We start from the raw sequence: 114498 nt of genomic DNA, 5'->3' as shown, positions 1-114498 counted from the left end.
TCACCAACAATATTTTGCCAATAATAACGAATGATATCTAACCATGCTGGACACAATACGGCTGAAACAGGATGTGCTTTTTGTAAAGCCAAATAAAGAGATCCATATTCTTCAATGGTACTTTCTAGTATTTCTATTGTTTTCGTACGGCTGCTCATTTGAAGTAATGCAAAACCTATTGTTTTCCATCAGATTCCTGTTCTTTATGTCTATATCTTTCCTTACGACTATTGACGTATTGTTCCAAATGTTTTCCACTCATTCCAATAAAGTTCTACATGGTTTCTATTATTTTACTTTGCATAGATCGCAATTTGACCAACTTACTCTTGTTTCATCATATTTGTGTACATCTTTGATTCCACTAACCATCAAAATACGTAAACACTTGATACAAGTCAAAGTGATGTCTAACTCCACCAACAGTTGATCATCATGCTGCTGCTGAAGTCCACTGAATGTCTTTTCTACATAGCCCATGTAAACCTGTGAAACGGCTTGAAAGAGATCAGGTGCAATCGATGCAAATTGTTTACGTCCAGCGGATAATAAACGAGTGCTGAGTTCGGCTAATACTTCATACAGTGTTTCTAAGGCTCTGTCGTGTACAAGAACATTGTTGGCATTCACAATGGTTTGGATGAGAATTGAAAGTAAATCTGGCCTAATTGCGATTTCAATAAAAAGAAGAGGGTGTCTATTTCGTGTTTGTTATCATACCATTCTTGAGGGTAATCCAAACGTGCTATTCTGGAAATAATCACTGCATTTTGTGCAGTGAGCTTTTTACAAATGTCAATAGGAAGTTGGGTCTCAAGAGACTGCATGTCACATACCTTCTTATTGGGTTCGTCCATGAATTGTAACAGTCTTTGACGAATCAACTTTTTTTCCTCGGGATCAATAGGACTAGAGTTCGATTAAGTTTATGAATTCTACTTTTCTCTACTTACTTTTTGGCTGTTCTTCTCCAGAAGCGATCAATACCGTTCTTGAGATAAATACCACTCAGCACTCTCATGTTTTCAGGAGTTGTTCTATCATAAAATATATCCTAAAAACACGAGTGGTTAAAATTGGCAACGATGAAAATGACATTGAGGTTACCTGTAACGTAGCGAAAAAAGTAGGCGCGTTTTCCCACTGCTTCAGCATATCTTCTGCTTGTTTGATACGATAATAATCCTGTGAAGTAGCTTCACTCAGTACACCCAGTAGTTGATTTTTCGCTTCACTCATAGTGTTCTGAAAAAGGGAAAAGGGAAAAAAAGGTTGGTTTGACGTAAAGTAAAGGGAAGGAAGGAGGACCTGAAAAATTCCAAGTCACGAATCCAACAAGACTTCATTACACAAAAATACAAATATACTTGGGATCGGGCCTTGTTAAAATATCACTTTTTTGAGTGACTTGTGTCAGCAATAGGCTGCTTTTAGAAAATAAATTGTAAACACCTGTTCTTATTGTAGTCACATGTTTTTATACAAAACAAAAGTAAAGCTTACCTGTTCAAAACGCGTTTGGCTTTTATTGTTCCCAGTGGTTGAACAATAACCATGGATGACCTGTGCTTTCATTCAAGTACATCTGTTTACTCCTATCTCGATTTTTGATGGAGTTACACTCAAAATGCTGTAACACAACAATGCTCTTACTTTATTTAGATTGTTGTTGTTTATTTTTTTTCTACAGAAATTTATAAAGCATGCTTTCAATCTGTTCCTTTTTCTTCTTTACAGCAGAATGAGCCAAAGAGATGCAATGTGGATTTACAGAAACCCCCAAGGATTAAAAGCATTGGAAAGCGTAAAGAAGAAATGAGCAAGTAGTTGCATGAATTTCTCACTTGTTTAATTTAGGAGCTTGAGCTATTAAGAACAAGACGATACAATCGACAGAATAAATCTTCAATAGACAACAAGGAAGCAGTAAAGGAATCCAAATCATATCAGGGTATTTTTTCTTGTACGATTGATAATACAGAAACCAACTGTTTTTATTAATAGCTTTGCAGTCCAATAAAAAGAAAGAAGACACATCGCCGCCTAGCTCCATACAGAAACTGCCGATGTCCAAGACAAAAGAGAATGCTCAGTTTGAAACAAAAGCAAACCCCAATTCGGAATATAGCAAGAAGCCTGTGGTGAAGACAGGTGGACTTGTGGTAAGTTGTTGTGACCCTAAGGTTTCTCATACAACTCATCTTTTTAACTCAGTCTTCTTATCTCTCTGCTTTTGAACCTTCTCCATCAGTCAAGAAAGGTAAGCTCAATCCCTTGTGTGCGTAGGATGTTTGCTCTAACAGCAACACAAAAGATCTATCAAATACCAGGAAGATCCTAAAGAGACCAGTCCAAGAAACACCCAAGTTTCCTATCGAACCACCAAAACATATTCAATTACCCGAACCTATGGTAATAACACACTTGTTTTATTTCATACATCGCTCATTTTTTTTTTTTTTTTTTCCAAACAGCCTCTGGTCAAAGACACGCTACAAAAAACAGACAAAGAGTCCAACAAATCCGACAAAATCTATCTGCCTCAACTTTCTCCAGAATTGAAATTCACTGAAGATCACAGTCTGTCCGATATCTCTTCCACGGATGGAGACGATACGTATCCTCAAGAACAGCAGCAGCGACCGATGGCCAAAAAGCGGGTCTCGTTCAATGAAGAACTCACGTTTATTCCTACCGAAGAGAGCCCGATGCCGATGGAACGAAAAGAAGAAGGAGTGATGATCAAAGAGCTCCTGTTTGCCTTGAATCACGCAGAGCCGATGGGAAAAAAGCCCTGGCAGGCTCCCAAAGAACCTGTGGAGCTAAAGCCACCCAAACGAACCGTTCAAAAAGAGACAAAAAAGGAACCTCAAAAGTTATCCAACAAGCTACTGGATATGTTTCAACCCAAGAAATCCAAACCTGCGGTGGATCTGAATGCCATCACACCCACAAAAGAACTGACGCATGTAAGTCCCCCCTTTCTACACACTGGATCGAAACCGGCTGACGTTCTTTTTATAGCCTACCAAGTTTCGACCTAGAAAGCCACCTAGTCTAAGAAAAAACCAAGTGAGCCTGAGTGTGCCTGCAGCAACAGCCCAACCGGATTGGAGGGTACGCACGACCACTAAAAAATTTGAATTTGTAGCATAAACCTGAAATAAAACACGTTTGATACCAGATTATTCCGGACCGGATAGGACTTGTTTTTATGATGTCGGAGTACACGTCCCCCCTCTTTATTTTTTTTTTTTTTTTTCTCTTTTTTTTTTTGTTCAACACGCTTTTTTTTTATTGATAAACGATGGCTTTTACGTTTGGTTCAACAACAACGCCTGCAACAAGTAATACATTTGGCGGTTTTGGAGCATCGTCCAGTGCAGCGCCTTCATTTGGAGCCAATACAGGTGGATTTGGAAATACATCCAATCCATCCGGATTTGGAACAGCCACTTCAGGTGCTTTGGGATTTGGAGCCGCCACGTCCAGTGCACCTTCGACCGGCTTCTCACTAGGGAATCAACCAGGGCCGTCTGGAGGATTTTCAATGGCCACCCAGCCAGCTTCCACTGGCTTTTCACTGGGCAATCAACCACAGACAACGACCTCCGGTGCACCATCCACCGGTTTCTCACTGGGCAACCAACCACAGACCAGCACCTTTGCGCCGTCCACTGGTTTTTCATTTGGCACCACCGCCGGTGGTTTGGGCAGTTCGACAGGCGGTTTTGGCAGCACGACCGGTGGCTTTGGCAGCACGGGTGGTTTTGGCGGCTTTGGTAGCAAGCCAGGGAGCAGTCTGTTTGGCAACACGAGTGAACAGCAAAAGAAACAGAGAGAGCAGCAGGTGTATCAACTCTTGTGTGAGATCAACAAGGATGCCGAGGCTTCTACGGTGCGTAAGGGATATGAAGCCAAGAATGTGTGGCAGGCCCTGGCCTTGTTGAAATCCTATTATGATCCCAAATCACCTCACTGCCGTTTTAGACATTATTTCTATAACCTCGTCTCACCTCAAGAAGTCCATCTGTATCAAAAGCCTGAAGATCACGATCCAGAAGAATGGAAAGCGGCACAAAAGGCGAATCCGGATCCAACAAAGTAAGGGGCAGACATCGAGCAGGTTTCGGTGGGTGACTAATCATGTACATGTAGGATGGTGCCTGCTTTGGCGATTGGATTTGATGATGTACAAAAGAGAATGGATCAACAATATAGATTAAGTGAAGCGCATGATACAAAATTAAAAGAACTCGAAACGATATTAAACAAAATCAAAACATCACGTCTGGTGGAGACAGCAGCAAAATTAAATGAATGTAAACAGAGACATATGGAAACAGTACAACGTCTGATCAAAGTAAAACATGCGTTCTTAAAAAAAGGGCTTTAAACTAATCCCTATCTGTAGTTTCTGAAATACGCTCAGGTTTTACGCAACAAGGGCTTATCGATCACTCCCGAAGAAGAAGCGATGCGTACACGTTTTGAAAATATTCAGCAACAGCTACAAAAGTCAGAATTATTCCACGGCAAATTGAATCAGTTGTGGGCACAATTACAGCTCATTAAAGAGTCAGGGCGAAAGTATGGAAGGATTGATGGTGTAGAAGAGTGGCATGCGGTATCTGAACAACATATGAATGAGATCACAAAGGTACATGATCTATTTTTGTTTTATTTTTATTAACCGATCGATATAGAATCTGGGTGAACAAAACAAGGGTATACAACATATCATTGAGGTCATTCATAAGGATACAACAAGTGTTGAAAACATGAACAAAAGATACGAATTTAACTGAGTGGATATACCTTATATCGCTTTATACTTATCATAATGGCTAGTGTCATAATAAGCATAAATTTTATCCATTGCCAACTTGTCACAATAAAGTGATTTAAACCACGGTCTTGTCTCTTTGCTTGTCTGTGGCAGGACACCGTTTCCGGCCAGAGTGGTTTATATAATTCGGTTTTAGCCAGTGAGCTCGGCCTGAGGCTGATGACCGAACGGCTGCTGTTGTCCTCCTCCCACTCGGACGGACCACTCTTTGTGTATCGAGAACTGTGTTTCTTTTGAGGGCGACCCAGGCTGATGGATTCAGATTCGTCTTCGGTGGAAGAAGGTTGTGAAAAGGAAGGAAGGGTACTGGAGGGTGTATGGATCGATGGGTGTGTCAGCCCGTTCAGATCAGATTGGTGCATCTCTAACCTCTTTTTGAAATGAGCAAATAACAATGGAGACAGGTCATCGTCTTTGTTGTTGATCGCCTTCAGTGTGGCTAATGTGTCGACTCGTAAGATGGCCAGTTTACTCTGTGCTTCAATGATTTTCGATGTCAAGACTTGATATTCATATAAAAGTGTCTTTTGTCTTAATCCATCTGTAGCCATAAGATTCTCTCTTATTTCTTTTTCATACGCTGCATGTCCTATGGACTCTTTAAATAATTCAGGTAGCTGAAAACCAGGCGTAGTAACAATGGACATGGTGAAATAGAACAAAAAAGAACGAAATATAAGAAAGAGAACATGGGATGTTTCTTTATATGCCACAAGAAAAGCTTTCTCCCATAGAATTTGAAACATGCGATTTGTCATACGCAGTTGCAGTCATCATATGCTTTTTAAGATGAGCAAGCTCTGGCTTTTTGTTTACTTTTGTGTTGCAAAACAAAAAGGGTTCGAGCTTCCTTTGTGTAAAGAGAGAAAACAATGATGTAATACAAAGCTTAGCCATTTTCTCTCTCTCTCTTTTTATAAAAAACAACATGCTTTCTCTCCGATGCCATTGGATTCACTCTTTAAAAATAGTAAAGTTACCAAGTCACCCCTCTTCAAATGATCCCATTTTGCTTTGTCAATATTGATTGTTCAACGTGACTCGGTTTGATTACTTTTTGTCAATAAAACGAAACATTCGTTCCAAGGTACGACCATTTATGGTTTTTCCTCCCCCCCCCAAAGGTGTTCGCCTTCATAAGACTCTCTGTTTTACCTGTTTGCCAAGTGGAATTGTTTCGGAATGCCTTTATTGAGAAAACCAAGCGTTTTTTTTTGTTTTCATGCACGTAAATTATGAAATGCAAATCTCATATGATATCAAGTGTTTCAGAATGATGGCCTTTATCGCCATTGAGTAAGTCATCATGAAACAAGAGATGCAATTGAAAGCTGATATGACAAATGGGGAAAAAGGAAAAAACCGTAAAGAAAGAGTCAATATTTGTACGGAAAAACGATTTTTTTGAGATGCTTGCATCCACTTGAGTTACATAAACAACTCGTATCAACAAGAATGAAACCATACAAGCTTCAGATGAAATCAAACATTGGTTTTTATGCCATCTAGACGAATCAAAAGAAAACGACTTGTATTTTTTATAGACGAGTCATGTCGACCGTCAATTGTTCAATGGACTTTCTTTTCTTTTTATCATTCTATCCGTAAAAAGGACGTTGGTCTTCAATTAAAAAGTAGCAGCAAAAAAGAGACATGGGTCAGCATACAGCAAGGTTCATCAAAAGATAGCGTTTTGTTTGTTTTCCGGTTTGGTTTTGAAAGACGATTGTGACTCTATCGCGATTGGAGCATACCCTTTCTTACGTGACCCTACTATTCTACCCATTGTACTCTGAAAGTTCCAATCTTGGCATCGTCTGATTCTACAAGACGATCGGATGAGGTGGGTAAATACTTTTTTTTTTTTGAAATCACTTTTGCATTTTTACGACGGTCGTCTTTATTCACAGTGATGAACCAAGCTTCAGCCTCTGTCACTACCTATTATCCCCCCCCACAGAAACAATCGAGTTCAAGCACGCATCTTGTATCTCTTCACCCCTGGCTCATTTGAAACTGACAAGACCAAAGTTTCTGTCAGAGTTTCACAGTGACATGGCAAAGGAAAGCCAAAGCAAAAGACGCTATTTTGAGAAGATCATTACCTAAAGAAGCCTGATGCACACAGACCTAAAGTCACCGAAACTCGCACTCTCCAAAAGGGAAATCATCCAGTCAAAGCGTACAGTGGGCTGAACCCATCCAAGTTTATTTTGAACACAAGATGGGGCTCCTGGTTCTTTTGATGATGTGCTATTCCCTCTTGTTTCCGTTAGAACATCCAGAGGGGCTTTTTGGGTGGCAAGATGTCTTTAGAAAAAGAGGGTTTGACCAGCAAAGTTGAAAACGTGAGAGAGGATCAGGACGACGACAGACACATGGCCATGAAATGATGTATAAAATAGGTTATATGACCGAATTCAATTTGGTAAAGTAAAGGGCTAATGAAGATGGATCAGGGGCCCAAGAAAGAAGCCCATCTTTTGTTCAACAGATGTATCTCTTGCTCTCTGTTTCTTGGGCTCAAGCTTTGGAATCTTGAGCAAAACGTATTTAGTTTAGGCAACCCAAGAAAAGGTCATTCCGCTCTCTCTTTCTCTCTTATTTTGACTATCTTTTTTCCAAAAAGTTCTAAAAAAGCTACAACATGATTAAGTCACTGCGGTTTCTGGTATGTCTGATCTTAACAAGGACCCCCATCTGATCGTGATCGTGCCCAACAGCACATTGTCCCAAGCATCCTGTAGAGATCTAGCATCCAACATGATCATCTCACGATCTGTAGGTATCACACACGTCCTACTGATCAAGATCAACCAGAGGGCTGATGATGGCAGAATACAAACAGTCATCTGTGAAACGAACAAGGAGATGGCCCTTTTTTCAAAGCGACTTTTGCCCAACCAAACATGTTCAAACCTTTTTTTATTTTGGAAAAAAGACCAAGTAGGAATCGGCTCGATTCATGTTCAATGACAAAGGGCCCCTATCGAAGGTCGGCATGATCAAATGAAGCCGAGTGGTGTGAAGGAGATGCGAGGAAAGGTCTGATGTGGAAAATAAAGTTCAAGTGGAGCAGATGATGGTTTTGATAGGATGGAAGGGTCAGAAAGAGCAAGGAAGTTGGATGCTGAAATCATTGCAAGAAAGAAAGGAGAATGCTTTTGTTGAACCATGCGTTCAAGAAGGCATAGTCTATGCAGAGTCTACTGATGACAAAGAGAATGTGGATTGCCATGTTCTTAAAGAAACTTTGTCTACAAGTCAACACGCGCCTTTCCATCTTCCTTCTTCGCCCTTGTTCAACCTAATGTCCAAGAAATCGTTCAGGGTAATTCAAAAGATAGCAGTGGTTTAAAGCGAAACATGAGAGTTGAATACTTTTAAAAAATAAATCTTTGCCGTGTGGATGATATTTATAAGAGAGACTTGGTAGACAGTGACCCTATTCTCTTGTCTCTCAAAATCTCGACCTGTCTTCCTTTTTTTCCGAAATATCCCAGCCTACACACCAAAACCTGTATTTCCCTCATCCTTTGAGAATACATCTTTGTTCTCCGATTTTCTTTTGGCACCAAGTCGATTCCTCACTCTTTCTTTCTCCAGTCCTAAAAGACACGGAAAGGTCTGTACTTTTATAAAAAAAGAATTTGAAATACATGCCTTCCTTGTACAGATGTGTGTTTGATGGTCACTATCTAAAAAGAAAAAAAGAAGGGAGCTGTAGCCCAAATGATTTCCCTCTGCCATCCACCTTGGTATCCTGATGATATAAATTTTGATATATTCTCTTTTTTTCATAGCATCCCATCTATCAAGAAAATGCAATCGTTCTTCCCCAAGGATGGAATGGAATACGGCAGATGGTACAGATGATGACTTGACATGGATCACAACAAGGAAGTACCATCGGCTACTTATTGGCTACCAAAGAAGAATAGATGCGATTGACAAAAGTAAACAAGAGTGCATCCTTTTCACACCCTCTTATTTAAAAGCCATCATTTGCAGTCAAGGAAATAATTGAAAGGGGGTAACAAGTGACTCCATGTGATACATGAGTGAATAACCTTTCTCTTTTTTAAAAAAAGCAATGTTCTACCCAGTAGAGCAACATCATTTGATGCTGAAGCTAATCTTGCCATGCTCGATATTGGATGTGGTTCTGGGACATGGGTTAGGGTATGACACAGCATGCACACATACAAGGATAGGTGTATCGTTTGAGGGACATGAGCACAGATGACTCCAACTGCACATACGCAGGTTGTGAGTAGCAGTGATACATGACAAGATCGAGCCCTGCCAATTTACATTTCAACTCGGCAATAGAACCGAACGATTGCGCCTTATGAGAATGAGACATTGGAGCTTGTTCAGATGTGGCCCCTGTGTTTGCCTGTCTGCGTAAAGATCAGTGACCGGATGGGATAAAAGAAGCCATGAGGGTGATGAAGCCAGATGGTATGCTGCAGAGGATAGAAATAGACTTGAAAGTAAATGAGTGGATGAGAAGAAGTGGGGGATAGGATCAAAATGAAAGGGTTGGGTTCAGTGATTGAAAAGGACATGGATGTCAGTAGGAGGGGTGTGTGTTGATGTTATTTAGCATCCATAGAAAATGGATGCCCAGTTAAATGTGGTTTAGGATGAATGGAAAGCAAGAGGACAAGATCCACGCATTGTCACCCAGCATGCTCCTGAGCAGCCGCTGTGAATGGATCGAGACAAGCTATCAGCACATGGATGTCTGTCGTGGTTCCTATTCGTTCCCGTTTCATCCTTTCAAAGGCTCTCCCTCCAACAGTTCAACAAGATTTCTTTGGACTTGAATACAAGGAGCATCCTGTCTATTTTGAGACCCAAGATGGAAATAGATGACAAAGAAGCATAAAATAAATTTGTTTCTGACCCAAGACATGCTTGACTGACAACTCCATCCTCCAGAGGATGTGATACGGAAATGGACAGGCTCAAAGAAGGATGCGAGTGTATTCGTGTGTTATAGAAACAAGTACAAATTATCTTTGAAACTCTCTATGAATGAGTCAAGGTGAACATGAATGGATGGATCACTAAAATTAAATACGAAATAAAAAAAAAATTATTTTTTTTTCTTTTGCTTGTCAAATAAGGTTTAATCAAGATTAAAATGATCCACGCGAGAGAACGATTTAAAATTTTACGGGGCTTGCATACAAATGAAATTCACTGTGACAATTTTTTATCAAACAAGGTATCGTACTACCAAAGAGAAACAATAAAAAAAAAAAGGATGGAAAATGGGATGGTTTTATGAGCTAGACAACTTGTTTATATTTAAAACCAATGACGCGAAAAAGAGACGATTTCCAAGAGAACCTACACGGCTTTTTTGCAAATAATGCCGTTTTGTCATCCTCTTCTTGACACCACATATCTTCTTGTATCCTTTCTGCCTTTTCATCCACCATTGATTTGTAAGAAGACGATCGAAGGAATTTCCGATTGTATTTTTGACAAAGAGACGATGCCAGCTCGTTTCTTTTATAAGAAGTAAAGTCTTGATGGCCTTGGTTTAATAAGTTGATGGTTGACATGGTTTATTTACACTAGAGAAAAGAAGAAAGATGATTTTATGAAAAAAGAAAAAAAAAAAAAAGAATGCTTTTATAAGCGTACCTACTAATAATGGTAAAAGGCTTTAATTAAAAAAAAAAATCTTGAATTCCTTTGTTTAAAAAAATAATAATAAAAATATGTGTTTAAATCATTTTATGAAATAGATTGAAATTAATTTTATTTTATTACACGATTTGTTCAATTTGCTTTAGATGCATGTAGTCTAATCAACTCGTATCAACATCCTGCTGCTGTTCTAGATTCTTAATGTCGGAAATTGAAATAATCACCACCTAAATAGGATATGACTTTATTAAATGCAATTTTAATAAAGTGGTACAAATACATTCAATCGTGTCATAAAAAAAGTTGATTGACTAAGGATTGGATAAAAAGAAAGGGGGGATACTATTGACATGATGGGTGCCAATGCGGTACATAAACCAATCGAATGGCTTGCATTCTTCTCCTTTTGTTTCTTTGAAATAATCTGAGAAGATTTAAAAGAGACGAATCCTGGTTCTTCCCCCTTCTCATTTCAATCAATTCACTTTTTATCCTCTTTGATTCCAATCTGTGTCATCAAAGCCAACTTGATTCTTTAGGGAGCTTTTTTTTTTTTTTTTTTTTTTTTTTTTTTTTTCTTTCTTAAAAAAAAGGAGACGGATGAACAAGAAAAAAAGATGCATAATTCAAGTGCATCAGTGAACAAGTTGTGTGAATACTTTTTAAAAAATGAGGATCATCCTCAGACGTCTCCTTTTGAGACATCCAACAAAGACGAGATAGTTTAAAGAATAGGACATGAAATGAAATGGATCTGATGTCTCTCTTTTAAAATAATCGTTTGTACAAGTGGATGTGATCAAAGAGAACAGAATCCAACACTGCCCAAAAAGGAAACATTGTCTTTTTTCTAATAAAATCATGTTTTAAAAGCTTTGATTGTAAAACAGAAGGTGATTGAAAAAAAAAAGGAGTTTATTGAGAGCCTACAGCAAGTTGTTCTACATCATGCGCGGGATCATAGAACCCGACGCGTTCCCAATAGCCAAGAAACTTTGTAAACAGGGCACGATCGATGACGGGAGCCTGATGGAGCTGAGAGCTGACGGAGGCGGTCTGAAGGGTTTGAAAGACAGGCATGCGAAAGGCATCGGCCAAGGTCTGCTTGTAAAACGGGAGGAGACGATAGGCCGGATTGTCCTGGTGGGATTCGAGGGCACGGACCCAGGCCTGGGCGGACACGGTCTCAAAGGACAGACCGGAGGAACGGAGGATGTGAAGGAGGGCAGACCAGGACAGGGTCCGAGGCTGGACGACATGGTAGACGGACCTGTCGGTGTCGACGGAGGCGACGTGCAGCAGGATATCGACCAAGGCACGCGCGGCGTGATCGACCGGGATCCAATCGACCGAGAGGTCGAGGGCGGGCATCTGATGCAACCGACCGGCTCCACCGACAAACATCAAGGGGTACTGCTCGGACGTGTTCCAGACGCCATGCTCGGTATCGCCACAGACCTGACCGAGTCGCTCGATCGTCCAAGGCAGGCCCTTGTGCTCCACCAGGTCGCTCATCACACACTCCACCACAAATTTCGATTGCGCATAGCCCTTGGGCATCGCCACCCGGGCATCGACCGGCGCCGGTCTTTCCTCGATCACGTCCCCCCAGAGCGCGGTGGCACTGACGCTCGAGACAAAATGGACGTCCATCGGGTGTCCGTCGCGGTAGGCAAATTGGAGCAGACGGTAAAAGGGCGCGATGCAGGTCCGGTCATAGTCCTCGATCGTGCGGTGAAAGTCCAGCATCCAGGCGCAGTGCTGAACGATGTCAATCTCCTTTCGCAGCTGGCCATAGCGGGTGCGCGACAGGCCCAGGTAGCGGTCATTCAGCCGCATCGGCAGCACCTCCACACGGCCGCTCTTCAGCCAGGCCCGGTTCAGCAGGCGAGCCTCGAACGCGTCCTCCAGTCGCTGCTCCGGATGCTGGCCTCGGACCATGCAGTACACCTTCTTCACCTTCTCGTTCTTTAACAGTTCCCAGAGCACAAAGGAACCCAGTGATCCCGTCGCGCCCGTCAGCAACACCACCCAACCCTGCTGCTTTCGTTCCGGCTTCTGGACCTTGCCGCGAAAATCGGATCGGGCCCGTGCGAGGTAGGATTGGACCAGGTGCTGGGTCTGGTCATACTGCGACTGGATGGCGGTGGATCGGTCGAGGGGGTCGGTCGACAGCGCTTGAGCGAGGCCGTCGAGGGTCGAATGGCGGTAGAGAAAATCGACCGAGACGTGATCGAACCGGTCGGCGATCCTGTTGCGCAGTTGGATCAAGGAAAGCGAGTTGAGACCAAGATCAAAAAGGGAAAGCGAGGTGTCTTGAACGTCCTCGATCGAGAGTTGCAGGACATCGGCCGCACAGCGCACCAAAAAGGCCTTGGTCTCTGTTCCCGGCGTCGTCTTGCGGATCTTTCGTGCGGGTCCGTCGAGAAAGTCTCTGTACAGGGCCTCGATCGTCTCCTCATACTCGACCTCCACCTTCTTTCGAGCCACCTGTCCCTTGGCATTCGTCGGCAGGCACTGACCGAAGGGCAGGATCTTGATCATCTGATCCACCAGGACACTGTGGCTCGGACAGGCCGCATTGGCCTCCTGGACCGCCTCATACACCTTCCGCAACCCGGCCTCGTCCACGGCCGTGTTGAGTTCGATCAGGGCCGAGGTACACTGACGTCCATGGCCGAGCACGATCGCCTGCTTCACCAGCGGACAGGCCCGGATCGTGAGTTCCATCGGGGCCGGGTTGGTCTTTTCGCCATTTTCCATGATCAGCAAATGATCGCGTCGGCCGAGGTAGCGGTAGTAGCCTGGGAACGCAGGATGCGCTTGAAACAAGTCGTTGGTATCGTAGCCACCATCCGGTCGGTTGGCCACGCCCGGCGCCAGACAGCCCGTCTCGGCACGGACGTACATCGTCTTCTCCTCCCCTTGGTCTTCAAATCCACAGCCTTCGTGGCCTTCGTCATCCGTCACGAATGGCGTCAGCGTATACCAGTTCTTGCTGCTCGGATCCAGATCGGATGTCATCACCGTGCCTGCCTCGGTCATGCCGTACATCATCCGAATAGGAACGCCTTGTGTCAAAAGCCACTCGCCTGTGTCAAACACGAGCGGTGCGCCGCCAAAGAAGACATACGTGAGCTGACGCAGCAAGTCGTTATAGGCTCGGTCCTGTCGGATGGCCTCGGCCATCTGCTGAAGCACGAGGGGTGGGGCTGCCATCAGGCTACAGGGATTCATCCTCAGGGCCTGCTTGATGTCTTCTTGAGAAGGCGAAGGTCGTTCGATGAAGACAAGGCTGCCGCCAACCGTCAGGAGACCAAGAGCACAGGTGATACCAAACGAGTGAAAGCTGAGAGAGATAAGTCAAGGAATAAGGGAAAGATCGATGGACTTACATGGGTGCACAGGACAAAAGGACATCGTCCTGATCGATGGCCTTCATCTCGGGATGCTTTTGTTTCATGGCTTGAAAGGTACGGATGACCTTGAACATGTACCGGTGGGTGCAGTAGACTGGTTTTGGAAAATTCGTCGATCCTGAACTGTGAATGGATGAGTAGGCAAACAAGTCGCAGTTCATGCTTTACCTGTGCAAAATAAACGTTGTCTTCTCATGATCGACATCTGAATCGTTCATATCAGGCAGGGTCAGGTTGACGGATTCTTGGAGCAGTAGCTCATGGTGCAGTGGACTGACCATGTGGGCCACCAGGCCCTTTTTCTTCACGGCCTGAGCCATCCGCTTGTATTTTGAACTGACGAGCAACACGTCGGATCCTGTTTGGCTCATCAAGGCCAACACAGCCGGTTCAGAATTTCGAGGAGAGATGGCAAAGAAAGTGACGCGAAGTTTGAGGAGAGCGATGAGCATGAGAAAGTAATCCAGGCCGTGGTCAGAAAGAAAGGAGACGACCTGGCCTTGCTGAAGACTGTGAGACCACTGAGAGGCCAGTCGATCTGAGATGGCATCGACTTCAGCATAAGTCAGTGTTTTGTAGGTTCCATTCGAGTGATAGCGAGCCAAGATCCTGTCGGCATACTTTTCGCAAGCATCCTTGATGAGCTCTGTAAGTGCCTTGCATTCATTTTTGCTTCTATCGATCGTCATTGGGAAAGTGCTTGAGCTTGTCAAAAAAAAAAAAAAAAAAAAGTAGCAAGAAAAGAAAAGAAAGGAAGGATTCTTATTTATAGATGAATTGTACACAAAACCTGCTTTATTCAAGACAATGCGTTTGCAGTATGTAGTTAGCATTTGCTTTATTTATGACTGCAACGTAATCCTAAGCACTTTTTTTGAAAAAGGAAATCGCGTTTTATTTTCTCTCACTTTTCTAAAATTATAATTTTTTAAGCTATACTCATGCATACTGCGTAAAATGCACCCCTATCTGCATGTACTACTGTGATTTACTTTTTGTAATATCGGAAAAAGTAAATCACATAATATGTAATATGATTAAAGAAAGCAAAAAAAGAAAGAGGAAAAAGGAAAAAAAAAGAAGAGGAAAAAAGAAGAGGAAAAAGAAAAGAGGAAAAAAAAAAAAAAAAAAAAAAAAAGAAAAGCTAAAAATACTTTGCACGGTGTTCACATCTTACTTCAAGAAGTTGGCTGTGATTTCGATCCACGATCCTAAAATTGATTTACAAGCGGTGCTGCTATAAAATGACAAATAGAGGTGAACATACTTGTGATAAATCAACCGCATGTACTCTTTAGTAAAAATGATAATAATAGCCAATGCTACCTCATCCTCTGATCTTACACAGAGCCCTTTTACAACCCACTTTAATGCGCTTTGTTTTATTCTTTGCTACTCAATCGATAGATGAATGCGTTTTTAAAAGCCACTTTTTCTCACTTTATCCATTCTATTAAAATCAGGTAAGAATTGAGTTTTAATTTACCATGGATTCATCAAAAAGGGGGGGTGTAAAATAAGATGAACAAATCATCCATCTTTCCTTCTCTTTTCCCCTTTTTTCTTTATATTAAATAAAATTCTCTTCTCTCCTTCAAAAAAGAAACCTTTTAAAAATTTTTAATTGGTAAAATACAAAGAGATGAAACAGATATCTTTTGTAACAGTCAACAAGACCAGATTTAAAAGATCGATAATTGTAGTACATGACACTGTTCACCTAAAGGTGCCACACGCACCGACATTATTTTCAAAAGTAGAACCACAAAAATAAAAGCTTATCGGATGAGAATCATTTGAAGAAAAAAAAGATAGATCGTCAAGTGGCAGTATCTTCTTTACATATCAGGTATACTCCGTTCCATTCAAAATTCAGCTTGAAGAGATAACTAAGAAGGAGTGTGTTTCTGAGGATCAAGGACAATTGAGTAAGCTACGATGGATGAGAGAACATTGGCTGTGTTGAACGCCGTCAATCACTGTAAACAAATGCTGTGAACGTGACACTTGTTACAACATTCATCCAGTAGACACAAAAGAACTTCTTTACACAACAGGCTCTTTTTTATAAACCATCGATAACAATCCATCGTTGATGAACAATGATTGAAAGAAGAGAAAGGGAGTGGATGAGCAGAGAATGTGTTTCTTTTGAATCATTTTCAATCCTCTTTCATCAATGAGAGACCATCTGAACTATACTTGCTCTATTCACACCAATTGATTATTCTTAAATGTCTCAGGAGTGAATACTTTATACAAGCATTATTTGTTTTTTTTTTTTTTTTTTTTTTTTTTTTTTTTTTTTAATAGATACAACGACCATTGACTGCTTTACGTCATGACAGACTATTTCATACAGAAATTGAATGTATGCTGCTTCATGTCAATCATCTCTATCCTCTTTTTCCTTATTACTTTCAACCGCTTAGTGTGCTCTTCAAAAAGAGTACGAAATGGATGCAATCAAGCATGGTTCAATAAAGAGGCATTTATGTGTTACTCCCCCCTTGTTCCAGGTCCGAAAGAGAAAAAACAAATGGATCGGGGCTCTTGTCTACATTGTGGCTGCCTATAAATAATATCTTTTTCTTTTTTTAATTCTCTCTTCTCTTTTTCAATAAACATGATGGTCACTCTTTCCACCCATTGTAGTTTGCTTCATAATGAAACTGACAGTGCACGCCATAAATCATTTTCATCCTTTGTAAAGAACTTATTATCCATCGTATCACCTTCTACCACAGCCATCAAGAGGGATGAATCAGAGAAACAAGTTCAATGTTTATTTGAAGACATGTATTTCTCATTTCCTGCTTTTGAAGAAGAAGAAGAACAAGGAGAAGGTAGACCTAATTGTCGCCATCCATCTTCTTTAATTGTTGGAACAAATCGTATAATGTGTTAATTCTACTTTTGTATCATATATTTCATAAAGCATCTCTCTTACCCCTCCTCCTCTATACCTTTCATATTTAAAATACATCTCCCTTTCTCTTTCTTTAATGATCATCAGCATCAATAAACCCAATCTTTTCTTTGGCATATGAATTCCAACCAAAACCTTTTTATTCATCTTATCGATGCAGTGATTTGCATTTCAATTCAGGATTTTTATCCAGCCAATCAAGATTTACTGGGTGCATTCAACACTTTCTGTTACCCATTCAAGTAGTACACGTATTTTTTTTTTAGTCTTCAGTGTGAGTGAAAGTTAATGATTTACCATGTTATCGCCGTAACCATTCTGTTCTTCAACCGGCGATTCGCTTTATTCAAGAGGCTTGGCATTTTGGCTTTGAAGTAAACCTTTCAAGATATAAATACAAAGGTTTTGGTTCATAAACCACAAAAAGTATCTTGGTTTAAACGGTCTTATTTTATTATTATTATTAATTTGCAACTAAATACATTGTCGTAATTACAATGATCACTGCTTGCCTTCTGGTGAAATTGTCAGCGATATAATTGATGGTAAAGTGCCCAAATGCCAACCAAAGCATGATGCAGGGGGAATGGTTATCAAAACATTGTATCATTTAGGAAATATTGCTTATATTTCTATATCGTCTGAGGACAAAAGAGGATGAACCCTCAGCTATAGCAAGAGCCATGAAAGAACTTGGTTTGGATGGAGCCCTGCTGCCCAAAATGGTTTATCAGTTATGGTCCTTTTAGTCATTTTTAGTACATCTTAATAAAGGTTTATTGTGTTAAAAGTATATATCGTCATCTTTGTATAAGTGCTCAGTAAGACAAGCATTGTATTCAAAGATCCCTAGTGCTCCAGTACTATCCTGCCTCTTGTTATTAAACTGTTTATCAGAGTATAAACAATAACAATAACAACAACCCCTCTCTCCCCTTGCTATCATTTTGTATATCTGACTATACGACTGTGAGCCACCACAACGGCTCTCTCACGCTCTTCAGCTGGCTTTTCCTTGAAGTTTGGTTCCTTAAGGATGGCGCCAACGTGAGAGTCAAAGTTTGTTTTTTGAGGATGATATGGTGCTTTTGTAAAAGTGCCGGAAGTTCGGTTTCATAGTCGTTACAAGAGTCTCCTAATGAATAAAGACCGAATAGTCATAATACAAAAGTAACCGAATGACCTAATTCCTTGTGAACATCCTTGAGAGCGTAAAGCTCATGATCCATTCAGCTTGCTTTTTTTTTTTTTTTTACTACCTAGCTTATGACCATCATAGACATTTTATAAATGAAAACCCCAGCTAGACCCAACAACCAATATCTTGATGTCAAGTCTGATTTATCAAATCGATATACTACTTGTCTGTATTATTCTCTAATGAAAGGAGATCAGAGGAGTTGGAAATCATATGAATGTTTAGGCAACAGTACTCAACAGTCAACAAGTTCGTTGGAAACTTGGATATTGAATAATAGTGTGGCTATCTGAGCTTTTGGTGGCAAGCCTTCTTATTCGCTTTCCTAATCTAGTTGAAGACAGTTGGTCAAAGACCAAAAGCAAAAAAAAAAAAAAAAAAACAAGAAGTAATCCCATCTTCAGCTAGCTGTGCATTTGTTTTATCCTTGTTTTTTAAATACCATACGGCTTTATCTATGTTAAATGAACACATACAAGAAGTAATAAAAAAAAGGATATTTCATAATATACAATAGGTATACATATAAAGCTTGATGAATATTTCTGAAATTAATGTTTATGATGTTTAATGATACGTACTCTCTTCCTATTTATTACTCTATCAATTAATCTATCAAAATCGTCATCATTCATGGATAACCGTTTTCTACTTTGGTTAGTTACAAACGTACATTACTCGCACCATTCTTCATAAATATTTAAAATTGAAAGTATCCAAAATACATTGTGAACTTTAGTAAATCTTCAATTATAAAAGGGATTGCTACTTTACTTAATTCATAGAGGATATACAATCCATCATTGGGTAATACATTTATATAGAATATTAACGCTCTGCCTATACAAGAATTTAACACAAGTATACAGGCAGTTATTTTGACATATATAACCTACCAATTACTGGATAACAAAGCACTCCTTTCATGTCATTTACATCGATACTAGATCTTGAGAATATGTCGATACGCCATAAATCCTTACAGGCTGTATAATGGTTATTAGCCCCTGTTTCACACCTCACTTTGCCAAAATCTAAGCTCAAATCATTTAATAAAGTTGTAGTTATATCTGGTCGCTTCTTATTCGTTTCCCTGCCTCTGCCATCCATCCAGTACTGGCATGAATTTGACCTCTGTCACTTGTTAAAATCGGAACGATACAGAGAAGATTAGTATGGCCCCTGCACAAGGATGGCATTATCAATCCAATACCGACATGATTCTTTCCAATTCTTATCAGTTCCCATGTGGCGGAGTCCATATTCTCTCCACCCAATCGCAGAGCTAGATACAAGTACTGTGTTCAAGCAGTGACGGCAACAAGTAGAGTGTCCTTGTTGTATGATCATATTGCGCATCATCCTGTTGAAGATGATTCGATCTTAAGCGCCTTACATACAAAGGTATTCAACGCGTCTAGAGCGAAAGGTGCATATCTGATCGATAGTTTGAACTGCAGACAACTATACTGACAAACAGAGTGTGATGTTACTCGAGAAACAACATCCCAATGTGTATGCATGTGTTCCTTTGAATGATAGCCACCACCGTAACCTTGAATTTTACATATCTAAAGAACAAGGTAATAATGGTGTTGTCAATAATGGTTTGATTTTCCAAATGCTATTTGGGAGTTTTTTTCCCTTGTTCTGCCCTTGAGGACTCGGCTAAAACTGTCACTCTTAAATAATTTGCCCCTTCTGCCAAAGAGCAAAGCCTTGACTGGATCACAAAAGTACCTCGCAATATTTGGTGTTATCATGGATGTAAGAATTAATACTGAATCTGCAACTGGTTTTTTATGGGTTCTGATTATGCCGTGCTAAACATTCAAAAAAGCTAAAGACCTTCTTTTATATAAATATACACTTAAAGAAGTGAGGATCAAAGGTTTCAAGACCTAGACCATCAGGTTAGTTGGGTGTGAATCTAGAGAGGTTTTTCATGCAACATGAAATAATATGCCTAGCTTGTATCGTTACTGTCATAAAGAAGGACAGACAAAATTTGAATGTCATGAATCCAAAGCGTGCATTAACTGTTATCCTTGTCACCAGAATGAACATCAATCATTTGAATATTCACGTAGAAATAATACTGTAAATACAAATAAAAAGAATAGGAGATTCTGCCAAACCAAACAACCTCTACCCATGAAAGTTATTGATTAGAGCAATATCATTAGAGATCCCAATGATTCTGAACATAAAGATGAAGAAACGGAGCTGATGCCGGTCTCACCAGATAAGGAAGAGTAAGAATTTATTGACTCCCGGGATCTTTTGTAACTGCAACAGGATCTCAACGTACCGGCCCTTGATCTGAAATGACATACAGAAGCATCAGCATAATAATAAAGTTTGAAACAATCGTGGCGTTATAGCAGCAACACATGAGTGGAGTGATTAATGACGTTCCACTGGAAGACACCCATTGGCCGAACGAGGAACAGGACGCACAACAACCAGTTACATACTCAAAAATGCGAACACATGCTTCTAATACTAACATTCACCATTAATTATGCTATGCCTCATTAACTGCTAATAGTTTAAGACTAATTCATAACAAACTCAAATAGATTATACATGCTACTTACGTATTTAAAAATAGAACATCATATGCTTTTAAGAATCTCATACCTCAACACCTGAACTAATTCACTCAATCTTCATTTTCAACTAAAAATAGCCCTCCAGACACCGCATGTCAGTATTCTATCCTTTTCAACTAACTTTCAGATTTCTATTATCGCTACATCCAATCTATTCATTTCAACCCGTTTTCAATTATGTAAAGTGAAACATCCTCAACAATTTTATGGCACCTTTTTTATTTTTATTTTGAATAGATATGCACCAGCCCACTCAAATAAGGAAAGGGGGTAATTTTTGACCAATTAAGAAAGACGCAGTGCATAAGCAAATCGCATTAGACCGACAAGTCATATCAGGAGACTTTAGTTACTCTAACCTTTTAACTGAAAATCTCATGTTTGCCACTTTATCGGATTGGCGAGCGCTTTTGGACGAGTTTTTCTACAGTTGGTTCTGTTATTGATTATATCTATGTCAGCTTGGGTATTCATTAAAATCTTAGAAATACTCAAACTATACGTCTTCACCGCTCATGGTTTGATCATTCCATTCTGTATGCTAACCTTATGGCAGGACAATCACCTATTGTGGAGAGCCAACCCTATTTATGCTTCACATTCAGCACTACAAAAATAAATTACGGATAGAGTCCATTGTTTGATCGTTACTCTTTCCAAGGAAACACACTTGTCGTCTGAGGACAAGTGGGATAAGGTTAAATCCGTCACGAAGAAGTGAATACAAAACTGTGGATATTCGTACGTCCATTGGAGAACAGGATCCGTTCGACAACTAGAAAGGAAACGAAATCGGATACTATGAGATAAGCCGCCTTTGGCAGTCAGGACACAACTCACTGAGCCTATTGACAGAATATTAGGAAAACTGCAACAAGAATTAGCGACTGTGGAAGGACTGAAAGCGAGGGTTAAGTAGCGAGAACACGAAGAGAAAATCTGTTGGCTTTTTTAAAAATTGACAACAGCAAGTAAATGGATCGTCAGGCCGAGACAACAGATGATCGCACGTCCGATCTAGTAGGTATAAGAGAGAGCGTATGTCAATTTTATCAATATTTGCACACAACTGATCCCGTTCAAGATGCAGACATTGATAACTATATCAATTCGATCAATTTCAATTAAACAGTTAATCAGAACGACAACGGTATGTTGGTGTTGTCGATTGCTAGGGATGAACTGATAGAACAAGTGAAGCATAGCCCCAATCAGAGCAGTCCAGGTAACGATCGGTCTAGGCTACCAATACTTTAACGTACCGCTCAACATTTCCATCGCTTAAAGCTCTTGTTCTGGAAGTCTATAACAATGTTTTGCTCAAACATTCAACTCCACCATCCAGGAAAGACATGCGTGTGCGATTGTTATCAAAGAAAAGGAAATTTAAAGAATTGGAGACTGATTTCCTTCATCAATGACGATACAAACATCTTTACCATAGCTATCAACCTACGTTTGTCTAGTATGGTTAACAAAATCATTCAAACTTCACAGACCGGCTTTATGAAAGGACAATTTATAGGCGACAGTGGACTTTTCACCTTTTGCTTCAACAAGCAACGTTTGGAAAGCACTCTAGGGTAGGACTTCTTTTAGATCAGGAGAAGGCATAGGATCGGGCTAACCCACAATATTTAGTGCAAGTGTAGCTGCCTTTGGATTTCAGGAACCGTTCATTTGATGTATCCACCATCTCTTCTTTGACAATCTTTTTCAGGTTAGCGTGAATAGTTTCTTTTCACCCACGGTCAACCAACAACATGGGCTACGACAAGGTGACCCTCTATTGCCCATGCCATTCAATTTTGCATTAGAACCTCTGCTTTTGGCAGTTGATCAAGACAACCGTATGGTCAGATACAGGTTTTTCAATTCAGGCGTTGAACACCGAGTGAAAGCATCCGCATACGCTGACGATATCTGTATCTTACTTGACAATGGTTCAGACGATGCTAAACTACAGCATCAACTATCTCAATACTCTGTGGTATCAACGGCTGAGTTTGACCAGGAAAAAACAAAAGCACTCGCTATGAGTGGACGAATAGAGGACTCGTAGAGAAAATGACTGCAACAACAACAAGACATGGTTTTTCACAACAAACGATCGATAGAACCTTTCAGACACCTTGGTTTTTGTATTATTTATATTAGTATTCAGGGAAGGCTCATATAAAATAAGCTTTTAAATAAAGTGAAAGATCAGACACAAGTATATTCTCATCGCCGACTTTTGCTACGAGGACAGGCTACAATCATGAATACGTTGATTTTAACCAAAATATGGTACTGTCTTTGATTGCTATGGTCTGCTCTGTGCTTTTTCCACGAATGCAAGAAAATCGTATATTCGTTTGTTTGGTAGCACAAAAAAGCTGTAACGATCATGAGCTTTACGCTCTCAAGGATGTTCACAAGGAATTAGGTCATTCGGTTACTTTTGTATTATGACTATTCGGTCTTTATTCATTAGGAGGCTCTTGTAACGACTATGAAACCGAACTTCCGGCACTTTTACAAAAGCACCATATCATCCTCAAAAAACAAACTTTGACATATGCCGCTTCGAAGAAAGCAAACGCTATGTAAATGAAGCACCGGGAGAGTTCCGAAAAAAAAAAGAATTCAGGTCTTTTTCCTCGTCAAATTGCCCAGGAGTATAATTCTGCCGTTAAATAGGCTGATGAAGAAAGCAATGAGATTGGCAAGAAATCGCTCAACTTTTTTCAAGAAACTCGCTCTTGTCATCACTCATGCAATACTCATTCGATTCTAATAAAAACAAAAGAAAGAAAAAATGCCATTTTTTTTTTTTTTTTTCAAAACTAATGATGGTAGTACTTTGATAAAAATCTGATCAGTGGTTATTGAGTAAATTGAAAACGGAGCGGAGTGAAGCACTTTGAATATATCTCTACATCAAGTGCGTTCCCTAAGCACACCACAGAAATTGTACTTCAATCCAGTCAGATCATCTGTAATAGTGATGTTTCAATTAAGCAGCACTTCTCGTCAAAGATGATACAAAGCACCTGTTACACCAGTAAAGTAGTAACAATGAGTTTCCTCAATTGACCTCGCTCCATTAAATCATGCCAACAATCAACATTATAAATACTCATGTTCGCAATACATTTAAAGAAAATTCACTTTTTAATCTTGCAGTAGTACTGATTCCTAATTGTCTTTTTACACTGTCCTTGTTTATTCTTCAAACTAATAAGTATATATAGTTCTTTGTGATATCGCACTACATCTCGTTTGAATCTTGGTATCTGCTACTTTTTAAATACTAATACTAGTAGCTAATAATAACTTTTACCCTTTTTTAAAATCTTTTCTTGTGATGATGAAGTCTCTGGCGCATTTTCTTCCACCGACTCTTCCCAGTATTGAGTAAGCCATTCTGAGTCTTGGATGTTACTGTTGTGGTTGTGTATATTGCTTTCTTGAATAATATCGTACGTATTTTTAACGATATCTTTGATGATCCAAGCAATAGAGATAGCAGGCAGCACAGTAGTTCCAAATTTTGATCTGTCGTTTGATAGATGGTAGGTTCTTGACTTTTGGATCCTGGTGATATACTTTGTTGGGCGATCTGCTCGTACAACATAGGACTGTAGTCTAGAATGAATGAGGCCGACAATCTGTAATTTCTTATGATCATTGGCTTTGGGCAAATATTGTCAAGCATATCCTTAAGACATTTTGTCAGCTTAACAAAATCCTCTTCAAGACGTTTTGTGGCCTGGTCTCCATCATATGTTTCCCCAGCCTCCGAGGTACCATAGTCTTCTACTTCGCCATGACTGCAGGATTTCTTGGCAAAGATCATATCATATTTTTTTCCTATCTTCTTTCTAGTGGTTCTACTGCTGCGATTAATCTATCTTTATTCTTTCTTTTGCTGGAGCTGCTGCTGGTGGTCTCTCTTCTAATGCTGCAGGAAAGTCAGCATCAAGACAGTGATTTCATCCTTACCGTTGAACACTGTATCAATAAAATGCCAGACATGGGCCATATACCAAGGTTCACTATACTCCTTCTTCAAGCTGTCAGCCTCGTATTCTCTTAGTAAAGAATATATAGTGAATCAGACCCAATCGTAGTCATGAGAGTCTTTGTGTCTATATTCTTGATCAAACTCTTGAGATTGAAAGATTTGTTTTCTCAACTCTGAGATGCTGTTTTTGTCGAAAGAGTTGGTGTAGTTGCGCAGCTCTATAGGTATTACAGGTATTTTCTTCTCTTCAAAAGCTTTCATTTCGTCGAGCTCAGCAGGAGAAAAGACGTTATATGTCGTGTAGTTGGTATCCCTTATGTCAATAATGAATGAATGGGAAGGGTGATCCTGGGTGCATTGCATTCCAAATGTAGATAGCTCGTCTTCAATATATTTTCCAGTTGAGAGGTACCATTTACTTTTCTGCTTCATGGCTAAGAAGTTCGATTGAATTTTTTTTCTTGTCGACAACACAATCAGAGTTAGAGTTGTCTAGCTTCTCTTCCCCTCATCGCCTCTTTCTTCACTGCTTCCTTCTTCCATCTCGGTTTCAAGCAATTCTCTGTAAAACTCGTTCTTTTCCTGAGCACTCAAGAGCTTTGTAGAAGTGAATATCGATTTGCGGATCACCTTATAAAAGTACACCTTTGTTTTTCTTGAGTTGAAGTACTTCTAATACAATAAAAAAGAATTATATGAAGGAATATGAGTGAGCAAAAACGTTTTATTTACATTGCATCTGGACTTTCGAAGATCTCTTGCCCATTTGACAAGCTCGGCACTTTTCCTTTGTTTCATACTTTTGTCCGCGATTGCTTTGAGAGCTTTTTTGAATATACGTCTGACGACATTGATATTTTGTAGGTTTAGCTCCTTCGAAAATTTGATTTCGTTAAACGACTCGAAATTGTTTTCAACAAAGGTAGTAGATTTTTGCTCCATGGCCTGATTTTGTAAAGAAGTTTGAAAAGAACTGCGCCATTTACAATGTTACTTTATTGATTGTCTTACGGGTTTATGTGTTAAATTGAGTAAAGTTTGCTTATAAAGCTTGATTTTAAGGTTGAGATTGCCTTGAAAGTTGTTGATTTATATAGAATTTAAGCAGATGCATGATAAGTAGTGATCACCAGATCTTATGTGTAAGGTCAGCACGATGTTTCTTGATAAAATAATAAAAAGAAAAGTAAAATAAGAGATCGGGAACTTTTTATAAGAAAGTTAGCCTGTTTTATTGAGTAAAATATTTAAAAATATAAAAGAACTTGAATTGTTGATATATAATATTTTTTTTGATATTTCTTGTTTTTGCGGCTATTATTATTTCTTTGACAGTGTTTGTTAAATAGCTTAATTCAACAATCCATGTCGGAGTTGATTTGCGTTTCATTCAAAAAGGGACCATTGTTACAGGAATAACGAGCTTTACTCTCTTAGAGATTATTTTTAGTGTCATTTTGACGGTCGATGTAGAGTCCAGACCATGAAGCGGAAATCCAATTTCTTTTCTCCCCTCTTTTTTTTAATAAAACTTCAAATATACAATCCGAATATCGGCAAATCTCTTAGCAAAAGACTAAAACCTATTATAATTGAATCTATCTATCCACTTATATGCATAGAACAAATCACATATAACTATAATATTGAGCTACCAGTTAAACGAGATCTCCATAAAAATCATATTTGTGCCTCCATCCAAGTTGATAAACTTGAAGTTTAATGAGTAGTGAAGTGATTTCAATTCTTTTTACAATTTTCGCCATTTCCTTATTGTATTTGTGTAATCTGTGGTTGTGCATTATACAGCAGCTCCACTTCAGAACTAAATTCGCTTTTCTTACAGCCCAATGTCCACTTTTTTTATTGGCCAAAGTTTGCTTTTGCAAATAGCTCAAATTCGCTTTTTACATCGCCCAAAATTCGTTTTTGTTATTACTAAAATTCATAATTTATTGATGGTTGATATTGCTAATGGCTCATTAAAGTGGTTCTTTATCAAAGCATTTTTAAAAGTTATTAACAGAATGCTGAGCGATGTTATGAAAAGTCTTTCTACTGACGCTTTCACTAGCCTCACTGATTCTAGTTTTCAAGTCTTTGGCTTCTTGAAATGCACTTTGCTTGACTGAATTTTTGATGACTGACCAGAAGTTTTCAATAGGATTAAGCTCGGGAGAATATAGAGGCAAATCTATAGCTCTATAGCCTCTGGCCTCGATCAGTTGTGTGATATCCTCTGAGATATGAATGAGTGCATTGTTCATAACTACATAGAAGTTTCTCAGTTCAGGGAACTTATCCATTTCATCCAAATTTTTAGAAATAAACATCCTATAATGGCCAGTAACAGTTCCCTTGGCCTTTTTCTTTACTACGGGCTTCTTTCTCTGTCTGCCTCCATCCACCTTTATTTTCTTGGGTTTCAAAGGCTCTCTAATCTCAACTGAAATAACATCCTAAGCTGTTATAGCTTCCAGTATGGTATGCGTGACGGCGCAAGTAGTGAGCATTTCGACAAATGCTGGTGCACCTCTAATTGAACGAGCATTAGGACTTCTCATGTTGATATTGAAACCTGATTCATCCACAAAAACGCGGTTGGTAAGGTAGTCCATGTCAGTAGTCTCCACCCATTTTTAACCTACTGATAGCGGTGTTCGAGGCTCTCAACACTATCTCTCGCCAGAGGTTGCAAGGTTGCTCTCTTCATAGTCAAATGACACTCGTACAGAATAAAATTTCCGACAGATGTTTCTTTCAAGCTAAAGCCCTCAGATGCTTCCGTCAAGCTCTCTACTGCATCACGTCTTGTTGCTTGGGGATATTTATCGAAAAAGTTTGTAAGATGATGCTTATGCTCTTTTTGAAGTTGCAAAGGCTTTCTATTCGACTAATTTGTCTGCTTTTCATAGATAGTCTAACTGGGATCTTTCTTGAATCGCTTAGCCCACTTTTGGGCGCTACGTGGCTCAAGCTGAGCTTTGCTGCCAGAAGTGGCAGCTTTTCACAGTTTGATCCTGTTGAAGTAATAGAAAACCGCTTTTTTGCTTGCCAGAATAAACATTGTATTGTCTACCAGCTAATGACTCAGTAGCTAGTTTCTCAGCTATTTCCTCCATTTTGACATCAAGCGCTTCGTTAGCTCCAGGAGGAAAGCGATTTTGAAAAGCGCGGTATTCGGACGAAGTCAGCAGAGTACCAATATTGTAAGGATCGACTTTCTCCTCAAAATACATTGCCTCATCGCCTTGCTCGTCTAAGATGTTGCCCTACCCATCTTTGTAAAAAAAATAGTTGCTATTCATTTAGAATTAAGAAAAAAAATAAAGTGAATTTTAGTGATAATAAAAACAAATTTTGGGGGGTGGAGCCGCTGTAAGGAGTCCATTCTCCCAAAAAAGGAGCACATCAGCTGAATCTCCGTTGTCTCTGAATGTGAAAATCATTCGCTTTGAAAGAAAAAGGAAGGGCAATGCAGATCTCTCTCTTTTATCAAAATGACTGTAGACCGATACAGAATTGAATGAGGGTTTGATTTAGATGTGAAAAGTAGCTGATAAAAAAAAACGATTCCATTCTTTTTTATTTATTTTTATTTTTAGAATCACTGCATTCTGCAGAGTGAGATAATAATAGAAAATGCAGTAGATTCTCTATGCTGTCTTTGTCAGCTCTGTTTTGCAGTAGAAAGCCATTTTGGCTCAAGGTTCAAAGGATGGTTTGTCAAAAGTAGCCCAAGTTCTCTTTTATCTTGGTTATAAAGCACACACTCTTTTCGATGGTTCCAATCCAGAGATGATGTATTTTGATCACCTCATAAATCATCCCTTTTCATCTTACAAAAAAAACCAAATTGTTCAAAGACACAGCATCGGTTGATTAAAAATAGGTGGTGACAGTCTATGCATGTCCAAAGGTCTTTTCTTTCATGCACATCAAATGGTTTCGATATGAGGGTCAATAGGAACATTAGGTCCCTGCTCTCTCTCTCTCTCTCTCTTTTTGATTTTTATTCAGCAAAGTCCTTTATGATTGAATTGAGAGACAGATGTGTATCAACCTTGACTGAACAGAGTATACTTTCATCCTCTGACAATCTTTATTGTCACCGACCAGGAAGAACTTGACTGCTTATCTGACTTGATCTTGGTTTACAAAGCAGTGAAAAAGAAAATGAAACATGCCATTGAATCTGATGTGATCCTTTTTTATTGACACAGAATCATCAGCTGCTTCATTGTCAAACCAAACCATTTGCTCAAGCCAGCATGGATTGCTTTTTTTGGACAAGTATTTGTGTTTATCGATCAAGACACAGAGTGAATCTGGATCGTACAGTGCCAAGAAAGAGTGTATAGAAATCATACGTTAATATTCATGAAGGGGGATGCTTCTCACTGATCAATCGAGTTCAATTACTTCTCACCTCTCCTTCTCATAGGATCAACACTCTCTTTTGGTTATTTAAAACCCCCCGTCTCTTTTGGTTTCAAAAGAATGTTGAGAATCATGATTGTCTGTGGTTGACTTTTTTCATCTTCCGCTTCAAACTCTACTTTTGAAAAAGGGGATCGAAAGAATCGCAGGCACCGTTCGAACCAAAGACCTCGTCTCGGTCACCCGTTGCCATCCAGGAAGCATCATGGATGACGGATAGGACGGCAAAGAGCACTCTAGACAGAAAACGAGATCCAGAGCGATGGCATGAGTTCAAACACACTCTGGACACAGCTTGTTCACCGCTTCACTAAAGTTCATTTGATCTGAATTGAATTGATCCGCAGAGAGAGAGAGAGAGAGAGAAAAAGAAAGCCCATAGCTGAACTGTTGAGTTTTCCACGGTGTGTCTCAGACAGACTTGTCTTTTTCTGTCAAATGACGACAACGAACTGGATTATGTCGAATCCTTCCTCTTCCGTTTTTCGGCTCAACTGATGTCCTGTTCTGTATCACTGTAGGTCGAGTGGCTTATTTAGTGATGATAAACGCTCCACCAGTCAAGACAGGTTACCTCTTTCTGAACCAAGCTGGCTCTTTTTGTCAATTTCCCACATTCGTTACACACACCTGTGTCTTTTCACCCACTCACATCCCTTTTATTGAAAGCAATCGATTGAATTGAGAAAAGAAAGTAAAACCAAATGAAAAAAAGGGTGATGGATTTTGAACTTTTTCTCACTGCATTTCATGAATAAACACCGACAAGAAATTTTTTTTTTTTTTCATTGTCCACTTGTCAAATTGAACCTGTCTGGACTCTGAAAAACAAGAGGGATAGAATTTATTTACTTTTGAAGTAAAAGCAAAGATGAAATTAAGATCGCCGCCCTATTATCCAATTGAAAAACAAGTTTTTTTCTATTTTTTGAATTTTCATTCCTTTTCTTTCTACTTTTCTCCCCTGACCTGATGGAAACACACTCGGTGGACGCTGAAGACCAAGCCTCGAATCGATCGGAAGAAACGGTGAAGAGTGAAGAGAGCGATCGAGAGATGACCAAGGAAGTCGAAGGGGGGGCCGAGAGCCACAGGGACCATGCGTTCCATCTGGTGGAGGGAGTGACAGATCAGAGACGAAGGCCGAGCAAGGGCGGTGTGCTCTCGAACCTGCTCAAACTCGACGTATTCGACAACCCACCGAATCGACCGAGCCATCAGCTGAAATCCATCACGTCCAGTCGAGCCTTTCTGCAGATGATGAGCGCCCCCAGCTCAGCACGAAACAGCCTGATGGCCGACGACAGGGCCGAGCTTGGCCTGGCCGACGTCGCTGCCCATCGGATCGCGATCGCTTCTGAAATTGCCGATATCCTGTCAAGACAAGACGTGGTCATCAAATTGGGCAAGGCCCTCGTCAAGACGGGCGCACCCTCTCACCGGATCGTAAGTCGCTCTCTCGACCTCGGATGGATACTCACGCTTGTTTTTAGGAAGCAGCCATGGAAAAAGTCAGTCGACGACTGGAGATTGTCGGAAATTATGCCGTCTTGCCTGGTCTGATCATCGTCACCTTTGGCGATCTCGAGACCCACACGTCCGAGACCCACCTCATTCGCTGTGCTCGTTCGCTGGACATCGGTAAGCTCGAAAAGGCAAATTATATCGCCCGTCAGATGGCCAAGGGTGAGCTCGACCTCCATCAGGCCACCACGCTGCTGGACGACATCATCCACGGTCCACCCACCTGGCGTCCGCTCTCGATCCTCTTGGCCTACGTTCTCTCTTCGGCCTTTACTGCCCCCTTGTTCTTTCATGGCTCTTGGATCGACTGTGGCGTGAGCGGGATCTTTGGCTTGTGTGGTAAGATCGTTTATTGACCCTGATGCATACTGATTTGACTTTAGTGGGCGTCTTGACCTTGGTGTCTGAAAAGATACCGATGTTTAGCAACATTTTCGAAATGGCCATCACGATTCCTATCGCCATCATCGCCCTTGCCTTGCATCCCTACATCTGTTTTGCGGCGGTGGCCATGGCTTCCGTAAAGTTCGTTAACATTCATATTTTCAAATTCTAAACAGATCTCTATCCTAGATCGTCATCGCCCTCCCAGGCTACTCCCTCACCTGCGCCGTCATGGAGCTGTCTGCTAAAAACTTGGTCAGTGGCAGCATTCATCTGGTCTATGCGTTGATGTATGTTTTGTTCTTGGCCTTTGGTATCGGCTATGGTTGTTCGGTTTGGCGATTGGCGCATCCGGATGTGGAACTGAGCGTGCTCGGCGCATGTCAGAACGGCCTGGATCCCTACTGGACCTTTCTCTTCTTACCGCTGGCTACGATCGGTTTAGGAACCGTCTATGGTGCGGATGCCTATCAGTGGCCCTCGATGGTGCTGGACAGTGCCGTGGGCTATACCGTCTATTATTTTGTGGGCAAATACACTGGAAACTCTCCGGTGATCACGCCCAGTGCAGGTGCCTTCGCGCTGGGTCTGTTTGGTAACCTGTATGCTAGGATCACAAAGCGATTGGCGTTTGCGCCTCTGATGGGTGGCACGATCATCTTGGTGCCCGGAAGCATTGGTAAGTGAGAAGAAGAGAGAGAGAGAGAGATCTGACATTGTCTAGGTGTCAGAGGCGCAGTGAGTCTGTTTGATGGTTCAAATGACAGTAGTGGAAGTAGCTTTGTTTTTCAAGTGCTCGGAATCGCTTTATCCTTAACCCTCGGTCTCTTCTTGGCTAATCTGGTGGTTTATCCCAATGGAAAGAAGAGATCTGTCTTCTTGGGCTTTTAGTCCACATCCAATTATACCCTATCTACATTTTTTATTGATCCTTTTCATCGTAAATGACATGGTACATTTTATTTATAAATCTTATACCATTTTTACTACAACGCATCATGATGCATTTCATGCGCTCATCACTAATTTCTATGACTAAGAAATGACCCCCACCCTTTTCATTTTCTTTTATTGCCTGGATAAACTGTAGGCAGACAAGAACTAGTGTGTGTATGTATCCTTTGTTTTGTTTTTTTTTTATTAACCAAAAATTCTAAGAACGCAAAAGAAGACTACAAGATGAAAGGTGTACTGATTTTTTAGACCCCTTTCTTTGTTCTCTCTGTTTTCGATGAATGATTTCAATTGATTTTAAATCTATTTTAAGAAAAGGGAGTGAGTCCACAGGATCCTGTTGACAATAAGTCCAACTTACCTCATCAATATCGAAATCAAATTCAACTTCGTCATCTTCTTCACCACCAAAGTTAGCGTCTGCTTCATTGATCTTGGCCGTATCAGGCAATTCACCATAAGCCTTCAACTGTCTGGCTTCATCGGGATTGTATCGCTGGATGACATCGGCTTTCTCGTCTTGGAATTCACGCAGTGACAACAACACAATGTCACCTTGGTTGATCCACACCTTCTTTCTTAATTTACCTCGAATAAGTGCAAGACGTTTTACACCATCGAAACATTGGGCTTCCACACGACCGTTACCCAACATCTTGACCACTTGAGCATATTCTAAAGAAATCGTTCAGTCTCTCTTTTTTTTTCCCAAGCATCCCTTGTTACCTTGGCCTTCTTCTTTAAACACAAGTTCACGTTTATCGTTTTCGGTATCGTTCTTTCCTCTTCTTCTGGATTTACCACCCTTTTTTCACTGTCAGTTGACTTGTAGATGGAATTAAAAAAAAAGAATTACCTTTCCCTTGTTTTTAACCATGATGGAATAAAGAAAGAAAAAAAAAAAAAAAAAAAAAAACTGCGGTGTGTGTGTGTACACACTGATTTTAAAAAAGTTTGCTCTAGTGCATCGTGGCTTGGAATTCTTTTTTTTTTTTTTTTTTTTTTTTCTAAAATTCAGGCTATGGGGTACTCAAAGGCATATGATCCTATCCAAGTAGGTTCTATGGATGGAAACGATACAAAACCTCACGACAAGGCGATCAAGCGAGCGATGACGTGTTGCTGTAAGTGTTAGATAGCCCAACCGATACGCTTTTTATTGACCAGAAAAAAAAAAAAGATAGACCACCTCGATGTTTAAAGACCGATCCACACCGTACGCTCTTTGTCGGCCGATTGAACTATGCCACGACCGAGGCCAGATTGAGAGAGTACTTTGATCGATTTGGAGAGCTGACGCAGGTATCGATCACGAGAAACAACGGTAAGTTTTTTTTGTACGTCGATGTGCCACTGACTGATCTCTTGCAGTGACCGGTCTGTCTGAAGGCTATGGCTTTATCACCTTCCGATCCGAATCATCCGCACGCGATGCCTACCATGAAGCCCATCGGATGACGATCGATGACCACAAGATCCTGGTGGACTATGAGCGAGGTAGGACCATGAAAGGTTGGCGACCGAGAAGACTTGGTGGTGGGTACGGCGGTCAAAAGGAAAGTGGTCAATTGAGATTTGGTGCAAGAGACCGACCGTTTCGTCAAAGTGCCCACAGACCCTCTGATGACAAGCGCTCCGATCATTGGAAACCCATTTTAAAAAAATCTTCTCACCGTTCTCTCCCCCCTGTCAATAAATAAAGAAGGCATAAAAACAGACTCGCTCGTCACTCTTTTTCTTTCCGATGTTTCACCTTGTTGAATATGAAATCCACCACGGATCCATCTCCTGTGCATAGTCCATATGAAGGCCTCTCCTCTTTATTTACGCCACCTGCCTCTGATGGGAGCGAGGAGTATCAAAGTGCTTCAGAAGAAGGAGGGGTTGTGGAGCGAAAGAATAGTATTAGACTAGGTCAAGAAATAAATCATTTGATAGAGACAGATCATGCCAAGAATGCGATCGAGCTACTCAAGGAAGCCATCGGTCAGTTAGAAAGTGGTGAGGAAGAAGCAGAGGAGATATCGATTGTGTATTCTAAAATCATCCAATCATTGTGTGATCCACAGATTTCAAACTTGATCAATGAGAATGAGGGTGACATTTACCATTCAGTCCTCTGGCGACTCATGACGCGTGTGATCGAATCCGGTTATACACTACAGGTAAATGAAGACAGACAGGATACAGACTGAATGCTGAGCGAGTTATACAGAGAGAGGCTCATGTCACTTTGGTAAACACACTGATCGATCAAGGACATGTATCACTTGCATTACAAGTCATGTACACTTTACCCAGACCAGAATGGGACACAGAATGTTATCGGATCGCTCTCTTGCTTCACCTGATGCAAAGACCCCGACAGATTCAAGAAGCAGAGAGTTTACTGTTTGACTATGGCAAGCCTTCACTGGAAATCATGGTGAACGAGGTGCCGACACGGATCGAGATGCCCTGGATGCGTCAGGTGACAGAGGAGGACAGAGAACAGTTCTGGATGCTCTATCAAGCCACGATCTCGGCCGACAAGGAGTGGGATCGACGAAAGAGTCTGTATGAGGCACAGCAAAGAGACTATGCTCACCAGCTCAAGACGAGACATGCGGGTCAGATCGTGCAAGATTGGGCTCGGGAGCATGTGCTGCATGTGGCCTCTGAGAGAGAGCAAGTCGATCAGGCCAGTATCCAGAATGATAACAGCATGATCTACAGTGCTGCAAGACACCAACAATTTGAATATGCCTGGCAGGTCTATCTGGCCATGCACGCCTCGGTGGATGAGGTGACGCCGGCGTTGGTCATGCATCTCTGCTGGACTGCGTTTCGCCAGATCGCGCCAAACAAGGTCAGCCAACGCCGTGCGTGGGAGGAGCGAGCTTGGTCGGTCTATTCGCGATTCATGTGTTCAGAGTACTTGCATCCAGAGGCACCCGAGACGCCTGGGTTCTTGCAAGACATCTTGCTCATCACCACACACAGTGTCGAACGAGACGCGAGGTTGACCAAAGCCATGGCTGTCTATCACTCCCTCACCCGTTTCGAGTTCAGTTCGCTGCTGTCGGACGAACGCGTGCTGGAACCCATCCTGTGTTCGATCGTGTATGAATGCACAAGGGCGCCGATCACCCAGATGTCCGCCTTGGCGTTTGACATCTGGCAAAAGAAGTGGCGACTGGACCCTGCCACGTCCCTTTCCGTCCTCTGGGCTCTCTCGGTTCTCTGTGTGAAATCGGGAAACAAGGCCCAATTTAAAGAGGTCGTTCAGAAGATGGACAGTGAACTCGTCTCACCTTCTGTCATGGCACCCATTCAAACCTTTCACGATATGCATCTGTGTAGAGACTGTTATTTTGAAGATTACATGTTTCAAACCATCAAATACACCGATCGAACCCTTCTTGCTCTCATGGACCCCTATGGGTTCAATGATCAGCAGCAGACCGATTTGAATGAGCCACAGGCGATTCATCTCACGACCGCCGTCATCGATGGATTGTTGACCAAAGAGAGTGAACGGATGCAGAGGAAAATGTATTATTCTACAAAAAAGGCAAATGTCATTCTTCGTCACTGCTTATTGACCGCTCAAATGTCTCAATAAAAAAAGGACTTGAAGGAATGATTGCTGACACATGTGAATGTTTCTATAAAAATGTTTTTTTTTTTTTTTTTTTTCTATTTTTTTTTTTTCTACCCTTTTTTATTGCAGCAGAAAATATGGGAAATGTGGTTTCCAAAAGAAGAAAGAATGCAAGACCCAGTGTTGTACGAACCGAGATGTTAGAGAATGAAACGGCCACAAGCACAGTAACCTCACTTCATTCTATTCTTATCAACCAAAAGTTAAAAAATGACATCCATTCGACACACAGTACGGTTTACTCTAAAGACCAGACGACGACCACCACCATCAGATCAATCGGTTGGAACCTTGATATCGATGAATGTATCCATCGTCTGCTGGCGGTTGGCAGAGCAAACAGAGTAACGAAATCAATCTGTTTTAGAAATTCAGAAATCGTGGCTATTTGTAGAGCAGCACGTCAAGTCTTTTTGAACCAACCTGTAAAGTTCATGATACATGAACTACAGCTGGACTAACCGGTTTCTAGAGTTTAATAGAATTAAGTGCACCTATCAAAATATTAGGTGACATTCACGGCCAATACCATGATTTGATTCGTCTTTTTGATTTGGTATAATCATACTACTTGCCATCTATTCTCACTGATCCTCTCTCTCTTTAGGGCGGATATCCACCTACTTCAAATTATTTATTCTTGGGTGACTATGTCGACAGAGGAAAACAAAGTCTGGAGACCATCTTGCTGCTGTTTTGTTACAAGATCAAATACCCTGAAAATTTCTTTTTGTTGCGCGGCAATCATGAATGTGCTAGTGTGACAAGGGTCTATGGCTTCTATGATGAATGCAAACGGAGAACGAACCTGAAGATATGGAGGACGTTCGTGGATGCCTTCAACACGCTTCCGATCGCTGCCCTCGTGGCCAGCAAGATCTTTTGTGTTCACGGCGGTCTAAGCCCTTCACTCGATTCCATGGATGACGTGAGAAACATCATTCGACCGACCGACATACCCGACCATGGCCTCATCAATGATCTCGTCTGGGCGGATCCATCGGAGGATGTGGACGAATGGGCAGATAATGACCGAGGGGTCTCGTATTGTTTTGGTAAAACGGCCATCAATGACTTCTTGGCCAAACATAATTTGGATTTGGTATGCAGAGCACATATGGTGATGCAGGATGGCTATCAATTCTTTAACGAGCAGACCTTGGTCACTGTGTTCAGCGCTCCTAATTATTGCGGAGAATTTGATAATTTTGCTGCGATCATGAGCGTCAGTGAACAATGCCTGTGTACTTTTAGTTTACTACCACCCCTTGTCTATCAGTGGAACAGGCGCTCACAAGATGCCCGGAATGCTTATAGAAGAAGAAGGCCAAGGTATTTTGTAGTTGAATCATTATTTTAATCTGATGATCCTTTGTATAGCCCACCACCACCCGCGATGGCTTCCATAGAAGGATAAAAATGGAGAGAGATGTACAGAGAATTCTCTTCTTGTATAACCTATCAATATATGCTCTTAAAAAAATAAATATTATTCATCACGCTTTATCTGTTTATTCAAAAAAATAAAGAGACAAAAACAAATGAGGGGGGGGGGGGAAAGGAAAGAATACAAGTATAAATGTACAATTCATTGAAAAAGAATACAGAATTTTAAAATGTTTCGTCCCGGTTTGGACATTGATCAGTTGGATGAGCATCAAACACATCACAGTTGACGCAATAAAACTACATTTAAAGAAAGACATCAATCATCCTTGTTTTCAACCGTCATTTCCTATTTACCTTGCCTATTTCACCCTTCAGTTGACCTATGGACAAATCGGTCAAGGCAGTACAGAGCATCAAGTCATGCCCATAGACTTCACACATCTCACAATAACTATCACCCATTGACTTTTGTCCGAGATGACAGAGGACAGGAGACGTAGGCGTGGGTATCATTGTCTGCCTTTCCATCTCTTTCAGCCTGACTTCCAACTGGCCCACCCTCCTCCTTTCAAGCTCCAGCCTTTCTTCGAGCTCTGTCTCGTTCAACACCTTGTTCTCCACCAGGGATTCCAGATCGACCAATTCCTTATTGAGCCGAACAATCTTTTGCTCCAACGTCCATTCCATGTCCTCGTACCGTTTCCTTTCCCGTCCAACCTGTGCCTTGAGCTGGTCGACCTTGATCTCCCACGGACTGGCCTCCTGACCCAACCGATCGAAAGCCAAGAGTTCGTCCATCAGCCGCACACATTCCTGTTCGGACCCCTTCAGCGCCTCTCGCAGCCTCTCGTTCTCTTCCCGCAACTGTTCCATGATGGCCATCGTCGCCTCAGGGTCATTTGCATTCTGATTTTGTTTTTCGACGACCGCCAAACGCTTGAGTAACTCGGACATGTCATGCTGCGCCTTGGCCAGACTGAGCCTTAACCGCTCGTTTTCTTCCTCCAACCGATTCTGAGCCTCCAGCGCCGCGTCTGATTCCTCCATGATCCGTCGCTTGTCCTCGACTTCTTGAGCGAGCTGGGACTTGAGGGTATGGTATTCGAGACGAGAGGTAGCAGAGAGGTGATGGAGATGCTTGATCTCCTCCTTGAGTTGAGCGACTTCGGACACCATGCCCTCCATGGATTGCCGCTCATGATCCAGGGCCTGCAAGGTGAGTTCGAGCTGGGTCTCCAGCTGCTGTCGGTGGCTCACGTCATGCTCGTTCTCTTCTGGCGTGGGTTGATACTGCTCCTGTCGGAGTCGCTCGATCGTCCGTCGCAGTCCGTCGAGCTCTTGGTCCCTTTGACGCAGGTCCTGCTGATGCTCGCGCTTGAGCTGTTCTACCACCTGTTCACACGACCTGACCGCGTCCACATTCGCCTTTCGCACCTCGGCATACTCCTTTTCGACCGTGGCCAACGCCCGATCCCGATCGGTCAATTTCTCCAAGAGACTGGCGACCTGAGCCGCATGATGCTGCTTGAGCCGCTCGGTGTCCTTCTGAAGCTCGGAGCGCTCCGAGCTCAGTGTCTGACAACGCTGTTCCAGTCGGTCGATCTGATGCTCCAAATCGACCGACATCGCCGCCCTCGACACCGCCGCCTCGCGTTCCTTTCGCATCCTTTCGTGCACCACCCGGCTGTCTTCCAGGGCCCGTCGGAGATGGCCGATCTCGCCTTCCTTCTCTTGCACCTGGATCGCATAGCTTTCCTTGGCCGACAGCAGCCGTTCCCATGCGATCGATTCCGTCGAGGGTTCCTTCAGCGTCTCGGGCTCGCTTGTCTTGCTTCGGATCATGCCTCGTGTCTTTTCTGTCAGCGACGTCGAGCACGAAAGCGAACGACGGGCGGTGGCCGTCGATTGGCTCTTCTTGGGTGTGTTCGCCGAGGGCGTGTTCATCCCCCTCGGTTTCGTCGTGGCTGGGCCGGTGGACTTTGTAGGCTGTGGACCGTCCGAGATCGATTGGGCGCTGTGTGGAATGGCCGTTCGTTTGGCGGATTTGAGAGGGGTGGCTGTCGACTTGGCTGATTTGATAGAGTACGCAGATCGGATGGACTTTAGAGCATGGGTGGATTTCGTTGGCTTGGGCGCCACTGTGGATTTGGTCCGCTTGGGAGCCAGCGTGGATTTGGTGGATGCAAGCGAGTTTAGGTTGGCGTGAGTGGATTTACTGGGTCGGATGGCTTGAGGTGTCGTCGATTTACTTGGCTTGATCAATTGAGATTTGGCAGCAAATTTAGTCGGCTTCGGTGGTGGACCCTCTGAATGAGAACAAGGGGTTACTTTATTGACAGTGACAAATAGACCTGTATTTGGAGAACAAGTAAAATAACGAATGCTGCAACCCATGTCAGCTTTTGTTCTTGTCAACTTTTTTTTTCCCCTTCTTCCTTACCCCTGAATACAACCATCATTTTTTCCTGCGCCTTTGATATCCAGTTCAATGCCCACCCAAGACTCATTGGGTTTAAATCTTGTTTCGCCAAAGAACCTCACTGTACCTGTCAGGCCCAAGCTTGACACAAGTACCTTTTGTCCTACTTTGACGAATGGTTCAAAAGACCGTTTGGTAGGTGGGTTGTGCCTGTTACAGGCAAAAGATTCATCTGTACGATGTTTAGTGGGTTTTCTTATGGACTGCATTGAGGTAGGACGAGCTATTCTAGACATTTTTTATCATTCAAATTAAAAATGTACAATCAACAAAAAAAAGGAAAAGAAAAAAGAAAGAGATTCGATCATAAAAATGGCTATAAAGGGCCCGACATGAACAAAAGAATTAAGGAGAAAAAAGAAAGAGATAGAAAAAACATTGGAGAGGGGAATATAACATAAGGCTCAAATGCAACTTTTGCATAACTCAGAATATCGTGGTTTGAGTTTTTTTTTTCTTTTACTCCTTACTAATGATAACTATAAAAAGCTACAAGCATATTCAACTTTTCTTTTTTTCCCTTCTCGTGCGTGATCTAAAGAAAGAAAATGTGTTGAGATTAATTACTGCTTTTTTTTTTATATTAAATTATGTCATTACTCAGAAAAAAGCTTGTGCCCGTCAAGACTCTAAAGCCAGCCTACAGTTTAGGAAAGGGTGACTGGTTAGAACTGGAGCGCATAGAATTTAAAGACGACCGAAATATTCAAAGAAGCTGGGAGAGGTGCATTCGAAAGAAATCACACACTTCAAAGATTGACGGTAGAATCTCACATTACAAAGATTGTGTGCACTAAAACGTCCTGTACAGCTGTTGATATTCATGCTATCATCTTGACACCTGAACCAGAATTATTACTGGTAATCCAATACAGGTATAAAAAAGAAAAGAAAGGGGGTTAGGGACAAAAAGGTTATTTTCATTTAAAGTCTCATGCAGCTCTTTGCAGACCAGCTATTGAACGCTATTGTATTGAATTTCCATCAGGTATAACACCTTGATCGCCTTTACATGGTTATATTAAACATTGAGATCCTAGGGCTTGTGGATGCCACTGATGATGATCCAATCACCTCTGCTCAAAGAGAATTAAAAGAAGAAACAGGGTACACTGTGCCCAAGGAAAAGATCACGCTTGTCAATTCACCCTTACCTTACGAACCTGGCTTGACTGATTCATGTTGCTATGTGGTAAAGACAGTGATTGATGCAAAGGACATTCTGAGTTCTTCGGTAGTTCCAGAACCAGAAGCAGACGAATGGAGTCTGCAAACAATCAGTTTGCCTTTGAAGGGGCTTTTAGAATATTTATTAGGTATGTATTTAGAAGCGCATGCCTTGTTTATTTATTAACATGTACAAAAAAGAATTGGAAAAATCGAATGAAGGCCAGTTAATGATCGATAGTAGAGTGTACTCATTAGCTTCTGGATTGGCTTATTCTGCAGAGTTTTACAAATAAACCAAAAAAGCCATTTCGGGTATACAATTTTTTTTTTTTTTTTTTTTTTTTTTCCCTCTTTTTTTACATCAAAATGCAAGCAATCCAATTAGATCCCAACACATATCAAGAATTAGAAACACTTCGAAATAAATTATGGTCACTTCAAGAAACGTTTGCTACACACATCACGTATCTGAAAGAACCTAAATATCCATTCACTTGGCCAGACCTTTTAAACAAATTCAACATGCTCACAGCCAAGTTCGCGTCACTCTCAGAAGACTTTTATCGTTATACTGAAAAGGCCAGTACGGCCACACTACCCAAGCTCATGCTGCATCCTTATATACCCACCACAACCGAACAGGAAACAAACATCCTGAGCGTCTTGCTTCGAACAAAGCTCATTCCAGACATTGAGAAACTCGAAGCAGAAACACAGGCTGCTATCGCTCGAGACTTAGTCGAACCTCAACAAGAAGGAATCAGCAATACGACACGCATCGATGACGAACAGCTCATAAAGACTCAATTGGATCAGTGGACAGAATTAAGAAGTCGACATGACCGTTTGGCGGTGGATGCGGCCCAGTTTGTAGCTGAATTATCAAACGATCATAAATCGAATTTCTTGTTAAGGTATGAAGACCAAATAGAGGAAGAGGAAGAAGAAGAAGAAGAAGAACAGGACTGGGAAAAGATGGGGTTTCCTAATGAAGAAATATGGAAAAAATGGAAATTGGAGTGTTTGATGAACTTTTATAGCAGTGGAAAAAGTGAAGTGGTTGGTAGTGATTTGAAAAAACTCGCTACAGCAGTCAAAAAATAAACGTTGCTGTTTCCTAGCAACTGGAAAAGGGAAAATGATTATTTTTATATGCATGTTCTCTTTTGCTTTTTGTAGACAAACGTCCTTTTTTGGATTATGAGCAATGGGAGCTTTGAGTGATTTTGAATGTACAGAGCATCAGAAAAAGAATTAGCTTTGTTTGTCTTACCTGCTCACAAGAGGGTTTGTCAATAGAGTAGTCATGGGTACATTATTAGATCACGCTGCGAGCGATCCAATAAGCACAAATACAAGGCATCACTCTCCTTCCAGCAGTCGGCATCATTTTCATGTAAAAAGTGCACTGTGACACAAATAAAATTCCCTGCATGATTGTTTACTTTATAAAAAAGAAATCATAAACAGGCCCATCCATGAAATGGGATACACTCATCAACCTGTGATAACCAAACTCTATGAATGATTATCTCATTTGAAAGTAAGCCGTTCGTTTCGTTCGTAGGATGTGTTCAACTGTAGCACTCTTTTAAATACAGGATTTTAACCTAAAAAGAGACTGCAAGAAAAAAAAAAAAAAAAAAAAAAAAAAAAAAAAGAGTTTCACTTGATCGACATTCACCCTAGAAACAGTGCGAGGGATGTAGCTAAAGATCTTAAGTTGGAGCCAAGAACAGTACATCGCTCCGCGCCCCTTTCCATATTTTGTTATTAAAAATAACTTGAAATTTAATATCATTTTTTTTTAATTATGTTTTTTTTTTCTTTCTTTTTTCTTTTTCATACGTGATTTCAAAACTCTGTGATCCTTCATAAGACCTGTTGACATTGGCTGTTATTGTAACTGTGCATTAGTACCGCGCGTCTTTATTCCCATAGCTTAGACGTTTGAACTATAGTTCTTTAACTTCAACCTGGTTGATGGTAATAATTTGTCCTAAGCATCCTTCGTTACCTTTCCTTATGACCGGAGATGTTACTAGCTGGTGGTTACCTTTGTGTGTAAAGTTTAAAGCTTGATCGATCACATTTTGCAATCATACACAGAAACCACACAACCATGAGGCAGCATACTAACATGTGGTAAATATTATTTGTATCTTTTTTTTTTCACTTTTCTGTTTACAAAATACAAGAAATTGGGTCTCCTTTTTTTTAAAACCTCTCTTTTTCAAAATGTCATTTTACGAGAGAAATCCACTAATGTTGATTGTAATATGATTTTAGAAGAAGAGACTGTAAATACAGTCAACTATGTTTTTATTGGAAATCGATAGTGAGTGAGCACCACTTTGAGGTAGTCTAGATTGAAACGATCATAAGCTTTTTCTTGGTCTAAAAGTAAACCAAGATTATACTCGTTTACTTTATGAGCCTGGGCATCTTCTAAAATCATCTGTGGGAGCATACCATTTTCTCCAATAAATTTGCTGGACATAAAACCTAACTGAAAGTTGTTGATTATTTTTAAAGAGCAATCCATGATGCTATCGAATTGCTTGATTCGTACTGATGCTTCTTATTTTCAGTACTGATGCCATTTACGCTGTCTCCACTACATATACATAATGTTAATAAGCTTATAATAGCGTTTTATTTCGTTGCAGATGAAAACCTTTTCAATCTAATTGTCGAGCCATTTATTGCCAGGATTGTATCAAATAAGGGGATCCAAACTTTACCCAAATAGTCATGTTCAGTAAACTGACTGGTATACTTCTTTTGTAAGATCTTTGGGTTGTTTTCCATGATATCTAGGCTAGTAAAAAAAAAAAAAAAAAAAAAAAAAAAAAAGAGTATTAGACATATGTGCGTAAACTCACTGTTTGTTATGAACTCTTTACCAAACTCGTAAGACATGTAAGTACTTTGAAAAAGGCTTGTAGCATGGCGTGCCTTCTATCTTTGCAATGTATTGTCTTCCAAGCTCGAACCCATTACCATGTTGTGACAGCCGTATTACAGTGAAAAGAAATAATTTAGTAAGTTTGCTTTTAATAAAAAACCGCTATCAATTTACAGATGTAACTATCTTCCAGGTAGTAGCTACCGGTTCAGGAACATAACATTTCTTGTTACAGATGTATTTGGCCATCAGCGTACTCTTTATCTCTTGCCATTCCTGTTGCTCAAAGATACTAGCCTGCCCTTTATCTGTCAAGTCTATCAAATCTAGCGTAGACGACAGCCCCGTGCTATATAATTATTTAGCTGATGGTGTAAAATTGATTCAAATATCAGATTATAATGCCTACCTCATGCTTTTTCTTTCAAAGCTATCTAAACTATTTTGATTTTTGAATAGTTCGTATTTCAATAGAGCATCAAGTTTGATAGCTGTTCCTACAGATATTCTATTGCGCCTATTGTCACTATCAATCTTTGTATAAAAACCATCACGCTCCCTCTAAAAAATAGAACATCGATTAGTTCAGTAAGGAAAATACAACTGAAAGTGGCATACTACCTTTCCAAGAAGACTAAATTCTGTGTCTACACTAGGGTCTTCAACTGGATCAGTTTCCCTCTCGCTGTTAATTGATTCATTTTCATAATCTTCTTCCCTTCTTTCAGTTGAAACTTCTTTATCAAGTTCATTTGAATACTCTCTACCCTCAAGTATTGCCAATCGAACCCCATTATTGTAGCCCTCTTGACGAGCTTAAGTATCTAAAGCCTGCCTTTCCAACTCGAGTAACTTTCTTGAAAATTTTTTCATGAAATGCTCTTTGCTTTGTTTTTGCTTGAGGAAAGTTAAAAGATCGGCGCAGTAAGAGTGGAGAGCTAACTGTTTGCGCCTTTTTTTGCAAATTATCTCCAAAGAACGGCATATTCGTGAAAACGCTTGGTCCGCGTCAACTACATCACTTGCATGTTTTTCTATAAAAGAACTGACTAACTGATTTATATCCCCTCAATTTTCAGCAGGTAATGAGGAGAAAATCAGATCGACTTTCATAATGTTGCCAATGTTACTGTCCAGAGTAAAATCAGATTTAAGACCGTGTAAAAGTGGCTTTTTGCTCATTTTGAGAAATCGTGAGATATTTGCAGATAAAAAAGTGAGAAATAAAAAGGAGATAGTACTTGAAAACTAGTGAATGAGATTTTATGTAACCTGTTTATTAGATTTCAAGACGAAAGAAAGAACCCATTTAATTAAAGTACACCTTTATATAGAAAATGAAATTATTTAGGGACCGAAATGAGTTCAAGGTCAATTCTTGTATTAAACTTGAACATAAATAATATATACGGTTAGTATTGTAAATGAGCCTTAGAGAATGTGTAATAAGTAATATTATGTATTCGGTACTTTTTATTTCTTATAGTTGAGCAATTTCATACGAATAATAAGTATTTAATGAGATAAATACGACAATTTGGATCAATTTGAAACAAAGAGAGAGAGAGGTGGTCTTCAATTATGACCTTCTATTACTGCCTTTTCGTATGATCATATGCTTCATTGTTTACAAGTTGATGCATTGTATTTAAGTTACATAGCATTGCTTCAGTTTCTTGCACTGCTGTACAACGATAGAACAAAGTACGATTATGTAAATAAACGAAAGTGTTGTATTATGGTAAAAATAATTAAAGAAAGGTAGAAACATTTTGGATACTATTTGAGACTGATCTTTATTTCAGTTGAAGTTGAAGTAAAAATTATTCTAGTTGAAGGCAGGTATTTATATCTTATTGACTGAATGGCTTGATATCTTCTATTGTGAGCGTTCTTCTAATCTTCAGGTGCTTTAGCAAGTGCTATCTATAATTAGGATTATGACAACTTTCCATTTGTTTTTTATATGACTGTCATAGATTATCTTTTTATTCTGGAATTCCTTACTGATTTGAATAACATTATTTTACGCTGACAATAGGAAAAGATTTTGTTATTTTAGTTGATACTTTTTTTTTATAAGAAAAAGCATCATTAATACAGTACACATTATAAGAATACGCTTAATTGAAATTGACTGTATGATCTCATTTTAATTATAATCTTGTATTAAGGCTTATACTTATCAATGTCAGCTACAATCAGTTACTGTTCTACAATAAAGAGAACAGCTATTGCTGGTGGTGTGTAGTAGTAGGTGTTCCATATATGTCGTCTAGTATATAGTTCTAGAGTCAGTAATAAATGGTCTGTATGCAACAGGTCGCAGATGGTTGTTTTTTTTTTTTTTTTTTTTTTTTTTTTTTTTTTTTTTTTTTTTTTTTTTTTTTGAAAACTGACTAACTTCCTAGTCTTTGCTAATTACAGTAACGAGGATTTCTTATTGATAATAATGGCCCAGGATAAAATCTAAGATAGTGATAGCCTGGCCCAAGCATCATTAAAGGTACATTACAACCTAATCACAGCAATGGTAACGAAAACTGTACACATACTGTATATCAAGTATAGATCAATAAACATACTACTTCAGCTATATGAATGTATTAGATCTATATGGACTACTTTATTGATAATATAGAGCCTTATATTAACGAATTTATTTTAGATCAGTAGATAAAAAACGCCTACGATAATCACTAGCAAAGGATGAATATACTACATCAAAGAATGCAACATATATCGAGAATTTGAAAAAAAATTAGTTACTCTGGTTTTTGATGACTTTTATGTGTACTAGTCGCGACTTAATAACACGTCACTATAGCAAAAGTGCAACATGAATATGTAAGAACTATCAGTTAGAACACAATAAAAGATTGAACAAAATCCAAAGTTACTATTTTATTATGATATGCTAATGAAGTAGTTATATGATCTACATATAATCATCTCGGTGATTGTATAATCTAACTAGAGTCTTATCAAGGCTTTCACTGGCGCAACCTTCAAGCATATACAAATACACATTTTGCCAAAACGATGTCGTCGCACTTTTCAGAAAAAGAGTGTTGCATGTGAATTGCTTATTAAATAGGAAGGGTTGGCGGTGAGCGCTTTAAATTGGGCAGGCCCTTCTTGAGGCGCCTGACCTTGCGATCTTTGCAAATTCGCGAGAAACCTTGATTCATCAATAGAAACACGGTTGGCCATGTATTCGACACCTAAATTACCTACCATCTCTGCCCATTCCTTCTTGTTTGCATCTTCTTTAGAGTGTTTCTTTCTACCGGCTCCGATCGAACCTTTTCCAAAGTAAAAGTCCACAAATTAGCCATATAACAATATAACATCCTTTTCGATACAGATAGGCCCTCAAAATTATTACCTATCTGATTCATTGTAGCAGCGAGGAGCTTAAAATAGAAGTCAGACTTTAAATTTTTGGTTGTCTCTGTCTCCTTCAGGTTCAATTATTCTTGGGCGGCCTATAGTCTTGAACAATGAATCTGAGTTCTTTTTCTAAGATTTGTACCATCTCTGTATTGTTCTTGGCTTCAATTTAAGATCTTCAACTACATCCTTCGCTCTGTTTCTAGGGTGAACATCGACCAAGTGCAACTCATTACTTGAACCATGCGACATTTTTTTCCTAAAAAGTGTGATCAGTTAGACATGAAAATACAAAACAAGTATACTATTCTCAGGTCTAAAGGTCGCATTCTAACAAACTTTACAATACAATTTACACATGAAAATGACAAATTAATGCGACATCCATTCCTGAAAATAGCGTACAAAAAAAAGTAAGAAATGTGATTTGCTAGGGCGATTGGGAAATCTTATTGGACGAATGAATGTTTTTTTAGGCACAATTCCCAACGAGATACTGTGAGCTAGACATTCTGAGAATTATTGGTGTAGATATATAACAAGGAAATGGGACTCAAAAAAAAAAAAGAAAAAATAAGCATGTGTCTCCACTTAACTTTATATCCATCTATTAAAAGAAATGCCTAATCATTTTTTTTGAAACGGTTTACAAAGAATTCCATAACGTCTCATTGGGATTGTGCCTAAAAAAACATTCATTCATCCAATAAGATTTCCCAATCGTCCTATTTTTTTTTCTTTTTTCTTTCATTTGATGTATTCCCATATTTTTTAACAAAGCGTCATTTCAGCTTTTACAAGACCATTTTCTACTTTGATCATTTTTTAGATGCAAATAAGGAGCTTTAAAAGATAGCTGTCGGGTACAGATTATGCTTGGTTCCTGACAGCGATTTTCTTTTTATGCGGAGTACGTAATTTACTAAGTTGCCAAGGAAACCAAAAAGATTTGACAACCAAAGAATAATGCACATATTCATAAAATAATAATTCATATTGACAAAATCATAATACTTTCTTATAGCTTCATCATGAGCCATTTATAGCTTACGCATAATAATAATCAGATTACAAATAGAATCGTTGGCTGCTTACTTTCTTTTTGCATTCAAAAAATTAAGTCATACTTTATAAATTCTGACACAGATCACGGATTCAGACATCATTTCAGTCACCAGATTCAAATAGATCAGCTTGAGATTCTATGACAAAGCCGAAACAAAAAAAAAAAAAAAAAAAAGAGAGAGAAATTGAAGGAAATACGACTTGTTTTGTATGTTTTTCAAAAATGTCAAAAATGTCTGTGTCCTATCTACTTTCTCAGCAACAATCATGTGAGGTTTTGTATATAATCGTGAAACGCTATCCCCAACCCCCTCTGACAGCAACTTGTCATTTACTCTAAACAATCATCGGTGCAACTGACTGGATAACTTTTTTTGTTTACAGAGTGTAAATTGTGGAACGATTCTTTTTTATCTGCGGCGGAGACAAATATTTTAAACTTCGCAAAATGTTTCTACCGTCCAAACGTACACAGCTTCACTTTCAGTAAGTTGATAACATAACAAGGAAATACGAGAAAACAAATAGGAAAAAGAAATGAAAGAAAAGGGAAAGAAAGTGAAGAGAGAGAGAGCGAAAGAGTTATATTTAGAAGAAGTAAGACAAAAAAAAGTTTTACAATGAAATTAAATGTGTTTATTTTCCCCTTTTTTTTACTTTTTTACACAATTGCCTAAAAAGGAGCTTTTTGCATGCATTTATATTTAGTGTAATTCTTTTTTTTTTATATTCAGTTCCCAACTTTCTTCTTTTCTTTTGACTTTTTTTTTTCACTCTCTTATATTTCTTTTACGCTTTTTAAACTTTATTTTTTTTTTCCTTCTTTTATATTACAAAGCATAAAGAGCAAAAAAAAAAAAAAAGCTTTCTATTTAACGACTAAAAAAGAGAAAGAAATCCTTTATTTTTTTTATTTTAAAAAATCTAATTCTAATATTTAACTCACAATAATAATGAGTGGAGGTAATATTAAGGTCGTTGTACGTTGTAGACCTTTAAATTCTCGAGGTAAATAGGAAATTATGTAACATTCAATAGAAACTGACAAGACATACAACAGAAAAGGCTCGAGGAGCTACAAGCCTTATTCGAATGGAAGGCAACAAAACTATCATCACGAAACCAGCAACTCAGGGACCAAAACCGATGCCAGAAGAAGTAAAAGCATTCACATTTGATAAATCTTATTGGTCTGCCGATGTCAATGACCCAGATTATGCAGATCAAGAGTGTGTTTATAATGACCTTGGAAAAGAATTGTTGGATCACGCATTCGAAGGATATAATTGTTGTATTTTTGCATGTCAGTTCAAAAACGTAAAATGACGTTTTTTCCGTTTATTTTATTAAAAATTTAATTTTATATTAAAAAAAAATAGATGGTCAAACTGGTTCTGGAAAATCATATTCGATGGCAAGTACACGGATTGTATGGATTTATAGAGCCTAACATAATGTATTAGGTGGGTTATGGCGAAGACAAAGGTATCATACCAAGAACATGCTCAGAATTATTCGACCGCGTAGCACAAAACAAGACAGACACAAAAGATTTTCGAGTGGAAGTATCTTATATCGAAATTTATAATGAAAAAGTAAAAGACTTGTTAAATCCAAGTAATAAAGCCAACCTTAAAGTAAGAGAACATCCTGTATTGGGTCCTTATGTTCAAGACCTTTCTCGTTTGGCTGTCAGCTCTTTTAAAGACATTGATCAATTGATGGATGAAGGAAATAAGGCTAGAACGGTCGCTGCTACCCAAATGAACGCAACCTCTTCTCGTTCTCACGCAGTATTCACCATCTTTGTCACCCAACGTATTCAAGATCCAACCACAAAACAAACGGCTGAGAAAGTAGCCCGTATTAGGTAATAAGAGAGGATGTACACTGTCTGTTGTATACTAAGCCCAAAATTCATAGTTTGGTTGATTTGGCTGGTAGTGAAAGAGCCAACAGTACTGGAGCAACAGGTGTTCGTCTCAAGGAAGGCGCCAATATCAATAAATCTTTAACAACCTTGGGTAAAGTCATTGCTGGTCTTGCTGACCAAGCCTCGGCTGAACCTAAAAAGGGCTCCAAAAAAGCAAAAGATGCTTCACATATACCTTTTCGTGACTCTGTAAGATTCCATTTGATTCATTTGCCATGAAAAACTGACTGTAGTCAATCATAGGTATTAACGTGGTTACTCAAAGACTCCTTGGGTGGTAACTCAAAGACATGTATGATTGCCGCCATTTCACCAGCAGATTATGATGAAACGCTCAGTACACTACGTTATGCTGATCAAGCCAAGAAGATCAAGACCAAGGCTGTGGTGAATGAAGACCCGAGTGCAAAAGCAATGCGTGAATTGAAGGACGAAGTCGAAGCACTTCGTCAGGCATTGATGGTGTATGCTCCTGCTGAAGTAGAAAAGATCACAGCCACTGCTAAAGGAAAGAAATCTTCAGCCAAACCATCCACAACCTCCTCCACCGCAGCAGCTTCCAACAGTACTGCAGTAGCCGCACCCTCAGCCAATTTGAAATCGTCAGTGGTATTCACGGATGCCTCTGGTAACACAACGCAGTTGACAAAGGAAGAGATGGTCGAACAGCTGCAGACGACCGAGAAGCTGCTGGGCGAATTGAACGAGACGTGGGAAGAAAAATTACAGAATGCGGAAAAGATTCACCAGGTGAGAGAAGAGTCACTGAAGAGTCTGGGTATCACCATCGAAAAGAATCAGGTGGGTCTGTATACACCCAAGGAAATACCTTATTTGATCAATTTGAACGAAGATCCGTTGATGTCCGAATGTTTAATGTACAATATCAAACCTGGTATCACTCATGTCGATCGTTTTATAGAAGACTGCGAGACAGCAAGTACTCGAGCGGATGGCGCATATGTCATTCGATTGAGCGGCTCCAACATTGAAGACAATCACTGTTATTTTGAAAATTCAAATGATTCAGTCATTTTGTATCCCAGAGAAGGCTGTACGACCATGGTCAATGGTTTACGTATCTCAGAACCCAAGAAGCTCAAGAGTGGTTACCGTATCATCTTGGGTGACTATCATGTATTCAGATTCAATAACCCAGGCGAAGCCAAGAAAGAGCGCGAGAGCATGATCTTGACAGAAAGCATTGTTCGACCGGAAAGTAGAGGACCGCCTTCACCCGTTTCACCCTCTGAAGAACGAGAGATGACGATGTCTCCACCCTTAGCTTCTGAAGTCATGGATTGGAACTTTGCTCGACGAGAGGCCATGCTGAATACCTACATCAACGATCCTAATTTCAACAACTTTACCGATCAGGATCTCGATAAACTCTTTGATGAGGTAGCCAAAGTACGCGTGTTACGCAAACGTCAATCTACAGGCTCCGACACGCTTTCCCGCCGAACTTCATCCTCCTCTGTTCGGAAAAGTGTTTATTCAACCACGGCCTCCTCGGTCTTTTTGGACGATGATGGATACTACACGACAGATTCGAGTACCATTTCTTCTTTATCGGAAGATGAACTTGCCCACTTGGATAGTAAACAGGTGCAGGAATACGAACACCACCGCAGAAAGTATGAAGCCAAGCTACGTCGTCTGTCCCGCCGCTTTTCCGCGACTCCGGCCTTGATGTTTTCGCCTCGTGAGATCGCGCTTGGCAAGAAGGTCATTGCCCACTGGAAGAGAATGAGAAATGTGACGATGGCACAAGTGATTTTAAGAAACGACGTTTATGTCCAACAAGCCAACCAGCTGGCCAAGCAATCCAACAAGGACGTCTTTTATCAATTCGCTATTGTCTATCACGACGATTTCATCTCATCCTCTCACTGGGAAGCCGCTAGCTCATCCCATCACCGATGCGGCATTGATACAGATCTGCTCAAGGAAAAGAAGCCGTGTGTGGGCATCCAGGTGATTGATTACAAGCATCAATCGACCTATATTTGGTCCGTAGAGAAATTTGCTACTCGTCTTCGACATCTTCAAGGCTTAAATTTTGTCACAGACTCAAAAAAACATCTCAAGGGTGATGACTTGTTTTATAATTCCAACGTGCCTTCTTATGTCTTGGTCGGATTGGCCAAGGTACCTCTTAAAAACTTGGCAACACAAGTGCCTGTAGAAAACCAAGTCTCGGTTCACTGCAGGAGTACAGGACGATTGATGGGTAAGCTCAAGGTGCTGATTGCTCCGATCGCAAGGTCTGTCAGGAACCCCAATCGTTCGGAGGGAAGTGAAGATGGTCACTTTTCCTTTGACGAAGAAAACCCCCGTGACCTGTTACACATCGGACAGCAATTGGTCTTTGAGATCTCTATTGTTGACATGACTGGATTGGATCCCAAGCTCTTTTCTCGGGTCCATGCTCAGTTCCGTCTGTCTAGTTTTGGAAACAACCTGGAGGGCGTGTTTGCGTCAGACTCGATGGAAAACAGCCAGGAGGACAAAGCGATCGAGTTCAATTATCACCAGACGCTGTCCATGGCCATCACGGAAGAGATGCTTGATATCATCCATGAAAAAGACATTGTGTTTGAGGTTTACGGTAAACCAAAGAAGGCTTATCTCGATTCGCTCATGATCTCAACCGAGCCACAGCAGCAAGACGACGAGAACAAGGCCATCATTCCCCCCAAACGGTCGCAAGATGTGCTTGCCCGTATTCAGATTTGTGAGATCACACCCGAAGGGGACTACAAGCATGTGCCCATCGAATCCAACGAACGCAGCAGTGGTATCTTTTCACTTCAGCAAGGACAGCAACGACGTCTGATCCTCTCTCTCGAACATGCAACAACACAACCTGAATTGAACCTCGAACGCATCGTGGAGGTCAGGCTGGGCCATGTTCGTTTGGTGGACATGAAGGGCCGAGTGATCGAGTCCCCACCGTCCGCTCAATCCGACATACTCTTGAAACTCATTGACTCCAAGCGCAATTCTCAAGCAAGCGAGACAGATTATCAAAAGCTAAAGGCCGAGTGCTCCTGGGATAGCTCGTTACACGACACACGCTTGCTGAACGCTGTGACTTTGAATGCGCACAAGGTGCTCTTGACCCTGACCTTTATCGTGCGCAACCAAAGCCAACGCGAGATCAAGTTTGAAAAGGAAATCGCGGTTCACATCAAGGATCACAACAAGGCTGTGAGCATCAAGAAGAAGACGGCCAATCAGAATAACAACAAGCGAGGTTCCTCTATTCTCAACTTCTTTTCCATCAAATCAGGTCATGCCAAGGCCCATGTGTCTTGTATCTATGTAGTGGATTATCATGCAGAACTCTTTGGTATTCAGGATATCTGTAAGCAAGACTTACCCTCGCGTATCTTGAGCATCTATGATAACCATCGACAAAAGATGTTGCAAAGAGAAGAGGTCGAAGCAACACGATACAGGTTATACCTTGATGAGCAATTGGACCGATTATGTAACGAAAACGCCCTCGATCCTTCCACGATCGCTCAACCTAATCTGGAGCATGTGTTGGCCCTTTGGAAGAAGAAGGAGAAGGAATTACCACCGGCTACTGCCAATCCTACCATTCGAAGATGGGCTCCTCGTGTTCATCAGATCCTGATGAATGAGCACACGATTGCTAAAAAGGGCTTTTTGCATCGCAAGAATGATTCAGAGGGCAAAGAATGGGAAAAGTTTTGGTGTGTGCTTGTGGGGTAAAGGATAAGAAATGAAGATGGAAAAGACGTCACTAACGGTTGTTGATAGAAATTATATGTTTATGTATGAGGATCAATCAGAGATCCATGAGGCGGACGTGATTCACATAAGAAATGTACATAAAGAAGATGGCAATACGATGGTAAGGAAACATAGAAACACTTGGTTCCAATACTAATCTTCAATAATAGAAATCAAAGACTTTTTTCACAATTGATACCCTTTATACTTCGCATACACTTCAGGCGCAAGATAATGCTACCATGATTGAATGGGTGAACATGATTGATAAATTGTCGCGCTTCTATGGTTAAGGCTCTTTATATAATTTATTAGATATTATGCTTATGTATTTTTAACATGCCCATTTACCTACTCTTATATATTGTATACTTCATATTAATTAAAATTATATGAGGATTATGAAATTTGTTAAAATTACTTCTTTATGTAGAATAATATGTATAAATATATGTTTTCCCCTCTTCTTTTTAAATATCCACTGATGATGATTGATTTGTTTTCTAGTGTCACCACTGACACTTGTTTTTGTTATTTCAATACACGCGTCTTTTTTTCTATTTCAGATTTATTCATAGCAATCAAGTCTTCAATCTATGCTTGAAAATTAAAAGACGCCTTTTCAACAACCAAAAGCTCACCTTTTTTTCCATGTCGTCGTCCGAATCAAACAATGAATGCCCAGGATCACTTGTCAGTTTCTATATCAAAGCATGAGTACACCACTTTGAGACAGACTTAAATCTCACTCGAATCTTTCTCCGCTTCTTGGGTAAAGGATTCTTTTGCAATGGATCCTCTTTTGTATTCACTTTGATCTGATCGATGTTCATCTCAGGTGGCCATCCTCTATAAGCATTTTTTTTATGTTACTACCTCTCACAGATCGCGAAAATGCATCTACTCTATAAAAGAACTGATATCGTACCGTTCCTGTAATGAAGACGCAGAAGTTTTCTTTGACTGGGTCTATGTTTTAAACGTGTTGGTTAAAATGATAAGAAAACCAGACGATTTATTCACGTTCGCAAGCACCTTGCTCGTCAGAGCAGCAGGTCCTGGTGATCCTGTACTTTGTTTTCTAGCAGCAGAGCGTGTAATACGTCTATGATCTATGCCAACGATTTTTCGCTGATTGGTATCTTGACCTAGTGTCTGTGCATTCATACCGTCCTGAAGCATACGCTGTTGAACATCTTTCGGACTGCAAGAAAACAAAGAGTGATTCATGTTGACTTGTCCCATCCTGTTTACCTTTCTTCCTTTTCACGCCTTTGGCTCATCATGGTTAGCGAATGTATGCGACTGACAAGCTGCTCTTGTTCTTTCGGCCATTCTTCCTTGTCAGCAGAATGATCCAGTCTAACAAGCGTTGATGCACATGGCCAAGAAGTGTAGAAAACTGAGAATGTTACCTATTTTGTTCCTGAAATGTGTTTTTGTTAAGGCGTATAAAAGTAAGGAGTACAATGCAAGCTTTTTTTTTTTTTTTTTTACCTCATTGTGCTTTTGAAGCTCTTTCATAGCATATGTGTCTTTGGGATTTGATAGTGATAAACACGTGAGTACATTGACTAAAATAATACAATTTGATTGATCACACAGACTTACAAGAGTGCTCACTGACCATTGTTTCAATCTCCTGAATGCTATCTTTTTAATTTAGCAAGCACATGCCCATTTTACAAATGCCCATGCCTTTTCAAAAGATGCTTTAGTGAGCTCTTGTGGCTCTGTGCAGAAAGCTTGACGTCTTGAATCAATTTAGAGGTGTTGGCGGCAGAGATCATGCAAGCTTCTATATTCCCAAGCAACTCTTTGACATGAACCGCCATCGCGTTAAAGAATCCATGCTGAGATGCCAGTGTGGTTTTTATCCCGGCTAAAGAAACAAGGTCAGGACATGCATGGCTGAACGTTCATCATCATGTTCACTTGCCCATCTTTTGATGATGCTCACCCAAAAAACAAACTACATCCGACACATGCTGTTGAATGACAGCGTGATTGTGTGCTACACTTTGCAATTCCTGATGCATACCCTGACCATGGCGTTTCACTTGATGCCATAATCGTTCTTTGAATCCAGTCAGCTTGGTTGATTTAGCCTTGTTTTTTTGAATGTCTGAAATACAGATGCTACGGAGTGTTTCATCTGGGTCCTTTGCTTTCTCAACTTGCTGTACGAACCCCTCCAAGCTGTTCAACACGCACTTTAAAGCATTCATCTGCCCGTTCAATTCATCCAACCTAACAAAATGATGTGGGATACCACCAGGAGTCCTGTTCCATACCCATTTACCTTGATCCAAGCGCACGGTATCGAATAGTGCCTACCCGGCTCAGACTGGTTTCTATCGCCTTCTTCTTCTGATCGTCCTCTCTCTCTCTTTGGACATGCTCTAAATGATTCTTGAGCGCTTTTGCCTCACGAGAGACCTTGGCATACACCCTTTCTTGTTCAGCAGCCTTTTCTTTAAATGAATCCACCAGTCGAACGACAGCATGATCAAACGCTTGTTCCTCACGCTTTTTCTTGGGTATCTTAAACAGAGCTTGGCTTAATGCGCGACTGGATAGTGCTGGTTGCTTGACAACGTTCTGGTCGGATGAGTTGGTGGATTGCTTTCGATTCAGCACGTCATGCATCATTTCAAAGTCACTTTTTTTCTAAAGGCACACATCGTCAGCTTCATCGCTGGGATCGTGCTCTTTCTTACAGTGATCAGTGAGCTTGAGCTTTGTGGGTCCTCTGCTGTGTAGCGATAGAAAGAAAAGGACGTTTAGGTCTTTTAACAGGTACCTTCTTTTTTTATATACTTTTTATAGGGTCTAAAGATGAATTGGGCGATCGAAGTGTGCCTTTTGAAGTTTGAAAGAGACTTGTTTTCCAAAATGGCAACTTTTTGTGAGGTAATCCTGGTGCTTTGGATAGTTTAGATAAAGTCTTATCTTGCTCTTTCTCTATTTTCTCGTCAGTAGACATTGAAAATAAAAGGAAAAAAAAAAAAGAGATTTTATTTTTATTTTTAAAATATTCATGTTATATACACATTTTTCATCTTCTAATTAAATTATGACTACATTAAACAAGCATCTTTGACATGTATGGACCTGTGAGATAATGATTAGTAAAATAGAGGTAGGATATGGATTCTCTTTACCATCCAAATGGTAGCCAAGCTTGGCATAGTAATGTCTTACACCAACACCAGAGATAACACTCAACTTGACACTTCCATGTTCTTCTCTTGCAATACGTTCTGCTTCCTCCATCAGCAAGGTACCAAAACCTTGATGTTGGAATTTAGTAGGATCACGATCATGCATAGGCACAACCGAACCATAGACGTGAAGTTCTCGTACAATCGATGAAGGTCCTGCGGTCAATTCGGGTCTGAATGTCTGTGGTGAACACTTTCTTAAACGCAGCAAGCCGACCAAGATGTCTTGTTCGGGATCTTCATAGGACAAGAAGGTTTCCCAACCACCATTGGCCACATAATCACGACGAATCAATTCCACTTGATCTGGTTTGATCTTTTGATGAATTTCTGTGATACCGACTTCACGAGTACGTACATCACGACACTCTGTACCCAAGTCCTTCATACGATTCAAAGCCAACTCACGCAAGTTGCCATGTTCGACACCAGAGGTGACGAGAGGCATAGGGATATCACGTTGAACACGATAGACACGAGTCCATGGAGGCACAAGAGCTAAGATACGAGCGACCAGATCGACCAAGGCATTGGGTGTGTAGTTTTGGTATCTCTTGGTTCTCCAGAGTTCATAAAGACCTGTGCCACGAATGACGAGGGTAGGATAGATCTTGAGACCATCGGATCTGAAGGCTGGGTTCTCAAAGTATTCCTTGAATTGCTCCATGTCTCTTTCCATACCCACATTGGGTAAATCGGGCATCATGTGTGACACGACCTTGAATCCAGCGTCTTTGGCCATCTGGAAAGATTCTGTGACAGCCTTGACGGTGTGGCCTCGATTGGTGTCTCTGGCCACATCCTCATACACACTCTGCACACCCACCTCCAGACGAGTACAGCCGTATCGAAGCATCTGACTCAAATGAGGCTTCAGACAATAATCAGGTCTTGTCTCGATCGTGATACCAATACATTTTGTTTGACTCTGCTGTGAATAGCGAACGGCCTCATCCAGGTTGTTACTCGTATGGCCTGAGAGTGCGTCATGCAGGTTTTGGATAAACCAGTTTCTGTAATCCTCAGAGAGCGACATGAATGTACCGCCCATGATGATGTATTCTACTTTATCGACACTGTGTCCCAAGCTACGAAGTTGATCCACACGACCTCGGGATTGTTCATAGGGATCATAACGAGCACGGATCGCACGCATCGAGGTGGGTTCGTATCCGGTGTAAGATTGTGTAGAATATTCAAAATCAGAATCAGGGCCACCAGGGCAGTAGACACAAATGTTGCCAGTCATGGCAATATGAGGACATCGATGCGGTTTACACATCACAGCTACAACGGCAATCTACATACAAATTAGTACTTGTTTTAAATCTCTTTCCACAAATACTTTACACCTGAGGCTGTTCGGATAGGCTTTGCTTTCAATTTAGGTAAAAGAGCTGCCTTGTGTTGTTCAGGAATAGCTGCAATGATTTCTACTAGTTTGGGTTGATTCTGTAACTTGTTTCTTCGAGCCGCTCTATTTTTTATGCCGTTCAAGTTGACGTCTTTTCCTGCTTCGGCTGCGGCAACAAGTTCAGCTACGATTTCTGAACATGTTCGAACTAAAAGTTCTGCCTATAAAAAAAATTATTATAAACCTTGCTCTAATCGGCTACTGCTTCTTTGGTATACCTGAGAAGGACCTAAATATAAATTTGAGTATGATTGAACTCAGGCATCTATCAAACATTACCTTTCTTGTTTTTACTGGACATTATTGCAAGTGATTAGAAGAGAGAGAGAAAAAAAAATTGACAGGTCAAGTTTTTTTTTTTTTTTTTTTTTTTTTTTTTCAGAAAGTGACGGTTCTCTAAATTCGAGTCATAGGAGCCAATCATATGTTGTTGTGCTTTTTCATTGCTTATATTTTTTTTTTAAAAAAGAAAAACAAAACAAAAGGTAATCTTGTTTACTGAAAGCAGAATGTATCTTGGATGCATGAGCCATACTGGATGAATTGAAATTAGTTTAAATCCGAAACTTGTTTTTTGACTTTCCAGTAAGGGATGCTTTCAATTTATCTATTTTAAACAACTCAGACACATGAACCTTAATTTCCTACTGGCAACCATCCTCTGCAAGTTTTTTTTCATCACAAAAGCCAAATTGATACTGTAAGCTGCAAAACGTTGATGACGTAGCAAAGGAAACCGCTTATGTTCTACGCATCCTTTTTCTTTTTCTCTCCTTTTTCAAACAGGACTTGATATACCCACATGACTCAAGCCTCAGGCCTTTTTGTTTTCAATGGTTTTAAAGATAAAAAAGAAACAAGTTCAGTGAAAGGTTGGCTGATGAACGTACATTCATTTCGAGACACGAAAAATGCAGAGAGTGTATTAAACATCGTCGATGCGGATAATAACTGGTAAAATCATTGAATTATTCATAAGACAAAAAGGTTTGCTTATGCACAACTAGCATTTCGATAGAACAAACAAAGAGAAAGGACGGTCGACCAGGAAGCATACGTTCAGTGGATAGTATTAATTTAGATGAACTCATCAATGCCAATTATACAGCAGACATGGACGACGAAACTGATTTACCTGATCTGGCTAATTTGGATATCATTGACGATTCAACAGAAGACTTTTGGAAACTAAATTCAGTAAGAAAAGAACAAGAACGAGACAAGGCTGTCAATTAACTTGGCTTTGTAGGTTGATGAAACAGCGAGTTCTTTTGATGGTGGATTTAATGAATTTGTCACAAAGGTTGGGAGAAGAAGAAGAAGAAAAAAAAAAAGGAGAACAAAAAAAAAAATTTACAGTCCTTTGTCATAGCCTGTAGAGTTGTGGAGTACAGTCAATAACTCAAAGCCAACGAAATCCATTATAAATAACAAAGGTAGACAGAGTGAACCAAAAAAAGACATTGATCTGAAAAGTACTTTAGCAACTCTCCGTAAACGATCCGATAGCTTAAGTAGTGACAATAGTTTTAATTCTCAATCGACCGTGACGCAGTATGCCAAATACGGTGTGACGCCTATAATTTATCCGTCCGAATCCTCTTCCTCATCTTCCCGTCCTGTGAGTCGATTGAGTGATTGTTCTGCCGGCAGTCTTGCTTCCTCTCCCCGGATGCGATCCAATACACCCACGCCGAGTAAATCAAAGACAAAAAAGGAAACCAGGATCCCACTGTCTAACCGTGCATCCTGTATTCCTTCTTTGACACCGCCAAAACCCCACACGACTTCATTTAAAATACCCAATCAACGAACAAGCCACATACCCACCCCAAGACCTTCATCCCCATCCACTCGTATCTCACGAAGTCCAACGCCCTCGAGACTATCCTTTTCTCAAGAAGAAAAGAAAAGACCCAGTGGTCTTCGTGTGCCCAACATAAGAACCTTGAGCCGGATTGGTAAACCCAATCAAAAACAAAATTCATAATAAACATCTTGATTCTCATTTGACAACGTGGAAGGATTCGTCATGATTCTGTTCATAAAAGGAAAATAGACCGCGATGTTTTGACTCAAAACTTGGATCGGTGTTTAAATAATGCCTTTTTTTTTGTTTAAGAAATTCACAATGAATTAATAATCAATGGCTTCAAGCATCATTGAAGCCAAAAATGACGATATCATCATCTCCTTCTTTTTCTCTTTTCTTGATTGTCTTTGGGATGACGTTGAAGATGTGAGACATACAGAAAGGACAGATCGAGTTATTTTTATCCGATGAGTCAAAACGACAGAGGGGCCAGAGACATTTACTCAACTCCGATTAACGTGTGTAGAAAGAGGGTTTCCATGGTAACGCAGTAACACAAACTAACCGGTGTCGCCGAGTCTCAGCTTACAAATAGCCCCTTAATTCGTATTTTTCCTTTTTTAGAACCCACAAGAAAAAAGATATAAAACCACACCTCCCTTTTCTTGCTGAGCTCTTTTTCAACATGTTTTCAGACTACAACTTCGTACCAGACCATTCACCTGCCTTATCCACACCTTATCTGGATCCCACCGTCGACACACCCTTCACACCACCTTATTTTGCATCGGATACCATCTCACCCTATCTAGCCTTTGCTTCTTTTAACAACACACCTATTTTGAAGCAAGATGTCTGTCTGGCGGGTTATCTCAACCAGGAAGACACAGCGGTTGAATTCAGCGGTGATCCCACTCAGCTGCTGATTGATAAATCCAAGACACCTCAATTATTACCTCTGGTCAACTTCTTTTCAGAACCGTCCACATCCGGTCTTTTCCCACCACTGGATTCCTCTCAAGAATCATCGAAGGTAGTTCACCAAGAGCAAGCATTGGATGAATTCAGCGAGTTGATGCACCTCAGTACGCCTCTGAGCGACACACAAGACAAGCCAAAGAAGCGTGGAAGGAAAAGGATGGAAGAGAGAAAGAAGACGAAGGCCTATGAATGCCCTTACTGTGATCATGTCTCCAAGCGTCGTTATAATCTAAGTACACACATCAAGACCCATGACAAGAACCGTGTCAAGGCATTCGAATGTTCCCAGTGCTTCAAACGCTTTGATCGTCGTCATGATCGAGATCGTCACCTGGCTACTGTCCATCGCACCGATCGATCCTTTGCTTGCAAAACTTGCTCGGTGCGTTTCAGTAGACGTGATGCACTGGATCGTCATGTCGAACAACAACATGATGACTAGAGACAATGGATACCTAATAACAGCCACCCCTCCTCTTCTTTTCCTTATCGCAGCAGGAAAAATAATTGAAGCTTTTGAAAAGTTCATGTGTAAATACACCACCCAAATCCTCTCTCCCCCTTTTTTATTATTATTTGGCTTTTTAAGCTATGGATTGAACGGGACTCTTGAAACCCTGTTCTTTATATTTGAAATCATTGATAACGTTGAACAATGACACTATTTAATAAACCTGCTTCCTTGATTGTTTGATTATTATCTTCGAGTGATTGTACTGGAAATGTGGTCTGAAGGATATAGTGTCTATTGTTGTTCCTATTTCTTTAATAACAGTCAATCACAATCCAACCCTCCCTGTTTCTATTTACGCTTCAATGTACTGTCGAATGTCACCAATCGTATGTGTATGATTCAATTTTGCAATCAGCCTGCTTATCCATCAGTCTCTTTTTTTTTTTTTTTTTTTTTTTTTTTTTTTTTTTTTTTTCATTACCTCGATCCATCGCCGAGTCGAATTTGAATCGATGTCACTGGTTGAGTTGGATCGACTGTGACGGATGGAATCAAAGAAGGTGCACTGGTAGATTCAGTCACTGGCGTGGTAGGCTCACTGCCTAATCTATGTCCAATCCCTTCAAATGGCTTGGGTGGTGCCTTAGGAGGAGGAATATAATCCTCCTCTTGACGCTTAATCACCCGTACTTCGACAGGTTGTCCATGTTGCACATCAAGTAAAGAAAGTGGGGCACGTCTTTTCATATGGATTAAACAAACTCTCTCTTTTTTTTTTTTTTTTCTTTTGTTGTATTTACCCACTGTGAATGGCTGTCAATAGATGCTGATTCGCGGGATTAGAATATTCGTAGAGTGGTCCATCATCGACACTGAATCCATTACGCCAAAAAGTTAAATGTCTTATAGCCTATGAACCATGTTTTAATATACACAAACAACACAGTCTAGATAGCATACGGGTTCCAATTCTTCTTCTTCTTCTTCTTCTTGATTTATTATGGATTGACTGGAGGGTTCATCTTCACTTCCTAATCGATAACCAGTTCCAGTATAATATTTAGGTTTCTTTCTCATCGTATCCATTTCTTCTTCTTCTTCATAGGTGCCACCTCTACATGAAATAAGTACTACTTTATCATCAAGACCCGTCTTATTCCTTACTCTTCTGCTTTCTTCAGTATATCATCCACTAAACTATGTCCCTTTTTATTTGGACCTTGAACCACCATGCCACTATGATTATCATTTAGTCATCATCTTCAAACCCCTTTTCGGTATCTCACGATTTTTCTCCACCCGCATACAGGTTCTCATGTTCATCGCTATCCGAATGGCTCTCTTCCGCTTCTGCCTCATCAACAAGATCTCTCATTGTACGAAATTTGGAACTATCCAACATGTCAGTTTCTTTTTTTTTCTCTCTCTCTGCTTCAACTTACAGAGAACGGGTCTGTTTTGTTTTATGAGCTGGTGTGTCTGCTGTAGAGTCAGAGTGTTTTTCAAAATATTGAATGAGAGCACTTTGTAAGTCCCACTGTGTCGACTCGAGAAAGAACCGAGCTTGGGTTTCAGTCGCTTGCGTCATGTTTATGAACTGAGCAATAGAGTCACTTTGATCACTCATGCTTAAAAGACTTTTTTTTAAAAAAAAGAAAAAAAAATACACCTTCTTTTTGCTGCTTTAATGTCGGAGTTATTATAAACCCAAAAGCTCAAATCCAACCTTCTTTTCATGCACATCTTGACTCAGAATCCGTCCCCTCTTGATCCATTTTTAAGCGTTCTCAGTGGCTGATGTCAATCAAGGAGGATGATCTCTCGAGATGTGTTGTAAGGATCTTTAGGTTGATGAATACAAGACAGAGCGTGAGGATCTTGTAAGAAGAGAATCGAAAAAGTGACACAAAAAAAGTAAATATTTTTAAATTTTCAATTGAACTTTTTTTTTTCAATAAAGAGAATGAGGATTGTAAACTAATATTTTTAAGTGATTGAATAATAACTTTGGTATTAAGAACAATAGAGTGATTTTTTAAACACAACACTAGTCAAGATGGCCAACTATTTTAATAGTGAAAAATTCCAGCTTTTCAAAAGACACATGCATCCTTTTAAAGAGTTGATGATAAAAGCCTCTCATGAAAGATGAGCTTGGATAGTCATCGCCATGACTGCCTTTTTCTGATGAATGACCGTTTAGAAGCCATGCATGTGTCGTAAGCCATTGTTCTGCTGCTGTGGCTACCTTTACTTTCTTGCGATCCAATGGGGGTGCTTCTCTTTTGAATGGATTAGAGAATGACTCGTTTTGAGTAAAATGGCACAGACAAGGATTATAAACACTTTGTACAAATAGACTACATGAATTCACAATAAAAAAGGAATCCCTGCATAAAAAAAGGGGGACCAGAGCATGAAACAAAGGGGGAAAATGCACTGCGGTTGTAAAAGAATGTGAATTAGTTCATAATTGATTTAGATAACACGCGCTGAAAGACAAATTCAAATAATGGATGAAAGGGTGTCACTAATAAATTCATGTGATAAATACACGCACATGAAAGTGCCTGACTAACTGAGTTTCAATTGTTTTTTCTTTTTGGTTGAATAAATGAAGCACCTTTTTTTTTTTTTTTTTTTTTTTACTTTTTATTTGAAAACATAAACAAATAAACATAAAATGATACCAAGAATAGAAATAAACAATCAACAAACAATGCCTGGACCACCATCACCCACACATTCATTTGTATCTTCTTTTTCATGGATGGCAGAAAAGACATCAAGCGAATTGATTCCAATGTTAAAGAATGCATATCATACACTGAAGGATAAAGAAAAAGGTATAACACAAAAAAGGAAAACAAAGCACTGAGCCCATTGGATAGATTTATTACTTGCAGCCGAATTAGGAAAGTCATTGTTGGAACATAATCTTCAATTGAAATCAAGTTATGATTCACTCTTAAAAAAATCAACCACACCACCCATTTCACCCTCTTCATCCACTTCAACCAAATTCACCGACAAAGACGACATGAGGTTCATACCATCCCATACTGCGTGTGAAGCTATGATTGACGTATTAGAAAAGAAGAATGTTGAATTAACCAGAAAGATCGAATTGACCGTGAAAGCACAAGAAGAGCTCAAGCATCCAAAGAACATCAAACGATTAAAAGACGAAATCTGTTTTTTAAAGAGTCAACTCGATATCGCATCCACCAAAATTCAAGAACTACAAGACATGCGTTCGAGGCAAAAGCATCCAAAAGTCCGACGAGCGCCAGAGAAGGAAGAGGAGGAGGAGGATGTGATAGAGAGACTGTATGAAACGTTGGATCAAAAACGAGAAGAGAAGGCATCGGTCCATCGATCCAAGTTGGAGCTGGAGTCCAAGTTGGCTGTGACCTTGAAGGACCTGTGTGAGCTGAAGAGACAGTACGACTCCTTTCAATTCACCCTCCAAGATTTCGAACAACTTCAACAGGCCTATGAGCGTCAAAAGGCGCATGTCGAAGAATTAAAGAGCAGCCTGGAGGAGCATCGGGTGATGGTGCAGAAGTTGAACGGGGAGCCTGATTCGGTGCCGCTTGTTCCAAACATGAGTCTTTTGAGTGAATTAGAATACCACTGGTTAAAATCACCTTCTGTCATTCTCTCCAAGGTCACCGGTCTAGACCAGCAGGTGATCGATGAAGCCTTTGATTTCATGAGTCAAATCGAAGCGTCGTCACAAAGTGCTTCCTCGTCTTCACACCCTGCCTCATCACAGCCTGCTTCCTCTTACCTGTCGAGTGTTTACTCTTTAGCAGATGATCTGCTGTCATCACCAGACGATCGTTATCCAACCCTCGATCTCTATCCTCATCTACCGACAAGACTTTGTTTTCTGGAACTGGAGCCTTTGAATTTCATAGAAAGATTAAAAAATCACATTCAAAAATTATTTAACCTCGTTTGGAAATGGTGTCGATTTTCAATGGTTCTCACGACGGTGCTAGTCATCAGTGCTTGGCAAGGTCCTTGATGATGTGTAATTTATTGATAAAATGTATTGTTATTAATAATAAAAATGATGATCGATTGACACAAATGGTCTCTCTGCTGCCAATCTAAACTTGCTCATCATTTCCCTCCACTTCTTCCTTCTCGATCTCCTCTCCTGTCCTCCTCGACCTCCTTCCTTTCGGTTGTCTTTCACAATACTCTCTTGTTGAGGATCATAGGACATCAATTCTTGGTTGTAAAGCTCATATAAATCAATACGATCACTACCACAGGAGGACAGCGTAAAACATGCACTCTCTTCCTCACTCTCCCTTGTGCGTTTGAAAACAACGGGTGACTCGTTTTCTTTCTTTGGGATCAACAGTGTACTGGGAGCGATCGTGTTGGTTGGACTGTAATAGTGAGTGGTCATGTAGGAAACATCTTGAGTGAGTTGGATGTATTCTTGATTGATCCAATCTGTGGAACAAGGTAACCTGGTATTGTTTAGTTTGGATGGATAATGTAAAGCATAGAATCCAATAGACATGATAAAATAAAAGTAAAAAAAAAAAAAAGAGAGAGGCACCTTTGTTTTTGTTTTCTTATAAATTTGGAAATTTATTATTCAGAGTCACTTGCCAACGCACTAAATCCTCCGCCTGTAATCACAATGGCTGCCTTTGGTTTACTTTCTCCTTCAGGATCGATCTCCTCCTCTGATTGATTTCTATCCGCTTCAGCTACTCTTAATTGCTCATATTGACTGGTCGTAAAGAACCCCGGTGGTTTAAAGGACAGCAAGACCCTGCCATCGGCTGTAAGCCGTAAGATAGCATTGGCAGCTAATAAACAAAAAAAAGGTGTTTGTCAATGTTCAGAAGAAAATTTTTTTCCATCGTTACCTCGATAGACATCAGGTTGAGCAGCTTTTGCAGTATAGAACCCTCTGTCCTTTGCAAACTCTTCACAAATAGACCAGGCACTCCACTTGTAATCCTGTAGTTCATCAAGATCGATATCCGTAGGGGCTAATGATAGGATCTTTTCTAGAGGAACATGTTCTGCCTGTGAATGACAAGATCAGTTTCTTTTTCACGGTTATTTTAAATCTTATTTTTTTTACAAGATATTGAATAGCACTGTAAGGTTCTTGTACTTGAGCAATTGGATACATTCCTGAGAGTATCTAGATCCATCATGATAAGCACACGATTTACTCTGAATCACACTTGACTTTACCTGGAGTGATCTTGGTATCATGGCAGGGAACACCAGTCCAGGTGAATCACATAATCTGACGTTATCAGCAATATGAATCGTTTGGAAATGTTTGGTATGTCCAGGTGTTTTGCTTGCGCTGACCACTGTCCTTTTCATGATGCTATTGATCAAACTACTTTTACCCACGTTGGGATGGCCTACTAGGCCCAACGTAATATAGTCTTTATGTGGATGGATGGCTCGACTTGTTGTATTTAAAATCCCACTAAACGCATCATCTAATGTGGTTTAAGCAACCTACTTTGTACATCGCATCCTATTTACCTAACCCATCCATGCTCCCCGTGTCACTCTCATCGTCGTCCTCGTCTTCTTCCTCTTCAACATGAACCGCGTTTTCATCGTAACGGGTCAGGATAGCATCCCAATCGACCTCAACACCCGGTTTATGGCAAACATCGCGACACAAGGACAGTATGTTTTGAACCCCTTGCGCGTGGTAATAACGTCTTTTGGGTCTCTTTGCTTGCGTCTTGAGAGCATCTAGTAATCCTTTAGCACAACGAACCATCCCAGGGTGCCTTACATGTCACTGTGTCATCGATAAGCCTCTTGTCTCTTGGAAAACAACTAAAGGTGGCGATATGCAGCTTGGGAAAGGCCTGTTTGAAATACGCTTTCCAGGCAAACACGGTGAATTCGGACACCAAGTCCACCTTGTATCAAATGTCAGTGAGCACAGATGGTCGATGACTTGCGCGATTTACCTTGTTGAAGACGCCAATGATGCTCTTCTTGAGCTCACGCGTAACGAAATCATACAGGGATCGTGGGAAGTGAAGCAAAGGCTGTCGGATGTCCATCACGACCAAGATCACGTCACTTATTTCCAACACACGCCATCTAATACCAAAGGTTACTATTCGCTCTCTCTTTTTCGGTTGATCGCGCTACATACAACTGTCGCCAGACTTCCAGGTTACGTTCAAACCAACCCAGTCGTTCTTCTCCACCATATGTCTCCTCTATGCCTCTCATCCACCTCTCAAAGCTTTCCTCTTCGTGTCTTTCCACCTCTTCTTTTGACATGTCATAATCCCAATAAGGTCTTTTTGGAAAGTCAATCGATTCCTTTGCTGCTTCTACTTCGAGTGATTCCTGTGATGCCTATTCAGCGTACGTAAAAACGGTGTGTTCATATGCACTTGCCTTGGGTAAGCGCTGGAGTGGTTGCATACTTTTCAATCTCTCTCTTTCCACCTCTTGTGGCGATAACTTTTCAAACACGGATACCAACCTACAGTCCCATCAATCTCTTTTTTTTTTTTTTTCTATTCAGCCCCTTTACTAGTTTCAAACCTTTTTGTAGTAGTAGTATTATTGGAATCGTGTATAAAATCCTTGGTAGTTGTTCCGACACCCGTACTGGGTACAAAATGATCCGATAGATTGGTTAGTGGTTTGCTTTTACCGAGATAATCAAAGGAACTTGGATCTTGGTGAGAAGCTGGATGTCATAGATTAGTCTTTGCACTTTAGATGGAGGTGAACTAGAAACCTTTTTCTTGCTTTCTTGCATTTTTCTCTTGTAATTGCTGCTTCTTTTTTTTCCCGCTAAAAGGCACTTTTCTATGTTGTTTAGGCGGCATAATTGAAAATAAAGGGAAAAAAAAGAAGTTTTTTTTTTTTTTTTTTTTTTTTTTTTTTTTTTTTTTTTTTTTTTTTTTGGAAGAAAATAAACTAAAATGTTGACATAATGTGCGTGTGTGACATAAAGGTGATATAGACAGAATGTCACTCATTTTGATAAAAGCACGATATTCTATGTATCAAAAGGAAAAGAGCTTTCACTGTTGAATGAAACCCGTCACTGGACCATGTCATATCCTTTTGTTGATTGCTGTGAACAAGGGAAGGCAATAGAGAGAGAGCAGTCGGTGTTGTCCAACATGGATCGAATACAATCTATGCAAATGATGTGTGGAGGTGTTCACTTTTTTGACATCTGTGACTTTTCAATTTAATTAAAAAAAAAAATCGACCTGGGGTGAGATGATCCCTCTTTCTTTTTCGCTCGTCTTTCGAGACATGAATATCATCACCAGTCTACTTTCGAAAGCGATAGGCTTACCGGAACCTACCCTTCGACTCCTACTCACCATCCTCTTGGGCTACCCCGCTGCCCACTTTTACAAAAAACTCTATTGTTCTCAAGATTCCCCCAAGACAAGCCGAGCAGACCGCAATCAGTACATTCTCTGGACCGGTCTTGCCCTCAACTTCTTTTTCAACTCTTTCCAGATCGTTCACTCCCTGGTGACCATCACAGTTTCCTATGGACTCTGTCTTTTCTTGGGCGAACGTCTGCAGAACAGAACCTGGGCCGCCACGGCCGTCTGGGTGTTGAACGCGGTGTATCTGTTAGCTGGCTATTATTGGATGGAGACGGACGAGTATGACATCACGTGGACCATGACCCAGTGCATCCTGTGTCTTCGTCTGATGGGCTTTGGCTTTGACTATCTCGACGGCCGACACCCAGTCACGGTGGCCACGGCAGCCAAGCAAGCGAGCACAGAGGATCCGACCCAGGTGGCCATGCGACAGACGGAGCTGAAGAAAGCACCGGCTGCGCTGCCCTTGTCCTTCATGGCCGACACACCCCTCCCCCGCCTGCCCTCCTTCTCCTTCGTGATGGCCTATGCTCTTTATCCTGCTGCCTTTGCTGTCGGTCCTCAGTTTTCCTTTTCGCTCTATGACCAGTGGCTGGATCAAGTCGATCTCGAGCTGAGTCCAGAGGACAGGGAAGAAAAGGAAAGAGCTCAGAGCGCCTATGTGCTTCGTTCGGTGCTTTTGGCCATCGCCTATCTGGGTCTGCAGCAAGTCGTAGGCAGTCGGTATTCAACCGCCTATCTCTTGACCGAAGACTATCAATCCTTGTGTTTCCTGAAGCGTGCCTTTTTCTTTTGCTTGGCCGGTAAGTTTGCGTTCAACAAGTACATCGGGATCTGGCTGCTCACAGAAGGTAATGAAACAACATGACCCTGGATGACTGTATTGATCCATAGCATCTAGGTGCCATCGCTTCCTTTGGTATTTCCTATGACGGCAAAGACAGCAACGGACTGGCTCGATTCGGAGGATTGGCGAATACAGACCCTGGACGGTTTGAGACGGCAACCTCCATCGACCATGTGATCAGCGCATTCAACATCAACACCAACCTTTGGTCCAAATACTACGTCTTCAAACGTCTCAAATTCTTGGGCAGCAAATCCGCTTCTCAATTTGGCACCTTGGCCTTCTTGGCCATCTGGCATGGATTTCACTCTGTTTATTTCACCACGTTCTTGTTAGAGTTCCTCTTTGTGCTCTGTGAGTCCAAGCTGCGTAAACGCCTCGTGCCCCTTTTGGAACCTTACACTGAAAAGAATGAAATTTACTTTTATGCTTGGAAGTGTCTGGCGTGGGTGACGTGTCAAGTGACATGTGCTTATGGTATTGTCGGATTTGAACTCTTAAAGTTTGGTCGATCCTGGACAGCCTACAAGAGTGTTGGCTTCATTGGACATTTGGCTATCCTTGTTATCTTTGCCGCAGACAACTATTTACCAAGACATGCAAAATCATTGAAAACTAGAAAGACACAATAAAAAAGAATAGATAAATAGACTAGATAAACATTATATACAATCTTTTTTTTTTTTTATAAATAGATTCCTTTACTCTTCACTGCAATAAAAATCTTATGCTCAGGCTTTCCTTTGTCATCAACCTGTACATAACTCATTCAACAAGCCAAAATACAACGGATTGTCGGCTTTTAAACTCATCTGTTCTTACAGACTTTAACAAGAAACGTCTGCTTTGATAAACAAGTGAAAATTTTGTTCTTCAATTTGCAATGACATTTGATTACTCTTGTGAAATAGTTGAAAGAAAAAGACCATCACGTTCTTTGTATTCAGAGAACGGTATGGTAGCATCTGAAGTAGTCCAAAAAGCACAGTCTGTCACAGAGATGATCGTTGCCCCAACTGATCAACTTGGCCGTGGGCTGATTAAAGCTTCTCAAGAACCGGTGGCCATTGCGTACAGCATCATTGTTTCAATGAATGAGCCCTTTGGCTACCTACAGCAGAATACCTCAATAGTTCCTGATTTTTAGGAAAATAGTCAAACAAGCTACACAAATTATACACGGGGATCAGGTCTAGAGCATAGGCACTTGAATAAACTACCCTTGAAGGAAAGAATCATTGACTAGAGTGGGATCTACTTTTATTAGAGCGTCAGTAGATGCCACAACATAGTTAGACATTTGTGATCCATTGTATCAGATGAAGACAATAGGTTTAAAAAAGAAGTCGTTTACAAAACAGGCGATTCATTTAGGATAAAGAAGGCCAAAGGGTAATTTTAATCGATTTGATCAAATGAAGTGATGATCTTGAACTGTTCACTCTCAACATCCAAAGGAGCATTACCCGGACGATCCGAGATGACGACTTGATAACCAGCCTGATGAGCAGCGACGATTTCCTTGATGTTGTCAGAAACAAACAGGATAGAATGACTGCTTTTGTTGATTTCTTTAGCGATCGCTTCATACGATTCGGTTTGGACCTTTAAACCGATGGTGGTATCAAAATAACCAGAAAAATAGTTTGTCAGATCCCCCTTGGTAGAGAAACTGACAAGTAACTTTTGGGCAGGCACACTTCCAGAAGAATAAATGTAAATCTTTTTGCCTTGAGAGATCCACTGATCAAACTTTGGAACGACATCATCATAGATACTAAAACAGAGTGTGAGCAAAAGGGAGGGGTAACGATGTCAAAACACAACTTACACACCGCGAAGTTCACCTGATTCATATCCTTCCTTCCACATGTATCCTTGAAAGGCCTTCAGGGCACCGATTTTACGATCTGCTTTCACTTGCCATTTGATATTCTTGATAATGCTGGACTTGATCTCTTCTGCAGATCTATAGACATCGTTTTATTAATCAGCTTTGGCTATTGTTGTTGTTTTTACCCTTCTGATTCAGTAGGAATCAAAACAGCTTCAGGTAAGTTGTCTTTTACGTCTTTTTCAGCCTAAATCTATATTTAATTGCAATAGAAAAAAAAAGGTGGGGTTATTGCTGTTTACTTGTTCTCGAAGCAATTCAATATAAGATTTCAATTCTGGTAGATCCCAAGTACGATCAAGGAATGCTTTACAGCCACTTACAACATAAGGAAACTATAAAGAAAAAAATTAGTGCTTGGCCCGAGATTTTTTGTTCATGTATTTACCAAAGTTTCTTTTACAAATGTAATAGGAGTAATAGTTCCCTCAATATCAACAACAACTGTATCGTAATTTGACATGCCTTGAAAAAAAAAAAAGAAAAAAAAATCACTTGGATTTCAACGCCAACACGAAAAAAAAAATGCGCTGTGGTTTAAAGCAAGCAAAACGACATGCAGTGTAAGCTTTTTTTTTAATTATAAAAAGCAGAAAGCATGTCTCTGTTGGTAAGCTGTAAGCAAGTCATTGTATTTTATTCAGTTTGATTTTATTAGCTTCTACACATAAGACTTTAGGTCTTGATAAGGCTACACAAACACGATATTTAGTCTATGTATATGTTTCTTGGGCTTTTACTAGCGATATAACACTATGAAATAACTACCACATCATGCGCACTTGCACGTCAAGCCAATGTGATATATATATTTAAATAAATCCGTATATAAAAGTACTTTTTAATTCCATTTAATGGGCAAATCTTTCTCATTGAATCATTTCTGGTTATCTATTAAAAAAATAGAAACGCAAATCACTAGTAAGCTGCTAAAAGCCCAATTATTGGAGTTATGGGGGTTATTGTCATTGTCAATATTAAATATATAAATATTCATAAAGTGTACATGCATATCATCCTGTGCTTTTGGTGTGAAGCTTTTCTACTGCCTATTTTGCTTTCTATCTTTTCTCTTGATCACACGTCCGTATCATCATCGGAATCACTGTTTGGTGATTGAGAAAAAGATTGATTAATACTTAGCAGTCAATCAAGCTGCTGGTGAAGACTATTGGATATATCCTACAAGAGAGTAAGATTTTAGCACTTGTAATGGCATTTTGAGGATTTGCTTCAACTTACCTGACCGATCCATAATTCAGAAAGAAAAAATACCTTTGTACCTTTCTTCTTTCTCTTTGAAACAAACCAAGAAGTAACGTACTAAATTCAACGTTAATAACATTAACGAAAATCATTCTGAGCCAGTTTCATACTGAAGCTTCGTTTTTATATTGACAACAAAGCATACTAGAAATACATGTGTGAATAAAATGATCTATGTTCGCAAGCTGTATCATTCATTATCAACAAGATGCTGTACATATTCAATTTAATGCAATAAAGAAGGTTTTCAAGAAAAGAAAGGGCAGATAGCGTTGGTTTTGATAAGTCGATACATATAGACGATGTAAATTGCTTGAGTTTGTATAAAGCATAATCTAAGTATTTTTTTTTCTGAAATAGTCTTTTAGATATGAATCCTTTTCTGACCCAATTCCCAATTATACTACAACTTATCAGAATAACCATCTTTCTGGTCACTCATGCCCTGATAAAACTGGGCTATACAAGAGTATCCTTTGTTTCAAGAGTAAAAAGGTCCTTTATACTGCTAAAAACTCAACTTTTTAACAATTCCAATAAAGAAACAACAGTGATTTAGTTGATAATAACCATTTGGAATCACAAGAAGTTTATAGCGATACTGCTTCTAGATTATGAAACAAGTTTCCTTTCTTTAAAAAAATACAAAAACAACCCTGAGACGCTGAATGACAGAAAACTTGAATATGCATATAATAATGCCATTTCACCCAACTTGGCCCCTAATACACAAAATTAAATAAGGCATTTTAAAGATTTGAAGAAATAGGGCCTGGAAAATTTTTTATTGTGTACTAAACCTGAAAACAAAGCATGGCGTAAAAGAGCCTTTACCACTTCATCTCTACCTCTAACACCAGCAATTGTGTCATTTTTTTTTATTAAATTATTCTCAAAAAGTGAGTGAACCCCCCCCCCCCTCCATTTCTGGACCAAACTCGTCTGAAAAAAGCAAGAAATCTTTTTAAAGAATTTGATCACTATTCTCAAAAGAAAAGCTTAATTGAGGGTAGGGCCAATGTATGGCTGTTGACTCTAACGGTACCTGAATAAGAACATTTTATAAAAAAACCAGTGCTCTTCTATCATAAAGTCGCGTCCACCAAGAATGACATGAATTTCCTATGTAAATAGTACAGTGTTACTTACGATTCAAACAAAGACAACATGAAAAGGTTTTATTAAAGACAATGACTTGAAAAGACGAGAGCTGAAATAAAAGGACACTATTTCTAACTTGATAGTTTTGTCATGAAATGATTTGTGTGCTTATTAGAGCATGATTCAGGACCCATACGGTACATTCTGAAATCAGAACAAGGCTGTGTATTTGACGTGAATTACCTAACAACAACTCATTATTACGTGCTTTTTTATGCCGATGATACAGGTTAACATACCTAAAGAAATGGAAGGCTCAATAAAACTATACAAAGGCACAAGTATGAGTGTTCTTTCTCATACAGACTCAGTATTGGATCTCAATGACATCGTGTTTATGTTTACTCATTTATATGTAATCATTTTTAAAGACAAAATACCATGTTTAATCACTTCTATTCGTTTTATTCATCAATTGTAATGGAGCTATTATAATGTTAATCATCCTTTTTTCTTTTTCTTTTTCTTTTTCTTTTTCTTTTTTTTTCTTTTTTTTGGCTTCTTTCACCACTGTTGTCATAAAGTTAAGAAGGTGTAATACCCTATTGGTCTTTCACAAGAGGTGCATCCAATTGTGACATTAGTCGAGACAGATACGCACGTTTATGTTGATTGTATTTCTCAGATTTTTAAACTTTCACAAAGGATGAGCATGGTCTAGTTTAGCTCTTTCAATATTCTGGGTAGAAAAAAGAAGTTCATAATATCCCAACAAAACGTTTGAATAATTGTTATTATCTCATTCTGTTAGAATCCATTCCATAAAGCTCATAAGTGTAAAAGAAAGGTCTTTAGTACCAAAAAATAATTATGTAGGAGAGACTGTAAAATAATTGGCTTTTTTTTTAATATACTGCCTGCAGTAAAATCTTTAAATGTATTTTATAACGAATACATTGATCAATGCATGGAATTGTTTTGAATACGCTTGTGTTACACTTGTCGAAAAAAAAAAGATTGTTTTGTTGTGGTTACTATTATTAAGATATTTGCTCTAAACTGTTTGTCGATCTTCATCAAAATATAGTCGAAGGATTCAAAACCAATGCTAAAAATAAAAAAAAGAATCAGATTTTCACTTATAAGAATTGTATTGTACTAATAATTAATAAATCAACAAGTAAATACCAAAGCAAGTTTTTTCTTTCTTTCAATAAGAGATTTAACATGAAAAGAGTTACGTAAGCGTCAAAGAGAGAGAGAAAGAGAGAAAAAAAAGCCTTTGTTTTGTTTGGTGGTAACATATGGTACACATTCGCAGTATGTAGTGCATCATTCATCGAAAAGAAAAAAAAAAAAAGAACGCTAATTAGTTATTATTACAAATTGATTTATATAAGATATAAAACATGTTAAAAGAGAGGATAGGGTTTGGTATATGAAAAGTAGGAGAGCATAGAATAAGGGTTCATGGAAATGAAAAAAAAAAAAAAATCGCAAAATGTATTGTGGTACAAGTGATTTAAGGGTAAACCATTGAGATTGGTTCCATGCTTTCATTAGATTCCTTATATGAAATGGTCTTCAATATGTCTTTAAACTCACAAAATGAAAGCTATCCTAAAGCATGTACCTTCCTAACTTGGACGTGCTTTACTTTTGAAACAAAGAAAGCATGCTCTTCCCTTGTTGTTTTAGAACGTTTTTATGCAATATGTTCATCATTTTGAAATGCTTTACTGCAAGACGAGAAAAAAAAAAGTGTTATTATTATTAATAATAATAATGATGGGCGCTCATGCTTCATATAAAAAAAAGATATAAAAGGGACCTGGATTTTCTCTTTGAAAGAAAAAAAAATATTAAATCAAAATATATTTTACTCAGCATGCGATCTCTTACTCTCTTAGCAACTTTGGCATTGGTTTGTCTCTTTGGAAATACTTCTGCTGCTGTCATTCAGCGAGATATTGCTGTTATTCCTAAAGTGATTGGAAATGATGTCAGTGCCCTTGATAATGCTGTTACCAAGGTCAATTTAAAGGACAACAAAGTACTCAATGACAACAAAGTAGAGCTCCGCAAGAGGGACATTGTCTTTGACCCTTTAGTCAAAGATAATACTGCCAGTGTTCTTGATGGAGCCGATACCAAGGTCAACGTAGATCACAACAAAGTAGCCAATGGAAACACCTTCGATCTCCGCAAGAGGGGTATTATTTTCGATCCTTTGGTTAAAGATAATGCTGTTAGTGTGGCTGATGGTGCCGAGACCAAGGTCAACGTAGATCACAACAAAGTACTCAATGACAACAAAGTAGAGCTCCGCAAGAGAGACATCGTTGCTAAACCCGTGGTCAAAGACAATACTGCCAGTGTTCTTGATGGAGCCGATACCAAGGTCAACGTAGATCACAACAAAGTAGCCAATGGAAATACCTTAGATCTTCGCAAGAGGGGTATTATTTTCGATCCTTTGGTTAAAGATAATGCTGTTAGTGTGGCTGATGGTGCCAAGACCGACATCAACGTAGATCATAACAGAATACTCGATGGCAACAAAGTAGAGCTCCGCAAGAGAGATATTGTCGTTAAACCCGTGGTCAAAGATAATGATGTTAGTGTGGCTGATGGTGCCAAGACCGACGTCAACGTGGATCATAACAGAATACTCGATGGAAACACCTTAAATCTTCGCAAGAGGGATATTATTCTCGACCCTTTGGTTAAGGATAACGCTGTTAGTGTGGCTGATGGTGCCAAGACCACTATTACTATAAAGGATAACAAAATAGCCAGTGATAATCATTAGTTTTCTCCTTTAACCTTCAGGTAATACTATGGAGAGTGATGTTTATAAAACCTGATACTCATATTGTAATCTTAGATTCTTATTCTTAGCAGCTTAATTGGCTTTCAAGTGAATTAATACCTTGAAGTGTAACACTTAATATCATGTCTTTATAAAAAAATAAAAATAAACAGTCTCTTTAATGTATCAAACAGTTTTATTTCTTTCTATTCAAGTCATTTTGACCTTTTGTCACAATTAGAAAGTATATTTATTTAAAAACGATTGTCTGTACCTATTGACTTAAGGTGTTATTCTCAAGTGATACATATTAGAGAACAAATTAAAAAACATATTAGTGCATCAACAACCAAATGATTATGTGTATTATAAAAGATACAAGGAGTAGATGGGGATTTTACTTGCTTCGATCCTAAATATCAAAAGAATGGTATTATTATGCTTGATTCAGATGTTTCTTGATACAAAAAAGTAACAAAGTACACAAGACATACTTTTGCGTTACATTTGTATATAGTTTACAAGTCCATTATTAAAGGATAAACGACAAGTGGTTGAGACATTGACTGATAACTTATGAATAGACCTGCTTTTGTTTACTCTTATGCTTAGCCCTATATGCTTCCATTGTATGCCTTTTAAAAAGACTTGATTATAACACTGGAATGAATATGCCATGAGATGTTAAAGGCTAACCAAAGACGCTTGCCATTCCGGCTGTCATAAAACAAAATAAAAGTGAAAAAATAAACGGATATGTGAAGATTGTGTTGGTGGTAACAATATAAATTTGTTGTTCAATTTCATCAGCACTTACAAGTTGCTGAAGGAATGTATTCTTACACGCAATACTAAATCAGCATGGTACTTGTATGTTCAGAAATACTCGTGCTTTCAAAGCAGTATCAAGCAAGAAGACAGTAAGCAAGTTGAGAAAATTTTCAGTCAAAATCATGTTATTTTATAATAGATCCATCATTAACGTTATACTTTATATACAAACGGTAAACATGCATATTTTTTTTTCTTTTATTAAAAAGGTGAATATATAAAAAACCATGAAGAGGAGGGAGATGATAAAATCTTGTTTATAAATTAGTCGGCATCGACAAACATACGAGGGGCAATGTTCATTGCCATTAATTCTTGGAACAAAAGTTTACAAGCATAAGGAATATGAATCTGTGAAATTCTAGTCTTGTTTTTACATGAACGACATTCAAAGTTATTCTTTTTCAAGTTGGCAATGGCCATCAAACCACAAATATCACAGACATGAACACGGTATGCATCGGATGCGTCAAACAAACGTTCTTTTAAGAATTGTGCAACACCGTGAGAGATCATACTATGTACATTAAATTAGTTACAAGCATCTTTTTTTTTTCCTTTTGCTTTTTAATTACCAATCTCTTTCCATTTCACCAAAACGTAAACCACCATCTCTCGAACGACCTTCAACAGGCTGTCTTGTCAAAATCTGAACAGGTCCTCTAGCTCTACTGTGAATTTTATCATCTACCATGTGCTTCAAACGCTGATAATAAGTAGGACCCAAAAAGACTTGAGCATTCAATTTGCGACCTGTGAAACCATTGTACATCACCTCAAACCCACGTTGCTGATAACCTTGAGCTTGCAATGCTTGTGAAATGGCTTCGACCGTAACATCCGTAAATGGTGTCGCGTCACCTTCGTTACCAGTCAACGTAGACACTTTACCAAGCAAACATTCAATCATGTGACCAATAGTCATACGGGAAGGAATAGCGTGAGGATTGATAATCAAATCAGGAGTAATGCCTTCTGCAGAGAATGGGAAATCTTCTTGACGATAAGTGACACCGATCGTACCCTTCTGACCGTGACGAGAGGCAAATTTGTCACCCATTTGAGGCACACGCGTAGAACGAACACGGACCTTGACAAACTTGAGACCATCCTGATTGGTTGTGAGCATCACCTGGTCAACAATACCCGTCTCTGTGGATCTTAGTGGAGTAGAAGCATCCCGTTTGTTGTGCGTTGTCGTCCTTTGGCCGAGTTCTTCAGATTCGGCAGGGATTGGGGCTGTTTTACCAATGATAATATCGTCTCCTGATACACGCGTACCGGGTGCAATCAAACCATCTTCCTCCAACTTTTCATAGGTGCCGTGTTTCAATCGAAGGGTTGATTCACGTGTGGGTTTTTCAAATTCTTCCATAAACATCATACCCGCCTTCTTTTCAGCATCCATGTAGGTACGGAAAAAGAGGGATCGAAAGAGACCACGGTCGATACTGCTTTGATTCATGATGACGGAATCTTCTTGATTGTAACCCGAGTAACATAAAATGGCGACAATAGCGTTTTGGCCAGCTGGTAGCTCTCTGAATCGCAAAAACTCCATAGAACGAGTGGTAGTGAGAGGCTTTTGTGGATAATACAAGATGTTGGCAAGCGTATCCATACGCATCTGGAAGTTGGTCAGATAAACACCCATAGCCTGCTTACCCATAGCAGATTGATAGGTATTACGAGGTGATTGGTTGTGATCGGGGAAAGGAATGATACTGGCACAAATACCAAGAATCATGCTAGGATGGATTTCACAATGGGTCCATGTGTGGGCATAGGTACCCGTCTGTGACTTGACACGACTAGCCAAACTACGAGTCTGTTGAAGAGGTGCACCGTACTGACTAGCCATACGAGACTCTGACAAATCCTCGGGTGTCATACAGATCATCGCCGTCTCTTCTTCATCTGCATCGACATATTCCACGATACCTTCTGCAATCAAGTCTTGCCATCCAAAATCATCATCAGGATCTTGAAGACGGCCAACGTCATCACGCGTCAATCGCAATTGCTGGTTTTCTACCAAGAAGAGAGGTCTGCAGCAACGACCTGCATCGGTATACATCCTCAGCTCCTTCTCACGGATATCACGCACGATGCTGACTTCGGGTGAGATATCGACCGATCGTCTCATCTGTTTGAGTGAAGTGATAAGCTCTCCAGGATCTCGATGGATACCGATCCAGACACCATTCACAAACACCTTGGTAGAGTCCGCGATGCTTGTCGCGCTCAGTTCTTCCAAGTTTTCCATGGCCCATTCTTCTAAGAACATGATCAACGGATTCGCAGACGAACCCACAGAGATGTAAGACATGAGGGCCAAGTTCTTGACCAGACCACATGCTTGACCTTCAGGTGTTTCGGCAGGACAGACAAGACCCCAGTGCGTGTTGTGCAGTTGACGAGGCTTGGCAATCTTACCATCACGACCAATCGGTGTATTACAACGGCGCAAGTGGGATAAGGTCGAGGCAAAGGTATATCTGTTCAACACTTGAGACACACCGGCACGAGCCTGCATGGCCTTCTTTTGATCACCCCAGTTACCTGTGGCCAGAGAGTATTTGAGGCCATTGGTGATCGTGTTGGACTTGACAGCCAAGGAGAGATTGAACTCTCTACTGGACTCGATACATTTTTGCAAATACTTGGCTACGTCTCTCGTCAACTTTCGAAACAGCAGTCGAAAGAGGCCTGCCATCAAGGGACCAGCAAGATCCATACGCTTCTTGCCATAGTGATCACGATCGTCCAGTTCACGACGTTCGAGAGCAGCGAGCAATAAACGATGAATCATGTAACCGAAAAAATAGGATTTGCGGGTCTCGGTCTTGTAGGCGGTACCGACGTGAGGCAGCAATTCCTTTTGAAGAATTTCGGAAGCATACTTGATACGTCTCTCCCGTGTGGCGCCTACGGTCGTACCTCTTTTACCAATGAAATCCAGAGCGACATCTTGATCTTGAATCACAAATGCTTCCTCAATGGACGGCTTGAGTAACTCTAGCATTTCATAATCGTTACGATCGTAGCAAATGTGTTCCAACACGTCACGGTCCGACACTTGTCCAAGCGCTCTAAAGACAATGACGACGGGTATCTCGGATCGAATGTAAGGCAAGGCAGCACGGATGAATTGTCCCGCAGTACCTCGTTCAGCTGAAGGTCTCATCATCTTGATGAACAACGGCGATGCATTTTTGGAACCCTTTTCGGGTTGGGATCGAATCTCGGCAGAGAATGAAAAGGTGGCAGGCGGTGCTTTTGAAAAGACATAGACTGTGTTGGTTGCCATGCGCTCTTGAGCGATCAGGACCTTTTCTGAACCGTTAATGACAAAGTAACCACCCATGTCAAAGGAACATTCGTTCAAATCGTGCATTTCTTTTTCGGGCATGTCGTGTAAAATACAATAACTGGATCTAAGCATCACAGGCACCTAGTCAGCAAAGTTAATAACATGTCGTTCTATGAAAAGAATGTCATCTACCTTTCCCACAAACACTTTTGTTTTTGGTGGTGCTTCAGATCCTTCGTCTACAAAGAGATCATTTGGATTTGTTCTAGGGTCATTTGGGTCTTGAGGCCTTGCTATCTGTGTCCGTTTACTCATATCGATATATAATGGAGCTGCATATCTAAAGAAAAAAAAATTAAATTAAAACAAGTCCACGCCCTTTTTTTTCTCTACTGCTTTACGTCAAATTACGAATACGGGCTTCTTGAGGAAACATAGGTTGTGAACTACCATCCGCTTCTGTCATTGTAGGTTTCGATAAATAAATTTGACCAAAATCAATAATGTATCGTTTCTATGTATCCACTATGTTAATAAAAAAAATAAAACAGAATCCTCATAAATACACATACAGTAACATCGCCATCGCCACCAACGTGTTGAAGTACAAGATTTGAGTTTTCGTCTACCAATTCTTGCATTGTATTCTGGACAAATTCATCAAAAGAATCCAACTGCTGTCGAACAAGACCTTTTTCCTCGAAAAAAGAACCAATGACCGTCCAACAATCCTCTTGGCTAATGAAAGCGATCGCTTGTTTATATGTGCTCGATGTTTTGTGCTTATAGGTCAACTTACGTGATAGGTTCCTCCTCATACATTTGTTCATCAGGTAGAAAATATTCTAAATCAGTTCATGAGTCATTTTTACATGTTGAACTTTTTTTTATCCCTAACCATTTTCTGCCATCATGTAGCTGTCATCCATTATTTCTGTCATTATAAGTTTATTGCTGTATTAGACTGAGGTAGGTTGAGAGAATTGAATTAAAAATAAAAACTTTTTTCTATTATAAAAAAAACCTTTAATGACGTTCGTGCACATGTAATAATTAAAAACAATTTACTGCGTATAAAAAATATTTTTAAAAATGCGTGTTGAATCTAAATACACAAATACACGCAAACAAAAAAATGAGGAAAAGAATACAATGATTCTTTTTTTAATGAAGAAAAAAAAAAAAAGTTTTACCATTCTGCGCTGTAGACACATAAAATGCTGAAACAGTTGCGGATATTTAAAAAAAAATGTTTTTATCGCCTTTCTGTTGTTTGAGTGTATGCTTTTTGAAATGAATGCGTTTTATGATACGTGTTGTCACTGCGACAATGTCAATGACAAGTCAGAACACATCCTTGAAGTACATGTAAAAGACATTTTATCGAAAATAATTCAACCTGTATTCAAAAGATACATAACGCAACATCCAGCACTGACCAGACGACCCGTGACGAAATATAAAGCAGAATCAGAACTTCATGAAGAACAAGATTGGAAAAAAGATCAATATGTTTATATCCTTCGATGGATAATAGAAGAAGCAGAGGTAATAAGAAAAGAAAAGAAAAAGAAGAAAATTAATTTTTATAGCCCACAACACTTGAAGACGATTTATATTTACTTTTCCCACCTGTATTGATTATATTGGATGATTTTGATATCCAATACAAGACAATAGGCGTAGGCATGGTTCATACGATGATTACCAGAATGAGCCCATCTTGTATTATCAAAAGCCATTTGGACAATGTGTTTCTAGAGGTAGAAAACATGGACCTGTTTGCAGAGGAAAGACTAACCAGCATACAAAGTCACTGTTTAGTTGTCTATCTTATCTAACACAAGAAAGAGACGTTCCTCTCTTGGAAGCTACCTATCCCTGTCTACTGGATCTTATCGCTTGCACCAAACAGCAAGGTCCTTCTCAGTGCGCCTTGTATGAAAGAGTACTCATCGATGGTATTGCCACAGGCTTACTGCATGCAGGTGAAAAGATTCAATTTCTGCCTATTTTGTTAGAACCGATTCCTACTTTATTTGATGGATTAGGAGTAGTAGGCGTACAGTATCTAAAGATGATCATTTCCCCGCTGTGTGAATCGGTATCAAGACCGGCTAGTAATCCAAAGATGAAAAAGATCAGTATCCTAGCTGCCAATGGATTGAGGGCCGTGATAAAAGTGTGCTGGCCAAGGTAAGCGAAGGATGAGGGTAGGATAGATGTATGCTGATAGAGTTTATAAGGATTTATGCATATGAAGGCGTCATTTTTCGCAGTTTAGCCAAGGCTTGGTCCTTTTATTATGAGAAGCAAGATACAGATATGCTGACGTTATTGAAACAAGTCTATCAAGTGTTTGAGGCTGCATGTCAAGGAAAAGAAAAAGTAAAAAGGACAGGATGTGAATAAATGACGTGTGCTTATTGGTATTTATAGGCTGATAAAGAAGCACTGTTGAAATATAAGCCCAGTGTGTTTGGTCCACTATTTATGTAATACATTTTCCCCTCCTTATTTTTAGACATGACAATAGAATAAAATAAGTGTAAATAACTGTAGCATATTGTATTCAAACTACCTTTTACGATTCACTGATACCCAACTTTAAAAAAAAAAGGGGAAGAAAAAGGAGAGAGAGAGAAACCATGTGGAAAAAAAGGAGGTCTCTGATCATTTGAAGCCCCATTACCTCTCTCCTTGTATTCAATAAAAACAACCACATCCTTCTTTTGACTATTCTTACCTTTCTCTCTCTCTCTCTCTTTCTCTCTCTCTCTCTCTCTCTCTCTCTCTCTCTCTCTGCTATCTATCTTTTCTATGGAAAATACAGCAGCCATTTTAGAAGTAGATGAATCAAGCAAACCTACAACGAGTGATTCATCGAGCTTTGAACTAGAGTGCAAGCGATCAAAAATGAATGCTAAAGGAAAAGCGTTTGCTGATTACGAACTGGATCATCGCATCATCAGCAGCAGTAGGTTCACAAAAGATGATTACTCGAAAAGCGACGCGAATTTGATTTCTTTGGACCGTGTTGATATCAAGGCAATCAAGGCAAACACACTCAGTCCTCGAGAACAAGAAAAATCAGGTAATACGCAAAAAAGTGAAGATGGCAGTATGATTAATGTTTGATGTAAAATAGATGAACTTGTATTAGAAGCAATGCATTGCTTATTCAACAATCAATTTATGAAAGCAAAAAGGATATTTGAGCAGCATGCCAATAGGTAACATCGGCTTATAAAACCATTGCTTTCATTAACATGTTTTACAAGTGATCCACTTTATGCACAAGGATTGGGTTCAATGATGTTTTTAAAAGGTATAAAGAAAAATAAAAATAAAAATGGGTGTGCTCATATTACTTTTCTATAGCCATCATGGTAATCAAAATAACAATCAAAAAAAGAACAACTTGTTTAAATAGAATGAATGTAGGCACAAGATTCCCAAGTGACAGAGGACGCCATAAAGACACTTGTCAAGACGTATCAGATCGCCACGGCTCAAATCGATCGAGCCACAAAGCATCACTTTGGCCATACAGTCATTGAGTATTTATCCACCTGTCGTCAATACATCCGACTCTCCCAGCCTCTGCCTATGCACATCAAGCCCACCAAGCCAAAGCAACTGGATAGCCATGAGGTGGAACTTGTGCCCAATGGTGTTTTGAGAGCGCATGTGGTAAAAGCAGAGGCCTGTCTTCAGATAGCCATACTTTATCTACTGCAAGAAAATGTGACTGGCTACATCAAATGTGGATTGAACTTGAGAAGAGGTATAGACCGAAGCAGACCACGTTTTACAGAGGACTGATGTTTGTTTAGCCTATGTGAGCTACAGCATTGTTTGGCAAGAATACAAACGAGCGGGCCAATTACACAACGAATACATGGATGAAGAGACCATCTCTGGTATTCAATTCGGGTAAAAAAAAAAAAAAGAGAGAGAGAGAGATAAAAGACATATTCATGAAAACTAAAGGGGATCCAAAGGATTGGCACGGTTCACTTGATCTTATCCTCGCTTCCGCCAAAGATACTGCACGTCATCTCTGCCTTTGGATGGACCGCCGACCGACACCTCGGCTTTGCCTTACTCAAGCTCTGCCTCGAAGGCCAACGCGCACGGTCCCCGATGGCTTCCGTCATGCTGCTGACATATTACACCACCTTGACCTCGCTCTGCCCCCAGATCCTCGCCAGCGACTATACCCAGCCAGCGATCGAGACCCTGCTGGACGCCCAACGGCTCTATCCGCACTCGATCCTGTTTCTCTTCCTCGCCGGCCGAACCTCACGACTGGCTCGGAACCTGATCCTGTCGACGCAATCCTTTCTGTACGCGAGCGAGATGAGCAAGCGCGAGTGGCTCGAGGTCGAGTGCCTGCATGCGACCCACGCCGAGATGGCTCTGAACCACATGATGGACCACCGCTGGCAGGAAGCCCTTGGGCTCCTCGAACGTCTCGACCACCACCGGTATGCCTCCCAGGCCGTCCACCGGTACCTGGCCGCGGCCTGTCTGGACATGATGGGCCAACGCACGGAGGCCATCTTGCGACTGGCCGAGGTCCCTGCTCTGATCCGGCACGAAACAGCGGCCGAGCGCTATGTGCGCGCCCAAGTCCAGCGGCTGCAATCGAGCGGCTATCAGGACATGGACATGACGTTGTGTGCACTCGAATACCTTTATTTCCTCAACGCGTCCGAAGCCACCCCGCTGGCCTCCCTCGAACACAGTCTGGAACGGGTCGATTCGGCCCTGGACAGACTGGTGGAGATCGAACGGGTCGAGTATGGTCTCCGTGCCTGCGAATTGGTGCCCGAGACAGCGCCGGTGGACTATGAACCTCAGCGAGGCATCCTGCTGCTGCTCAAAGTGTCCATCTTGAATGCCTTGGGTCGCTTTCAAGAGTCGGTGATTCACTTGAATTGGATGATGGATCATCGGCAGCAGATGGGGCACATCAAGTGGATCGCGCCTCATACGTTTTGGTACATGTTTTTTTCAAAAAAAAAAAAAAAAAAAAAAAAAAAAAAAAAAAAAAAAAAAGTGTGTCTCATCTTTCTTTCACAGGGAAATCGGCATCACCAGTTGGCATCTAGAACAAAGAGCGCAAGCGTTGACCTTTTGGGAGACGGCTTTAAAGTATAAAGATTATGATTTTGAGCATCGGTTGACGATGGCAAGTAGGACATTGTTCCATCCTCGTTCACTGAACTGACCTCTTTTAAAAATAGAAAATCGGTTTGGCTGTGAGACATGCTGAAGAGCTGGGTATTCGTCCCGCCCCGATCAGAAAACAATATAAACTGAACTCGTCCATTATTTGCACAAGTGATCTGTTGTACGATAGCACTACTACCAGGAGTAGTAACAGTAGTCAAAGCGAAAGTACAATTGATGACGAAGAGTATCACCAGCCTGTGATGCCAAACACAGTGTTGAATGAAAAAATAATCAAGGATACTGTAGATCAGTTTGGCCTTGTTGTATTGAAATAAACATGTTTGAAAGACCTTCTTGGGGGTTTTATTTGATTTTTTTTATATAATTTATTTATACTACATTTAATAAAAAAATAATATTTACTATTTACAATGGAGGACAAAGACTTGTCAGTTAAGCACTGCAGTTATCCAAGCTCAAGACGACACCGGTGGAGACAACAGGGTGGATCCAAGAGTTGATGTTGACATACATGGTATAGGCCATGATACCAACACCCCAGAGGACAAGCAAGATATCGACGATCTTCAAGTATCGATTCTGAGTGACCTTGTAGTGGAACAGACCGGGGAAGATGAAGCAGAGAGGCATACAAGCAACTGAACCCACGAGGGCAACAAACTTGTTCAGGTTAGAAGCGCCAACACCAAAACTGACAGCGGCACAGACGAGGGGTACCAAGGAACGGATAAGGTTCTTGAGCCACTTGACCTTGAGACTGGTCTGACCGGAGCGTTTGCCAAACACGGCGCGTTCGATGATGGTCAAGGGAGGATAGAGCATGAAGGGAGAGGTCAAGATCATGGCACAGGCGTAAAGGATCTGAACGGTGGTCGAGAGAGGGACACGAGGAATGTTGGCGACGACACTGGCTTGAACGATATCACCATAGGCAACATAACCAATGGCACCAATCAAGGTAAAGACGACAGTACAGATGATGATACCCACCGTCAAGACCCGAGGAAACTTTTCGGGTTCGCGCATGCCTTCGACCACGGGTACGACCATACCGATGCCTTCGAATGAAAAGACGGCGGTACCGATCATGAGTGCAAAATCTTGATTGTTGACCATGATCAGGTTATGACCGACACCGTGCTGAGCAATTTGGCTGGAGGTGAAATAGAGAATACAGATCAGACCAAAGGCGATAAAGATATCAGCCACGATAGCCACATAGGAAAGACGGGCAATCTTACGTACCCAACAGATGGGAATGATGACAGCAAGTACAATCCAGATATAATATTTGGCATCAAAGGGAGCATTACAATTGTTGACTGTGTTGACGACAATGCCGATATTTTCAGAAATGAAAATCAAATAAGAAGCAACAAAGCCCATTTGAGAGATACACAAAAAGAAGTTGATGAGCGTCTTCACATAGCGACCATACAGACTCTGGGCCACATCACCATATGAACCACCAATCTTTTGTTGAGCGATCACCAAGAGTTGGAAGGCGACAAGACAAAGAGAGGCCAAGATGATCATCAAGACGATGGATAAAACTAAACCACCACTGGCAAATCTAGAATGGAATTGAGGTCAGTATTGGTTAGAAGTCAATTGAAATCACTTACGATCCAGGCAAGAAGATGACACCGGTACCGATAAAGGCTTTCAACAACATGAACAATGCTTTTCCGGCTGAGGCAGTGCCTTGAGGTACGTGTTCAATTTGTTCTTCACAAAGAGATGCATCATAATGATCTTCTACGTGCTTTTCATTTAATGAAGTGGGATGTGATCCTGGCTTTGTTTCAGTGTGATTCATTTCTGATGTATTGTTCTGCCCCTTGATGAGTAGCAGATGAATTGAATAAAAAGAGAGAAGGGACTAGGAAAAAAAAAAAAGAAGTAAAAAAAGAAAAACTTTTTTATTTGCACCCCGTTCTTTCTTGAAAATGGGAACCCTTTAAATATCTTTTTTACTTGGTAAAGTGGCGATTGAATTATTCATCACAGCCAATTCATTTCATTGGTTCCATTCGCTCCTTTTTCCCACGGCATAATATCTCTGATCGGATGTTGATTCGAACCTTATCTTACTTTTGAATCACTCACATTTCATTGTCAGAAACTTTAATGAGATCAAGTACAAAATAGGGTCATAGGATTGAAGAACACTAGTTGAAGTGAATTCAACTTGAATTGATTGAAAATAACCTTGGACATCAGCTATTGTCTTTTTCTTTTATTTCTTTTTTTCCAAGTATTTCCTTGTAAAGTAAAAATGACAAGTAGGTCCCTGACCGTACATTGTCTGAAAAAGGAAATTTGAATTGGAGCTATTTACCAATAAAATGACAAGAGTGTGGATAGAACTTTTCTTTTTTTTTTTTTTCTTTTTTCTCATGGAAATGAAATGGGTTGAATCAACGTATTGCTCTGTACTTTCTCTTTTTTTCATTTAATAAGAAAAAAGCTAGGATGATGAACACATCAGACGTTACACAAGTCCTCTCAATAAATAAAAAGTCTGATAAGCTGTTTCAAATTAACGTCAAATTACCCAATCTTACTTTCTTATCATTTATCAGATAGAGGATGAACAGATAATATTAGTTCTCCGTTCATTACAAGTCAAAAGTTGAAGCATTTGCTTTCCTCTTCAAAACATGAAACACTCCTCTTTTTTTTTTTTTTCTTTTTTTTACCGTCCTTTTCCTTTTTGAAACAAAGGGAAAAAACACATTTTCCCGTCACTTTAACTCTTCATTTTTATTCAATATCCGATTAAAGAACGATCCGTTACAACACCATCAATAAGCGTCATTGAGTTGCACACATTAATTCACACTCACACCTATCTTTTTTTTAAAAAAGACATGGAATCTATTGTAACCCAAAAAAAAAATTGGTTTTTTAACCCCACATATCAGTTAGACCATATTTAGAATCCAATTACTTTGAAAACATGCACGAGGACAAGGTTACTCAACAGACCTTCTTCTTTTATCCTATCACACGCTCATCCCATTCAAAACCATACAATCACTCACTCATTCAACCATGGGTGGATGTACAAAAAAGAAACAGTCCCCCCCAAAGGACAAAAGTGACATGAGAAGTGAGCTTGTTATTTTCGGTTGATAACAGTCAACCTCTTCTCGTTTGATATCCTTCAAACAGAAATTGAAGCATCACTGCGGTTTGAATACATTGAAATAAGCTTAGCAGATTCTCAGAATTCCATCAAATCAATTCCCTTTTTTTTTCAATACCGCTCAAAAGAGGTTGAATGGTGATGATGATTCAACAAGACGATTCTATACAAAGGGAGCCTCTGCTTTTCTTTAGGATACAAAGTGAAGATTGATTTCCAAAAAAGAAAATGAATCCTTTGGTTCCTCATTGAGTTTTCAACCTTTGTTTTATATAAATAAAATGACAGCATCACAAAAGAATCCTTGCCCTCTCCTTTCTCTTTCTCTAGGGTTCAATCATCTTGTTTTCATGGTCCTGGACACAGTCGGGCTGTGAAAGAGATCTTGTTCAAGAGATCTCATTCTCTTTACTATAGAATCTCCTCCATCTTTGAAATGGTCTGATGTTTGCAATCGTCATGTTCACTCGACATCCCGTTTTGATTTGTATACAACATATCGTATGATAAACAAGATAATAAACTATAAAGTGTCGTAGCAATCTGTGTATCCCCTTGTGAGACCTTGATTCCCCCCCCCATCACCCATTCTGGGCATGAATGTTCTCGACACCAAGTCGCCGTTTCTATTTTAGCTTCATTTGCGGACATTCATCTTCTCCAATGCACCCTTTATCAATCGTCCACCCGGTTGGGGTTTTTTTTTTAACCCATCTTTAGCAATTTGAATCCCCTTTTTATTTTTTCATGGACAAGGGGGGGGGAGCAGAATGGTTGACAAGAGAGGGATCTGATACTATGGGATAAGAGGAACAAGTGGAATCTTACAGTCTATAAACCTTGACTAATTTCAGTAAACATCATGCTCTGAATTAGACCCCCCCAATGACGAAATGCTAGGGCAAGGAATGAGAGAAAGTGGTTGATAAAGCATCAAGAGGCAATCCAGAAAAGCAATACAATAGAATGTTGATACTCAAAAATACTTCTTTACATAACGTTTGATTTTATGGATGCTAGACTAGCAAGTATGGCTGGGCATAAGGATGAAGGAATGCATCTGATTAGTGTCAATGATGAAAACAAGCAACACCAATCTTAAAAAGCTAATTACTGGATGAACATAAAGAGTTCCTTATCAGCTTCTTTGTTGACCGTTCTCAGGCAAGAACATTTGATGTAGTAAATATCTTGGCGAAACATGTTGAAAATTCTACGTTAAAGGATACGGACGTTGATTTTTTTTTTTTTTTTTTTTTTCTACGGCAAGAGCATAATTTCATGAAAAGTTACCTTTCATTCACTGATAAGGAATGCCGAGAGACCAGTTTGAGAGAAGCCTCTAGTCTGGGTAAAAAGATGGGGAGGGGAGTAATAGAGTTTTTTGAACAATTGTGTTTTTTGTGAATGACTCTGACATTAATATCACCATGAAGCGTTCTGTATGCAGCAAACCGATTCTATCACGCAGGCAACGAACGTAGTATCTCATTCTGTACCTGGTGTTGTCTTATTTTGGTACTTTGCATGCTGAACTGAGAATGCCTCACTTAAAAGCTAAAGTCTTGATAGAAAGGCAGAGGGAATGTAAAGCAATCGGCCCCCCTAAGAAAACTGCAACTGGCTATCATTTAAAATTTGTTTCAAACACATTGGACATAGTAAGGCCATTAAAACTGAAAAGGTCTTATCTTGTGATGGATAATGCACCCATTTACACCTCAAATAAGATTGATAAAATGATGACAAGACGAGGATAGAAATCTGTCCATCTTCCTCTTTGTTCTTCTGGGCTTAATCTAATGAAACAGCTCTGGTATATGATCAAGAGCAAAGCCTGACGCTATCAGTTTGGAGACTAGAACTTTTAATGCTTCTGGTGAAGTCTTTCTTTGTTATTTCAAAACTTTTACTTTGCATTCGGTAGATCATCATGAGAACGATCTCTATAAAGTTCATGTTTTACAACATTCATTTACAACACACACACTTTTACTAAAGATATTCAAGTCTTTTTTTTTTGAAGAACTGCAGATTGGCATCATGCGCACTCTACATCTAACTGAAGGTTGACCTAGCTTTAATACTATTTTCACAAACTCACTTTTGAATAAAGCTTTTTAAAGTAAAATTTGCAAAGATTGACGCTTTGGTATCGGCTGTGATTTATAGGCTACTTGACTTGTGAGAGTAGGAAATGAGGCGACTCTGCTCTATTCTTTACTAAAAGTGCAACAAAGGGGCCTTGAGAGATCATTCGAATAGGGCTTGAGAATACAAATCATGCAAACTGTGTCAAGTACAATCGCACACATAAACACCAGCACGAGTCCATGTTAAATAGGGCAGAAACAAAGTGTTGATAGAATTAAAAGCTCACTTGCCCTTTTGTTTAAAACACACATTAATTTACATCCTGTACAGCAATAGGATTGATTCAATAAAAAGCGTTAAGCAAAGCTCACACTATTCTTTGCTTTTGTTATTCTTGTTGCTTCCCTTGGAATTCAGTAGCATCCTTAGGCTAATTGGAATCACAGTACACAAAAGTTGTCTTGAAGGATTAAACAAGCCGCTGTTTTTCTTAGATTGCTCTTGTTTGTACATGTCCATCGACAGGCTCCTGCCATACCATGTACGTAATGAAGTGATCACTAAATCCCAGTGTTCACTTACTTTAACCATGTGAATTGTCTTGCAGAGTTCTTTTAGGAAATGAACCATCTATTCTGTAGATACCATCGATCTTGTTTTTTTTTTTTTTTCATACACGACGGATGGACTCTTTTGGGTAGACTATGTACAATGCCTTGGCTGCATAATCTGACAGGAAACAAGGGTGAGACATCCCAATTTAAAAGGGTGTGCTGCCGTTTACCAAAACAGTACATTCCAACCACTTGCTGCTGACGCACTCTTGTTTCGTCGTATTAACCCATTCTATCAACCTCAGCATGGTATCCTTGATCCATTTAACTGCCATGAGACGTTCATCGTACATGTTGAGGTGTGATCCATCCTAGCCTCTCCGCAGGCTTTCTTTCTGCATTCTTCTTTTGCGCATCTTTTTTTGGCCACTCGTTTATTTTTTAGTTTGTAAATACGTCACTGTTTTCAATACAACAACACGTCTTTGTTCAGAAACGAAAGGTCGTTGATGATCACTACAGTATCGCCCCCTTTTTGTCCCACGCTCTGAAAAATTTTACTTTCCAGCATAACGATCGCTGTTTTCAACGATAGCTCGGGATTGGCTGTTTTTCACCTTGGTTGGGCGTATTTACCATTTTCTTTGGTGTCTGCTCCTATCCTTAAATGGTCGATCCGCTAAACTTCAAACAAAAAAACCCCAGCTCATGACCCATACATGGCCACAAATCATGTTTCAAGCTTTCGGCTATTTTTTTTGGGGGGAATTTTTTAAGGTTTCATTCACTTCATGTTGAGACTTTACCTGCCTTAAATCTTTTATTTTAGTATCGTTTAAACAGAATAGAAATGAATGGACAACACTGCAAGTGTTGAAAGAAACGTAAGGATGGTTTACAGATATACATGAATTTCCAAATACTTGTTTTTTTCTTTTTCTTTTTTTTTTTGATAAAGGAACTCTTTTGATATATGGCATCCAACGATTATCTTTTATTTCTTTTTATCTTTGAAGTTACTAAACATCAACTGTGAACCTGTTGACGTGGTACGGATAGTGCTGGTGTTGAAACGGATGTGAAGCTTTCTTTATTTGATGACGATAGTGTAGCTACACCTGTATTTTCTTTTAACAAGCACCGTGGGCTAGAAAACCGCTTTCAGTGTTCTCTCCAAATATGATTTTTTCTGTCATCATTCTTGATAGACCCCATCAAATGCTATCATCCACACATCCTATGAAAGCTTTCATCAACGTGTGTAATGCAATACAAGAATAGTACCACTCTTCAACATGTGTTCATTAAAGGTTATCAAATTACTGCGGACGGTATATTAAAACGATTTTTCAATCCCATAAAAAGCATCCAAGTGAAAATTACACAGCCTTCGTTTTTTTAGATGTGCAATATAGATCGATTAAAAAAAAAATCTGTAATGAATATCAAAAAACATGTAACCAGACTTGCTCATTTTCATTACCCAATTTCCATAAACGATGATAAAGAATCAAAGTTAGGTAAGAAACGGTTGACTAGAATAGCTGTCGTCAAGCGATTGATGGTTGGTTAGAGTTCATTCTGCAAGAAAAGTTAAGGACGGAAAGTTTACATGTTAGTAATGTTGTATAATGGTAAAAATAATAAAGAAAGAGGTGGAAACAAAGATCGAGAAACAGCGTATGTACTTTTTTTGCCTGGTCTTTATTTCAGTTTAAGTTGAAGTAAAAATTATTCTGATGGAAGGCAGATGTTTATATCTTATTGAGTGAGTGGCTTGATATCTTCTATTGTAAGCGTTCTTCTAATCTGCAGGTACTTTAGCAAGTGTCATCTCTAATTATGAGTGTGAAAACTTTTCATTTATTCTTTTGTATGTCTGTCGTAAATTATCCTTTTTATTCTGAGAATTCCTCACTGATTTGAATAACGTTATATTACGTGCTATTTTAGTTATGTGAAGGATTAGCAATATTCCTGGCATTAGATTGGATTTTGTTATTTTAGTGGATACTTCTTCTTATCAAAGCACTCTCATGAATACAATACATATTCTAAGAGAACATGTTTAATTGAAAATTGATTGTATGATCTTACTTAAATAAACTTATATTTTATTTTCATTAAGGTCTTGTATTAAGACTTATATTTATTACTGTCAACTACAATCAGTTACTGTTCTACGGTAAGTAAAAGAGCCGTTTCAGTCATCCCTTTTTTTTTTAGATAACTCTTGTTTGAGATAGAGCTTATAAAATACGGTGATATTTGAGTTGTTTTGTTATGAAAATGTCAAACGACAACACGTAAAAAGGGACACTTGCAAATTTTTTAAAAAGAAAAAAAGCCAATAAATGCATGAATTATATATTGAAACGGATTTTTTAACCAACTGAATATTTGAACTTTACCTAGCAAATTATTTTATTCTTTTCTTCTATACCAACTTTTTGAACGAGAGGGTTCAAATCTTGTTTGAATTAGGGTTACTCATTGTTTCTGTAAAGAAAAATATCAAGTTACTTTATATACCGCTTGGTATTTGTAGCAGCAGATGTAGTAAATAATAATAACAATAAAAAAAAGCAAGCATTAGAAAACATCTCGTGTTGTCATAGGCTTGCATATTTTTAAAATAAAATTGTAGAAATGAATTTAATACTTTGTGTTTGTGTATTCATACCATTATTTGTTTGTCATTTTCAGCAAAAAATTTGTTATAAGTTGTAAAGTAAATGATTCAAGGCTTGCCTTATTTTTTCATCTTTTTCAAAAAAAAATTTTTTAACCATATGCATTATTTGATATTAGTATGAAAGTTTTTTTTTTAAAAAAAAACACACACACACACACACATACAGAGAGAGAGAGAGAGAGCCTTAAAAGCTCTTTATTCTTCAGTATTGCTTACCTATGTTGTATAATAGTAATAGTAATTGAGAAAGAGGTTAAAACAAAAAATAAAGGTAAAAAACAGCTTGAGTACTTTTTGAGCGATCTGTATTTCAGTTAAAAAGTTATTCTAATTGAAGTCAGTGTCGTAGAACAGTAACTGATTGTAGTTGACAGTAATAAATATAAGTCTTAATACAAGACCTTAATGAAAATAAAATATAAGTTTATTTAAGTAAGATCATACAATCAATTTTCAATTAAACATGTTCTCTTAGAATATGTATTGTATTCATGAGAGTGCTTTGATAAGAAGAAGTATCCACTAAAATAACAAAATCCAATCTAATGCCAGGAATATTGCTAATCCTTCACATAACTAAAATAGCACGTAATATAACGTTATTCAAATCAGTGAGGAATTCTCAGAATAAAAAGGATAATTTACGACAGACATACAAAAGAATAAATGAAAAGTTTTCACACTCATAATTAGAGATGACACTTGCTAAAGTACCTGCAGATTAGAAGAACGCTTACAATAGAAGATATCAAGCCACTCACTCAATAAGATATAAACATCTGCCTTCCATCAGAATAATTTTTACTTCAACTTAAACTGAAATAAAGACCAGGCAAAAAAAGTACATACGCTGTTTCTCGATCTTTGTTTCCACCTCTTTCTTTATTATTTTTATTATTATATAACAAGCAGGAAACGAGGCATGGTAGGGACAGCAGATGTCACATTTCGTTGGATTAATAAACCTGTGGCAATGATGCCAGTATCATCAAATGGGACGCTGAGATAGTTGAACGTCGATTGAATGGGAATGAGTGTCATATTCTGGTAAAGTAATTAAAGAATAACGATAAAACCAAAAAAATACTTTTTGAGACTGAACTTCATTTAAGGCAATCTTAATTGTTAAAAAGAAATCATTACAAAGTCTACTACTTATATTCTTCTATCGGTTGGCGGGTAAATGAGTAGTTATGAGCGTAGATCCAATAATTGACATGCCTGATTGAATAATGATCACTGAATCGATTATGAAATTTTTTAATTTGTTGTTTTTATAGATCTTATTGTTCTTTAACTGATCTGGGAGAATTGTCCCGTCTTCATTGAGAGGAAAGATATATTTATATGAAATTCCTCCAGTCCGATCAAAGTTGACTAGGTACCTGATCCATTATTATTCATTTACAGAAATGATGAATAATAAGGATCATGACTTATTTACTGCTCATGTTTACTTTATAGAGTGAATCTAATAGCGGTAGCTTTATATAAAAAGAAGAAGAGTATATTTTATTTAATAAAGATTTAAGTTATTATCTTTTATCAATTTTAATATACTTCTTTTAGTTATGATTTGTCGTATTTACCTCATTAAATACTTATTATTCATATGAGATTATTCAAATCTTATATGAGAAACAGCAAGTATCGAATACATAATATTACTTACTACATATTCTTCAAGGCTTATTTACAATATTAACCATATACAGTATTTATATTGTTCAAGCTCCTGTCATGACATTGTCGGCCCTTAGGGCACATTCCTTTAACTATAAACAAAACCCTCAATTTAATAAGAATCATTGATGTATCCATCATTCATATCTCGATATGAAGATAGTATTAATAAGCTACATGTAAAATATATCCAATAGATAGGCTACAGGTTAATTCGGATAATCTTCATTAAGGATAAGATGCTGCGTAATTGCACGGTTAAACTATATTAAATCCAGGAACTAAATCACAGCCAGCTGCAGTTAATCATATACGAGTATTCTATGACAAATATAACAATAGAAGAACACGTAACCCTTATCTATTTGTCATCAGCTATATCATACTCATTAATTACTAATCCATGACATGAAATATTATCCATGTATGAAAAGTATAAATAGAGTACAATTTTCTTATTAAATAAAACAATCTCTTTATCGAGTCTCGTCCTCTCTTGTTCCTTTTTATTCTTGGATAAATCAATATGGAACTAATTCAACAATCGGACGATCAAAAATTTTTACTTATAAAAATCTCTTGGTCAGATGAATCTATACAACCCTTTTTTATACTAAACCTCTATGCTCCAGCAAGCAACGCAGTCGACAGAAATGTCTTCTTCTCGAGCATACTCCATCAACTAGACTCCCTGGATAGTTCAATCACTATTATTCAAAATCTCTTCATAGCAGGGGACTTCAATTTCTCATTCGACAACAATACTTATCACAACACAAGACGATCGAACGTCCCACATCACTTTCTGCGGTTTATGCTTTCTCAGTTTGAGGATTGTATAAATTACGTGGAAGACAACATCAGCTACCGACCAACTTTCCGAAGAGCAGACTCATCCACTTGTATAGACTATATGTTTGCAAACAAAAGTATTCACAACAATTGCAACAACGGGAATGTTGAATACATGAACAAAGAATGGACAGACCACGTTCTTTTATCTATAAACTTCACCGTAGGAACCTCTTCAACTGGAAAGGGTCTCTGGAGAGCTAATCCAAACTTAGTCAAGAGCCCAGCATACGTCCATAAGCTTAATGAACAAATAGAAAAATATATTACTAATAAGCTATCCAAATATAATAACTCTCCTCAAGAGAAATGGGATCTACTCAAGAAAATGGTTAAAAAGGTTACTCAAAACTTTTGCAGAAATAGATGCCAATGGAGGAATGATCAGATCAAGCAGCTCCAAAGTCAAAGAAATGATATCTTCAGGCGGTACTCCGACAACTCAACTTGTTTGAATATCTTGCTTCCTGAAGTTGAGAATAAGCTTGCAAAGTTACAAACCGAAATAGTCGAAATAGATATCCTCAGAGCAGGTAAACGATGGATCGAAAACAATGAGAAATCAGCCGGATACCTCAAAAGAACAGCCGAATCAAGAAATATCAAGCGAAATATCACTAAGCTTGTACATCCAGAAACTGGCTTGGAATGCTTAGATATTAAAGCGAAACTAGATGCAGCTTCCAATTTCTATTCTACACTTTACTCCGCAGAACCTATTGATCATCATGACCTTGAGTCAATGCTAAACACGATAGACAAACAGGTATCACCAAGCGATGCTAAACATATAATCAGAAGCATTTCGTTTGATGACATTCTAGATGGATCGAGAAGAACTCCTCATAAAAGTAGCCCAGTCATGGATGGATTACCCTATGAAATCTTACACCTGATAATTGGTCATCCTAGCTGCAAGTCTCTAGTACTAGAATTTTACAATGATGCTATCAACAAGGCGCTTTTTCCAAAATCATGGCAACAAACTTGTTTGGTTCTCTTACCCAAGACTGGTTCTCTTACCAGCCTAAGTAACTGGCGCCCAATCTCACTGATTAATACAGATTGCAAAGTCTTTACAAGGATCATGAATAGCAGGATTATGGGTATTTCATCCAAATTGATCACTCGTTTCCAATCAGGCTTCATGCACAACAGGTTTATAGGAGATCATGGCTTCGCCTGTCGGTTGATTATGGAGAATGCCTCTAAATCGTCGCCAATATCAGAAAGTTTAGGGGTCATATTAGATCAAACAAACGCCTACGATCGTATCCACCCCGAATATTTGTGCAAAGTACTCAACAGGTTTGGTTTCCCCAACAAATTCATCAAGTGTATCCACGACCTTTTCTTTGGCAATTCAATTTCCGTCAACGTGAATGGATCCTTGTCTGACAGTATACAACAATTGCGCGGATTACGTCAAGGAGACTCGATTTCACCTATACTTTTCAATCTTGCAATAGAACCATTCTTACTATCCATTCTTCACAATGAAATCATTGATGGCTACTGTCTTAAAGCTAGGAGATTCAACTCTGACTTGCAATTAACAGCACCAAGACCAGTCAAATTATTAGCCTACGCAGACGACATACTCATATTTATCAACTCTAAGGAAGAATTTCTAGAACTACAAGAGCGTCTAAAAGTATATAATGGTGCGTCCAACTCTCAAATAAACTATTCCAAGTCGGTGGCATTTTCTTTAGCCGGTGGAAATACATTCCACAATCGAGAACTCAAAGAACTAATCATTCATAATGGTCTCAGGTGGTTTGACTCTCAATCATTAGGCTACATCAAGTATCTTGGATACCCAACTATGGTTCACCAACGATCAACGAACTATATTCCATAAAGAAACCATCCGCAAGCTGGAAAGCTCGGTTAACATTCATTCACAGCGTCAACTTTCCGTTTATGGTAGGGCACACATTGCTAATACACTCATACTCTCCAAGTTGTGGCATTTTCTGCGAATTACAAGTCTCCCAAAAAGCTTTTACAACAAGGTGTCTTCTATTGTGTATCAATTCGTGGCTCACAACTTGTTTCCCAGGATTGCTCGGACAACTCTAGAACAGCCGAAAAACAAAGGTGGTGTTTCATTATTGAATGTAGAAGTTCAGCAAAAGATTTTCCAGTTTCGATATATCAATCCATTGCTCTTAAACTGTCGTCAAAGGATACCAGACTTCCTGTACAAGATGTTGATATTTACTTTGCAATCTTCCTTTGATGCTCCCTCACATGTCATCCCTTTGATATTCAAACATTCCAGATCATACAGTAACATGAAAGGCCTCCATCCACTAATCCCCATGTTTAGTGCTTTGGACTCCTGTCCTCGTTTATCTACAGAAAATGACTTGACAATATCATCACAAACTAGTCTACTCATTCCCTTCAAAGATATATGCGAAGAAGACCCACAAGAGAAATTCAAGTTTAGCAAGTTTCTTCAAGCACAAAAAGCATATCATTTCTTTGAACAAGATTTCCTTTCAAATGGTATACAGTTCAAAAGCAGACAACATTGTGGCTCTCCCAATATTCTACAAAAAATCAAAAATGCTGTACTTACTGGAAACCTTATCTTCAAGCCATATTTTGGATCTTTATTATCAGCTGAACAGCAAGACCTTGAATTGGACAATGAAGAGCATCCAACTGAATCAAATATCAACTTTGACCCATTCATTCAACAGATGATCTATGAAGATATCAATATAACAGCATTGAAGAATAGTCAATTAAAGACAATGTTTAGCTTCAACTCAAACTCACAAATCACAAATATAAGTCCTAACAACTGGAAAGCTTTTATCAGTAGCCCTATGCACCATATTCCTAGGAATGTATGGTACAGACTTCTCCATAAGAAATTATCCACTCGCGCCAATTTGCATAGAATCATCCCAGCAAAGGTAGATGACGACTACTGCCAATTGTGCAAGCTACCAGAAACAGAGCAGCATATGCTCTTTACTTGTATTCAAAAGCAAGACTTGTGGAACGCAGCCTTCAAGAAATACTTGTCAAATCCTAAAGATCCCAACTGTAGCTCAATATTCGAGGATTTATCCACACTTAGATTATCCAAGTATTACATCTTACACTATCATGACAAGTTTACAATCTATGATTTTTTTGCTACAGTCATTCAATTCATTTGGAAAGCCCACTGGCAACAATTCTTTGAACAGACTCCTGTCGTGGATGAGATTGTCATCAATCAAATTCAGAAGGAGCCATTGAAACTATCTGCTTACAATTCTCTATGCTAATTTCTTTTGTATTTTCGCGACAAGTCACTGTTTAATACACTTGTATCGCTCTTAATCCTTATACTCTTTGATGAGCTTTAATAAACATTAAAATTTTCATCCATAAAAAAAAAAAAAAATAATTGGAGTGCATTTTTATGTTTAATCATATACAGTATTTCTACATTACTTGTCGCATTTTTCGAAATCTGTGTCGCACTTTTGAAAATCAGTTGTCGAGTTATCAAATCTAGGATGTCGCATTGTCGGTTTGGATTTGTCGGTAGCGTAGATGTCGCCTACAAAAAAAGGTATATCGCAGAGTTCAAATGTAGAGCAAAACAAAGATAAGGTAAAAACAATATTTTATTGGGTAAGATAATAACAAAAAATAATAATGGAATAAAAAATGACATAAATAAACTACACTAAATAGGGGCATCATTGAGACAATCATCGAAGCAGGAGATAGAGTGACGGATGTATCAATGGAGATCCTTGTGAGTAACCATATTGCAAGCTTCCGATATTCTTGAAAAGAGTGTGTCCACATCCAGCAGTTCTTCCCTCTTGATCGTATACTTCAACTTGGACCAAAATTGTTCAATGGTGTTCAGTTCTGGAGAGTACGGCGGGAGATAAACACAGTTGTAGTCACGTTCAGTAAGAGGCAGTTCAATGGTTTTCGATTGATGTGCTGGTGCGTGCTGTCCATAACCAGATAGTAGCATTTGAATTCAGAGTGCTTTTCCATGATGTCCATCGTATACTATAAAAACTTCAAATAATGGTTAGTTATTGTTCCTATAGCCTTACCATGTTGTTGTTTTTCCTTTTGCCGTAGCTGTTCCAGTGCTCCGTTTTTTTTCTTGGATTGTTTGGCTGTTGATTTTTTGATCAAGATATTACCAACACCAAAATCACATATTGTTGTTGTTCTTTTTGAGGTAGTCCAGACTCTCACCTCGCAAGAGAACCCAAGTCAAAGAACATGATTGACAGAACAATCAGCTGCAATGGTTGGTATCAAGGACGTTCATCCAGAGATTACTAGCCGCAAGCATCTTCTGCGCAATCAAGAACCCAAGTCAAAGAGTATGACTGAATACAATCAGCTGCAATGGTTGGTATCAAGGACGTTCATCCAGAGATTACTAGCCGCAAGCATCTTGATTGTTGAGGTAGGTCGGAAAAAAAGAGAAAAAAACAAAAAAAAGTCCCCCTATTCACCCTTGAAATTTTTTTTTCAGATGACTGCGAAATCAGGCCCAGCCCCAAACTCCGCGTTATATGAGGTGAATGTCGTATCCCAACATACTTTAAACATGATTCATATTCAATTTATAAGAAATCAGAGTAGTGAATGCTTTACAAAGATTTATTACAGTCTTTTCTCTATTATTCGGTCATAACTAATTCCACTCCTTTAACTCAATGCAAGTTTTTAATATAACTCCGGATGCAATGCGACATAAAAACAAATCTACTTAAGAAATAATTATAAAACAGCCCTGAGATATTTGCAGATAAAAATTTGAGAATTAAAAGGGAAATAATACTTGAAAACTAGTGAATGAGTCTCTATGTAACCTCTTTATTAGATTTCAAGACGAGAGAGAGAACCCATTTAATCAAACTACGCCTTTATATAGGAAATAAAATTATTCAGGGACCGAAGTGAGTTCAAGGTCAATTTTAGTATTGAACTTGAATAATATAAATATTGTATATGGTTAATATTGTAAATGAGTCTTAGAGAATATGTAATATATAATATTATGTATTCAGTACTTGTTATTTCTTATATAAGATTTGAGTAATCTCATACGAATAATAAGTATTTAATGGGGTAAATACGACAATTGTTCAGTTAAAATATACAATAAAGATTATATATAAATTTAATCAACGTGAACACAAAGGATCGAGACAATAAGTATTTGTTTGTTACAATAATCCAAAAATGGAATTAAGGTTTAGGTTTATATAGAATAAAGTTAAGGATAAAAAAACGCCTTTTTTTTTTTTTCATCAATTTTGTTGTATAATGGTTTAAAAAGTAAAAGAAAAGGTAAAAACAAAGATCAAGAAACAGTTTGGGTACTTTTTGAGACTGATCTTTATTTCAGTTTAAGTTAAAGTAAAAATTATTCTAATTGAAGGCAGGTATTTATATCTTATTGAGTGAGTGGCTTGATGTCTTCTATTGTTATCGTTCTTCTAATATTCAGGTACTTTAGCAAGTGTTATCTCTAATTATGATTATGAAAACTTTTCATTTGTTCTTTTGTATGTCTGTCATAGATTATCTTTTATTCTGGGAATTCCTCACTGATTTGAATAACGTTATTTTACGCGTTATTTCAATTATGTGAAAGATTAGCAATATTCCTGACATTGGATTGGATTTGGTTATTTTAGTTGATATGTCTTCTTATCAAAGAACTCTCATGAATACAATACATATTCTAAAAGAACATGTTTAATTGGAATTGATTGTATGATCTTATTCAAATAAACTTGTATTTTATTTTATTTTAATTATGATCTTGTATTAAGACTTATATTTATTAATGTCAACTACAATCAGTTACTGTCCTACTACAATGCGCACGAGTGGTATGACCAAACAGACAAGCACAGGGACGAGGATCACCAGGTAGCCAACCCCTACGCCAATGTATAAACCGACTACGATCAGCACGTGAAGCGGGAACATACAGGATTGGATCCACACGCAGTACAGGACGGCAGGCACGAATCAAGACTTGCTGTGTCGAGGCCAGGAACTGATCAAACTCTTGCTGACGATAGGCATGTAACCAGGTTTTGAGCCGAGAAGGAGCCGTAACTTCTGGTGGGTGATCGAGCACAATGCATCGAGAGCGAAGAGTTGATAGTAGTGACGATGGCAGCGAAGAAGAGAGCAGCGACAAGAGACAGTCATCAGGCAAGGTCTCAACACGGAGACAGAACTTCAATACCAAGGTATCAGCACGGAAACGCATCGACGGAAGGTTAGTAATGTGCCGAAGCACAACTGTGGACGAGGTCTTGTGGCCACCAACGATCAGTCGCAGACACCGGCTTTGAGCGCGCTCTAGCTCGTCATAGTCCTTTTTGAGCAGCTTAGAGATGGCTAGGCCATGTTGTAGAACAGAGTCTGATCATAACGGACATTGAATAATCACAACTAAAAGAAGTATATTAAAATTGATAAAAGATAATAATTTAAATCTTTATTAAATAAAATATATTCTTCTTCTTTTTTATATAAAACTATCACTATTAGATTCATTCTATAAAGTAAACATGAACACTAAATAAGTCATGATCCTTATTATTCATCATTTCTGTAAATGAATAATAATGGATCAGGTACCTAGTCAACTTTGATCGGACTGGAGGCATTTCATATAAATATATCTTTCCTCTCAATGAAGACGGGACAACTCTCCCAGATCAGTTAAAGAACAATAAGATCTATAAAAACAACGAATTAAAAATTTTCATAATCGATTCAGTGATCATTCTTCAATCAAACGTGTCAATGATTGGATCTACGCTCATAACTACTCATTTACCCGCCAATTGATAGAAGAATATAAATAGTAGACTTTGTAATGTTTTCTTTTTAACAATTAAGATTGTCTTAAATAAAGTTCAGTCTCAAAAAGTATTCTTTTGGTTTATCTTTGTTATTTCTTTTACTTTACCAGAACATAACAGGCCATACTCCAACTTGGGACGTACAAACATAGCATAGAGGCGAGAAGAGAACAGCAGCGAGAAACCAGACCTATTGGCACCAATAGCAGACGGTTGGGCCATCTTGAGCTGAGCACCAGGTTTGCGGTGAGCGACCAGACGAGACGGAGAGATACCATTACGAATGAATGGAACACCAAGGTAAACAAACTCATCAACAGATGGTATGTGTCGTATCCCAACATACTTTAAACATGATTCATATTCAATTTATAAGAAATCAGAGTAATGAATGCTTTACAAAGATTTATTACAGTCTTTTCTCTATTATTCGGTCATAACTAATTCGACTCCTTTAACTCAATGCAAGCTTTTAATATAACTCCTGATGCAATGCAACATAAACGAAAGATCAGATCTACTTAAGAAATAATTATAAAACAGTCCACTTGCATAACCAGGAACAGATCCTCACATTAAAACTTATTGACACTAGATCTACAGTTATAATTAATTAAAGTATCTTGAAAAGGATTTAATTAAACCTCCATGAAAATAGTATAAATACCAGACATTATAATATTAAATAAAGATATAACTTTTTTCAGTCTCGTTGAATTTTATAGTCTTTTTTATTCTTACGAGATAACACAGTATGTCTTCATCGTATAATGTGAGACGGACGTATCTTGACGATGTCGGATCCGGAGCATTGAGGATAGCACACTTGGTGGGACTCCATCTGTAACCGAGCACTTGGGAATGGATTTGGGCCAGGTCAAGCATATGTTTGACTTCACTGGCAGAACCAATAATAGCCACATCATCAGCGTAAAGAAGAGAGTTGACAGCAGTGGGAGACGGAGACATCCAATGGCGGACCAAAAGGAAGACCAAGACCAGAACCAGAAGAACCAGAACCAGAAGGACCAGGAGGACCAGAAGGAGACAAGAATGAAACCATTGTTGTTGTACGCGTGGCAGCAGAACGAAGAAGAGCAGGCAGCGTATTGATGTAAATCGAGTAAAGATGTGGACTCAAGACAGAGCCTTGAAGTACACCTGTACTCGGTGTGAATGGAGACGACACTTGATTAGACATCAGGACCGAGATCGAAACATCATCAAAGAGATGAGCCAAGACAGAGACCAGAGCAAAAGGAGCATTGACAGCCAAGAGGGATTGCCAGATGACACGTCTGTCGACGGTATCATACGCAGCCTTGATATCAAGAAAAGCCACAACAGGGAAATGACACTTGCGACGATAGTACCCTTGCATCAAGTCATGCAAGCAGAGGGCTTGGTCAAGAGCACTTCGTTGTGGACGGAAACCACCTTGAGCAATGTCAAGAGGAGGCGAGACATCTTCTAAGAACGGAAAGAGACACATTTCGAACAACTTGCGAGTGATGGACGTCAAGGAGATCGGCCTGAAGTTTGACAGTTGATGAGGGTCGCCCTTCTTGTAGATAGGCACGACCTGCGCATGACGCCAAAGAGAAGGAGTGTATGACCATTGGCAGCAGATATGAAAGAGACGAGCCAGGATAGCAGCGACTTGCTTGCGAATGGGGATAAGCATCTCTGTACGCAGATGATCAGAGCCAGGAGCTTTGCGTAAAGGAAGACGACGCATTGTGTCGGCAACAGAGTCAGCCGAAAAAGAAGAAACACCAGAGCCAGAACCAGGACCAAGACCAAGACCAGAATCAGAACCAAGACCAAATGGGACATGATCATCGGGTGATGGAAGAGGAGGAGGACGACTGGATGGTAGACCAGAGCCAGAGTAGACGGATGCAAGATGATCCCGCATAGCGTTGGCACCAGCGACGGGACCATCAGGATGAGCATAGGAGACTTGAGGACGACGACGGTTGTGGACTTGCTTGACCCTACGCACCGCAGCAGAAAAGTCACCACGAGCGAGGGAGTCACAAAAGGCACGCCAGGATTCTCGCTTTGCACGCTTGACAGCCGTGCGGAAACGGACATGAGCTTCTTGATGGAGACCCCACCAGTAAGCTTTGTCAATCCCAAGGGACCAACGCCACTTACGGTAGAGCCAGTCGCGACGATCAGCCAATGCTTGCAGTTGAGAGGTCCAGAACCTTTTCCATGGCTTTGGTCTTGAGGTACGAGATCCAACTGACTTGTCCAGAGCAGAGTAGATGGCCGCATTGAGTTCATCGTTAAGATGGTCAATGGGTGGACGCGTTGACGGTGGACTTGAGCACAGCTGTTGAAGCTGGTCAAGCAAAGCAGCAGACAAGGAGCAAAAGGTGGACACGTACAGTTGTTGAACTTCTGGTTCTTTCAACCGAGACAGATTCCAAAGGCGACGAACTTGACCTAAAGAAGGAGAAGACTGCGTAGAAGGGACCACAGGGACCGAGTACTCAAAAGAGAGAGACATCAGTTTATGGTCTGACCCCAAAGAAAGATCCAAGGCGACCGAGATGCTTGCTGAACGAACCAGTGGCATGTTGGTGATGTAGTAGTCTACAATGCTGCTTACCTCAGCATGACCACGGCAAGTCAGGTATGTTGGAATACCATAGGCAAGTGTCTTGTTCAAGATGTTGAGACCATGGTCGTCGCACCAACGACGAAGGACAGAGCTACGCATGTTAGTACGAGAGTCACCAACAAGACGACCAAGACGAACATTGAGATCACCGCAGATGATCGTATCGTCAGTGAGCGGCAGAGAGTCCAGGACAGACTGTACCTCAGCAGTAGGCAATGAAGGAGGCAAGTAGAGACAGATGAGCCGTAAAGAACGACCCAACTGCAGACCAAGAGCATACTTACAATTCACCGGGAATTCAACCACAGGCAGTGAGCACCGAGGAGAGACCAAAGCAGAGACACCCATCGAACCACGGTACTGACCAGCAACAGGAGAACCATAGAGATGAAACTGCTGCCATGAGGTGGGAAGGCGAGCAGGCGGAAGCAACCAGGTTTCGGTGATAAAGACCAACGAGAACGACTGGCAGTGACGGAGGAGGTCATCGACTGTGGAAGCCTGGAGACCGTTGGCATTCCACAAGCCGATGGTAAGCGGAACGAGTGATGATTGATGGTTTGAAGGAGTGGACGGAGACACAGGAATGGACTGGGACGATGGTATTGACGGATCAGAGACTTGGCGAGAAGATGCATTATAATAATATGTATTACTACACATCATTATAATGATCTTTCGCTGGAACGAGAGGCAGCATCGTATTGATCATACAGGTCCATGGCCATGTCTTCAACAGGGTCATCACGGTGACGGCGGATGGTAGGACGATCTTCTTTTGAGGAGAGCACCTCCGAGACAACTTCATCAGATACCATAGCGTTGGCAAGAAAGAACTTGGAAACAGCAACGGCAACAGGGTATCTTAAACGTTCTAGAGTACGAGAGCAGCGTTCGTTAACGATAGTTGCGATGGCAGTCAAGCGAGTGTCAATGGAAGCAGAGGCATAGGTAGGGTCGGCCAAGTGTTGAGGATCCAAAGGATCAAAATCAGTCAAGACAGGAACCTTTGCTCGTTCGAGCAGACCAAGGAGAACAGGCTTGTACTGCAAGTGCACAAGCAGACCAGCAACAGAATGTGCAGGAAAGCACACGTCAAGAACACGCCAGTTGTCAACACCAAGTCGACTGAGACGACGACGCGCCTCGGAGTAGGACATACGCCTAGATCTGGGGATATAGACGTATTCGAATCCCTGATCACCAGAGACAGGTTGAAAGCCACGAGCAGCGGTAAGACGACGACGTACCTTATTTCGAGGCTTACCATTGGCAGCCACTACGGCCCAAGAAGAAGCTTCAGTGCCAGATGGCATAGCGTTGACATTACCATCTTCCATTTCAGAAATGGCGGAAGCAGCAGCGACATTTCCAACTTTTGGAACGGTTTTTGTGATTTTGACAGAACCAGAGTGACCAGAGGACGTCACAGAACCAAGCTTTGCACGAAGTGTTGCAATCTCTTCAGATTGCTCATTCGTAATTTTCTTGAGATGAGCATTTTCAGCTTGCAATTCCTCTAATTGGCGAAGCAGCCCATCATGGTAAGAAACTCTTTGTTCCAACTCTTGAAACTTGCTAAACAGATCTTGAATTGAAATGGAAGCAGTAGAAACACCTGTTGGCACCACAGTTGGGGGTCGAGTAGTCGACATTCGACCAGATGAAGAAAATGAATTAGTCGACATTGCAAAAAAAGAAATGGTGAATAATTAACGCAGCGAGTTGAAAATTGGCTATTATATGCAAATAATTATGCTGAGTCGAATGGTGCAAGAGTTGTTGATGGATGACAAGTATTGAGCGAGATATGAGCGTTTTAAAGATTTAAAAAATAAAAAATTAATAAATCTTTGTGTAACGGTATGAAACACGAAAGAAAGATGCCCGTTTAGCACAGATAAAAGATTTTTGTTTATTGAGTGGCAAGGAGACGTTACAGTATGTGTCTCGCCATGAGGTGCAATAAATTTTACAAAACAAGATAAAATAAAAGAATTATAAGATGACAAGAGTTAAGAAATAAAAAAACTAGACAAGGCTAGAGAAAAAAAGGAAAAGTAAACAAAGAGAGACCAAGGCAGCAGTTAACAATAGTTAATCTTGTACTGAATCGAAGAACAAGCGATCGACCGCAGTTGACGGCTGTAGTGGGCGAATCTTGTCCAAGAAAAGAGAGCCAGAGGTATCAATAGATGATCCAGTAAATGTACCTTCAGGAAGACAAATCTGTTCGATTTCAAGGAGGACTTGACAGACAACGGGCCACCAAAGCGACCAACGAGAGAACAGTGCTTCAGATGGATAGGCTGGAAGCTTTCTTGGCAACATGTTCAAAACATGATCCAAAGGGTTGGGCTTGATGTCAGCAGGTAGGTTCAACCTTTCAGCAACACGAAGACAGGACAAGAGGTGAGCACGAGAGGCATGGGTCGGACCGCAGCTACAGTCGATAGGACGAGCAGGGAGCCACCCCATACGCCATCGAAGGATGCGACTACGGTCAGAGAGGAGCATTGGGATGAAGAACATGCCATCAACACCAATACTTGGACGACAAGCAGATAGCAGAACAGGTGGATCAGGACGACCAAGGATATGCTGAAGAAGGTCAGTGCGGTAAGCAAGCACACTCTTTTTGACACGAGCATCGGTGGAGAGATGTGCAAGACGATCATCAACAGAGGTATACCCACCCGTATACCGAGAGTTCGACCATAGAGGGTTTTGCCTTAACAACGTCGGCCATCGGAAGCGACTCTTGATCGGGGCAGTAGTAATGAAGGGAACCAACTTGGCAAGCAGGCAATCATCAGGAAGATGGTGGACACGAATGATCATCTTGAGTACCAAGGTATGGACCCGTACATGCATCGATGGAGTGCTTGTCAAATGTTTGAACACCGTGGTAGAGGCACGAGGATGACCACCAAAGGCTAAGCGAAGACATTGATCTTGAGCACGATCCAGTAGAGCCAGTTGCTTTTGCAAAAAGCTGCAGATGCACAAACCATACTCGAACCTAGGTCGAATAAAGATGGCATAGAGACGAACAGCAGTAAGGCGAGAAAAGCCAGGAGAGCGGATACCGACAGGCAGCAGGAAGCGACGCATGGCAGAGACAGCAGAGGTAACATTCCGTTGGATCAGCAGACCAGTAGCAATAGAGCCAGTGTCATCAAATGGAACACCGAGATAGTTGAAGGTAGATTGCACAGGAATGGGATCACCATACAACTTGAACTGGGGACCACCAAGGGAGACAGCACAGTTAAGCATCACACACTTGGCAGGATTCCATCGGTAACCCAAGGAGAAAGAGTGTTCCTCAGCAGCCTTCAGAAGACGAGGCATGACTTCAGCTGCTCCTATAAGGACAACATCATCAGCATACAAGAGACAGTTCAACCAGAGGCCATCGAATTCACGTTGCGGGTTCGAGCTATAGTACCTTGCAGAGACTGGTAGGCGAACAGAACGAAGCAGAGTAGGGAGGCTGTTGATGTAAATGGAGTACAAGAATGGCGAGAGGATTGAGCCTTGGAGCACACCAGTTCTTGGCCAGAAGGCAGGAGAGGTATAACCAGAGATTAACACTTCAATACTCACCTTATCAAACAGACATTGCAGCAGACCAAGTAGAGCAGGAGAGACATAGGTTTCTAGAGCACGCCAGATGATGGCTCGATCAACAGTGTCATAAGCAGACTTGATATCCAAGAACGCCAAAACAGGAGGTTCACCATGATGATCGATAGCATGCTGTCGACAGAGCTCATTCAGACAGAGGACTTGATCCAGAGCACTACGACTATGACGGAAGCCGCCTTGGACTGGGTCGAGTGGTGGGGCCGTGTCTTCAAGAGTTGTCTGCAGGCACAGTTCAAAGAGCTTTCGTAGTACCGATGTCAGGCTGATCGGTCGATAGTTTGCTGGTTGCAGAGGATCACCCTTCTTGTAGATGGGAACCACTTGAGCAGTGCACCACGCAGCAGGGACAGCAAACCATATCCAGCACAGACGAAAGAGCAGGGTCAAGACAGGAACCAGATCATCAGCAATCGGTAATAGCATCTCTGTTCGTAGGTGATCACAACCAGGAGCCTTGCGACGCGAGAGGCGTTTGAGAAGTGCAGTGCGCACCGTCTCGGTATCCACTGGACACGGATCATCTTCAGGACAATGAGGACCAGAGGGAATTGGTGGTGCATTGTACCTAGTCGACGGTAGAGATGAGCCAGAGAATACTTGTTGCAAGTGGTTAGCCATGGTTGTAGCCGCAACAGTGGGACCTTCCGGATGAGAGTAGGATGGAGACAGTGTGCGGTTTCGCCTAATCCTCTTGATAGTGGCAGTGGTATCAGACAGCGGGCCAGAAGACAGAGTTTCGCAAAACTGCTTCCAAGTAGCACGGCGACGACAGTACAGAGCACTCTTGAACCGTTTGGTAGCGACTTCGTATTCTTGCCATCGAAGTACTTTGTTGACACCAGCAGCTCGCTTCCATTTGCGACGGGTTTGTTCACGACGGTCAAACAGAGTTTGCAGATCATCAGTCCAGAACCAGGCATTGCCAGAACCACGAGGTTTCCTTTGGCCAACAGAGTCATCCAGACAAGAGTGGATGATGGAGGTCAGCTCGTTGGCAAGAACATCCATGTCAGGTGCAGTGGTGTTGGTAGGTGATGCATATGTTGTTAGGCATTCACGAAACGGTTGGATACGGTCCCGGAAGAGGCCAACATAGAGGCAGTCAGGTTCGGTCAGTCTACTCAGATTCCACAAACGACGAGGGTGAGCAGGTGGAGATGGTGGTGGAGGCAGGACACAGGACAATGACACAGGATGGTGATCTGAACCAAGGGACAGGTCTTCGTGTACTAGCATCTTGGGATTCACCAGTTGTTGTGAACTGAGAAACAAGTCGATGACACTGTTGAAGTGTTCACCGGTGGCAGCATTGACACGGCCTTGAGCACAGTAGGTGGGGATACCATAGGCTAGCTCAGCGTTCCAACAGGTCATTCCATTCTCAAGGATCCAGCCAAACAATTTGATGCCACGAGTAGTTGTTCTTGAATCACCAAGAAGATGTTGGTGTCGCGCATTGAAGTCACCGCACACAACCATGTTGGTCTGTGATGGATGCGTTTGGTGAGGGAGTCCATCTAGTATTTCCATTGCTTCAATGTCAGAGAGCGAGGGCGGTAGGTAGACACAGTGAACGAGCAAAGTAGAGACTTGACAACTGAGCACATAAGGGTTGTCAGAGGGAAAGTGAGTAACAGGATAGGGACAATCAGGATTGACAAGCAGACTGATGCCCATCTGTCCTCGACTTTGACCCTCGAGCGGTATGCCATAGGTATGATATTGTTGCCACAGAGTCATAAGCCGTAATGGTGATAGCAACCAGGTTTCGGTAATAAAAATGAGCGACGATGTAAGGAGCGAATTGGTAGTTTGGTCAACAGTGTAGCGGTTACAGCCATTGGCATTCCATAGAGTCATAGTAAGCATATTGTTTGTACAAGTACGGGTATCTTGGTTGGGCATAGGCATATTTAAATCTTCAATGGGTGTTGTACTCATCATTGGGATGAGGTCGATTCACCAACATCGAGAGGATCAAGTTCTGTGGTACTGAAGGTGTTATGGATGTCCTCCATCGTAGCGTCTTGCGTCGATTCAGCAGCTCTGGCAGCACGGGTAACAGTAGGTATGACCTCCTTGTACTGGTCAAGGGTGATCCAATCCTTCACAAAGAAAGATCGAGCAACAGCAGGGCGGACAGACTCACGGATGTGCTTCAATGCACGGACAAGACGAGCTTGATGTACTTCGGTACACTTGGCAGCACGGTCGGATTCAGGCAGACTTGCAAACTTGGGATCACGCAACAGATCAGGATTCAGAGGGTTGAAGTCTTTGATCGGTTGAACTTTGGCCTTGGCAAAAGCAGCAAGAAGATCTGTCACATAGTCGGAATGCACCAAAAGGGCTACAACTTGTCGATCGGGATAGTGTACATCCAAGACACGGGCGTTGTTGATCTTGAGTTTTTGCAACTTGGCACGCAAACTGGAGATGGGTTCTCTATAACGGCTAGGCAAGTAGACATACTCATAGTCAGGACGAGAAGTAACAGGAACGAAGCGACGATGAATAACTTCCATCTGTTTTGCGGTAATTTTGCGACGTCGAGCTGGTGTCTTGGGCTTGGTAGCATTGGTATCCTTACCTTTCAATGCAACGGCAGCAAAGGAAAGCGTGTTGGTGGCAGTGGGCATAGGAGTACTAGTGGATGCGTACTTGGATGCTTCGGTACCTTGAGGCTCCTTTGTATCAAGAGTAAAAGCTGGTATAGCATCAGTACAGATTTGCGCTTCAAGTTCGGCAATACGCTGTTGAGCAAGGTCCAAGTCGGTGCGCAAACGTTTGTTTTCAGCCATGACTTCTTCAAGGGCGTTTAAACGTTGGTTCAGGAAGCGGGTTTGATCCTGTTGTTGTTTTTGATATACTATAAACCAATCTGGAATACCAGATTGGGAACTAAGATCAAGTATTTCAGTATCGCATAGAGCTAAAGGCGGGTTTACTTCCCTGGTAAAGAATGGTTTGGATGCGGGGTCATTCTGACTAAAAGAAAAGTCCACAGGCTTGTCTAAACTGAGCTTGAAATCGGAGGTGCTGACATTCAAGTTTTTGCTCTTGACGATCTGACTACGGGTAGTAGGCTTGCTAATTGTTTTCTTGACATTCGTAGGAACGTAAGGTGGAGTTCTGTCAGCAATTGTGCGCTTGCTGGGAATTTCAATTGGGGTGCCCGTAGTGTGTGCGGGCTGAGCTGGTGGTGCGGGTTGAACAAGTTGTGCCGACACGGACACGGCATTGCCACTCTGATCTTGAGAAGTTTTTTCCATGAGAGATCTCGAAATGTCAATATTTAAACGATTCGTTTTTTGGATGTAGCTAGTCGAATACGCTTCTATTGAGGTTCTAGTTTGTAATAAAGTTGTTTTTGATGTTGTATCTATCTTGCTAATGACGGATGGATGGTTTTCAACAGATGGATGAAGAAGGTTTTGTGCGGATAAACGTTTAGCCAGATATAAATTTGGTGTAACGGTTAAGAACACGAAAGAAAGGCGCCCGTTTAGCACAGTCGAAAATTTATGTGTTTATTTAAAAGATTAATGCAGTCGACCTTTAGGTCATTAATTGCTAATCAAAGTACAAAAAGAGAATATGCATGACGCGAAAAAAAGTCCTAGCGACCATTTGATGGACCAAAAAAGAGGAGAGAGATAAAAGCAGCCAAAAAAAAAGAGATATCAAAAGAGCTATTCTGTAGATCATCAAATCCATGGTCTCCTCCGCATCGTGCACTAAAAGCTGTGGCAGTGGGAGGTAGAAGCCAGAGGGAAGATCCGAACACATTTCACCGAGACGAGGAGGGCGACCTTTCATGCCAAAGCAGTCCAGGTGAAGGATCGTTGGTGTAGTCACCGTCAGGGTTGCAGAGACGATCAAAGTGCCAAAGGATAGTGCAAAGACTGACCCAGAACGGAGGACAACGAGCAGAAGGAGAAACAGGCAACAACGACAAGAGATAGTCAATGTGCAGCTCGGTAGAACCAGCAGGAGGGAAAGGAACACAACACCAGAGAGCTGATGGGA

At 40.0% G+C, this 114498-nt stretch overlaps 38 protein-coding genes across 38 annotated transcripts; 17 read left to right on the top strand and 21 right to left on the bottom strand.

Moving 5' to 3' along the window:
* Positions 1 to 221: 221 nt before the first annotated feature.
* Positions 222 to 1239, bottom strand: RO3G_13260 (uncharacterized protein; the record flags this gene model as incomplete). Its single annotated transcript, XM_067667844.1, has 5 exons — positions 222 to 227; positions 328 to 664; positions 721 to 909; positions 954 to 1054; positions 1108 to 1239. 5 exons carry the CDS (start codon positions 1237 to 1239, stop codon positions 222 to 224), a joined length of 765 nt encoding a protein of 254 aa, XP_067523945.1.
* Positions 1240 to 2066: 827 nt separating this feature from the next.
* RO3G_13259 (uncharacterized protein) lies at positions 2067 to 3156 on the top strand (the record flags this gene model as incomplete). Its single annotated transcript, XM_067667843.1, has 5 exons — positions 2067 to 2162; positions 2215 to 2260; positions 2315 to 2412; positions 2475 to 2969; positions 3025 to 3156. The coding sequence occupies 5 exons, from the start codon at positions 2067 to 2069 to the stop codon at positions 3154 to 3156; spliced, it is 867 nt and encodes a 288-aa protein (XP_067523944.1).
* A 394-nt stretch (positions 3157 to 3550) lies between these two features.
* On the top strand, positions 3551 to 4808 carry RO3G_13258 (uncharacterized protein; the record flags this gene model as incomplete). Its single annotated transcript, XM_067667842.1, has 4 exons — positions 3551 to 4104; positions 4159 to 4363; positions 4415 to 4660; positions 4707 to 4808. 4 exons carry the CDS (start codon positions 3551 to 3553, stop codon positions 4806 to 4808), a joined length of 1107 nt encoding a protein of 368 aa, XP_067523943.1.
* Positions 4809 to 11431: 6623 nt separating this feature from the next.
* Positions 11432 to 12076, bottom strand: RO3G_13257 (uncharacterized protein; the record flags this gene model as incomplete). The annotated part of the gene is made up of 1 exon (XM_067667841.1): positions 11432 to 12076. One exon carries the CDS (start codon positions 12074 to 12076, stop codon positions 11432 to 11434), a length of 645 nt encoding a protein of 214 aa, XP_067523942.1.
* Positions 12077 to 13907: 1831 nt separating this feature from the next.
* On the bottom strand, positions 13908 to 14624 carry RO3G_13256 (uncharacterized protein; the record flags this gene model as incomplete). The annotated part of the gene is made up of 2 exons (XM_067667840.1): positions 13908 to 14058; positions 14104 to 14624. The coding sequence occupies 2 exons, from the start codon at positions 14622 to 14624 to the stop codon at positions 13908 to 13910; spliced, it is 672 nt and encodes a 223-aa protein (XP_067523941.1).
* Positions 14625 to 16561: 1937 nt separating this feature from the next.
* On the top strand, positions 16562 to 16843 carry RO3G_13255 (uncharacterized protein; the record flags this gene model as incomplete). The annotated part of the gene is made up of 1 exon (XM_067667839.1): positions 16562 to 16843. One exon carries the CDS (start codon positions 16562 to 16564, stop codon positions 16841 to 16843), a length of 282 nt encoding a protein of 93 aa, XP_067523940.1.
* An 8335-nt stretch (positions 16844 to 25178) lies between these two features.
* RO3G_13254 (uncharacterized protein) lies at positions 25179 to 25484 on the bottom strand (the record flags this gene model as incomplete). The annotated part of the gene is made up of 2 exons (XM_067667838.1): positions 25179 to 25358; positions 25419 to 25484. 2 exons carry the CDS (start codon positions 25482 to 25484, stop codon positions 25179 to 25181), a joined length of 246 nt encoding a protein of 81 aa, XP_067523939.1.
* A 4935-nt stretch (positions 25485 to 30419) lies between these two features.
* RO3G_13253 (uncharacterized protein) lies at positions 30420 to 31925 on the top strand (the record flags this gene model as incomplete). The annotated part of the gene is made up of 5 exons (XM_067667837.1): positions 30420 to 30572; positions 30620 to 30989; positions 31034 to 31170; positions 31224 to 31713; positions 31759 to 31925. The coding sequence occupies 5 exons, from the start codon at positions 30420 to 30422 to the stop codon at positions 31923 to 31925; spliced, it is 1317 nt and encodes a 438-aa protein (XP_067523938.1).
* Positions 31926 to 32285: 360 nt separating this feature from the next.
* On the bottom strand, positions 32286 to 32865 carry RO3G_13252 (eukaryotic translation initiation factor 1A, Y-chromosomal; the record flags this gene model as incomplete). Its single annotated transcript, XM_067667836.1, has 4 exons — positions 32286 to 32291; positions 32350 to 32663; positions 32715 to 32793; positions 32845 to 32865. 4 exons carry the CDS (start codon positions 32863 to 32865, stop codon positions 32286 to 32288), a joined length of 420 nt encoding a protein of 139 aa, XP_067523937.1.
* Positions 32866 to 33493: 628 nt separating this feature from the next.
* Positions 33494 to 33688, top strand: RO3G_13251 (uncharacterized protein; the record flags this gene model as incomplete). Its single annotated transcript, XM_067667835.1, has 1 exon — positions 33494 to 33688. The coding sequence occupies one exon, from the start codon at positions 33494 to 33496 to the stop codon at positions 33686 to 33688; it is 195 nt and encodes a 64-aa protein (XP_067523936.1).
* Positions 33689 to 34877: 1189 nt separating this feature from the next.
* On the bottom strand, positions 34878 to 35003 carry RO3G_13250 (uncharacterized protein; the record flags this gene model as incomplete). Its single annotated transcript, XM_067667834.1, has 1 exon — positions 34878 to 35003. The coding sequence occupies one exon, from the start codon at positions 35001 to 35003 to the stop codon at positions 34878 to 34880; it is 126 nt and encodes a 41-aa protein (XP_067523935.1).
* Positions 35004 to 35841: 838 nt separating this feature from the next.
* RO3G_13249 (type 1 protein phosphtase-I) lies at positions 35842 to 37048 on the top strand (the record flags this gene model as incomplete). Its single annotated transcript, XM_067667833.1, has 4 exons — positions 35842 to 35975; positions 36026 to 36056; positions 36239 to 36963; positions 37012 to 37048. The coding sequence occupies 4 exons, from the start codon at positions 35842 to 35844 to the stop codon at positions 37046 to 37048; spliced, it is 927 nt and encodes a 308-aa protein (XP_067523934.1).
* Positions 37049 to 37242: 194 nt separating this feature from the next.
* Positions 37243 to 39735, bottom strand: RO3G_13248 (uncharacterized protein; the record flags this gene model as incomplete). Its single annotated transcript, XM_067667832.1, has 3 exons — positions 37243 to 37317; positions 37375 to 39371; positions 39567 to 39735. 3 exons carry the CDS (start codon positions 39733 to 39735, stop codon positions 37243 to 37245), a joined length of 2241 nt encoding a protein of 746 aa, XP_067523933.1.
* A 1300-nt stretch (positions 39736 to 41035) lies between these two features.
* On the top strand, positions 41036 to 41773 carry RO3G_13247 (uncharacterized protein; the record flags this gene model as incomplete). The annotated part of the gene is made up of 1 exon (XM_067667831.1): positions 41036 to 41773. One exon carries the CDS (start codon positions 41036 to 41038, stop codon positions 41771 to 41773), a length of 738 nt encoding a protein of 245 aa, XP_067523932.1.
* A 1499-nt stretch (positions 41774 to 43272) lies between these two features.
* RO3G_13246 (uncharacterized protein) lies at positions 43273 to 43991 on the bottom strand (the record flags this gene model as incomplete). The annotated part of the gene is made up of 5 exons (XM_067667830.1): positions 43273 to 43286; positions 43414 to 43490; positions 43576 to 43598; positions 43752 to 43926; positions 43987 to 43991. The coding sequence occupies 5 exons, from the start codon at positions 43989 to 43991 to the stop codon at positions 43273 to 43275; spliced, it is 294 nt and encodes a 97-aa protein (XP_067523931.1).
* A 2643-nt stretch (positions 43992 to 46634) lies between these two features.
* On the bottom strand, positions 46635 to 46978 carry RO3G_13245 (uncharacterized protein; the record flags this gene model as incomplete). Its single annotated transcript, XM_067667829.1, has 2 exons — positions 46635 to 46882; positions 46966 to 46978. 2 exons carry the CDS (start codon positions 46976 to 46978, stop codon positions 46635 to 46637), a joined length of 261 nt encoding a protein of 86 aa, XP_067523930.1.
* A 2010-nt stretch (positions 46979 to 48988) lies between these two features.
* On the top strand, positions 48989 to 53712 carry RO3G_13244 (uncharacterized protein; the record flags this gene model as incomplete). The annotated part of the gene is made up of 5 exons (XM_067667828.1): positions 48989 to 49043; positions 49096 to 49352; positions 49499 to 49905; positions 49959 to 50157; positions 50212 to 53712. The coding sequence occupies 5 exons, from the start codon at positions 48989 to 48991 to the stop codon at positions 53710 to 53712; spliced, it is 4419 nt and encodes a 1472-aa protein (XP_067523929.1).
* A 1952-nt stretch (positions 53713 to 55664) lies between these two features.
* On the bottom strand, positions 55665 to 56385 carry RO3G_13243 (uncharacterized protein; the record flags this gene model as incomplete). The annotated part of the gene is made up of 2 exons (XM_067667827.1): positions 55665 to 55983; positions 56036 to 56385. The coding sequence occupies 2 exons, from the start codon at positions 56383 to 56385 to the stop codon at positions 55665 to 55667; spliced, it is 669 nt and encodes a 222-aa protein (XP_067523928.1).
* A 433-nt stretch (positions 56386 to 56818) lies between these two features.
* Positions 56819 to 58672, bottom strand: RO3G_13242 (elongator complex protein 3; the record flags this gene model as incomplete). The annotated part of the gene is made up of 5 exons (XM_067667826.1): positions 56819 to 56847; positions 56898 to 58257; positions 58308 to 58532; positions 58590 to 58600; positions 58651 to 58672. 5 exons carry the CDS (start codon positions 58670 to 58672, stop codon positions 56819 to 56821), a joined length of 1647 nt encoding a protein of 548 aa, XP_067523927.1.
* An 812-nt stretch (positions 58673 to 59484) lies between these two features.
* On the top strand, positions 59485 to 60361 carry RO3G_13241 (uncharacterized protein; the record flags this gene model as incomplete). Its single annotated transcript, XM_067667825.1, has 2 exons — positions 59485 to 59568; positions 59744 to 60361. 2 exons carry the CDS (start codon positions 59485 to 59487, stop codon positions 60359 to 60361), a joined length of 702 nt encoding a protein of 233 aa, XP_067523926.1.
* A 508-nt stretch (positions 60362 to 60869) lies between these two features.
* On the top strand, positions 60870 to 61607 carry RO3G_13240 (uncharacterized protein; the record flags this gene model as incomplete). Its single annotated transcript, XM_067667824.1, has 1 exon — positions 60870 to 61607. One exon carries the CDS (start codon positions 60870 to 60872, stop codon positions 61605 to 61607), a length of 738 nt encoding a protein of 245 aa, XP_067523925.1.
* Positions 61608 to 62096: 489 nt separating this feature from the next.
* On the bottom strand, positions 62097 to 63207 carry RO3G_13239 (uncharacterized protein; the record flags this gene model as incomplete). The annotated part of the gene is made up of 6 exons (XM_067667823.1): positions 62097 to 62358; positions 62420 to 62529; positions 62580 to 62733; positions 62784 to 62855; positions 62927 to 63010; positions 63062 to 63207. The coding sequence occupies 6 exons, from the start codon at positions 63205 to 63207 to the stop codon at positions 62097 to 62099; spliced, it is 828 nt and encodes a 275-aa protein (XP_067523924.1).
* Positions 63208 to 64338: 1131 nt separating this feature from the next.
* On the top strand, positions 64339 to 65652 carry RO3G_13238 (uncharacterized protein; the record flags this gene model as incomplete). The annotated part of the gene is made up of 2 exons (XM_067667822.1): positions 64339 to 64465; positions 64526 to 65652. 2 exons carry the CDS (start codon positions 64339 to 64341, stop codon positions 65650 to 65652), a joined length of 1254 nt encoding a protein of 417 aa, XP_067523923.1.
* A 584-nt stretch (positions 65653 to 66236) lies between these two features.
* Positions 66237 to 67407, bottom strand: RO3G_13237 (uncharacterized protein; the record flags this gene model as incomplete). Its single annotated transcript, XM_067667821.1, has 5 exons — positions 66237 to 66457; positions 66518 to 66680; positions 66739 to 66801; positions 66855 to 67036; positions 67161 to 67407. The coding sequence occupies 5 exons, from the start codon at positions 67405 to 67407 to the stop codon at positions 66237 to 66239; spliced, it is 876 nt and encodes a 291-aa protein (XP_067523922.1).
* Positions 67408 to 67852: 445 nt separating this feature from the next.
* Positions 67853 to 68020, top strand: RO3G_13236 (uncharacterized protein; the record flags this gene model as incomplete). The annotated part of the gene is made up of 1 exon (XM_067667820.1): positions 67853 to 68020. One exon carries the CDS (start codon positions 67853 to 67855, stop codon positions 68018 to 68020), a length of 168 nt encoding a protein of 55 aa, XP_067523921.1.
* An 868-nt stretch (positions 68021 to 68888) lies between these two features.
* On the top strand, positions 68889 to 70489 carry RO3G_13235 (uncharacterized protein; the record flags this gene model as incomplete). The annotated part of the gene is made up of 2 exons (XM_067667819.1): positions 68889 to 69813; positions 69912 to 70489. 2 exons carry the CDS (start codon positions 68889 to 68891, stop codon positions 70487 to 70489), a joined length of 1503 nt encoding a protein of 500 aa, XP_067523920.1.
* Positions 70490 to 71255: 766 nt separating this feature from the next.
* Positions 71256 to 72214, bottom strand: RO3G_13234 (2,3-diketo-5-methylthio-1-phosphopentane phosphatase; the record flags this gene model as incomplete). Its single annotated transcript, XM_067667818.1, has 5 exons — positions 71256 to 71634; positions 71689 to 71826; positions 71877 to 71938; positions 71994 to 72086; positions 72140 to 72214. 5 exons carry the CDS (start codon positions 72212 to 72214, stop codon positions 71256 to 71258), a joined length of 747 nt encoding a protein of 248 aa, XP_067523919.1.
* A 3792-nt stretch (positions 72215 to 76006) lies between these two features.
* Positions 76007 to 76930, top strand: RO3G_13233 (uncharacterized protein; the record flags this gene model as incomplete). The annotated part of the gene is made up of 1 exon (XM_067667817.1): positions 76007 to 76930. The coding sequence occupies one exon, from the start codon at positions 76007 to 76009 to the stop codon at positions 76928 to 76930; it is 924 nt and encodes a 307-aa protein (XP_067523918.1).
* A 1095-nt stretch (positions 76931 to 78025) lies between these two features.
* Positions 78026 to 81896, bottom strand: RO3G_13232 (DNA-directed RNA polymerase II subunit RPB2; the record flags this gene model as incomplete). The annotated part of the gene is made up of 6 exons (XM_067667816.1): positions 78026 to 78278; positions 78337 to 81215; positions 81267 to 81414; positions 81476 to 81588; positions 81647 to 81812; positions 81874 to 81896. 6 exons carry the CDS (start codon positions 81894 to 81896, stop codon positions 78026 to 78028), a joined length of 3582 nt encoding a protein of 1193 aa, XP_067523917.1.
* Positions 81897 to 83151: 1255 nt separating this feature from the next.
* Positions 83152 to 83573, top strand: RO3G_13231 (uncharacterized protein; the record flags this gene model as incomplete). The annotated part of the gene is made up of 3 exons (XM_067667815.1): positions 83152 to 83270; positions 83321 to 83462; positions 83514 to 83573. The coding sequence occupies 3 exons, from the start codon at positions 83152 to 83154 to the stop codon at positions 83571 to 83573; spliced, it is 321 nt and encodes a 106-aa protein (XP_067523916.1).
* Positions 83574 to 83990: 417 nt separating this feature from the next.
* Positions 83991 to 85014, top strand: RO3G_13230 (uncharacterized protein; the record flags this gene model as incomplete). Its single annotated transcript, XM_067667814.1, has 4 exons — positions 83991 to 84168; positions 84356 to 84381; positions 84519 to 84861; positions 84911 to 85014. The coding sequence occupies 4 exons, from the start codon at positions 83991 to 83993 to the stop codon at positions 85012 to 85014; spliced, it is 651 nt and encodes a 216-aa protein (XP_067523915.1).
* A 1694-nt stretch (positions 85015 to 86708) lies between these two features.
* On the bottom strand, positions 86709 to 88095 carry RO3G_13229 (uncharacterized protein; the record flags this gene model as incomplete). The annotated part of the gene is made up of 2 exons (XM_067667813.1): positions 86709 to 87849; positions 87902 to 88095. 2 exons carry the CDS (start codon positions 88093 to 88095, stop codon positions 86709 to 86711), a joined length of 1335 nt encoding a protein of 444 aa, XP_067523914.1.
* A 9538-nt stretch (positions 88096 to 97633) lies between these two features.
* Positions 97634 to 100598, top strand: RO3G_13228 (uncharacterized protein; the record flags this gene model as incomplete). Its single annotated transcript, XM_067667812.1, has 2 exons — positions 97634 to 98959; positions 99105 to 100598. The coding sequence occupies 2 exons, from the start codon at positions 97634 to 97636 to the stop codon at positions 100596 to 100598; spliced, it is 2820 nt and encodes a 939-aa protein (XP_067523913.1).
* Positions 100599 to 101190: 592 nt separating this feature from the next.
* Positions 101191 to 101396, bottom strand: RO3G_13227 (uncharacterized protein; the record flags this gene model as incomplete). Its single annotated transcript, XM_067667811.1, has 2 exons — positions 101191 to 101346; positions 101394 to 101396. 2 exons carry the CDS (start codon positions 101394 to 101396, stop codon positions 101191 to 101193), a joined length of 159 nt encoding a protein of 52 aa, XP_067523912.1.
* Positions 101397 to 103153: 1757 nt separating this feature from the next.
* On the bottom strand, positions 103154 to 103585 carry RO3G_13226 (uncharacterized protein; the record flags this gene model as incomplete). Its single annotated transcript, XM_067667810.1, has 1 exon — positions 103154 to 103585. One exon carries the CDS (start codon positions 103583 to 103585, stop codon positions 103154 to 103156), a length of 432 nt encoding a protein of 143 aa, XP_067523911.1.
* A 1526-nt stretch (positions 103586 to 105111) lies between these two features.
* On the bottom strand, positions 105112 to 108506 carry RO3G_13225 (uncharacterized protein; the record flags this gene model as incomplete). Its single annotated transcript, XM_067667809.1, has 2 exons — positions 105112 to 107473; positions 107533 to 108506. The coding sequence occupies 2 exons, from the start codon at positions 108504 to 108506 to the stop codon at positions 105112 to 105114; spliced, it is 3336 nt and encodes a 1111-aa protein (XP_067523910.1).
* Positions 108507 to 108915: 409 nt separating this feature from the next.
* RO3G_13224 (uncharacterized protein) lies at positions 108916 to 111948 on the bottom strand (the record flags this gene model as incomplete). Its single annotated transcript, XM_067667808.1, has 1 exon — positions 108916 to 111948. One exon carries the CDS (start codon positions 111946 to 111948, stop codon positions 108916 to 108918), a length of 3033 nt encoding a protein of 1010 aa, XP_067523909.1.
* A 461-nt stretch (positions 111949 to 112409) lies between these two features.
* On the bottom strand, positions 112410 to 113741 carry RO3G_13223 (uncharacterized protein; the record flags this gene model as incomplete). Its single annotated transcript, XM_067667807.1, has 1 exon — positions 112410 to 113741. The coding sequence occupies one exon, from the start codon at positions 113739 to 113741 to the stop codon at positions 112410 to 112412; it is 1332 nt and encodes a 443-aa protein (XP_067523908.1).
* Positions 113742 to 114498: the final 757 nt, after the last annotated feature.

This window comes from Rhizopus delemar, genomic scaffold (assembly GCF_000149305.1).
Source record: "Rhizopus delemar RA 99-880 supercont3.11 genomic scaffold, whole genome shotgun sequence".
Taxonomy (NCBI): domain Eukaryota; kingdom Fungi; phylum Mucoromycota; class Mucoromycetes; order Mucorales; family Rhizopodaceae; genus Rhizopus; species Rhizopus delemar.
This window is presented reverse-complemented; position numbering and strand designations above follow the sequence as displayed.